Source organism: Balaenoptera ricei, chromosome 9 (genome assembly GCF_028023285.1).
Source record: "Balaenoptera ricei isolate mBalRic1 chromosome 9, mBalRic1.hap2, whole genome shotgun sequence".
NCBI lineage: Eukaryota > Metazoa > Chordata > Mammalia > Artiodactyla > Balaenopteridae > Balaenoptera > Balaenoptera ricei.
The window spans coordinates 90,926,865-91,042,846 of record NC_082647.1 but is presented as its reverse complement, the minus strand read 5'-3'; the positions used below and the strand labels follow the sequence as shown (position 1 = coordinate 91,042,846).

The 115,982-nt window shown below is 37.4% G+C and overlaps 1 protein-coding gene across 2 annotated transcripts; it reads right to left on the bottom strand.

Annotated features, from left to right (window-relative positions):
* Window positions 1–53,780: 53,780 nt before the first annotated feature.
* LOC132371582 (cullin-1-like) lies at window positions 53,781–109,362 on the bottom strand. 2 transcript variants are annotated; one of them, XM_059932869.1, is made up of 3 exons: window positions 109,294–109,362; window positions 91,847–91,946; window positions 53,781–56,695 (listed from the first exon to the last, which is right to left on the bottom strand). In XM_059932869.1, exon 3 carries the CDS (start codon window positions 56,520–56,522, stop codon window positions 54,195–54,197), a length of 2,328 nt encoding a protein of 775 aa, XP_059788852.1. In that variant the 5' UTR covers window positions 56,523–56,695; window positions 91,847–91,946; window positions 109,294–109,362; the 3' UTR covers window positions 53,781–54,194. The 2 variants fall into 2 exon arrangements, with proteins under 2 accessions (XP_059788852.1, XP_059788853.1); XM_059932870.1 differs by lacking the exons at window positions 91,847–91,946; window positions 109,294–109,362 and adding an exon at window positions 80,931–80,993.
* Window positions 109,363–115,982: the final 6,620 nt, after the last annotated feature.

Below are 115,982 nucleotides of genomic sequence, written 5' to 3'. Positions count from 1 at the left end.
TGGATCTATAAAACATTCAGAAAAAAATTTTAAAATGGCAATAGTAAGTCCTTACCTATTAATAATTACTTTAAATGTAAATGGATTAAATTCTCCAAAGACTTAGAATGTATGAATGGATAAAAAACAAGATCCAGGGATTAAAGTTTTACGGAGTTCTGACCGCCACAGCAACAGTCAGCTCTACCCACCACCAGAGCCTCCCATCAAGCCTCTTAGATAGCCTCAACCACCAGAGGGCAGACAGCATAAGCAAGAAAAACTACAATCCTGCAGCCTGTGGAACAAAAACCACATTTACAGAAAGATAGACAAGATGAAAATGCAGAGGGCTATATACCAGATGAAGGAACAAGAAAAAACCCCAGAAAAACAACTAAATGAAGTGGAGATAGGCAACCTTCCAGAAAAAGAATTCAGAATAATGATAGTGAAGATGATCCAGGACCTCGGAATAAGAATGGAGGCAAAGATCGAGAAGATGCAAGAAATGATTAACAAAGACCTAGAAGAATTAAAGAACAAACAAACAGAGATGACCAATACAATAACTGAAATGAAAACTACACTGGAAGGAATCAATAGCAGAATAACTGAGGCAGAAGAACGGATAAGTGACCTGGAAGACAGAATGATGGAATTCACTGCTGCAGAACAGACTAAAGAAAAAAGAATGAAAAGAAATGAAGACAGCCTAAGAGACCTCTGGGACAACATTAAACGCAACAACATTCGCATTATAGGGGTCCCAGAAGGAGAAGAGAGAGAGAAAGGACCAGAGAAAATATTTGAAGAGGTTATAGTCGAAAACTTCCCTAACATGGGAAAGGAAATAGCCACCCAAGTCCAGGAAGCGCAGAGAGTCCCATACAGGATAAACCCAAGGAGAAACACGCCGAGACACATAGTAATCAAAGTGGCAAAAATTAAAGACAAAGAAAAATTATTGAAAGCAGCAAGGGAAAAATGACAAATAACATACAAGGGAACTCCCATAAGGTTAACAGCTGATTTCTCAGCAGAAACTCTACAAGCCAGAGGGCAGTGGCAGGATATACTTAAAGTGATGAAAGGGAAGAACCTACAACCAAGATTACTCTATCCGGCAAGCATCTCATTTAGATTTGATGGAGAAATCAAAAGCTTTCCAGACAATCAAAAGCTAAGAGAATTCAGCACCACCAAACCAGCTCTACAACAAATGCTAAAGGAACTTCTCTAAGTGGGAAACACAAGAGAAGAAAAGGACCTACAAAAACAAACCCAGAACAATTAAGAAAATGGTCATAGGAATATACATATTGATAATTACCTTAAACGTGAATGGATTAAATGCTCCAACCAAAAGACACAGGCTTGCTGAATGGATACAAAAACAAGACCCATATATATGCTGTCTACAAGAGACCCACTTTAGACCTAGGAACACATACAGACTGCAAGTGAGGGGAGGGAAAAAGATATTCCATGCAAATGGAAATCAAAAGAAAGCTGGAGTAGCTATACTCCTATCAGATAAAATAGACTTTAAAATAAAGAATGTTACAAGAGACAAGGAAGGACACTACATAATGATCAAGGGATCAATCCAAGAAGAAGATATAACAATTATAAATATATATGCACCCAACATAGGAGCACCTCAATACATAAGGCAACTGCTAACAGCTATAAAAGAGGAAATTGACAGTAACACAATAATAGTGGGGGACTTTAACATCTCACTTACACCAATGGACAGATCATCCAAAATGAAAATAAATAAGGAAACACAAGCTTTAAATGACACAATAGACCAGATAGATTTAATTGATATTTATAGGACATTCCATCCAAAAACAGCAGGTTACACGTTCTTCTCAAGTGCGCATGGAACATTCTCCAGGATAGATCACATCTTGGGTCACAAATCAAGCCTCAATAAATTTAAGAAAATTGAAATCTTATCAAGCATATTTTCTGACCACAACGCTATGAAATTAGAAATGAATTACAGGGTAAAAAACACAAACACATGGAGGCTAAACAATACGTTACTAAATAACCAAGAGATCACTGAAGAAATCAAGGAGGAAATCAAAAACTACCTAGAGACAAATGACAATGAAAACACAACGACCCAAAACCTATGGGATGCAGCAAAAGCAGTTCTAAGAGGGAAGTTTATAGCTATACAAGCCTACCTAAAGAAACAAGAAAAATCTCAAGTAAACAATCTAACCTTACACCTAAAGAAACTAGAGAAAGAAGAACAAACAAAACCCAAAGTTAGCAGAAGGAAAGAAATCATAAAGATCACAGCAGAAATAAATGAAATAGAAACAAAGAAAACAATAGCAAAGATCAATAAAACTAAAAGCTTGTTCTTTGAGAAGATAAACAAAATTGATAAGCCATTAGCCAGACTCATCAAGAAAAAGAGGGAGAGGACTCAAATCAATAAAATCAGAAATGAAAAAGGAGAACTTACAACAGACACTGCAGAAATACAAAGCATCCTAAGAGACTACTACAAGCAACTCTATGCCAAGAAAATGGACAACCTGGAATAAATGGACAAATTCTTAGAAAGGTATAACCTTCCAAGACTGAACCAGGAAGAAACAGAAAATATGAACAGACCAATCACAAATAATGAATTGAAACTGTGATTAAAAATCTTCCAACAAACAAAACTCCAGGACCAGATGGCTTCACAGGTGAATTCTATCAAACATTTAGAGAAGAGCTAACACCTATCCTTCTCAAACTCTTCCAAAAAATTGCAGAGGAAGGAACACTCCCAAACTCATTCTATGAGGCCACCATCACCCTGATACGAAAACCAGACAAAGACACTACAAAAAAAGAAAATTACAGACCAATATCACTGATGAATATAGATGCAAAAATTCTCAACAAAATACTGGCAAACAGAATCCAACAACACATTAAAAGGATCATACACCATGATCAAGTGGGATTTATCCCAGGGATGCAAGGATTCTTCAATATATGCAAATCAATCAATGTGATACACCATATTAACAAATTGAAGAAGAAAAACCATATGATCATCTCAATAGATGCAGAAAAAGCTTTTGACAAAATTCAACACCCATTTATGATAAAAACTCTCCAGAAAGTGGGCATAGAGGGAACCTACCTCAACATAATAAAGGCCATATATGACAAACCCACAGCAAACATCATTCTCAATGGTGAAAAACTGAAAGCATTTCCTCTAAGATCAGGAACAAGACAAGGATGTCCACTCTCACCACTATTATTCAACATAGTTCTGGAAGTCCTAGCCACAGCAATCAGAGAAGAAAAAGAAATAAAAGGAATACAAATTGGAAAAGAAGAAGTAAAACTGTCACTGTTTGTAGATGACATGATACTATACATAGAGAATCCTAAAACTGCCACCAGAAAACTGCTAGAGCTAATTATTGAATATGGTAAAGTTGCAGGATACAAAATTAATGCACAGAAATCTCTTGCATTCCTATACACCAATGATGAAAAATCTGAAAGAGAAATTAAGGAAACACTCCCATTTACCATTGCAACGAAAAGAATAAAATACCTAGGAATAAACCTACCTAGGGAGACAAAAGACCTGTATGCAGAAAACTATAAGACACTGATGAAAGAAATTAAAGATGATACCAACAGACGGAGCGATATACCATGTTCTTGGATTGGAAGAATCAACATTGTGAAAATGACTATACTACCCAAAGCAATCTACAGATTCAATGCAATCCCTATCAAATTACCAATGGCATTTTTTACGGAGCTAGAACAAATCATCTTAAAATTTGTATGGAGACACAAAAGACCCCGAATAGCCAAAGCAGTCTTGAGGGAAAAAAACGGAGCTGGAGGAATCAGACTCCCTGACTTCAGACTATACTACAAAGCTACAGTAATCAAGACAATATGGTACTGGCACAAAAACAGAAACATAGATCAATGGAACAAGATAGAAAGCCCAGAGATAAACCCACGCACCTATGGTCAACTAATCTATGACAAAGGAGGCAAAGATATACAATGGAGAAAAGACAGTCTCTTCAATAAGTGGTGCTGGGAAAACAGGACAGCTACATGTAAAAGAATGAAATTAGAACACTCCCTAACACCATACACAAAAATAAACTCAAAATGGATTAGAGACCTAAATGTAAGACTGAACACTATAAAACTCTTAGAGGAAAACATAGGAAGAACACTCTTTGACATAAATCACAGCAAGATCTTTTTTGGTCCACCTCCTAGAGTAATGGAAATAAAAAAATAAATAAACAAATGGGACCTAATGAAACTTAAAAGCTTTTGCACAGCAAAGCAAACCATAAACAAGATGAAAAGACAACCCTCAGAATGGGAGGAAATATTTGCAAATGAATCAACAGACAAAGGATTAATCTCCAAAATATATAAACAGCTCAGGCAGCTCAATATTAAAAAAACAAACACCCCAATCCAAAAATGGGCAGAAGACCTAAATAGACATTTCTCCAAAGAAGACATACAGACGGCCACGAAGCACATGAAAAGATGCTCAACATCACTAATTATTAGAGAAATGCAAATCAAAACTACAATGAGGTATCACCTCACTCCTGTTAGAATGGGCATCATCAGAAAATCTACAAACAACAAATGCTGGAGAGAGTGTGGAGAAAAGGGAACCCTCTTGTACTGTTGGTGGGAATGTAAATTGATACAGCCACTATGGAGAACAATATGGAGGTTCCTTAAAAAACTAAAAATAGAATTACCATATGACCCAGCAATCCCACTACTGGGCATATACCCAGAGAAAACCATAATTCAAAAAGATACATGCACCCCAATGTTCATTGCAGCACTATTTACAATAGCCAGGTTATGGAATCAATCTAAATGCCCATCAACAGACGAATGGATAAAGAAGATGTGGTACATATATACAATGGAATATTACTCATAAAAAGGAACGAAATTGAGTCATTTGTTGAGACGTGGATGGATCTAGAGACTGTCATACAGAGTGAAGTAAGTCAGAAAGAGAAAAACAAATATCGTATATTAATGCAGGTATGTGGAACCTAGAAAAATGGTACAGATGAGCCGGTTTGCAGGGCAGAAGTTGAGACACAGATGTAGAGAACAGACATATGGACACCAAGGGGGGAAAACTGCGGTGGGGTGGGGATGGTGGTGTGCTGAATTGGGCGATTGGGATTGACATGTATACACCGATGTGTATAAAATTGATGACTAATAAGAACCTGCAGTATAAGAAAACAAACAAACAGAACAACTAATACTAAACTTTCATTGGGTTATTTGTATGGAAATATGTTAATATAAATGTTTCAGACATTACATGAAATTTCTAAAAATCTTATATGTTCTGGTATAATGTTATAAGTCATAATCCTAGTTATTACTTTAAAATGTATATCTCAGAAATAACTAATTTTCTTGTCAACTGCATTATTATGAACTTTCATCAAATCTTTAACCGTGGTCATTTTTAAGTCTTTTGTCATTTACAGACAGTTGTGGGTGTACTCTGATGCTTTTACAAATATGTTCCTATAAAAGGGTTTCATCTTCAAGAAATTCATGGAAAAGACTCTGACAAGTACAGGTTTCTGGTAACTGACGGTACTGCTGAACTGAATGAATAAGCATTTTCAGAACTCTAATGAAAAACTGATGAACTCATAAAAGTGCTAACAAAAGATCAAGATGAAAAAAAAAATTAATTACATGGGACTGAGTGAACTGATGAGGACGAGTATAATTTTTGTGACTTTCTGTTTGAATTAAAAAAAAAAAAATCCCACAAGGACTCAGAGGCAAAGAGTATACAAATCAATTTTCACTGCAAAGTAAAGGAGCTGCTACAGTGGAGGATTACTGGACTGAATGTCAATATTATGACAGTATGAGTGTGTTTTATGTTTGGTAATTGCAATCATTGTTGCTTTTGTTGTGGTCATCCATGTACAATGCTTGATGTTAGTCTATTTATCTCTTGTAAAAATAAAACACAGTGTGTAAAAAAAAAAACAAACCAAGATCCAATGATATGCTGCCTACAAAAGAGTCACTTTAGCCTTAAAGACACACATAGACTGAGAGTGAAGGGATGAAGAAAGATATTTCAAGCAAATGGTAACCCCTGCCCCCAAAGCAGGCGTTGCTACACTTACATCAGACAAAATAGACTTTAAACTGAAAATGGTAAAAAGAAACAAAGAAGATCATTATATAATGATAAAGGGGACAATACCTCAAGAAGATTTAACAATTATAAATATTTATGTACCCCACATCAGAGTACCTAATTATAAAAAGCAAAAACTAACAGAGCTGAAAGGAGAAATAAACACCAATACAGTAATAGTTGGGGACTTTGATACCCAACTCTCAGCAATGAATAGATTATCTAGACAGAAAATCAACAAGGAAATAGATTTGAACAACACTATATACAAAATGGATCTGGCAGACATACAAAACATTCTATTCAACAATGGCAGAATACACATTCTTCATAAGCACACATGACACATTCTATATGACAGACCATAATGTTAGGCCACAAAACAAGTCTTAGTAAATTCAAGAAGACTGAAATCATACAAAGTATCTTCTCTAACTACCATGGTATGAAACTAGAGGTCAATAACAGGAGGAAAACTAGAAAACTCACAAATACATGGAAATTAAATAACACTCTCCTGAACAACCAATGAATCACAGAAGAAATTAAAGAGGAAACTGAAAAGTATCTTGAGATAAATGAAATTGAAAACACACATACCAAAACTTATGGGATGCAGAAAAAGCAGTTCTAAGATGGAAGCTCATAGCAATAAACACTTACATTAAGAAAAAAGAAAGATCTCAAATAACCGAACTCTATGTCTCAAGGAACTAGGGAAAAAACACAACAACAACTGAGCCAAAGTTAGCAGAAGGAAGAAAATGATAAATTTGGGCAGAAATAAGTAAAATCAAGAACAGGAAAACAATGTAAAATATTAACATAACTAAGAGTTGTTTCTCTGAAAAGATGAATGAAATCAACAAACCTTTAACTAGACTAACCAAGAAAAAATGAACCCAAATCAACAAAATTATAAAGAAAAAGGAGACATTACGACTGATATCACAGAAATACAAAGGATCATAAGAGGCTACTATGAACAACTAAATGCCAACAAACTGGACAAGCTAGAAGAAATGGACACTTTTTCGAAATATAAAATGCAAGGTTGAATCAGGAAGACGCAGAAAATACAAACAGGCCAATTACTATTGAGGAGATTGAATCAGTAATCAAAAATCCCTCAGTGAAGAAAAGCCCAGGACTAGATGACTTCATTGTTGACTTTCACCAAACATTTAAAGAAGAATTAATGCCAATTCTTCTCAAACTCTTCAAAAAAATCAAGAGAGGAGGGAATACTCCCAAACTCATTTTAGGAGGCCAGCATTACCATGTTACCAAAGCCAGAAAAGGACTCTCAAGAAAAGAAAATTACAAGCTAGTATCACTGATGAATACATATGCAAAAATCCTCAATAAAATACTAGCAAACTGAATGCAGCAGCACATTTAAAGGATCATTTACCATGATCAAGTGGGATTTATCCCTGAGATGCTAGGATGGTAAAAACATACACAAATCAATAAATGTGATACATCACCTTAATAGAATCAAAGAAAAATAATATATGATCATCTTAATAGATAAAGAAAAAGCTTTGAAAAAAAATCAATATCCATTCATGACAAAAACTCTTGACAAATCAGGTATAGAAGGAATATATGACACGCCCACAGCTAACATCATACTCAATGGTGAAAGTCTGAGAAGTTTTCCTCTAAGATCAGGAACAAGACAAAGGTGTGTGCTTTCACTACTCCTATTCAATATAGTAGTGAAAGACCTAGCCAGAGCAATTAAGCAAGAGAAAGAAAAAGAGAGAGAGGTGGGGAAGGGAAGGAAGAGAGGTAGAGAGAGAGGGAGGAAGGAAGGAAGAAAAAGAGGAAGGGAGGAAGGAAGGGAGGAAGGAAGGGAGGAAGGAAGGAAGGAAGGAAGAAAAATCATCAGAATTGCAAAGTAGGGAGTGAAATTGTCTCTATTTGCAGATGACATGATTTGATATATGGAAAATCCTAAAGTCAGCACCAAAAAACCCCCTGTTAGATCTAATCAACAAATTCAGTGAAGTTGCAGAATACAAAATAAACATACAAAAACTAGTAGTATTTATCCACAGTAACAATGAATTATCTGAGAAAGAAATAAAGAAAATGATCACATTTATAGTAGCATAAATCAATAAAATATCAATACTTAGGAATAAATTTAACCAAGGCTGTAAAAGATCTCTACACTGAAAACTACAAGATACTGATGAAAGAAACTGAAGACACAAATAAATAGAAAGTTACTCTGTTTTCATTGAAGAGAAGAATTAATATTGGTAAAATGTTCATACTACTCAAAGCCATCTATAGATTCAATGTAATTCCTATCAAGACTCCAGTAGCATTTTTTTTAACAGAAGTATAAAAAACAATCCTAAAATTTATATGGAACCACAAAACCCAAATAGCCAAAGCAATCTTGAGAAAGAAGAACAGAGTGGGGGACATCACACTTCCTGGTTTGAAGCTATATTATAAAGCTATAGTAATCAAAATACAGTACTGGCATAAAAACAGACACACACATCAATGGAATAGAATAAACCCATACAAATACAGTCAACTAATATTTGACAAGGGAGCCAAGAAAACTCCACAGAGAAAAGACAGTCTCTTCAATAAACAGAGCTGGGAAAATTGGATATTCATATGTAAAAGAATGAAACGATCACCTATCTTACACCACTAACAAAAATCAACTCAAAATGAATTAAAGACTTAAATGTAAGACTGGAAAGCATAAAACCCCTAGAAGAAAACATAGGCAATAGGGCATCAGTCTTAGCAATGATTATTTTTGGATACGACACCTAAGCACAGCAACAAAATCAAAAGTAAACAAGTAGGACTATAACAAACTAAAAAGCTTCTGCACAGCAAAAGAAACAATGAACAGAATGAAAAGACAATGTACAGAATGGGAAAAATATTCGTAAACCATATAACAGATAAGAGACTAACAACAAAAATATATAAAGAACTCATATAACTCAATAGCAAAAAAACAATGCAATATAAAAATGGACAAAGAACTGAATAGACATTTTTCCAAAGAAGATGTATGAATGACCAACAGGTACATGAAAAGGTGCTCAACATCACTAACCATCAGGGAAATGAAAAATCAAAAACCACAATGAGATAACACCTAAGGCCTGTTAGAATGGCTATCATCCAAAAGACAAGAGATAAATACTGGAGGGGATGTGGATAAAAAGTAGTCCTTGTGCACTGTTGGTAGGATTGTAAATTGGTACAGCCACTATGGAAAACAGTATGGAGTTTCCTCAAAAAATTAAAAATTTAACTACCATATGATCCAGCAATTCTACTTCTAGGAATATATTTGAAGGAAATGAAAACACTATGTGGAAGAGATATCTGCACTTCCAAGTTCATAGCAAGCATTATTTACAATAGCTTGGAAGAAAGCAACCTAAGTGTCCATTGATAGATAAATGGATAAAGAAATGTGATATGTAAACACACAAAATAGAATATTATTCAGCCATAAAAAGAAGGCAATGCTGCCATTTGAGACCTTTGACGTTAATTGTGATAAATGAAATAAGTTAAGCAGAGAAAGACAAAATCTGTATTATCTCACTTATCTGGAGAATCTAAAAACAAACCAACACTACCCCCACCCCCTGCCACCAAACCCTAACCAAACTCATAGAAAAAGAGATGAGATTTGTGGTAACCAGAAGTGGGGGTGAGCAGGGTGGGGGAATTGGATAGGGGTGATCAAAAGGTATAAATTACCAGTTATGAGACGAATGAATACTGAGGATGTAATGTACATGATGACTATAGTAAACCCTGCTGTGTGGTATATTTGATAGTTATTAAGAGAGTAGATCCTAAGAGTTCTCATCACAAGCAAAAAACCCTTTTTCTTTTTCTTTCAATATGAGATGATGGATGTTAACTAAACTTATTGTAGTGACCATTTCACAATATATGTAAGTCAAGTCATCATGCCATATGCCTTAAACCTAGACAGTAGTGTATGTCAATTATATATAACTCAACAAAGCTGGAAAATAAACAAAAATGTGTATGTTCCTTCCAATAACTCTCACTTCCCCAAATCAATTCTAATAATTTTAATTTATTAGAAGACCAGGGGCAACATTTTGTGTGCATACCTGTTTTGTTTTTTAATATTTGCAATAGATAGAACACACATTATTATATTGAAATTACTGTTTATTTCCTAAACCCTTTTTTCTATTAAAATTCAGAATTAGGGGTGTAAGCATGTGAATCTAGGTGTCCCTTACTTTTCAAATGACTACTTACACCGTCTCTATGAGAAGTCCTATTTGGGGGCAATAGTGATAAAGACACCAAACTGTCTGCAACTGAATCCTGGTCCTGCCACCTCCTATTGCGTGACCCTGAGCACGTTAGCCTCTCCAAGCCTCAAATAATTTCTCTCTAAAATGAGGATAACATAGTGCCATCCTCCTATAGTTGTTGCAAGGATTAACTGAGTTATTACACGTAATGTGACTATGTACCCAAGATATAGTAAGTGTGATGGAAGATTCAACTGTTGTAACGACCATGACAGTGATGGTGCTGATGGCGATGAAGATGCAGGCAATGACGATGACGGATATATTATGGAGAATACAGGTGAAGAGTAAAGCTTCTCTTACCTCTGGCAGAAGGAGGAAGGAGATGTGAAGGAAGACAAGAATTTATTGGTAACTTAAATATGAGACAAAATGAGTACTGCAGTGGAAATATATGTAGGGTGACCATATGTACCAGCACTGTTCCAGTTTGTCCCTGTTGTAGCATAATTATTAATTTCATCCCACTGCACCTTCAGAATTGACCTATGGTCACTGTAAATAAAAGCAACCTGATAGGAGAGGCCAGGGGATAGATTTAAGGCCTCAAGGAGGAAAAGACTTTTGAACTGATCCATAAAAGGAATGGTCAGAAAAGGAAAGCCGTTTCTCTGTTCCTTGCCAAGCTTCCCCTAAAAGGGAAATGGGCAGGGGAAGGTGAAGTTTTCAGCAAAGCAGAAAGCATAAAAATTTCAGATGAGACTGTATTGGTTTCCTCTTGCTGCTGTAGCAAATGACCGCCAAATTAGTGCCTTAAAGCAATGCAGATAGTCTCTCCTACAATTCAGGAGGTCAGAAGTCTAAAATGGGTCCACAGGCCTGCATGTCATCAGGAAGCTCCCGGCTCTGTTTCCTTGCCTTTTCCAGCTTCTAGAGGTTGCCTGCATCCCTTGCCCCGTGGCCCCTTCCTCCACCTTCAAGACCTGCAGCCTAATCTCTTCTCTCTGAACTCAGCTTCCACCCTTATATTTTCTATAAATGTTCTGACCCTCCTGCCTCCCTCTTCTAAGGACCTTTGTGATGACATGGGGCCCCACCTGGATAATACAGGAACCTCTCCTGCATTTTAAGATCCTTAATGTAATCACATCTGCAAAGTTCTTTTTATCATGTAAAATAACATATCCACAGGTTCCAAGGATTAGAACATAGACATCTTTTGGGAGCCAATATTCAGCCTACAGAGAGACTTGCTGTTTTCATTGCTCTGGTGTCAAGAGCACAGCACTTGGAACCAAATATCATCCTATTAAAGATGAAAGATTCAATATTTTAACACTCTCAGGTACATGGCTAAGTCAGCGAACTACAATTTCCAACACCAGAATCAGGAACTCATTTACTGAGAAAACAGGGCTCCAAACTTCAGTGTGACTTTTAAAGTGAATACCTTTAAGATAGGGGGGAAATCCATAATAAATAGTGATAAACAAGGTTGACTGGATGTTCTCTTGACAGATGAAATGGAAAATTCTAAAAATACACATGTTTAACAAAATTTAGATTACATTTCAATTGTGCTCTAATTTGTTGAACAAAGAGTAAAGCAAAAGAGTTGACTCTTGGTATAGAATTTTACGAAAAAATGTGTTAGAGTATAACTGCCTTTATATTTGGTTTTTGTGGAATGATCTTAAAGAATCCTTTCTAAAAACATATTTGAGAGGATACCAAATTTCTCAAGCATCTGTCTTAATAATTCACCACTGAATAATCTATTTTGTTATTCTTATAAATATTTCCCTTTATTTGCCAACAATTCTTATTCTGACAGATTTTCATTTCTTTATGGGATTTGTTTATAGTATTTTTCCAACAATATTTTCATCAATTGCATTAAATCTTACAGTCTCAATGATATTGATAATTTTATTTCATAGTTTGAATGGTATTTGCATAGAACATCAGGTCATAAAACACAAATACAAAATTAAAATCTTGGATGGGTAAAGACATTGCTGTCATGGGTGATCAATGTAGTGCTATTAACAGAAGAGGGGTGTTTGAGCAGAGACTGAATCAAAAGCTCTAAATGAAATTTTCATCATATGATGATTTTTCCTTCCCTATGCAATATTTTTTACTATGGGGAATTCAAACATGTAATGAATACCCAGGTAACTAATGCAGGCTTTTACCTGCATAGAGTTGTAATAATTTGGAAAAAATATACTTGGGACTAAAAATTACACTCAAGTTGCCTTTAAAATTTTTGTTCCTTATTTTACTATTATATTAAGTGCATTTAATAGAGGGGTGATTAATTTCTAACAATTTTTTTTCTTACATGTAAATTCCATGAGATCAGTAATTATGTCTAGTTTACTATTATGTCCCTAGCACTAAGATTCTAATATAGAGTAGGGACTCATTCAGTAGTGGGGGAGAAAGCATGATATAAAATTTTTTAAAAGGTGATTATGTTGAGAGAGTACTCACTAAACTAATATTTACCACCAAGAATTTGTATTATCCATATCAACAAAGAATCCATTGTAGAAAGTAGGAGAATCCAATTAAAGTATTTTGTGACCAATATGTAACGTTGAAAAACTATGTTTAACTCCTCCTTTTCTGTGAGAGCATTCTTCGTCATAATTCAAACTCCGTATTTCCCATAATTTTCCCACTGAACATAGTATCATCCAAGATAGGCATTTGAAAAACAGGGAAATTTCCTGTCAAATTTGGAAATAAACAACATACTATAATCTTCCTCTTAGATTTTCAAAGACTCTGATAAGTCCTGCTAGAAAACAAAGCAACACATTTTTTATAATATCTGCTATACTTAATAAAGGAAGCTCCATCCCCCTCAAATACCTAACAGGGACACAATGAGCATATTTAGAACTTGTTTTGGAAGTACTTCTTTCTCTTTTTCTCTTCTTCCTACCTAATCTTTCTTTATTACTTTGAGCTTTAAGATTTCACAAGTAGAGAATAAAGTTAAAAAAAATTAGGGAAGTAGGTGAAAAAAGGAAGAGAGAAGGAAAAAAGAAGTTGGAAGAGGTAAACAAGAGGCATGGTTGCCTGGAGAGGAGAGACTTGGAGATAAAACTGCTGGAAGATGTGGGGGGCGGGCTTGTCATCCACAGGAAGCCTTTTGCGTGAGGAAACTCCCCGAGCATCTGATGACATGGTCACAAATATCTGTGGTTGTTTGTAGACAACATTTAGGGAGGAGGTGATATTATGGTCTTTCCTCTCTCAGAAAGCCCCTGAGATTCTTATGCAAATGGTTCTTCATCTCCCTACTTAAATGATTCTTTGAAAATTTTTTAATTATGAAATTATATATATGTGTGTTTGTAGATGGGTGTGGGCAAAACATAAAATGCCTCTGTTTGGTTTAAAGAGGAATAAAACAAACACTTTGTTCTCTATGTTATATAAAGTTAACAATATCTTTGGAGCCTCCCACATGCCTGTCTCTGGTCACAGTTCTCTCCATTCCCTCAAGTGCTAACTAGGACCCTGAAGTCTGTGTTTATTATTCCCTTGTGTTTATTAATTTACCACACATGTACATATCCTTTAGCCATATATTGTTCAGTTTTTCACATTTTTGAAATGATGTATATGGCCTAAAACTGCATGTGTTCTATGACTTGCCTTTGTTGTTGTTCAACATTGTTTGTGAAATTTATCCATGTTGGCATGAGTAGCTCTTTGTCATTTATTTTCACTGCTGAATTTTAATCCATTGCATGACTGTATCAGAATTTATGTAGTCATTCTCCATTGCAGAACATTTCGACCATTTCCCCTTCTTCTGCCAATACCACCATGAACATGCTCTTCTTGAGCGTATACTTACGAAGTGGAATTAGTGAGTACAAGCAAATTCACATCTTGAACTTTGCTAGATATGAAATTGTTTTTCAAGGTGGGTGTGTAAGCTATTTGTACTCCTACCAGCATTCTCTAAAGCTTACAGATTACTCACATCCTCAAGAGCACTCGGTATTGTTAAACTTGAAGCCAATATGCAGCGGGGCAGCAAAGTTTACTCCATGATCAGCTGCCAGGAGGCAGAGCTTGTGGAATTTTGAGTTCACCCTCTAAGAACATCTCTGCGGTCTTGCTCCCTTGTGAGTCAGCATGAGTTCAGACCCAGCCACTGTGGTGTGGTGTCCTGTTTTAGGAAACAATGTCTGAGAAAATATTTATCTAAGACATGTACCCTTGAAGCTGAAAGATGGTCACAACTCTATGCTGATCAGTTATCAGAAGTGACAAGGGCACCCCTGCAGGAGGGGAGAAACATCATCTGACTGGGTGAAATGCCCATGACCAAACCAGTGGTGGATGTGGGTTAATCTGATTGTACCATCCTCTCTTCCTGTCTGGTGTCTGAAAACAGAACTAATCTCACTTGTATTGGGTAAGCCCCTTGATTCTTAGACAATTCAGTGAGGGGTGGGGCAGGAATGTAGGGGGACATCTTTAAAAAAGAAACAGAGGACCTTATTCTATATAAGGAAACTTGGGAACTCAAACAACTAACTGGAAAATAAGAAGTGTGATTTTACTTAGATTGCAAGCAAGTCAAATAGGTGATGCTAAATTCATATTACTAGTGATGTAAAACCCCTCCTCTTACCTCCTATTTCATACTAAACCCAATTTAAACTTCTCTGACAAGGTGCACCCTAACCCTGCCTTCTTATAATTAGCTAGCCTTATTTCTCACAACCTTGTCCAAAATTTCACCTTGTCTTGTCAGTTTGGTCTTCTCAAAACCTTATGAGATACTGAGGGGAAGGGGTGGAGTCAAGATGGCCTACTAGGAGGATGCGGAATTCGCATCTCCTCACAACCAGGGCACCTACCAGGCACCGGTGGGGGACCACGGACACCTAAGGGGACGGGAGGAACCCCAGCAACTGGGTAGGATGTGGGGCATGGGGGAAGTGAAGGGGGAGGAGAAGTGAAGGTGGGACGGGACTGGCGCCCCTGAAGGGCAGCTGGGGGAGGGGAAGGGATCCCACGCCCGAAGGGGGATACTGGGGAACCATTGGGAGGGCAGAGGATCAAAAGGGAGTGTGGCCAGGTTTTCCCTGCCCACTTGGACCCCAGGCACCTGTTGAGATGCTGGGCCTGATCCTCTGCCCACCTAAGCCCCCTCCAGCCAGCGGGTCCTGAGGGAGTGGAAGGGAGGGAAGGGGGAGCAAAAGTAAAGGCTGGACCTCTGGGACCCGGGACCAGCACCACTGAGGGGTGGCTGGGGGAGGGAAGGAGTTCCTACACCCAGTGGGACACACCCACAGTTAGGGGTCCAGTGGCGATGGGGGAGACCCTGGGGAAGACAATGGGAGAGGGGCACAAAGGAATGGAAGGGAATGGGGCCAGCGCTTTCCCTGTCCACTTAGGCACCAGGGAGCCTGTTGGGCTCCCAGGCCTAATCCTCTGCCCTCGGAGCCTCCCTCCTGCCGCGCAGAGCCCAAGCTCCATCCCTACACCCCCACCCAGGGCCCTACCTCTACACTCAGAGACCCCTTCTGAGACCCCCTCTAACGAGCTGGGCCTAAACCCCACCCATACACCCTCACTCAGGGCCCTACCTCCAAACTCCAGAACCCCACACTCCAGAGGCTCTCCTTTCCCCTTCTGCGCAGGTCCTAAGCAGAGACCCCGCCCCACACTTGAACATCACCCTGCCTAGGCCCCGCCCCACACTCAAACATCAACCCCCCACCCGCCTAGATCCCGCCCCACCCTAAAAGCTACCCCTGCCTAAGTTCCATCCCCTGCCTAAACTTGGCCCGAAGGGCCAAGTTTTTTTTTTTTTTTTCTTTTTTCCTCTTATAGATTCGGGTTCTGTTTTACCTTGTTGATTCACTATTGTTGATCCTTTTATATTCTTATTTTTCCTAATAAATATTTTATTTTTCTAACTTTATTTTATTCTTTATACTTTGTTAGTGATCTCTCATTTTGGCTTGTTCCCCCCCACACCCTTTTTTTTCTTTTTTCTGCTGGGGTTTTACCTTGTTACAGTTGTTTCAATTATAGTTTTATTTTTCCTAATATATTTTTTATCTTTCTAACTTTATTTTGTTTTCTATTCTTTGATATAGTACTGCTCCTTTTTTTCTTTCTTTCTTCCTTTTTTTTTTCCCCATGCCACGAAGCTTGTGGGATCTTGGTTCCCAGGCTGGAGGTTGGGCCCGAGCTTCTGTGGTGGGAGTTCTGAGTCCAAATTGCTGGACTAACAGAGAACCTCAGACACCAGGGAATATCAGTAGGAATGAGGCCTCCTGGAGGTCCTCATCTCAGCACCAAGTCCCAGCTCTATCCAACTGCCTGCAAACTCCAGTGCTGGATGTCTCAGGCCAAACAACCAGTAAGACAAGAATACAGCATCACCCATCAAAAAAAAAAAAAAAAAAAAGAAATGACAGAAAAATTAGTTACAGATGAAGGAGCAAGGTAAAAACCTACAAGACCAAACAAATGAAGACGAAATAGGCAACCTACCTGAAAAAGAATTCAGAGTAATGATAGTAAAGATGATCCCATATCTTGGAAATAGAATGGAGAAAATAAAAGAAACATTTAATAAGGATCTAAAAGAACCAAAGAGAAAACAAACAGTGATGAACAACACAATAAATGAAATTAAAAATACTCTAGAAGAAATCAATAACAGAATAACTGAGGCAGAAGAACGGATAAGTGAGCTGGAAGAGAAAATGGTGGACATAACTGCCAGGGAGCAGAAAAAAGAAAAGAAAATGAAAAGAATTGAGGACAGTCTCAGAGACCTCTGGGACAACATTAAACACACCAACATTCAAATTATAGGGGTACCAGAAGAAGAAGAGAAAAAGAAAGGGTCTGAGAAAATATTTGAAGAGATTTATAGTTGAAAACTTCCCTAACATGCGAAAGGAAACAGTCAATGAAGTCCAGGAAGCACAGACTCCAATACAGGATAAACCCAAAGAGAAACATGCCAAGACACATATTAATCAAACTATCAAAAATTAAATACAAAGAAAAAATATTGAAAGCAGCAAGGGAAAAGCAACAAATAATATACAAGGAAATCCCCATAAGGTTAACAGCTGATCTTTCAGCAGGAACTCTTCAAGCCAGAAGGGAGTGTAAAGACATATTTAAAGTGCTGAAAGGGAAAAACTTACAACCAAGATTACTCTACCCAGCAAGGATCTCATTCACATTCGATGGAGAAATTAAAACCTTAACAGATAAGCAAAAATTAAGAGAATTCAGCACCACCAAACCAGCCTTAGAACAAATGCTAAAGGAACTTCTCTAGGCAGGAAACACAAGAGAAGGAAAAGACCTAACAAACCTAAAACAATTGAGAAAATGGTAACAGGAACATATGTATCGAAAATTACATTAAATGTAAGTGGATTAAATGCTCCAACCAAAAGACATAGACTGGCTGAATGGATACAAAAACAAGACATGTATATATGCTGTCTTCAAGAGACCCACTTCAGACCTAGGGACACATACAGACTGAAAGTGAGGGGATGGAAAAAGATATTCCATGCAAATGGAAATCAAAAAAAAGCTGGAGGAGCAATTCTCATATCAGACAAAATACACTTTAAAATAAAGACCATTACAAGAGACATAGAAGGACACTACATAATCATCAAGGGAGCAATCCAAGAAGAAGATATAACAATGGTAAATATTTATGCACCCAACACAGGAGCACCTCAATACATAAGGCAAATGCTAACAGCCATAAAAGGGGAAATCGACAGTAACACAATCATAGTAGGGGACTTTAACATCCCACTTTCACCAATGGCCAGATCATCCAAAATGAGAATAAATAAGGAAACACAAGCTTTAAATGACACATTAAACAAGATGGACTTAATTGATATTTCTAGGACATTCCATCTGAAAACAACAGATTACACTTTTTTCTCAAGTGCTCATGGAACATTCTCCAGGATAGATCACATCTTGGGTCACAAATCAAGCCTCAGTAAATTTAAGAAAATTGAAATCATATCAAGCATCTTTTCTGAACACAATGCTATGAGATTAGAAATGAATTACAAGGAAAAAACCGTAAAAAACACAAACACAAACACATGGAGGCTAAACAATACATTGCTAAACAACCAAGAGATCACTGAAGAAATCAAAGAGGAAATCAAAAAATACCTAGAGACAAATGACAATGAAAACACGACAATCCAAAACCTATGGGATGCAGCAAAAGCAGTTCTAAGAGGGAAGTTTATAGCTATACAAGCCTACCTCAAGAAACAAGAAACACCTTAAATAAAATATCTAACCTTACACCTAAAGGAACTAGAGAAAGAAGAACAAACAAAACCCAAAGTTAGCAGAAGGAAAGAAATCATAAAGATCACAGCAGAAATAAATGAAATAGAAACAAAGAAAACAATAGCAAAGATCAATAAAACTAAAAGCTGCTTCTTTGAGAAGATAAACAAAATTGATAAACCATTAGCCAGACTCATCAAGAAAAAGAGGAAGAGGACTCAAATCAATACAATTAGAAATGAACAAGGAGAAGTTACAACAAACACTGCAGAAATATAAAGCATCCTAAGAGATTACTACAAGCAACTCTATGCCAATAAAATGGACAACTTGGAAGAAATGGACAAATTTTTAGAAAGGTATAACCTTCCAAGGCTGAACCAGGAAGAAATAGAAAATATGAACAGACCAATCACAAGTAATGAACTTGAAACTGTGATTAAAAATCTTCCAACAAACAAAACTCCAGGACCAGATGGCTTCACAGGTGAATTCTATCAAACATTTAGAGAAGAGCTAACACCCATCCTTCTCAAACTCTTCCAAAAAATTGCAGAGGAAGGAACACTCCCAAACTCTTTCTATGAGGCCACCATCACCCTGATACCAAAACCAGACAAAGGTACTACAAAAAAAGAAAATTACAGAGCAATATCACTGATGAATATAGATGCAAAAATCCTCAAAATACTAGCAAACAGAATCCAACAACACCTTAAAAGGATCATACACCATGATCAGGTGGGATTTATCTCAGGGATGCAAGGATTCTTCAATATACACAAATCAATCCATGTGATACACCATACTAACAAATTGAAGAAGAAAAACCATATGATCATCTCAATAGATGTAGAAAAAGCTTTTGACAAAATTCAACACCCATTTATGATAAAAACTCTCCAGAAAGTGGGCATAGAGGGAACTTCCCTCAATATAATAAAGGCCATATACGACAAATCCACAGCAAGCATCATTCTCAATAGTGAAAAACTGAAAGCATTTCCTCTAAGATCATGAACAAGACAAGGATGTCAACTCTCACCACTATTATTCAACATAGTTTTGGAAGTCCTGGCCATGGCAATCAGAGAAGAAAAAGAAATAAAAGGAATACAAATTGGAAAAGAAGAAGTAAAACTGCCACTGTTTGCAGATGACACAATACTATACATAGAGAATCCTAAAGATGCCACCAGAAAACTACTAGAGCTAATCAATGAATTTGTTAAAGATGCAGGACACAAAATTAATGCACAGAAATCTCTTGCATTCCTATACACTAATGATGAAAAATCTGAAAGAGAAATTAAGGAAACACTCCCATTTACCATTGCAACAAAAAGAATAAAATACCTAGGAATAAACCTACCTAGGGAGACAAAAGACCTGTATGCAGAATACTATAAGACACTGATTAAAGAAATTAAAGATGATACCAACAAATGGAGAGATATACCATGTTCTTGGATTAGAAGAATCAACATTGTGAAAATGACTATAGTCCCCAAAGCAATCTACAGGTTCAATGCAATCCCTATCAAATTACCAGTGGCATTTTTTATGGAACTAGAACAAAAAAATCTTAAAAGTTCTATGGAGACACAAAGACCCCGAATAGTCAAAGCAGTCTTGAGGGAAAAGACGGAGCTGGAGGAATCAGACTCCCTCACTTCAGACTATACTACAAAGCTACAGTAATCAAGACAATATGGTACTGGCACAAAAACAGAAACATAGATCAGTGGAACAAGATAGAAAGCCCAGAGATAAACCCATGCACCTATGGTCAACTAATGTATGACAAAGGAGGCAAGGATATACAATGGAGAAAAGACAGTCTCTTCAATAAGTGGTGCTGGGAAAACTGGACTGCTACATGTAAAGGAATGAAATTAGAACACTCCCTAACACCATACACAAAAATAAACTCAAAATGGATTAGAGACCTAAATATAAGACTGGACACTATAAAACTCTTAGAGGAAAACATAGGCAGAACACTCTTTGACATAAATCACAGCAAGATCTTTTTGATCCACCTCCTAGAGTAATGGAAATAAAACCAAAAATAAACAAATGGGACCTAATGAAACTTAAAAGCTTTTGCACAGCAAAGGAAACCATAAACAAGATGAAAAGATAACCCTCAGAATGGGAGAAAATATTTGCTAGCGAATCAATGGAGAAAGGATTAATCTCCAAAATAAATAAACAGCTCATGCAGCTCAATATTAAAAAAAACAGATAACCGAATCCAAAAATGGGCAGAAGACCTAAATAGACATTTCTCCAAAGAAGACATACGGATGTCCAAGATGCACATGAAAAGCTGCTCAATAACACTAATTATTAGAGAAATGTAAATCAAAACTACAACGAGGTATGACTTCACACCAATTAGAATGGGCATCATCAGAAAATCTACAAACAACAAATGCTGGAGAGGATGTGGAGAAAAGGGAACTCTATTGCACTGTTGGTGGGAATGTAAATTGATACAGCCACTATGGAGAACAGTATGGATGTTCCTTAAAAAACTAAAAATCGAATTACCATATGATCCAGCAATCCCACTACTGGGCATATACCCAGAGAAAACCATAATTCAAAAAGACACATACACCCCAATGTTCATTGCAGCACTATTTACAATAGCCAGGTCATGGAAGCAAGCTAAATGCCCATCGACAGACAAATGGATAAAGAAGATGTGGTACACATATACAATGGAATATTGCTCAGCCATAAAAAGGAACAAAATTGGGTCATTTGTTGAGACGTGGATGGATCTAGAGATTGTCATACAGAGTGAAGTAAGTCAGAAAGAGGAAAACAAATACTGTATATTAACGCATATATGTGGAGCCTAGAAAAATGGTACAGATTAACTGGTTTGCAGGGCAGAAATTGAGACACAGATGGAGAGAACAAACGTATGGACACCAAGGGGGGTAAGCGGCGGGGTGGTGGTGGTGGCGGTGTGATGAATTGGGCGATTGGGATTGACATGTATACACTGATGTGTATAACACTGATGACTAATAAGAAAAAATAATGCAAACCATATATGGATTTTATACAATTTAATAAAAACTCTGATTTGTAAAGAAAAACAAAAAACAAAAAATACAAGACCTGTATATATGCTATCTACAAGAGACCCACTTCAGATTCAGGGACACATACAGACTGAAAATGTGGGTATCAAAAAAGGTATTCTGTGCAAATGGAAATCAAAGAAAGCTGGAGTAGCAATACTCATATCAGACAAAATAGACTTTAAAATGAAGACTATTACAAAAGCCAAAGAAGGACACCACATAATGATCAAGGCACCAATTCAAGAAGAAGATATATCAATTGTAAATATATATGTACCCAACATAGGAGCACCTCGATATTAAGGCAAATGCTGACAGCCATAAAAGGAGAAATCTACATTAACAAGATAATAGTGGGGGACTTTAGCAGCCCACTTTCATCAATGGACAGATCATCCAGATTGAAGACCAAAAGAAACACAGACCTTAAAAGACACATAGCCCAGATGGACTTAACTGATATTTATAGAGCATTCCATACAAAAGCAGCAGAATGTACATTCTTTTCAAGTGCACATGGAACATTCTCCAGGACTGATCACATGGTGGGTTACAAATCAAGCTGTGGTAAATTTAAGAAAACTGAAATTATATCAAGCGTCTTTTCTGACCACACACTATGAGATTAAAAATCAACTACCAGAAAAAACTGTAAAAAAAAACAGAAACAGGTGGAGGCTAAACAACATGGTACTAAACAACCAATGGATCACTGAAGAAATCAAAAAATACCTAGAGACATATGAAAATGAAAGCATGATGACCCAAAACCTATGGGACAGAGTAAAAGCAGTTCTAAGAGGGAAGTTTATAGCAATAAAGTCTTACCTCAGGAAACAACAAAAATCTCAAATAAACAACCTAACCTTACACCTGAAGCAACTAGAGAAAGAAGAACAAACAAAACCCAAAATTAGTAGAAGGAAAGAAATCATAAAGACCAGAGCAGAAATAAATGAAATACAGATGAAGGAAACAAAAGATCAATGAAACTAACAGCCGGTACTTTGAAAAGATAAACATAATTGATAAACCTTTAGCCAGACTCATCAAGGAAAAGAGGGAGAGGGCTCAAATCAATAAAATTGGATATGAAAAAGAAGTTACAACGGACACCACAGAAATACAAAGGATCATAAGAGACTACTACAAGCAACTATATGCCAATAAAATGGACCACCTAGAAGAAATGGACAAATTCTTAGAAAGATTCAATCTCCCAGAACTGAACTATGAAGAAATAGAGAATATGAACAGACCAATCACAAGTACTGAAATTGAAACCGTGATTTAAAAACTCCAAACAAACAAAAGTCCAGGACCAGATGGCTTCACAAGCGAATTCTATCAAACATTTAGAGAAGAGTTAACACCCATCCTTCTGAAACTGCTCCAAAAAATTGCAGAGGAATGAAAACTCCCAAACTCATTCTATGAGGCCACCATCACCCTGATACCAAAACCAGACAAAGACACCACAAAAAAAAAGAATATTAAAGGCCAAAATCACTGATGAACACAGACTCAAAAATCCTCAACAAAATACTAGCAACTCAAATCCAACATTAAAAGGATCATACACCATGATCAAGTCGGATTTATCCCAGGCATGCAAGGATTCTTCAATACCTGCAAATCAATCAGTGCGATATACCACATCACCAAAGTGAAGAATAAATACCATTTCATCATCTCAATAGATGCAGAAAAAGCTTTTGACAAAATTCAACACCCATTTATGATAAAAACTCCCCAGAAAGTGGGCACAGAGGGAACATACCTCAACATAATAAAGGCCGTATATGACAAACCTACAACCAACATCATACTCGATGTTGAAAAGCTGAAATCATTTCCTCTAAGATCAGGAACAAGACAAGGATGTCCACTTTCACCACGTTTATTCAACATAGTTTTGGGAGTCCTAGCCACGGCAATCAGAGAAGGAAAAAAAACAAAAGGAATCCAAATTGGAAAAGAAGAAGTAAAAGTGTCACTGTTTGCAGATGACATGATACTATACATAGAAAATTCTAAAAATGCTACCATTAAGAATTCCTAAAGCTAATCTAAAAAAAATGGTTCTGAAGAGCCTAGGAGCAGGACAGGAATAAAGATGCAGACATAGAGAATGGACTTGAGGACACAGGGAAGGGGAAGGGGAAGCTGGGACGAAGTGAGCGAGTGGCATGGACATATATACACTACCAAATGTAAAATAGCTAGCTAGTGGGAAGCAGCCGCATAGCACAGGGAGATCAGCTCAGTGCTTTGTGACCACCTAGAGGGATGGGATAAGGAGGGTGGGAGGGAGACGCAAGAGGGAGGGGATATGGGGATGTATGTATATGTACAGCTGATTCACTTTGTTATACAACAGAAACTAACACACCATTGTAAAGCCATTACACTCCAATAAAGATGTTAAAAAAAAAAAAAAAAAAATGCTACCAGAAAACTACTAGAGCTCATCAACGAATTCTGTAAAGTTGTAGGATACAAAATTAATACACAGAAATCTCTTGCATTCCTATATACTAACAATGAAAGATAAGAAATTGAAATTACAGAAACAATCCCGTCTACCACTGCAACAAAAAGAATAAAATACCTAGGAATAAAACTACTTAAGGAGACAAAAGACCTGCACTCTGAAAACTATAAGACGCTGATGAAAGAAATTGAAGATGACACAGACAGATGGAAAGATATACCATGATCTTGGATTGAAAGAATCAATATTGTTAAAATGACTATACTACCCAAGGAAATCTACAGATTCAATGCAATCCCTATCAAATTACCAATGGCATTTTTTTTACAGAACTAGAACAAAAAAAATCTCAGAATTTGTATGGAGACAGAGAGGACCCCAAATAGCCAAAGCAACCTTGAGAAAGAATAACAGAGCTGGAGGAATTAGGCTCCCTGACTTCAGACCATACTACAAAGCTACAGTCATCAAAACAGTATGGCACTGGCACAAAAACAGAAATGTAGATTAATGGAACAGAATAGAAAGCCCAGAAATAAACCCATGCACCTATGGTCAATTAATCTACAACAAAGGAAGCGAGAGTATACAATGGAGGAAACACAGTCTCTTCAATAAATGGTGCTGGGAAAACTGGACAGCTACACGCAAAAGAATGAAATTAGAACAGTCTTTAACACCATACACAAAAATAAACTCAAAATGGATTCAAGATCTAAATGTAAGACTGGATACTATGAAACTCTTAGAGGAAAACATAGGCAGAACACTCTTTGACATAAATTGCAGCAATATCTTTTTTGATCCATCTCCTAGAGTAACGGAAATAGAAACAAAAATAAACCAATGGGACTTAATTAAACTTAAAAGCTTTTACACAGCAAAGGAAACCATAAACAAAACAAAAAGACAACCCACAGAATGGGAGAAAATATTTGCAAACCATGTGACCAACAAGGGATTAATCTCCAATATTTACAAACAGCTCATGCAGCTCAATATCCAAAAAAAACCCAAAAAACAACCCAATCAAAAAATGGGCAGAAGAGCTAAATAAACATTTCTGCAAAGAAGACGTACAGATGGCCAAGAGGCACATGAAAAGATGCTCAACATCGCTAATTATTAGAGAAATGCAAAGCAAAACTACAATGAGCTATCACCTCATACCAGTCAGAATGGCCATCATCAAAAAGTCTACAAATAATAAAGGCTGGAGAGGGTGTGGAGAAGAGGGAACCCTCCTACACTGTTGGTGGGAAGGTAAATTGGTACAGCCACTATGGAGAACAATATGGAGGTTCCTTAAAAAACTAAGAGTAGAGCTACCATATGATCCAGCAATCCCACTCCTGGGCATATATCCAGAGAAAACCATGATTCAAAAGGTTACATGCACCTTAATGTTCATTGCAGTGGTGTTTACAATAGCCAAGACATGGAAGCAACCTAAATGTCCATCAACAGAGGAATTCATAAAGAAGATGTGGTACATATATACAATGGAATATTACTTAGCCATTAAAATGAATGAAATAATGCTATTTGCAGCAACTAAGCAAAGTAAGAGAAGGACAAAAACCATATGATATCACTTATATGTGGAATCTAAAATATGACACAAATGAACATACCTATGAAACAGAAACAGACTCAGAGACATGGAGAACAGACTTGTGGTTGCCAAGGTGGGGTGGGGGAGGGAAGGACTGGGAGTTTGGGATTAGCAGATGCAAACTGTTATATATAGGATGGATAAACAGCAAGGTCCTACTGTACAGCACAGGGAACTATATTCAATATCTTGTGATAAACCATACTGGAAAAGTATATGAAAAAGAATGTATATATATATGTATAATAATAACTTCGCTGTACAACAGAAATTAACACAACATTGTAAACCAACTATACTTCAATAAAATTTAAAAATATATATAGACTGTATTTTCACAAAAAAGAATATTTGACGAAAAGTAGACATGGAGTTAAAATTGAATGTTTTTGGATTTTTTTTTTTTTTTTTTTTTTTCAGTTTTTGCCACGCCATTTCACATGTGGGATCTTAGTTCCCTGACCAGGGATGGAAGCAGCGCCCCCTGCAGTGGAAGCGAGGAGTCTTAACCACTGGACCACCAGGGAAGTCCCAATTATTGACTTCCTAATGTTTTAAGAATTTAATGTTTTCATTTGGAAGTAAAATCTAAATCAGTCATCTTGTAAGATTGTTCAAGAATGTGATCATCATTTCGAATATTTTTAGAAAAAAAGGAATAAGAAATTTGTAAGAAATGGATCAAAGTATGAATGAAATATTTATAGCACTCCTCTCTCTTTCCCCTTTGTTTTGCACCAAAAGGGGTGATGAAGTTGAGACATTTGCCTCTAGCTAATGCAGTAAATGATGTGGTCAAGCAGGAGGCCCAAGGAAAACCATGTAACATTATCTATGGTTCTTGGAAGTGTCTATGTGTATAGGTTGATAAATACACAATTTCATCACAGCACTTTAGAAGAGGAAGAGAAATTAGAGAATCTGTTTCCACACCCTCATCTACCCATGAAGAAAATGAAGCCCAGAGCTAATAACAGGACTCTTTGTAGGTACCCTTTTCTCATATTTGCTTGTAGTATACATAGCACATCTGGTGTTACTTTCTCGTGTGGTCTAGTATAAACTAGGGAAAAAATTGCTTGGTGGCTCCCAAAATTTCGGGGTGCTGGTGTTTGCTGAACGTGCCCTGCACTCAGAGATTCAATTAAGTCTAAATGAAGCCTGGGTGTCTGCAATTTCAACAGTGATTGTGATGAAGTTATCTTTGGTTAGTTAGTCATTCTAAGAAATATAGAACCTAGGATGCAAAAGTTTTAAAAAGGGATGTTTTCCTTTCCAAACAAGTGAGTAGCACACTTTCCAAACAAGTCATAGCTTTTTCATTAAAATATAACTGTTTTTCCCTTCCTTTGCAACTATAACAAAAAGGGAATGCTGTTTAAACAAGAAACTGGGGGAACCACAGAGCAATACTTGACCAACTTCCCACAAAAGCAGAATCACCTGGGCTATTTGTAAGACTACAGATTCATTGGGCCCTTTTCCTGGAGAGTCTTATTTACCAGGGAGATAGCTGGTGGGACCCAGGAATCTGTAGTTTTCAGAATCACTCCTGGTAGTTCTGTTAACCAAACCCAGTTTGAAAACTCTGTCATGATCTGTTGTATTAAAATAGGCTTCAGCGGTTCTCACTCTGGTTTACAGAATCAACCAGGGGACTCAGGAAAACACTTACCTCCAGAGCTTCTGAGTGGGTAGGTCTGGAGTAAGTCCAAGAATTTGCACTGTTTCAAGTTCCCGGGTGACGTTGACACATTGCAAACCGCTGGGCTAGACTGTGCTGTGCGAACTGAGGCAGAAGAGTCACGGGAAAACGGCCAGAGGCTGCGGCAATTTCTCTGCTGAAACCCGTACCTCCGCCTCCCGCTGCCCGAAGAACAAGACAATGGCGTCCGCGGCTTTTTCAAACCTCAAGCAGGTGCTTCTGATTAGTGGAACCTAAACTGGAACCTCCTGGGAGAGAATCTGGCCCAGGTAGCTCCCAGGCGTCTAGCTGTTACACTGGGCGGGGACAGCCCGGGGCGGCCGTGGAGAGGGGTTAGGGGTGGGAAGTAGACCAGGGGAAATCGTGCCAATTCCCAACACGTAAGGTAGTGCAAATGTCAGGCAAGTTTTTTTTTTTTTTAACACCTTTATTAGAGTATAATTGCTTTACAATGGTGTGTTAGTTCCTGCTGTAAAACAAAGTGAATCAGCTATACGTATACATATATACCCATATCTCCTCCCTCTTGCGTCTCCCTCCCACCCTCCCTATCCCACCCCTCTAGGTGGTCACAAAGCACCGAGCTGATCTCCCTGTGCTATAAGTCTGCTTCCCACTAGCTATCCATTTTACATTTGGTAGTGTATGTAAGTCCGCAGGTAAATTTTAATAGTAGTTTTTCCCAAACCGTGGAAGTCAGTTAATCTCGGAACATTTTCAGAATTTGAAAGGTTAGTAGGGCCTGAGGGCCTAAGAAAAGGAAAAAAGTAAGACACCTAAAAGAGAAAAAAATTTGAATATTTAGGTGGTCAGGATGAGACCAGACTGCTCAATGCAGAGAAGATCATTGCTGTTTTGGCAATGCACCCGAATGTAGAATCCCACATGGACAACTGAAAACTATCCTTATATGTGCAAGTGATCGATAGAAAGAGTAGGCTTTGGAGGCAAAAGCAAAGAGATCATGTGGAGAGCCACAAATATGTGTTGGGAAAATAGAGGCTTACAGAGAATATGGCATGCTTCAAATGAAAATGCTACGGAGAAAAAAACACTAAAATCTGTTCTAATTATACAAAGGTAAGTCTCACACTCACCAGGCAAATGAATGCACTTATATGCAATGATAAAAATAAGAAGAAAAAAAAAAAACTTTAGGGACAGAGAAATAAATGAATGTTAAAGATATAACTGTAGGGGAAAGCAGTAGCTAAAGCAAGAAGCATTGTGTTAAAAATCAGAGTTCAGAGACGGAAAAGACGCAAGTTATTAAGACTGTAGTTAACTTGACTGCATACTGCCAGGTCTGCATTTGTACAGACGCCACTGTAAAATCAGGCACTGAAACAGAGAATATCCTTGGTATGAAAGATTCAGTTTTACAAAATGACACTAAACAGGGACGTTGAAGTTGTCACAGATTCTGGGTGGCTCAAGGTAATCAGATAATCACATTAGCACAGAAGCAGACTTTCAAACACTATGTTCTTTTCAATTTCCTCTTGAATCCTTATTCTAGGGAGATGAAAAAGTAATATTCTTTGCTCTCAGTAAATTAAATACTCCACATTGCTGCAATATCTAAATACATTTTAGGTTCCATTTACACATTTAGAAATGCTTAAATAGAAGAACTCATACAGATAATACACCAAGATTAAATTAAACATAATTTAATTTGAAAAAATTAAAACCTCTTTATGTAAAAAAAAAAAAATTGTAAATAAAGAGTGCCTAAGATAGATTATTGAATGAACATAAAATTGCAGTGTAATATGCATGCTTATAAGCACATCTTATAAAATTAAAAAATGAATAGGAAGAGAAATACAGTAAACTAGCAAAGTGGGAACATCCGATATACATTCAACTGGTAAAGTAGGAGTGAGGAAGGAAAGGGAAAAAAGGGAACTTATATTTTTTATTCAAAACTCAAATACACTCAAAAATGATAATGAACCTTCTGTTTTGTAAACATAAAAGATTTAGCATTTAAATAGTAAAATACTGGATTTAGAAAAATTGATTACTTGCACATTTTCTTGACTCCCCTGGCCTCAGGGATCTTCTCAGCAGCATTTTATACTAGAAGTCAACGAAGTGATATCTGCTGAGTTGTGAGAAAAAAGTCTGTTTCACAAAAATATAATAATAATTTAAGGCATCAGAAAGACATTCTCCAATGAGCAAGTGCCCAAGAATAAATTCATGTCCTTCTAAGTACATACATGCATATATACATAAAGTCATTAATCAGAAGTCACTGTGTAAAAGACCAGTTATGAATATGTAATCCATTGAAACACAGAATTAATGCTAAAGTAATGTGGAATACGATTACAGACAAGAACATATACCTTGCAATTCTTGAAATAAAAGCCGCACGACAAAACTAAAAATCTCTCTATAAAAGACCAAAACAAAAATTCTGCAGTATATGCCCTAAATGGAAAAGTAGAGATTGGGGGATTCTTATATGCAAAAAATGTCCTCGTCCTTTATGGAAGTTGTGTAGTGAATTCTGTAACGTGCTACCCAGATCCCCCTTCAGGACAGGTACACTTACTTCCTCGCTGCTGGTGAGGGTGCCGGGAGCGCTGCCTGGGCAACAGCCCTCAGCGCTCAGCTCTCTTCAGGAACTGCATCATTTGATGTGAGTCACCTGGCCTAAGCCCCTGCCCCCTTCAGGAACAGCCAGCATCCAGTGACTGGACATCCGGGGTCCCTGCCAAAACTCTGAAGGATCTTGTAGGCTTTAGAGTTCCATGTGGGTTGCAAAGGAATTATTGTGATTGCATAACAACCCACCTTCTCTATCTGCCCAATCTCGTTTCCTTCTCTTCCCTCTCACAGGTATTGAGTCTAAGAGCACTACTCCCAAATACACCCGCATTCAAACGTTCATCTCAGAGGATAGTATGGTAGGTTCTAGCTAATAAGGTTAACAAGAAATAAATTAGATATAAATTGTTGAAAAAAGAAAAACTGCTATCTGAAAAACACCCTAAAGAAAATGAAATGCGAAAACTCATAAAAATTCCATAAAGGAATTAATAAAAGATCAATACAATAAAATCTGTAACCTTCCTCATCTCAACAAACACAAGTTTGAAAATACAATGTAAAAATTCTGACTAGCAACAAAAAGATAACATATCCTGGAAATAAACCTAAAAAGCAAATTAAAGCTTGTGATATATATGAAATAAATTTTGAATTATTTGAAAAGGAGGGCACTGAGGAGGAAGGTTTGTCCTACCATTTATCAAAATGTTGTATAAACTATAGTAATTGTATCAATTTAATATTAGATGAGGAATAAAGTTATGAAATAGGAGTCTAAAACCAGGCTCGTGAATATATGAAGATTTATTTTGTGATAAAAGTAGCAATTTATATAAGTGGGAAAAGAATGTATTAGTCAAAAATAGTGTTGAAATGAATGACTATTTGCAAAACCTTAAGTCAGATTTATAAGTCATACTGAACACTAAAATAAGGTTAATTCTTTTTTTTTTTAACATTGGAAAAAAAAATTTTTTTATACAGCAGGTTCTTATTAGTCATCAATTTTATACACATCAGTGTATACATGTCAATCCCAATCGCCCAATTTATCACACCACCACCACCACCTCCCAACGGCTTTCCCCCTTTGGTGTCCATACGTTTGTTCTCTACATCTGTGTCTCAATTTCTGCCCTGCAAACTGGTTCATCTGTACCATTTTTCTAGGTTCCACATATGTGTGTTAATATACAATATTTGTTTTTCTCTTTCTGACTTACTTCACTCTGTATGACAGTCTCCAGATCCATCTACGTCTCAACAAATGACCCAAATTCATTCCTTTTTATGGCTGAGTAATATTCCATTGTATATATGTACCACATCTTCTTTATCCATGCATCTGTCCATTGGCATTTAGGTTGCTTCCATGACCTGGCTATTGTAAATAGTGCTGCAATGAACATTGGGGTGTATGTGTCTTTTTGAATTATGGTTTTCTCTGGGTATATGCCCCATAGTGGGATTGCTGGATCATATGGTAATTCTATTTTTAGTTTTTTAAGGAACCTCCATACTGTTCTCCATAGTGGCTGTATCAATTTACATTCCCACAAACAGTGCAGTAGAGTTCCCTTTTCTCCACACCCTCTCCAGAATTTGTTGTTTGTAAATTTTCTGATGATGCCCATTCTAACTGGTATGAGGTGATACCTCATTGTAGTTTTGATTTGCATTTCTCTAATAATTAGTGATGTTGAGCATCCTTTCATGTGCCTCTTGGCCATCTGTATGTCTTCTTTGGAGAAATGTCTATTTAGGTCTTCTGCCCATTTTTGGATTGGGTTGTTTGTTTTTTTAATATTGAGCTGCCTGAGCTGTTTATATATTTTGGAGATTAATCCTTTGTCCGTTGATTCATTTGCAAATATTGTCTCCCATTCTGAGGGTTGTCTTTTCATCTTGTTTATGGTTTCCTTTGCTTTTATATATGAGGGTGTATAAATCATTCTGCGGGGTTAGGGCGTGTTCAGGGAAGGAAGAGGGGACAACTTGAACTCAGTCCTGAAGAATAAACAGAAGAGATCCAAGTGAACAAGGAAGAAAAGGGCAATTCCTGTAGAGAAGACAGGATTGGCGAAAGTTTAGACTCAGTAACCAGCATCACAGCAAGTAGCTGATAAGATTGCTGCAAAAGGGCGAGCAGGGAAGTGGTGGGAGGCGAGGCTAGCGACTGGTAGTGAAGAGATGATTACACAAGTAAAGCCTTTGTTTCCCAGGTACCATAAACTTCCTCAGTTCACTGTGACCCTGGGAATCAGGGACCCCTTAGGAAAGCAAAGATTGGATTTCCCAACATCCTGGTGGTTGGAGACTTAGAATTGTATGTACTCATCCTTGAGCCTATCTTACACCCAATGGTTTGTACCTTCTCCTCCCCCTCTCCCCACTGATAACCACTAGTTAGTCCTCTATATCTGTGAATATGCTTCTTTTTTGTTATATGCACTAGTTTGTTGTATTTTTTAGATTCCACATAAGTGATATACAGTATTTGTCTTTCTCTGACTTATTTCACTTAGCACAGTGTCCTACAAGTCCATCCACGTTGCTGCAAATGGCAAAATTTCATTATTTTTTATGGCTGATATTCCATTACATATGTACCACATCTTCTTTATCCACTAATCTGTTGATGGACACAGGTTGTTTCCATGTCTTGGCAGTTGTAAATAATGCTGCTATGAATATCAGGGTGCATGTGTCTTTTTGAATTAGTGTTTTTGGGTTATTTTGGGTATATGCCCAGGAGTGGAATTTCTGGGTCATATGGTGGTTCTATTTTTAGTTTTTTGAGGAAGCTCCATACTGTTCTCCATAGTGGCTGCACCAATTTACATTCCCACCAACAGTGCAGCGGGTTCCCTTTTCTCCACATCCTCGCCAACATTTGTTGTTTGTGTTCTTTTTGATGATAGCCATTCTGACAGGTGTATTACTCTTACTGACAGAAAATAAGAAATGTTACCTTTTTTCCATGTGTGTGTGTCTAGGCGTAAAGTCACACCTGCTGAGTGTTTCAGTGAAGTATTATTAACTACATTTTCTTGGGTTCTAGATTAAACTTAAGTTGAGCTAGTGATGATAATAGCCAATACTACTTCTTCAGGAAGGTGTATAGTAAAATATAGAAGAGAGATAAGCAGTTAACTAAGGATTAAGATGGGATGAAGGGCAAGTGTTTTTTGTTTAAGAAGACCGGGTCCTGTCAGTGTTTGTATGTTGCACAAAGAGGAAATTAGAGATCACTGATGAATCAGTTTCTGATGAGAACAAAGCAATAAATCTCAAGAACAGGAGGAAGAGTTAGACTTGATCTGAAAGCGAGAGACATGTCTTCCATTAAGAGGGAAGCAAAGAAGGAAGTGTACAAATTCAATTAATTTTTTACCTGGGGTAGAGGAAATTTAAGCACCTGAGAGAAAGAGGTGGATAGTAGTGGAGGGAGGGCGTTCACGAAGAAGAGAAAAACCTGGAAAATCACCTGAAGGGAAAAGAGAAATGAGTGGACTGGGGATATTTAGAATTATACCTAGGTAGCCTTGAGGGTAGGCATAATATATTAGCACAGTACACATCTTAAAGAAAGAGATTTTTTTTGAGAGTGGGGCGAGTGATGGTCTGAAACCGGAGTGGAAGGCAACAGATCATGGTGTCAACTATTATTCCCTTTAACCTCATTACATTAACATTATCTACTTATTTTCTGTCCTACTTAATGGCCAGGCTGTAAAATCTACAGAGACAATGACCATTTCCTTTCATATTTTTGTGTCCTCAGCACCAGAACAGTGTCTTCCACATAGTAAATGGTGAAAGGAACTGACCTTTTGGGAGCTCTGCCTGTGAAGGGAACATTGTGTTTAAAAAAAAGGTTGAGGGTACATTTCCAGTAAAATAGGGGTTTCAGGAGACAAGATGGAAAAGATGTAATAAGAAAGGTAAGTTGTGGGGCCTGGGATCAGGAGGAGAAGGAAGAGCAAAGGTGCAACAAAAATATGGTGTAGGAGAGAGGGACGGGGGGATTGGCATTGAGGACAGTTCAGTAGGACAAGGCCGAGAAGCAAAGTGGGTTGACGTTATGTCAAGCTGAAATTCATGCCTCAAGTTGTTCCCATAATAAAGCAGTTAAAGACTCTTGAGCTCTTTAAGGCTAGATTGTGTGTTTTGTTTGGGGCCTAATCAGGAATATGCAGGCTTTGCTTAGGAGTACAAACAGAATAGTGGGGAAAATTTTTAACTGATCTCTCAGTGTATAAACCATTATCCTAGATTATAGTGAGTTTATTTAATTCTGAGTACTTCAGTGTCATCTCTGACTGTACCCTCCCCATCCTTGACTTTTTCTTTTCCCTCTCATTCTCTCCCCCATCCCTTTTTTCTGTTGTACCTCTCTCTTGTATTTCCTTGTTTTATTATCGACCCTTTCTTTTCCTCTCCCTAACCATTTCTCATTTGTGAGGAAGGGGGAACATTTATCAAATGGGAGTTAAAACAGAAAAATCAAGATGAAGGAAAGAGAGGGGTTTGGAAGTACAGTGAGCATATCTTCCTCTTCCCTGTTATAGAGAAAAATGTTGTGTTTGATTATGCATCATTTGTCCAAGGTGAACAGTGGGCAGGAATGTAGGTATTTCAGGGTCAAGGGCAGTACTGAGCCTAACACAAACACACTTGGCCTTTCATTCTAGCTTTGCCATTTATGATCTGTGTCATTTATGGCAAGTTCTTTATCCTTTCTAAGTCTCAACTTTCTTATTTCTGAAATGGGAAAGTTATTATCTGACTGTGGTAAGCAGAAATGTAGCCCTCATGATTTTTGCTCCCTGGTGTTACACCCTTTTACATGACAAAAGGGACTTTGTGGGTATAATTACAATGACTAATATGCTGAGTTCAAGATTGGGAGATTATCCTGAATCATCTAGGTTGGGCCACTGTATGCACGTGGAGCCTTAAAAGAAAAAGAAAAAGGCAAAAGAGTGAGTCAGAGGGATTTGAAACCTGAGAAGTGTTTGATGTGCTGTTGCTGGCTTGAAGATGGAGGGGCCACATGGAAAACAAGAGAAGGAATGAGTTCTGGCAATGATCAGTTATCTTTCTAGAGGACCTGGAGTGCAAGTTGAGGTCTGTAGCCCCAGTCAATACTTTGATTTCAGCCACTGAGACGCTGAGCAGAAAATCCAGCCACATCATGCTATGCTTCTGACCTACAGAAACGATGAGATAATCAATTTGTGTTGTTGAAAGGTGCTGCGTTTGTGGTAATTTGTTATAACAGCAATGAAAACTAACACGAATACCAATAATATTGCAAGAGTTAAAGGAACTGACACATGGATTAGGGCTGTAGGGAGTCCATAAATCACATCCCTTTCATCTCTAAAAATAGAAATGACTGAGAGGAGTAGGGGCAAGATGGCAGAAGAGTAAGACGCGGAGATCACCTTCCTTCCCACAGATACAGTAGAAATACATCTACACGTGGAACTGCTCCTACAGAACACCCACTGAATGCTGGCAGAAGACGTCAGACCTCCCAAAAGGCAAGAAAATCCCCACGTACTTGGGTAGGGTAAAAGAAAAAAGAAATAACAGAGACAAAAGAATAGGGACGGGACCTGCGCCAGTGGGAGGGAGCCGTGAAGGAGGAAAGGTTTCCAGGCACTAGGAAGCCCCTTTGCGGGCAGAGACTGTGGGTGGCAGAGGGGGGAAGCTTCGGAGCCGCGGAGGAGAGCGCAGCCACAGGGGTGCGGAGGGCAAAGCAGAGAGACTCCCGCACAGAGGCTTGGCGCCAACCAGCACTCACCAGCCCGAGAGGCTTGTCTGCTCACTCGCCGGGGCGGGCGGGGGCTGGGAGCTGAGGCTCGGGCTTTGGTGCTAGCCGGGAGGGAGCCCGGGAAAAAGTCTGCAGCTGCCGAAGAGGCAAGAGACTTTTTCTTGCCTCTTTGTTTCGCAGCACGCAAGGAGAGGGGATTCAGAGCGCTGCCTAAACGAAATCCAGAGACGGGTGCGAGCCGCGCGGCTATCAGCGCGGATCCCACAGCAACAGGGGCACAGAGGGAAAAACGGAGAGACTCCCGCACAGAGGCTCAGCGCCGAGCAGCGCTCACCAGCCCGAGAGGCTTGTCTGCTCACCCGCTGGGGCAGGCGGGGCTGGGAGCTGAGGTGCGGGCTTCGGTCGGATCGCAGGGAGAGGACTGGGGTTGGCGGCGTGAACACAGCCTGAAGGGGTTGGCGTGCCGCGGCGAGCCGGGAGGGAGCCGGAGAGGAGGTCTGCAGCCGCCGAAGAGGCAAGAGACTTTTTCTTGCCTCTTTGTTTCGCGGCGCGCAAGGAGAGGGGATTCAGAGCGCCGCCTAGACGAACTCCAGAGGTGGGCGCGAGCCGCGGCTAACAGCGCGGACCCCAGAGACAGGCGCGAGCCGCGGCCATCAGCGCGGACCCCAGAGACTGGTAGGAAACGCTAAGGCTGCTGCTGCCGCCACCAAGAAGCCTGTGTGAGAGCCCAGGTCACTCTCCACACCGCCCCTCCCGGGAGCCGGTACAGCTCGCCACTGCCAGGCTCCCGTGATCCGGGGACAACTTCCCCGGGAGAACACATGGCGCGCCTCAGGCTGCTGCAACGTCACGACGCCTCTGACGCCGCAGGCTCGCCCCGCCTCCTCCGTACCGCTCCCTCCCCGCGGCCTGGGTGAGCCAGAGCCCCCGAAGCAGCTGCTCCTTTAACCCCGTTCTGTCTGGGCGGGGAACAGACGCCCTCAGGCGACCTACATGCAGAGGCGGGTCCAAATCCAAAGCTGAACCCCGGGAGCTGTACGAACAAAGAAGAGAAAAGGAAATCTCCCCCAGCAGCCTCAGAAGCAGCGGATTAAAGCTCCACAAACAACTTGATGTGCCTGCATCTGTTGAATACCTGAATAGACAACGAATCATCCCAAATTCAAAAGGTGGACTTTAGGAACAGGATATATTAATTTCCCCTTTTCCTTTTTTTGTGAGTGTATATGTGTATGCTTCTGGGTGAGATTTTGTCTGTATAGCTTTGCTTTCACCATCAGTCCTAGGGTTAGGTCCGTCCATTTTTTTTTTTTTTACTTAAAAAAAATTTTTTTCCCTAATATATGCTTTCTTAATAATTTTTTCCGTATTTTCTATTTTTAGAAATTAAAAAAAATTTTAATAAGTATTTTCATATTTTTTATTTTAAAAAATTAAAATTTTTTTTCTTAATAAATTTTTTTCTTAAAAATCTTTTTCTTGTTTTTTACTATAAAAAATTAATAAATCTATTTTTAAAAATTAAAAAAAGTTTTTTTCTGAATACATTTACTCTTAATAATTTTTTTTCTTATTTTTTTATTATAATAGCTTTATTTTATTTTATTTTATCCTCTTTTTATCTTTCTATTTTTTTCTCCCTTATATTCTGAGCTGTGTGGATGAAAGGCTCTTGGTGCTCCAGCCAGGCATCAGGGCTGTGCCTCTGAGGTGGGAGAGCCAACTTCAGGACACTGGTCCACAAGAGACCTACCAGCTCCATGTAATACCAAACGGCAAAAATCTCTCAGAGATCTCCATCTCAACATCAAGACCCAGCTTCACTCAACGACCAGCAAGCTACAGGGCTGGACACCCTATGCCAAACAACTAGCAAGACAGGAACACAGCCCCATCCATTAGCAGGGAGGCTGCCTAAAATCATAAGGCCACAGACACCCCAAAACACACCACCAGACGTAGACGTGCCCACCAGAAAGACAAGATTCAACCTCATCCACCAGAACACAGGCAATACTCCCCTCCACCAGGAAGCCTACACAACCCACTGAACCAACCTTACCCACTGGGGACAGATACCAAAAACAACGGGAACTACGAACCTGCAGCCTGTGAAAAGGAGACCCCAAACACGGTAAGACAAGCAAAATGAGACGACAGAAAAACACACAGCAGATGAAGGAGCAGGGTCAAAACACACCAGACCTAACAAATGAAGAGGAAATAGGTAGTCTACCTGAAAAAGAATTCAGAATAATGATAGTAAGGATGATCCAAAATCTTGGAAATAGAATAGACAAAATGCAAGAAACATTTAACAAGGACGTAGAAGAACTAAAGAGGAACCAAGCAACGATGAAAAACACAATAAATGAAATTAAAAATACTCTAGATGGGATCAATAGCAGAATAACTGAGGCAGAAGAAAGGATAAGTGACCTGGAAGATAAAATGGTGGAAATAACTACTGCAGAGCAGGATAAAGAAAAAAGAATGAAAAGAACTGAGGACAGTCTCAGAGACCTCTGGGACAACATTAAACGCACCAACATTCGAATTATAGGGGTCCCAGAAGAAGAAGAGAAAAAGAAAGGGACTGAGAAAATATTTGAAGAGATTATAGTTGAAAACTTCCCTAATATGGGAAAGGAAATAGTTAATCAAGTCCAGGAAGCACAGAGAGTTCCATACAGGATAAACCCAAGGAGAAACATGCCAAGACACATATTAATCAAACTGTCAAAAATTAAATATAAAGAAAACATATTAAAGGCAGCAAGGGAAAAACAACAAATAACACACAAGGGAATCCCCATAAGGTTAACATCTGATCTTTCAGCAGAAACTCTGCAAGCCAGAAGGGAGTGGCAGGATATACTTAAAGTGATGAAGGAGAAAAACCTACAACCAAGGTTACTCTACCCAGCAAGGATCTCATTCAGATGTGATGGAGAAATTAAAACCTTTACAGACAAGCAAAAGCTGAGAGAGTTCAGCACCACCAAACCAGCTTTACAACAAATGCTAAAGGAACTTCTCTAGGCAAGAAACACAAGAGAAGGAAAACACCTACAATAACAAACCCAAAACATTTAAGAAAATGGGAATAGGAACATACCTATCGATAATTACCTTGAATGTAAATGGATTAAATGCTCCCACCAAAAGACACAGACTGGCTGAATGGATACAAAAACAAGACCCATATATATGCTGTCTACAAGAGACCCACTTCAGACCTAGAGACACATACAGACTGAAAGTGAGGGGATGGAAAAAGATATTCCATGCAAATGGAAATCAAAAGAAAGCTGGAGTAGCAATTCTCATATCAGACAAAATAGACTTTAAAATAAAGAATATTATAAGAGACAAAGAAGGACACTATATAATGCTCAAGGGATCGATCCAAGAGGAAGGTATAACAATTGTAAATATTTATGCACCCAACATAGGAGCACCTCAATACATAAGGCAAATACTAACAGCCATAAAAGGGGAAATTGACAGCAACACAATCATAGTAGGGGACTTTAACACCCCACTTTCACCAATGGACAGATCATCCAAAATGAAAATAAATAAGGAAACACAAGCTTTAAATGATACATTAAACAAGATGGACTTAATTGATATTTATAGGACATTTCACCCAAAAACAACAGAATACACATTTTTCTCAAGTGCGCATGGAACATTCTCCAGGATAGATCATATCTTGGGTCACAAATCAAGCCTTGGTAAATTTAAGAAAATTGAAATCATATCAAGTATCTTTTCCGACCACAACGCTATGAGACTAGATATCAATTACAGGAAAAGATCTGTAAAAAATACAAACACATGGAGGCTACACAATACACTACTTAATAACGAAGTGATCACTGAAGAAATCAAAGGGGAAATCAAAAAATACCTAGAAACAAATGACAATGGAGATACGACGACCCAAAACCTATGGGACGCAGCAAAAGCAGTGCTAAGAGGGAAGTTTATAGCAATACAAGCCTACCTCAAGAAACAGGAAACATCTCGAATAAACAACCTAACCTTGCACCTAAAGCAATTAGAGAAAGAAGAACAAAAAAACTCCAAAGCTAGCAGAAGGAAAGAAATCATAAAGATCAGGTCAGAAATAAATGAAAAAGAAATGAAGGAAACAATAGCAAAAATCAATAAAACTAAAAGCTGGTTCTTTGAGAAGATAAACAAAATTGATAAACCATTAGCCAGACTCATCAAGAGAAAAAGGGAGAAGACTCAAATCAATAGAATTAGAAATGAAAAAGGAGAAGTAACCACTGACACTGCAGAAATACAAAAGATCATGAGAGATTACTACAAGCAACTCTACGCCAATAAAATGGACAACCTGGAAGAAATGGACAGATTCTTAGAAATGCACAAACTGCCGAGACTGAACCAGGAAGACATAGAAAATATGAACAGACCAATCACAAGCACTGAAATTGAAACTGTGATTAAAAACCTTCCAACAAACAAAAGCCCAGGACCAGATGGCTTCACAGGTGAATTCTATCAAACATTTAGAGAAGAGCTAACACCTATCCTTCTCAAACTCTTCCAAAATATTGCAGAGGGAGGAACACTCCCAAACTCATTCTACGAGGCCACCATCACCCTGATACCAAAACCAGACAAAGATGTCACAAAGAAAGAAAACTACAGGCCAATATCACTGATGAACATAGATGCAAAAATCCTCAACAAAATACTCGCAAACAGAATCCAATAGCACATTAAAAGGATCATACACCATGATCAAGTGGGGTTTATCCCAGGAATGCAAGGATTCTTCAATATACGTAAATCAATCAATGTGATACACCATATTAAAAAATTGAAGGAGAAAAACCATATGATCATCTCAATAGATGCAGAGAAAGCTTTCGACAAAATTCAACACCCATTTATGATAAAAGCCCTGCAGAAAGTAGGCATAGAGGGAACTTTCCTCAACATAATAAAGGCCATATATGACAAACCCACAGCCAACATTGTCCTCAATGGTGAAAAACTGAAACCATTTCCACTAAGATCAGGAACAAGACAAGGTTGCCCACTCTCACCACTATTATTCAACATAGTTTTGGAAGTGTTAGCCACAGCAATCAGAGAAGACAAAGAAATAAAAGGAATCCAAATTGGAAAAGAAGAAGTAAAGCTGTCACTGTTTGCAGATGACATGATACTATACATAGAGAATCCTAAAGATGCTACCAGAAAACTCCTAGAGCTAATCAATGAATTTGGTAAAGTAGCAGGATACAAAATTAATGCACAGAAATCTCTTGCATTTCTATACACTAATGACGAAAAATCTGAAAGTGAAATTAAGAAAACACTTCCGTTTACCATTGCAACAAAAAGAATAAAATATCTAGGAAGAAACCTACCTAAGGAGACAAAAGACCTGTATGCAGAAAATTATAAGACACTGATGAAAGAAATTAAAGATGATACAAATAGATGGAGAGATATACCATGTTCCTGGATTGGAAGAATCAACATTGTGAAAATGACTCTACTACCCAAAGCAATCTACAGATTCAATGCAATCCCTATCAAACTACCACTGGCATTTTTCACAGAACTAGAACAAAAAATTTCACAATTTGTATGGAAACACAAAAGACCCCGAATAGCCAAAGCAATCTTGAGAACGAAAAATGGAGCTGGGGGAATCAGGCTCCCTGACTTCAGACTATATTACAAAGCTACAGTAATCAAGACAGTTTGGTACTGGCACAAAAACAGAAATATTGATCAACGGAACAGGATAGAAAGCCCAGAGATAAACCCACGCACATATGGTCACCTTATCTTTGATAAAGGAGGCAAGCATATACAGTGGAGAAAAGACAGCCTCTTCAATAAGTGGTGCTGGGAAAATTGGACAGATACATGTAAAAGTATGAAATTAGAACACTCCCTGACACCATGCACAAAAATAAACTCAAAATGGATTAAAGACCTAAGTGTAAGACCAGACGCTATCAAACTCTTAGAGGAAAACATAGGCAGAACACTCTATGACATACATCACAGCAAGATTCTTTTTGACCCAGCTCCCAGAGAAATGGAAATAAGAACACAAATAAACAAATGGGACCTAATGAAACTTAAAAGCTTTTGCACAGCAAAGGAAACCATAAACAAGACCAAAAGACAACCCTTAGAATGGGAGAAAATATTTGCAAATGAAGCAACTGACAAAGGATTAATCTCCAAGATTTACAAGCAGCTCATGCAGCTCAATAACAAAAAACGAACAACCCAATCCAAAAATGGGCAGAAGACCTAAATAGACATTTCTCCAAAGAAGATATACAGATGGCCTACAGACACATGAAAGAATGCTCAACATCATTAATCATTAGAGAAATGCAAATCAAAACTACAATGAGATATCATCTCACACCGGTCAGAATGGCCATCATCAAAAAATCTAGAAACAATAAATGCTGGAGAGGGTGTGGAGGAAAGGGAACTCTCTTGCACTGTTGGTGGGAATGTAAATTGATACAGCCACTATGGAGAACAGTATGGAGGTTCCTTAAAAAACTACAAATAGAACTACCATACGATCCAGCAATCCCACTACTGGGCATATACCCTGAGAAAACCATAGGTCAAAAAGAGTCATGTACCAAAATGTTCATTGCAGCTCTATTTACAATAGCCAGGACATGGAAGCAACCTAAATGTCCATCGACAGATGAATGGATAAAGAAGATGTGGCACATATATACAATGGAATATTACTCAGCCATAAAAAGAAATGAAATGGAGGTATTTGTAATGAGGTGGATGGAGTTAGAGTCTGTCATACAGAGTGAAGTAAGTCAGAAAGAGAAAAACAAATACAGTATGCTAACACATATATACGGAATCTAAGGGAAAAAAAAGCCATGAAGAACCTAGTGGCAAGACGGGAATAAAGACACAGACCTACTAGAGAATGGACTTGAGGATATGGGGAGGGGGTGGGGTGAGATGTGACAGGGTGAGAGAGTGTCATGGACATATATACACTACCAAATGTAAAATAGATAGCTAGTGGGAAGCAGCCACATAGCACAGGGAGATCAGCTCGGTGCTTTGTGACCACCTAGAGGGGTGGGATGGGGAGGGTGGGAGGGAGGGAGATGCAAGAGGGAAGAGATATGGGAACATATTGTATATGTATAACTGATTAACTTTGTTATAAAGCAGAAGCTAACACACCATTGTAAGGCAATTATACTTCAATTAAGATGTTAAGAAAAAAAAAAAAAAAAGAAATGACTGAGAAATAAGACATGAAAGACAAATGGAAAATGAAATGCTAGTATTATTACTGATAAAGGCTGAATTGGATGATATGACCTCAATGTGTGGCCACCATGGGCTTTCTTATACTTCACTCAGGAAAGAAATTCACACTTTTAGTCATCCACTCAGTAGAATGATCTTAGCCCCCACCCACCCACCCCCGCTTTGTAGGCACAGACCACTTAACCACGCCGTTGAGATCACAGAGTAGCTCTCTCCAAAATTAGGTAGACCTGCGAGACAGAGACCCCATGATTTTTGGGCTGAGCATGATTATTTCCTCCTTACAAACTTACTAATCATCTAAGTCATACTTGTCCAATGGGCAGAAGGAGATTAGAAGGGCTATTCCAACTAAAATACTTCCACGCTGAAAGACAGCTCACGAGCATGAGATCCTTGACAAAGAATCTGGCACAAAATAAATGCCTCCTATATAGGTGCCAAAAGGTGGCAATGATTTGGCTTTCCTGACACATCCCATTCCAGAATGGCTCCTTTTCCAGAATCTGACACTACTCTCTGCACTGAGTCAAGGCCCAGAGGTCTTCATTTTGGTGCCCGGCTGAGGTTGACATCTCTTGCTTGTACACCGTCATGTAACTGCCCAGCTCCTGTTCTGGTGCCCTTTTGCACTGGCTAGTTGAATCTCATGATCTTGGGGCCATCAGATTCTCCATGCTTCTGTGAGTATCAACTTATAAAATATATAATGCAGTCACTGTGGATGGGTTTTCAGTAAAGAGAGACAGAGTAGGACTCTCTTCTCTCCCCATTCCAGATTTCCTGCATCCACCCTGGGAACTCCAAAGATCTCCCACTGAACTTGACTGTTCTGGGAATTAATACAATAGTGGAAGCCTTTTTCTAATTTTAAGAGGCAAATGAAACTGATAAATCAAATTTTATATTTTTAACCCTTTTTCTTAAAACCCTGCTAAGGATATGTCCTAATCTAGTAAGCACAGAATCATTGGACAAAATCATTGCTGTAATCTCATGGTTAATATTAATCAATAATTCATGGTGCTACACAATGCGTGTGATTTCTATGTCTTTTATCAAAACAAATTTGATAGAAAAATGATATAACACAGAAGTGATGTTGGTGGGAATTTCAGATTAGGTAAGAAAAGGTGTAGGTGTAGTTCTCTGGTGAAGGATTCTGAGGAAGGAGCCTCAGAAATCACAAACTTAAATAGTCACTAACTTTAAATCTAGGCTGGCTCTGACTGTAATACTATTTTATGCTCCTCTTTCCCAGCCAATTAAAATTCCAGCAATTACATGGCATTCCAGTTGGCTATTTTTGCTATCTGCGTAAAGGCAGGCAATCATCTTAGAGTCATAGGATTTGGAAGAGAAGTGAGAATAGTACAAACTCCACTTAGCTAAATCAAATGCATTTTTTTGAGCTTCATAAAAAGAAAAATGTATATTTATGTCATGGCACTATCAAGATGCAGGGTCAATTCCAAAATATTTGTGAATATTGATATGTTCATTAAAATAATCTTTTGTTCTTGCCTCATTTCTGCAAAATACCTGTGAAAAATTTATGGGATCTTTGACAGGTTATTGAACTTCTCTGTGCCTCAGCTTCCTCATCTGAAAAAGATCAATTTCATAGAGTGTTTTTGGGTATTTAATGAATCTTTCTTTTCCCCTCTCTACACACACACACACACACACACACACACACATGCAGCTTAGAATAAAGCCAAATACATAAAACTATATAAACTACTGTTGTTGTTCTTGTTATCTCTTAACACTATTTAAATTGAGTGTCGTATTTATATAGTATTTATCAGAATTTTCTGTTTGTGAAGTGCTTTTATATTGATAGTTTTCAAAACCTAATCTTGTCTTACATAATCAGGCCAGGTAGAATTATACCCATTTAATAGATGAAAACATTGAATCCTTAACTTATAAGAATAAAAAAAGTTAGATTCGGGATTAAAACTTATATTTTCAAGCTCCAGCCAGGATTATTGTTATTATATAGCTATAATGAAAACTATATGAATCTTAGAACAAATGTTTTGAGTTTTTTTTTCTTCTACACAGTTCTACTCAGAACAGTAAATGTACAATTATTTTCAAAAGAGAAAAATTTAATTTCAATTTGCTCTGAAGATGTTTCATTCTCAGTAGTCAATATTTTTGATAGAGTAAAAGGAAACACATTTCTGTGTTCTCTGAGACACTGAAGCAGTAAATATTTATTTTTCAACTTAAAACAGGCCTCCTTGGCAATTGGTTGCTAATGAAAATGTTTACCAATCCCCAAGCTAAGAGGAAGGATTCTTTTGAGGAGCAGAATTTAAGTTGTCTCAGTAGAGCAGTGATTAGACTGACCTTTGCAAAATGCTCTAAAGTTGATTATAAGAAGCTAGACACTTCAACAAAATAAATAAATAAGCTTTAAATGGTAACAGGAAATTCACAAGAAGGCACAGACAAATCAGAGCAAATTGTACACTGAAGGCCAAAGAAATCACATATTGTTCAAGAAATCAGTCAGTGAGGTAAATATGAAGGGAATATGAAATACATGATGAGACAGGGGACCATCCAAATGTGGCTCTTTTCTTTCAAAGCCAAATAGACACAGATGTGTTCACTAAATAGAATTCTAGTTCCTTAGATCTGTTTAACAGGACTCTGTTTAACTTGTAAAATAATTGCAAATTCCCGGGCTTCTCCCATGCTTTACTTTTTGGTAAGTGTGGTCTCTGAGACCCCACTTTTCATATACAGAGTATCAGAGTCTAAGAATACTAAGTTTAAGAATAGCTGCTCTAGCTTTGGCTTCCAACTTCTCTTAATAATTTTTGTATCCGGAGGGGAGGTTCTGAATTGGAAGAAAAGCGTAAGGCATCTTGGGGCTTGGGGCTATGGTTGGGGGAACCGTGCACCTTGGGAAGCCAGCAGAGACTTTCACTGAAGTGGTTAACAGGACTGAGCAGAGTTAGCTTGGCGGGAGTTTGGACACCAGGGAAAAAAGATTAAATATTTCCTGGGTCAGTGGTAATCACATTTCTGGCTTTTGAGTGTTAGAACCAAATTCTGGCTATTCTAAGCAAAAAAAGAAATTTTATTAGAGGGGCGTTGGAGGCTCTAAAAATTCATGACAGCCTGGAGGATTTGATTTGGGAAATGGGCAAAGACCAAGGGAGCTCTAGAAAGCTAGTTAATGGAAGTAGGACAAGGTTTATGCGGCAATAAGAGGCTGGTCCAGACTGCCACTTAACGCCAAAACGGCCAGTCCTAAATCATGTGCTATCTTCCGGCTACGCTGGAATGGAGTGAGAAACAACACCCCCTTTGGTATCTATGGGCTGGCACTATCTTACATCAAAGCTGCACAAATGAGGGCTTTGCCAACAGGGAGATAAGGTGCTAATAGGAAGTAGAAACTTAAATGCTAGGCAACAACAAGAAAAAAACAGCATTAAATATCTACCATGAGCTCCAGCGGGATGGTCATTTGAGGCCACCTACATCCCACTGAGCTGAGTTTAATAACCGTTGATGGTAGAGAACATACTTTTCCCAGCTCTTCCTAATTTACCCCTGCTCCCATTCGCTTTTGGACTCACATATCTCTGATATATTTTTCTAATCAGAACTTTCTCCTTCCTTGTGCTCAATATCTTGCCAGATACAGCAAGTCAGTATTTCCCACTTATTACCTACTAGGATTATGTTCAACAGGTTTGAACAGATTGAATGCAACCTGGCTCACTTCTGTTATTGAATACTATCTGCTTTTGTTAGCACTACTTTCTAAGGACAAATATTGTCCAAAAATAAATTGTCCAAATTCTCTGTTTTGCTTCCTGGGCTACTGCAATAGCTGTAGTTTTCAGCAGGAGTACACATTCAGCACATAAATGACATAAAACTGGAATATTTTCATATTTTGTTAAATGTGAGTCAAACTTGTTTAAGATTGTATGTCCAGCTAGCTCATATCAAATGAATCAATCAAATATTTACCAAATTCCACCTCGGTTGCCTATTAATCTTTTAGACCTTATTCTAAATGAAATTCTAATTTAGTGGTGAGATAAAAATAATTATTACACACATTTTAATAGTACAATATTGCACTCTATGATAATCTTCGTAAACACAAGAGAAACCTTCATATAGGAAGTGAGACCTGACTTTAATCTTGAAGAACAAAGGGGATCTATATATACAGGCATGCCTCGGAGATACTGTAGATTCGGTTCCAGACCACCACAATAAAGCAAATATTGCAATACAGTGAGTCACACGAATTTTTTTTTTCCCAATGCATTTAAAAGTTATGTTTACACTATAGTGTAGTCTATTAAGTGTGCAATAGCATTATGTCTATAAAACAATGTACATACCTTAATTAAAAAATACTTCATTGCTAAAAAGTGCTGATCATTATCTGAGCCTTCAGTCATAATCTTTTTTTAAATTAATTAATTAATTAATTAATTAATTTTTGGCAGCGTTGGGTCTTCATTGCTGCGCGCAGGCTTTCTCTAGCTGCGGCGAGCGGGGGCTACTCTATGTTGCGGAGCACGGGCTCTAGGTGTGTGGGCTTCAGTAGTTGTGACGCACAGGCTCAGTAGTTGTGGCTCGCGGGCTTAGTTGCTCCGCAGCATGTGGGATCTTCCCAGACCAGGGCTTGAACCCGTGTGCCCTGTATTGGCAGGCAGATTCTTAACCACTGCCCCACCAGGGAAGCCCAATCTTTTTGCAACAATAACATCAAAGATCACTAATCACAGATCACCGTAACAAATATAATAATAGTGAAAAAGTTTGAAATATTCTAAGAACTACCAAAATGTGACACAGACACACAAAGTGAGCAAGTGCTTTTGGAAAAATGGTGCCGATAGACTTGCTTGATACAGGGTTGCCACAAACCTTCAATTTGTTAACAGCATATTATCTGCAAAAACCGCCCAATAAAGCGAAGCCCAATAAAATGAATTATGCCTAGTTGCTGAAAGTAGTTGAAAGGGAGTACATCAGACTTGGGGAAGCTATGCTGTGTTCTCCACATAAAGACAAAATTGCCCTGGTTAATGCATTTGTAATTTAGGCATTGTTTCAGCCTTGTTATTTCCTTGTCAAATAAACTGGTCTACCCAGTTGTAATGGAACTTCCTCTTATCCTACAAGATTTTTCCCTCCGCTGTCTCCTTGCATATATAACTTTGGAATATTTGGTAGTCATTTGATTACCGATGTTGAATGTGGGATACTCTGCAGCCAACACCTTTGGTGCTAAGATGTCAACAGAACAAGGGTCTACCTAGAAACTTCTTGGTGATCATTAGCAGATATTAAAAGCCACTTTATTCCAAAACTCATAATGTTCTTCCAGAACCTACCTCTGAAATAGGAGCAATGGGAGAACTGATATGCTGCCTTCCCCCTTCTCCATGGAGGGAACAGAGTAATCTTGACATGAATATTGGATGTCAACCCTTTGCTAAAATCCTCTAGTGGCCTCTCATTTTACTTTCAATAAAATGCAAATTCCAGGACTTCCCTGTGGCGCAGTGGTTAAGAATCCACCTGCCAAAGCAGGGGACATGGGTTCAAGCCCTGGTCCGGGAAGATCCCACATGCCACGGAGCAACTAAGCCCGTGCGCCACAACTGCTGAGGCTGCGTGCCACAACTACTCAAGCCCGTGCGCCTAGAGCCCATGCTCCGCAACAAGAAAAGCCACCGCAATGAGAAACCTGTGCACCCCAATGAAGAATGGTCCCTGCTTGCCGCAGCTAGAGAAAGCCTGCGCACAGCAAAGAAGACCCAGTGCAGCCAAAAATAAATAAATAAATAAATTTATTTAAAAAAAAAATGCAAATTCCATACTTTGGTCTACAAGGTCTGGATGCTTGGTCCCTGCCTCCTTCGAACTTGTGCCATTTTCTCCCTTCCTCACTATGCTGCAACCACACAGTACCCTCTTATTACCCCAATATACCAATATCTTTTCAACCTCAGGAGTACTGTTCTTGTTGGTCCCACTATCTGGAATCCTCTTTCCCGGGATCCTGAAATCTGTGTCTCTTTATCAGGCCTCAGCTCACATTGCACAATATCAGAAAATCTGCCCTGATGACTCAATCTATAGTTGTCTCTCATTTGTCCAATTTACTGTCAGATCATCCTATTTTTTGATAGCACTTATAAACTTGAAACTATCTCATTTATGTATTAATTCTCTTCATTAAGATAGAAGTTCTAAAAGGGCAGGGATGATCACCAATGAATTGTCAGTGTCTTAAGATCACCTGGCATATAAAAACTATCTATGGATAAATGTTTTCAATGACTAGTGCTGACTCATTTGTAATAGATGAGACATTATAGAGGCAAATACAGAGGGCTCACCTGTGATGGCAATAAAACAAGTTGTCTTTATGCCTTATAAGGGTGTGTTTAAGCTATAGCTGGGTCATAGTACCAACTGCGTTGCAACATCTCTTGATGGTGACAGTCGTCATGAGATCAATTAAATTATCGAATTCTGGAAGCCAGACTTATCTCTTCATTTTCTTTATTTATCCCATGACTGAAAGGGCCTATAGTCACTGAGAAGGGAAAGTTTTTATAATGGTAGCATATTTAGAGGTAGGAAGGAAAAAAAACATTCTGCACAGAGAAAGCAGCATTACCCTGAGTCTGTAGACATAAAAGAAGAGAGTTAAAACTCTCTGACCAAAATGGATATTGTTTAGGGCAGTTGTAAAACATAAGATTCTTTGGCAGCAAAGTTAGAGTATTGTTAAGGTATGGTTAAAGAGTAGATCATAAATCCTGGAATAAGACTATAGACCTGATACTAAAAACTCTTGGGGGCAAATTTAAGTCCTTGTACAGAAAAGTGGCCCAAAGATAGCAATATTTATGAAGCGTAACCTGTCAGTTATAAATTGGGCAAATTCCAAACGGGAGGAAAGAGAGGTTAGAAGGATACTTAAGATGCACAATTAATGTTTCCATACCTGCCAAGAAGCTAATTGCTTTTACTTTGATAAGTCTAAAGTTTAATATAGGTTTGAGATCCTTTGCCAGAAGAACATAGATTTTTCTCTTAACTGCATAAATTATTGGGATTTTGTTACTTAGAGAAAAAGCAAAATGATAGCTCTTCACAACTGTGTAGAGAGAGAATAGCAGATGTGATGGTCTGAATTTTTTTTTTCTTCTTTTCTTTCCTTCTTTCTCTTTCACATATTCCATCTCCCATCTTCATTGTCTTTCTCTTTAAAAAGACATTTATTTTAGAGAGTTTTTAATGTGTGTTCAACAAGATGCTAGATGCCATGGGGATACATGAGAAAAAGAAATCTAGACTCAGTTTAGGAATTTGGAGGAGGAAGTGATGAGTGTGGGCAGGAGATGGGGAAGAAGCCACAAATGCGTGACCGACTACAGGTCTGCTTTGACTCACTCACAGGCGCCTTTCACTTTTTAAGGGCAGCGATTTCTCTCATCTCCTCCCAGTCTGAATTTAGTAGCCCCAAGAAACTACACCTCAGAATAGTTTAGAAGAGAGAGCAGACAGAATTCACCTACTCAGTTTCCTCCCATCTCTCGATTCCCATTAGTCAAGAGGATACAACGCCCTGCTTTACTGGATGTTATTGGTCAGCTCCTTGGTGGTCAATAAGGAAGACAAATCCCATACCCCATTTTTTTCATTGAGGTTTGCAAGTGGACGGGGATTGGTTTGTGGGACATGAGAGGCGTGAAGGTCTAGGACTTCACCTTGACCTCCAGCCAGTTGAGGAAACTTGGCAAGGGCACTGGCAAAGGCAGCAGCAGTGTAGCCCACAAGGAAGAAAGCGTCTCTGTAAATAAAGAGGTGGCCAAGGGAATTTGAGGAAGCACAGAAGATTTTTGTCTAATGATACAGTAGTGAGTGATTAGGACACTGGATATATGAGTCTAGTTTAGGAGAGTGATCTGATCTGGAGATAGATATCTTGGCGTTATCAGCCTATAGATGCTGTTTAAAGCCGTGAGCCACCTGTGATAATTAAGAAGGTGAACGTAGCTGAAGAAGAGAGTAGCAGCAGGGGCTGAGCCTGGGGCTACTCCAACCTTACAGGGTCAGGAAAGAGAGAAAACAACAGTGAAGAGTTAAGAGTGAATAGTGACAAAGGAGAAAAAACAATAGAGTGTGATGTCCTTGAAGGCCAATAAAAAAGTTATATTAAGGCAGAGCAACCTATAAGTGTTTACTTTGACATGCATGAGTAGGTCGCTAAAGGAGGTACCTAGAAACAGAAATACTAAGTTACAGAGCATGCACCTTTCATATTTTAAAAGACACTCTCAAATTGCCCTGAAAACTGGCTAACCCAGTATAAACATCAGAACTCTGAGAGTTTGTTTCCCAAAACTTAATCAACCTTTAAACCATTTTTAATTTTTTCCTAATTTGATGAGTGAAATATGATATATTTCTGTTCTTTCAAATCACATTTGTTTAATTATTAGTGTTTGGATACTTTTTAATATATTTTTAAGCCAATTTTTTCATTTTTTGAAAAACTATCTGTCTTTTTCCAGTGTCCCACTTAGTTGTTTGCGTCTTTCTCGTTGACTTGTATTCTTTATGCTACATACTAGTCCTTTATTTTGTAATATGTATTTTATATATTTATAATATTTTATTTATATTTATACATAACTATTTCTTACAGTTTTTCTCCACCTGTTAATTTTGTTGATGCTGTCTTTCGTCAAATGATTATTAGTACTTTGAGATAGCCACAACATTTGGCAATCATTTTTTTTGACTAATTTTACCTTGGAAAAATGTTTAATTAAAAGGCTTCCCTACCTCAATATCATAGAGACAGTTTTCTTTATTAAAAATTCATGTTTCTGTTTTTATTTAGGTCTGTTCTCCATCTGGAATTTGTGTTTGTGTTTGAGGTAAGTAATAACATATGTACATTCTATTTAAATATATTTCTGTGGAGAACCAGAGCCAATATTAATTAGTTGGTCACTCCAACCGCTAATTTGTCATACAACCTGCAAAGATATCAAATTCCCACTTATGCTTGATCGTCTTCAGAATTTTCTATTCTGTTTGTCTTTACTACCTTGAAACTGCCTGATGCCGTCTGTGTTGAGGGTCCACAAGACCACCCTCATGTTTGATGATTTGCTAGAAAGACTCAGAGAACTCAGAAAAGCTGTTATACTCATAGTTACGGTTTATCACACCAAAAGGATACAGATTAAACTCAGTCAAGGCAAAAGGTGCAAAGGGCAGGGTCAAGGAGAGATTAGGAACATGCTTCCAGCTGTTCTCCTTCCTAGAATCCTTGAACAGCATTTAATTTCCCAGCAACATATGTGACAAGGTGTATGAAGTATTGCCAAACAGCGAATCTCACATAAGCCTTGGTGTCAAGGTTTCTATTAAGGGTCAGTCAGGTAGGCATGGCTGACTGCCCAAGTGGCTGACCTTAGTTACTCAGTTTCCAGCAACTCCAGAGGTCAAACTGATACAGTGAGGTCCAAGTTCTCCACCATAAGTCACTTTATAGCATGAACTATATCTGGCATGCTCCAAGGCCTCATGTATCAAATACACTCTTAACAGACAGGATATTCTAAAGATTTATCACTCAGGAACTAGTTGAGGGCCAATCCTTTCTTTGGAATGTGAAAGTTTTGAACACTCCAAGCCTGCTGATTAACCCTTTAGTGCAATTTTCAAACAGATACTTTTTTTTTTTTTTCATTTTGAATTTTGTCTATATTTTTAAGTTTTCCTTGTTTGGAAGGTTGGTCTGAAACCATTAGTGAGCAATTGCAGAAGCAGAACTCTCCCTCAGTAATTTGGAAATATTGCTCTCTTGATGTCATGTATCTAATGAACCTGATAAAATAGCTCATGAAAATTGACTTTTACACTTTATTACATTGTTTTTTCCCCTCTGATGGCTTTTGCAGTTTGGCTTTATCCTTAACATGTGGAAGCTGCTTTGCAATGCGTTCAGGTGTGAAGTTTTATTTGTTTCTTGCTTTTTTAATTTGTTATGATATTGCTTTGCCTTAAGTGGACTTTTGTAATATGTGGAATCATATATTTCCATAATTCTGAGGTATTATTTCCCATTATTTCTTCAAATATTGGCTTTCTTTTATCTTCTCTATTACTTTTTTCTGGAATTACATTGAAATAAAGATTTGAAATTCTGGATTTATTCTCCATGCTTCCGAACGTCACTTTGATACTTTCTAGAGTCAACTCTTGTTATTCTTTTTTTTTCCTTTAATTTTCTTTATTTTCACACATTAAAAAATGAAACATACTATACAAATGGTTTTTCATAGCAGATTACACGTGGGTCCGTTCAGAACTGCTCTCTAGGTGTTGCTGGCCTCCGAGGGGCCGCCCAGCCGGCAGCTGTTATTCGCGTGGCCGGTGGGTTGATTCGGATGCAGAAGCATGCAGCCCTCAGCATGGAAGGTTCCATCCCCTCTGGTCTTAAATTAGGTTAAATGGCATCGGTGTCCGTATTTACAGACGTGAAGTGTGGCGATCCTGAGCAGTTGTGATCGCCCCGAGCCCTCCGTGGGAGCCTGGGGGCCGAGCAGGAGGTGCGGGGGGCGTGGCTGCCGCGGTGAACTCGTCTCCATCCTTCCCACGCGACGAGGGGCTGCGCCCGCGGTCAGACCCTTCCAGAAGGCTTACGCCAAGTAACTGTAGGTGTCCTGTTCACCATCCGCTCGCTCCAAATATTCTTTCTCGATCAGAATGTCAATGCATTTCTTAATTACTGGGACCCGAGGCTTGAATATTGAGGAGAGCTGAGTCAGTACTTCTCCAAGTAACTGCTGGTGTTTTAGAACCTTCCTCATTTTCATAATTCTCACGAGAGCCGCCTGGATCAGTAGTTTGCGATCTTCCTCGATGTTTCTGTGTGTGGTTTCTTGTTCCTGCTTCTGTTCCATTTTCATGGGCACATTGATGTTAACCCTTAACTTCTTGTTTTTATAACCGAGATATAATTTTATTAAGGTATCTTGCCTCAATTCCATCTCATCAACATGTGTATTTTCGTCTTCCAAGACCAGTAACTTCAACTTCAATAAAATCTGTAGGACTTGTGCAAAAATGTCCGTTTTGATCTGGGTGCTGTCCATCAGCTGCTGCACGGCGTAAGCGTCTCCCGTGTTGTACTGGAGCAGGATGGCCATCTGGAATGTAGATGCCCGCAAGGTGTATCTGTTTTTGAAGCAGTTTGTTACTAATTCTCCTTCAGACAGTTGATATAACCACGTCAACTTTCTGCCACTGTGACGGCTGGCGTAAAACGCTGTGAAGCGCTGGTAACTCCGTTCCAGCTCCGAAGGCAAGGCAAACGTACCGGACTGCTGAAAAGGCCATGATCCGGAGCTCAGAACTTGAATACTGAAATCCAAGCCCAGCGGCTCTGCATTTGTCGGGTGCTTTTTGAACTGCTCATTCAAGTATTGGCTTGCACCAATGTCTTGAAACATCCGCTGAAGTTTAGAGGTGTACTCAAACCCGCAAGCTCGCTTTAACTTAGAGATCATGCTTGCTTCCGCATCATCGCTCGCACTGTTCTGATGAACAAGCCTTTTGGCCAGCATCTTTGCGTAGAACTTCTGAAACACGTCCTTGTCCTCTATATACTTGAAGACCGCTATCACTTGGTTGAGCGTGTCTTCTAGTTCTGCTTCTTCTGGGTTCTTGGACCTCTTCTTCAACAAGGAGTCACAGTAGCCAGCCAGCAACTCGGAAGATTTACTGGACGACTGAGCCATTTTGGTAACTGCACTGTTGTTTATGAAGCGACCGCAAGCCTTGTCCAGCGCAGCCACGAAGCCAGCATTGTTGTTGAATGCCAACATCACCAGGGCGTTGTATTTTTTATGAACATCCAACACTGTCTGTATATACATTTTGGGGTCATTTAAAGCAGCTTCTCCACACTTTTCAATGGCCGCAATACACTGATTATGAACGTGTGTCTCCAGGAGTTTCTTCAATTCTCCCAGGCCATCCTGGATTCTAGATACAAGATTATACATGCGACCCAAATCTTCACTTTTGTCGGCCTCCAATAAATTCTGAAATTCCCTGTGGAAGGTCTCCAAGTGTTTCTCAATGAGCACCTGCTTGCACTTCCTGGCTAGCTCTTCTTGGGTGCTCTCATGAAGGTACTGGACTCTCTGCTGCTCCTCCAGCAGACGAGTCTTTGCCTTTTTCATATATTCAGTAACTGGGTTCTGCTGCAAGAATTTGGTACTCTCTCTGGTATAAAATCTCTCTGTGTCAGCCAAAAACTGAGACTCAAAGGATTCTTTGTACACCTTTAGCACAGGGCCCATCGCAAAGGCATCGTCTTCATTCAGCCCCAGTTCCACGTAAGATTGTACAACTCCACTCATCAGTCTTGTATTGATGCTTTCACCATTTCTTTCCTTTTCAATCAGTTTTAAAACAGCATTTGTTACCTGTTTATTCAATGGCCTGAAAAGACAATCTCTCCAAGTCACCAGTGCAAGAGAATAGATTTCGTAGATTCCTTTTCGTCCTCCGTAATATTCACAGAGAACCCAATATCTATTGAGGTAGGCACAAATCCCATTCAGCACTTTACTTGAAAACCGGTAATCTTCCCACTGTTGAGTGTAGAACTTCAGTACACTCTCGTCTATCAAATCTTCTCTGTCCTTAAGAAGATTTGTCAAGTAATTCTTCAAAAATTCTTTAAGCTGTTTGTACAATTCCAAGCCAACTAACTGAACTTCCCCCAGCATCTCCCCCTTTTTTGATTTAGAAGGAGGGACACCAGCCTCTTGAGCTTGGTTTGACTGGTGAACGCTCGTGCAGTAGTTATAAACATGAGTGTAGAGTTCCATGTATCTGGATTTCACCATACTTTGTCTGGTATACACTTGCTGGATTCCAGCTCTGAGGTCGTCCCAGATCTGGTCAAGGCCAATCTGCTTCAGTCCATGGGGATTCTGGCTCCTGTTGGATGACATTGTGAGTGATATTCTGAAGTTGTCCAGTGCAGCAATCCTTATTCAAGGTACAGCTAATTCTCCATTAGATGAAAATTTAAAATATCATTCCAAATTTATTCACAGCAGCTCAGAAAGGATGTCCTTTAAATGTAGAGAGTGAAATCTCATTGCAGGCAAACCTGGAAAGGGACCTGCAAGTAAAGCAAACACCAAAGTGATTCCAGCACTGAACTGAGTGAGCAGAAACATCTTGCTCAGAAGCAGGCTCACTGCTTCTATTGTCTTTTGTCTTCATAAGGTAATCCACTGCATTATTTGCATTATATATTCCCGTAGCATGTTATGGAAAAACCCGAACGAACTTTTTGGCCAACCCAAAAAATACACGTGCACCACATTTCCCGGGTGCCTAAATGGCTCCGGCGACGTCTCTACCTGGTCGTTGGGCCTGGCCCCAGTTAAATCTCCGTCCCACCAAGGTCTTGCGGTGTCCCTCAGCCTCAGAGGCTGCCCCGCCTGGAGTTGCGTGCAACACGGCTCCCGCCTCCTCCTCCTCCCTGCCCACCCGCCCAACTCTTGTTATTCTTGGTAGTTACAGTCTATAAAGTCTCTGGGAACCTTGAATGAGCAAATACTGAGCAATTGTTCCTGGGGGGAAAGATGCACGTTTCATGTATACGAACTATTTCGTTCTTTAGCTAGGTTCAGTTTGTTATTTAACCTGACTATTATGAGTTTCCTTTTTACTAATTCCAAACAAGCTGCCATTTCTATGATCTCTAACTTCTTTTTCCACAAGTGTACATTTTTATTTTATAGCTATTTACTTTTGTGTCATGGGTGTATTTTATTTATCTCTGTGTGAATAGTAACTATATGTATTCCAACTCCTTTTGATATTTTTATATTATCTCTAAGTTATTGGGTATATATTCTTTGATTCATGAATTTGTTGCCTCCTTTTCCAGCATTTCTCAGATGCCTGATGATTCTTAGTCAGTTTTGATTCTATGTCCTCAATTATGACCACCTGTTGACACCACAGCCTTTCCTTGCAGTCACCTTCTTGGTGATGTCATTGGTTTAAGTCTAGGAGTAGTGGCGGCCTTTGTTCATTGCTTCACTGATATCAGAACATTTTATCCCATCTCCCCCTCTTAATATAGTTATATATTAATACTTATTTACTTTTATAAACTTTCTACAGTATCTGTATTAAACATAAACCAGAATGTCAGTTTTGAATAGGAGCCAGAAATTTTGGCATGCATGTTCAGTCCATCTTGAAACTAGAAGTTCCATTGTGTTGTTAGAACTTGATAGACGATATAGCCATGGGAATAAATCTCCCTGACAGAAGCTAGACCATAAAAAAAGTGCAGGCATTATCAAACAGTATCTCAGAATGGAAGGGGTCAAGGGAATAAACTCTCTGGACTCCTTCCTTCCTCTCATACCCTGCCAGTGCCTTTTTGGACCAGATCCAACCATAAACCAGAGAGTAGGTGAGCACAGGAATGCAATCCATTGAAAATTTTAAAGCAGCAGCTAGAGGAAAAGTTAAATGGAGAAAAACCAGTACATCAAACTAGTTTTAAGGACTAGTTGCCCACATCCTGCATTAATGCATACAATACAGTGTTCAATTGATTATGAATTTATAATTGAGGGCCAACTTCTTATGTTAGCCAAAAGTAATATGCCTGTTATAGTATAATCTATACCTCCAATTATGCTTTTTTTCCTTAGTTAAAATTTTCATGAATTTATCAACATCCATAATTTAGAATATATATTTATATATAAAGATATAAATTTTACATATATATTTTATTAGAAGTAAACATTAATAAATTTCATATATAAACACACAACTGTTTTATCTGTGTCTTAATGTCTTATCTAAGAAGTTATATATATATTGAAGTCCACTAGTGATCTGAAAATCAAGAGACTGGGACTGGGGATGCTCTGAACAGAATAATTTAAATTTCTTTTCTTATTAGGCCTTCTTAGTGCATCATTTACTTTTTTTTAAAGACAGGAAAGCAAAGGAGTTAAGGCAAATATTTGCCATGCTCAATAAACAATGTTCTGATGTGTGAATTGATTCTAATCAGGACAGCCAATGTCAGCTAAATTAATACACCATTAGGCAGAAAACAGACATATCACCAGGAATACAACCTCTTAATTTGCTGATCATGGTTGAACACTAGCCAGTAGGTAGCAACTAATGGCACCACAAACAGATGTTAACTGAACTATATTAAGTAGACACTGTGCAATTCTTTTTCTTTTCAACTCTGTACTTGATGGTAATATATCATCTTTGGGTTTTCTTATTATTACTAAGTTTATAACAAATATTATTATGACAAAAATTACATAAAACATATATATTTTCCCCAAATCAAATTTGCTGCAAAATCTTTTCATTTTTTAACTATAATGCAATATAAGTGATTCATTTCCTCAAATTAACTTAATTTCAATTGAATGAATATTTATAGATGTACCATGTGCCAGGCACTGTGGTAGGGACTGGGAATATGAGGATGAAAAATCATGTGTCCTGTGCTCACAGAGTCATTATATGCTAGAGGAAAAAGTCATGTAAATGAATAATAATGTGCAGGACAATAGGTAAAGCAAAGTCCATAGATGAAATAGGTGACATAGTAATAAGTCAGAGAGAATGTGATTGTATCTGAGAGGTTTATAGAGAAGTTGGGATCTGACTTGTGTCTTATAGTAGATTCAATAGCCTCCTTCAAGATGCATACTTATATGAGTTGGTGGTGGATTGGGGCATACCAGGGCAAGAAAGGTGTCCCCTTTCGTTGAGCGTTTCTCTTAATGCAGCATTATATATAAGTTATGGACTATCATTTATATTCTGATTGCTGAATTAAAATTTTTTTAATGGAACAGTTCATAACTCCAAATCCAAGTATTAGAATCAATCATGTTTTATTTATTGCATTTATTGCCCTATCAACTGAGGACTGCTCAGTGCAAGGTGCCAACTATACCTACTGGTAGAGGATACAAAGATGAACAGTGAATCCTTCTTTAAAGTACTGACAAGCTAGTAAAAAGACAATATGTACATATGCAGGAGGTACACAAAATGGTAACAATATAACAGTGACACTAATACAACAAATGGTAACTTAAATAATTATAATAAAGTATAACAGAATATGAATGGTATAATTTATGTTTTTGTAGTGTTTCATCACTTATACATGTTTCCCACATTAATTTCATTTAATGTTCACAAATACTCTCTGAGATTGATACTGGTGTTCCTATTTTATTGATGAAGCAAAATAGGTACAGAGAAGTAATAAATACATAGGAAGTAAATGAAAGAAAAAATTCAGGGCCAGAGCTGAAAAAGAAAATAGAGTATAAAAGATAGATTGAACTTAAAACTCTTGAGAAGAGGCTGGGGAAAGCATGTGGAGTTAGTGGAAAGGAAAAGACTATGCAGAGACCAGCTTGGCTAGACCATGCATACGAAGAAAAATAGTATATACAAACGTGAAATCTTTAACATAAAAAATTAGGAAAAAATGTTCTACAATAGAGAAATGATTAAATAAACTATTGTGTGTATATATATATATATATATATTGGAATTCTAAGAAGTATTAAAATGATGTAAATGAATATCTAAAGTCATAGTAATGATGAAAATAATTGATTTTTAGGTAACCAATTTTTAAAAATAATGAATAAATGCATAAGGTACAAAATCCAGAAAACATGAAAGGGTTTGTAGTGAAAAGTAATCATTCCTTTTCAGTACCCATTTCATCCCCTGTCAAGAGGCAACATGATTATAGATAATTTATGTATCTCTCTAGATAATCTATGCATATAGAAGCATATACACACGTAGGCACTATATACACATATTCATTTTAAAATTCTTGGTTTTTTTTTTTATAAATTTATTTATTTATTTTATTTATTTTTGGCTGTGTTGGGTCTTCATTTCTGTGCAAGGGCTTTCTCTAGTTGCTGCGAGCGGGGGCCACTCTTCATCGCGGTGCGCGGGCCTCTCACTGTCATGGCCTCTCTTGTTGCGGAGCACAGGCTCCAGACGCGCAAGCTCAGTAGTTGTGGCTCACGGGCTTAGCTGCTCCGCGGTATGTGGGATCTTCCCAGACCAGGGCTCGAACCCGTGTCCCCTGCATTGGCAGGCAGATTCTCAACCGCTTCGCCACCAGGGAAGCCCCCAAATTCTTGGTTTTTAACCCTGTTTTTGAAAATTTAACAATGTGTCTTGGAAATGGTTTCATAGTTTATATAGAACTACCACTGTGTATGTGCACTATAATTTATTGATGATGGAAATCTTTTCACATTTAAAAGACATTTATATTTCCATTTTTTGGTGAATGATTGGTTAATATCCTTGCTTATTTTAATTGGGCTATTGATTTTTTCTCTTAATTTTAGAAGCTCTTTTAAATCTAATTATTCCTATAATTGTCTGTGTTACAATTTTTGTTTTACAATCTTATCTTTTATCCTGACTGTATTTATGATATTTGTGCTCTGTAGTTATATTTTATTTTTGTGTAGTTGAGTTGATCAATATTTTTTCTAGTTCACTTACATTATTTCATATTTTCTTCCATTTTTCTTTCTTTTCTTTCTTTCCATATTTCTTCCATTACTTTTATCATTTTCATATCCTACATTTACATCTTTGATCCCTTTAGCATTTTAAAAATAATAGAGGCAAGAGGGAGGCAAGTTTATTAACTTCCTCTTTAGTTATCTTATCATTTGTTGAAAAATTTTGTCATTTCCCTAATTACATGAAGTACCTTTATCTTGTAGTAAGTTGACATAATTTTAAATCTATTTCTGGTATCTTTTATTCCTTGATCTGTGTAAATATTCTTTGCCTGTCATTATCTAACTTATTTTTAAAATGGGTAACTATTTAACTCTCACTCTCACTTATCATCAACCACTCTAACTATTTGAAAGATTGTATTGGCTGACCATCCGTTACATTTATTTTTCAAAAACTTTCTAGGATACATGCAATGATTTAATATGCAAATATTAATGGAACAATGTGCTGTCTCCACTGCTGCAGCTAGTCCAAAAGGTACAAGTAATATTTATTTTCTCCTTCATCTATCACCAATTTTATAATTTTCTTACCATTGACTAGAACTTCAGTCTAGATGGCTTGAGTTTGGAGTTTGAGTTTAAGAGTCTGGAGCTCTCAGTTGCTTTAATGTTGCCGGTTTGGGTTTATTGCAATTGCCTATTAGACTCATCAGCAGGCATGAAAACGCCAAGAGATGCTGCAGTGAACTCCTAGGTTCTAGATACACTCCTGTCTTCCCACACTGTATTGCAGCAGCCACTCCTTATGGTACTTGGGATCGTGTCCAACGATATGGTAATTCTTTTCCTGGCCTACTGTTCCACTGGTATGAGGGAACCTTGACCAGCTTCTGCTTTAATGGAATCCTTACAGTGTACACAGGAAGAAGCTTCCCCTTGTTGCTTCCCTTCCGCAGTCCCATTTGGCTTCATGTCCTCTAATCCAGCAGAACCTAAATTTGTAGGGTCAGGAAGTAGAAATTCTGCAAAATGGTCACTGTGAAGAGTGATGCAGTGGGCCAATTCTACTTCTACCCCTCATTTCATGGTCCCGGGTAAGTCTAGAGATTGGGGCCATAGCGTTGCATATCAGGCATTAGTTCAATACATATTTCTCATCTTAGCAGATACCCAAAGATGATGCTTTAGACATTTTAACAGGTGCTTCAAAAATCTATTATGCTAGCTGCTTCCAAGATGGCACCCTGTATGGTAGGACCAGAGAGTGAATTCCAGAGTCAGGCACTCAGTGTCATACCTTCTCTCTTAGAATGGCCCCTTGGTCTGAGGTTATATTATGGAAGATTCTATGTGACTTAATCAGGTATAAGCTTTTGAGCTGTGCTCCTGGCAGAGGCACTGAAGGCAGAAAAGGCAAACTTGTATCCAGAGATAATTTCAAGTCTGAGAAGAGAAAATTGCTGCCCTTCCAGGGTAAAGTGGCCCAATGTAATCAACCTGCCATAAAGTGAAAGGCTGGGTCCCAGTGGTACAAGGCTTGGCATTGGTTTCTGCTGCTGGCCGTTCAGGAATTCTACAGTTAGAGTGGGCAGATCAGCAGCTTCAATGGAAATTTTGTACTTTGTTTTGCACTGACCTACGGTGATCCCATGGAGGTTAACTCCCTGATGTATCCATGCTCGCACAGGCGTCAGAAAGACTGAATGGGTTCATGCAGGTGTCCCACATAGTGGTGGCAGAGAAACCGTGGGTCAGAAGAGAAGATAGAGTGGAGAGAAGGCAAGGTGTTGTTGGGTTACGTCTGCCTGTAGCTGGTTGCTGTAGCAGTGGCCAGAGCAACAAGCTGGACTGAGAGGATATGAACCAGGGCATGTGAGTCATCTGATCCTGTGACCCTCATCAGGACACTAGTCTTTGGGATGTTATTGTGCTTTCAGTAAAATCAAATAGAGCATGACCACAGAAGAATACATCAAACACCAAGGCTAGGAATTAATTAGTCTCTTTATATCTAGGCTGGACTAAGGAGAGAAAGCCTCTACTTCTGAATGGCAAATCTTCTACGTTCCTGAGTGGACATCTAGTGTATGACTATTTTAAGGTCCTTGATACAGATTTCTAAATGATTTTTAAAACATTATGAGAGTACATTGTATAAGCGTATCCATTTCACTGTATCTCTGATAAAATTGGGAATGAAAATTTTTAGTCTCACAATTCAACAGTTGAAAAATAGCATCGTATTTTAAATTTGCAATTCTTAGTTTACTAGTATGGTTATATTTTTGAAATATATATAAACTTATTCTTCTCTGGGTGGCCAGTTCAAATCATTTGCCCATTTTTAAACTAGACCTCTTTACCTAAGAAGTCTTTATATCTGAGACCTCTTTATAAGTTAGGAAGACTGACCTATTGTCCATCAAATACAATGCAAATATTTTCTCACTTTTTTATTTGCCTTCTAATATTAATTATAATTTTATATATTCAACCCCTCCCTGTTTTTCTTGTTTTTTTCCATAAAAACTGACATTTGAGTAGTCTCTTTCAAGTAGGGCTTTTTGGTTTTTGCCAGGCTTGTTAGTGAAAGTTAAATAAAGTCTACCAGTGACAGTTAGTTGTCACTTGTCTTTACTTATCTGTTATAATCTTCACTTGTGTATCATCATTTTTTATTTTTACAGTTATTGATAGTTATGGAAAGAGCTTAAAATTTGCCCTGTGAAGCAAATGGATGATAAAATTATGTTTTTTAAAAAATTATAACTTACCTCTGTTTAGTGACTCAAAACAATTTTATCCCTTACCTCAAGCAGTGTGGAGTATATTAAAATGTTAGACCTTCAAACTGTGGTTTGCATACATCAGCATCAGCATTGCGTACATGCTTGCAGAATCTCAGGCCTTAGACCAGATGTACTAAATAAGGATCTACATTTTAACAAGATCCCCTAGTAGTTCATCTGTCCATTATTGTTTGAGAAACATCATTTTAGATCCTCTAGTCTATTTTCAGGGAGACATAAAACTAACCAATTAATTTATCAGTTTCCTGGATGATGAGATTCATAAAAATTAAAACTGTAGCATGTCATAATAGAAATATATATTATTTGCTAATTTTTTCTACTCCCATCTCAAGATTTGAATGCTACATATTGAACACATGAATTGGCGTCTGAGCTTTAGACAACTTTCATTCTTGATAATCACCACTAAAGTCTGAGATTTTCAGCACCATATATATAGAATAGTCAATCTGTAGTCAAGGGAAAAATTATGAAATCTAATCCCTGTATTTCTAGATATAGTGACAGTCATGACTCTTTGTCTTTAAAGACCAAAATCAAAGGAAGAAGGAAGAAAATATGTAACTTAGGTATATCCATTCTTAGGTGTTCTATATAGTTGTATCATAATTATATTCATTAATTCATGTATTTACTCTGTACTTATGTACAAGGCAATATTGGGGATAATTAAAGAATAGGCAAGAAAAATAGGGTAATACTGTTATCAACAACAAGCACTTTTTGAATGCTTGCAGTGTGTTGGACATTTTCCTGGCACTTCTGCTCTGCAATCCTCATAGCCACCCTCAAGGTTGGGACTAATATTAACCCAGTTGTATAGAATTAGCCTCAGAGCCTAGGAAAATAAAGCAAACTTTTACAAGGTCACATAGTGAGTGGTGGGGCTGGAATTCCAACCATGTTTGCCTGAACCCCTAGCTCCATCATACATTTTTGAGTACCTGCTTTGATTCTATCAGTAGATGACAGTTTGAAAATTGATGAAATCATTCATTTGCATTTTATATTTCTTTTCTTTAAAGTTTCAGCTAATGGAACTTTAGCTTTTTTTTTTTTTTTTTCTATTGGTATGGGTGCTGCTCACCTAGCTTATTCCTAGTGCCTTCAAAACCCTGAGGGAATACATGGTGAAGGCATAAAGCTGTGTGCTGAACGGAAGGTGCAGCGTTCTTACTTCTTCTCTTTCCAAGTAAAACTGGATAAAAACTTGTTCCTCTACCTAGTAAAGGGCATAGTCCATTACATGGTACTGAAGGCAGAGCTGTTATTTCAGAGAAGAATAAAATAATTTACTAAGAGAGGAGGGAACATTTGTGTGTGTGTGTGCTCAAATAAGAAGACGTATACGGTATTTTTCTTGATATTATTTTCAAAATGTGTAGTAGAATAAATCTAACTATGGAGAACATTTAAGTAAATTTGGTTAAACATGCAAATGTCATGTGATCCCATCCTGGAGGCAGAATTGCCTCTTTGGTTTACTTTGATTCTGTAAAATCCCAACTCTTCGTTCTAAACCACTATATGAGAGTATGGAGTATTTGCAATACAAATGACTTACTAATTATATGTAGATGATTTCTAAAGGCATGAGACATTTTCTTTCAAATTCTAGCAGTGGGAAAGATGTGAAAGCATCCCAGCAATTGACTTCATGCCAGAAAAACTCCAATTGACTCATTCTCCTTAATTGCTTAATCTAAATGATTTTGCTACAGTAGTTTCCTAAACATGGTGTTGAGTCTTTTTCTTAAGGATGAAAACAAATTTTAATGGCCTATTCTAGTTTCACAAATTAGGAAAAAGAGAATATAAGCTGCCTCGTATAATAATAACATTCAATGATATTACTTTAAAACAAACATTCTCAGGGCGTCCCTGGTGGTGCAGTGGTTAAGAATCCACCTGCCAATGCAGGGGACATGGGTTCGAGCCCTGGTCCGTCCGGGAAGATCCCACATGCCGTGGAGCAACTAAGCCCGTGTGCCACAACTACTGAGCCTGCGCTCTAAAGCCTGCGAGCCACAACTACTGAAGCCCACGCACCTAGAGCCCGTGCTCTGCAACAAGAGAAGCCACCGCAATGAGAAGCCCGCGCACCGCAACGAAGAGTAACTCCCGCTCGCCGCAGCAAGAGAAAGCCCGCGTGCAGCAACAAAGACCCAATGCAACCAAAAATAAATAATAAATAAATTTAAAAAAATAACTAAATAAAACAAACATTCTCAATGGGAGCAATATCTCCTTCAATGGTTCTTGGGGGAGGAAAAATATCTTACTCTTTTTGTGTGTAAATCAGAGACATGCATACCGTCCATCATTAAATATACAGTATATCTGTGGTATTAAAATTTCACGGGAAGAGGTTAGAGGAAAAATGGCTAAAAAGGTAATAACAAAAAAGATTGACAAACACTGCTTTAAAGCATACTTCCTATATCTCAGCCAGCAAGGTTCTGCCAAGTTATTGTCACTAGGCGAAGAGCTTATTTTGTGTTCCTTTCCCAGCAGGATCCCTTCTGAAAGCCGGTGATAAAATGTTATCACCCGCTGCTGTCTCTAGTGAGGGTCTGGATACAAACTTACTGGCAATAAGGTACCTGACAGACTTGCCTTTCCTATGTCCTGGGTGATTTTTCAGTGCTCTGCTAAGATAGTTGTCTGTGTTCTGTGACGAGACACCAAGGAGTGAGTTCTATGAGTCACAGAGTATTGTGAAGTACATATTATTTACTCAGTACATTATTCCCATTACCTTGCCATTTGCTCTATTCTTTTCAAACACTCCAATCAAGCGTGAGAGAATGAAAAGAGAAACTTATTTCTTGTGGACTTATTTCTTGGTAGCACTTGGCATGTTGTAGAACTTGAGGATTTTTGGGTAGGGCCTGCCCTGGACAAATCATGAGGTTTCTGTGGCCTTATTAGGCTCAGCTGTGATCCCTCTGTTCATTCTTCATCACAGGAACCCCTCCACCACACAACATATCTTTTTCATCTCCCTATAATTATCAGAGGATCTGATATTATTTTATTATAACTTGTATGAATTTTATTCAATACTTAATTTTCCCAAGGGGTGTGCCTCTAATTAATTATGAAATGAAGAGTTTTTTTTTTTTTCCCTTTTAGAACCATTTCAGACATTATGAAGTATACGAAGGAAATGTTTTAGGGGAGAACACCTAGCACCCCCAAACTAATTTCATGTAGACTACTCACTATTCTCTATTCTGCTTAAGTGTAATGCCAAGCTTGCTTTTAAGAATTACTTCTTTATCAAGCTGATAGTCTAAAAGCTGAAAATTATTAAAGGATAAAACACAGTACATTTTCTTTTATTGCATCTTTCTCAAGTTTCTCTCTTTCTCTTCTTTATTCCTCTGGAATCCTTTTCCTCCAAGTTTTTAACATAATTTCCTTAATTTACTCTTTTGAAGAGGGATCTTATAATTCATATTTTACCCCAATCAATGGAGAGTTAGGACCTAAACTCTGGGCAACCCCATTCTTATATTTTCAATTTTTAAAAATGAAAAGTTGGAGTAACCATTGTTCTTCATTAACATGAAGATTAAGAAATGTGTAGAGGGAGGAAGTCCTTTCTGTGGGTGAGGACTGAGACACAGAAGCCTATTTTCCTCTCTAAACCTTCATTTTTCATTTGTCTTTTTGCTCTTTATCTGTTATTTTAAGTGTCCAATTACAGATCCAATATTACTAATACACTCCAGTTTTGTTTTTATATAATATTGAAAATAACAAGAAAATTCTATTTCAAATTCAATATAATAATGATTTTAGTATGTGACATATTTCAACATAAAAATATATAAAGAAGAAGCTGACTATATCCCTTCCCACACCCTTCATTTCTGCCTTTAAAGCCAACAGTTCTCCAATTTGGCTGTATGTGGGAATCAATTGGGGAACTTTAAATATAAAATCTGTTGTAAATAGAACTAAGGATGTGTTTGAGTATTCAGTGAGATTTTATAGTTTTTTAAAATTTAAGATTTATGTTTTTCTAAAGCTTTATTTCTAGGCATCTTATATCATATTTCATTGATTCTAGGATGCCATGCATGTTACTTTCACATTTTAGTATCTCCAAAATCAGATGCATCAGTGGCAACCTAGGTGAAATGAATTCTCATACTTTTTGTCATTACTGTGAATGGAATATTTTCCCCCTAAATTTACTAAAATTTAATTTAGAATGTTTGCACCTATAGTCAAAAGTCAAGTTAGTCCCTAGGTTTTCCTGTTTGTATTGCTCTTATCTTAAGATATTATAATAAAGTTAAATTAGGAATCATTCCATTCATTAAAAGATCTGGTTGATTTAAATGGTATTGCAATTATATTTTTGTTAGAAGTTATATTGCACTTAGCTTTGAATAAAGCTGGTCCAGCTTTTATTATTATTATTAATTATTTTATTGAGGTATAATTGACCTATAACATTGTATTAGTTTCAGGTGTACAACACAATGATTCGATACTTGTGTGTATTCTGAAATGATCATCACAATAAGTCTAGTTAACATCTGTCACCATATATAGCTACAAAATTTATTTTTCTTGTGATGAGGATTTTTAAGATCTACTCGCTTAACATCTTTCAAATATACAATATAGTTTATTAACTATAGTTGCCATGTTGTACAATACATCCCCAGGACTTACTTATTTTGCAAAAGTTTGTAACTTTTGACCCCTTTTGACCCAGCTTTTTTTAAAAATGGTAGATCTTTAGTTATCTTTTTGATCTCCTCTATGAATTTTAGCTCTTCCACTGCTTAGATAAATTTTGAATAATTTATATTTAGCTGATATGTTGTTTGGTGAATATGTTTATGAAACTTACTTCAAACTATCTATTTCTTTATTGTATGCTGCAATTTATTCTTATTTTAAGTTAATATTCTACCTTTTCTGACATTAATATTACCACCCCTGCTTTCTTTTTGTTTGAAATTACAGAGTACCTCTTGGGCCCATCCCAGTATTTTCAACCATTATATATCAATTGCTTTAAGCACGTTTATTGTTTGATAATCCAAAATGACGATCTATGTATTTCAGGGAGATAATTCATCCCTTTTACATTGTAGTGTGAATTCTTTAGGATTTTATTCCTATTATATTATCTCATGTTATTTGTTTTACTTTGAGATTTCTTCCTTTTCTCCCTCTTTTTACTCTTTTTTGCGAGTTTGATCTGCTATTCATTCCTCCATTTTAATGTGAGAATCCTTCTGGTTTTCATTACTGTTTATCTTCCCTTTCCTAGGGCTCATAATCACATGTGCATTTTCTACTATTTTCTGAAAACATGATATCAATTTTTAACCATATCAAAATGCTTTATTCCTCCCTGTGTCCCCATAACATGATGATGAGACCTTCAGAAGACGACTTCCCAAAGCCTATTTTCTGAAGCTATCTCCTTACCATCAAAATGCAAACTGTACTCTACCTAGTGACTTCTCAGGAATTTATAAAAAGAGAAATACATCAAGTCTCATTATTATGGTAAAGAGAGAGATAATACCCATGTCACAAACTAATTACAGTGTAATATACATCACTACCTACTGTGGTTTTGCAATCATAAATCCAAATCTAAGATATTTGAATCTGTATAATCATGTCATATTAAAATAGTATCTTTAGTATTTATTTGATTTCATTGAACTTATTCACAAAATACAATGCAGCCATATAGCTAATTTAGAGTTTTATTATAAATGGATATTGGGGAATTGAAAAGTTTTATGTGAAAAGGAAGATTTATGACTATAAAGAAATATACTGATTTTTCAGGGAAATCATAACAAAATATTCACATATGTTTAGTTAAAGGGGAGGTGGCTATCAGTCCACTATATCCCCATATCCTAAGCAAATAATTCAGTACCCATTAAATTAATTAAGGTACTTTTATAATCTTATTTTTCAGAAAAATAATTTATTTTAGTTAAGCTATCCTATATTTATCTAAGCCATTAGCATCTGTATGTGAATGATAATGGTTCTGAAAACCACAAAGGTAACAGAACATCAGAGGATTATATTTCACGAATTGGAAAATCCCCTAATAAATTTTCCATGTAGTACTTTTTATTCTGGAAAAATGTATTTCTAAAAATTCTAAATAATTATGCTTAGAAGTGTTTATTCTTTTTAGGAAATAAAATATTCAACAATACATAGAGTGTGGGGTTATTTTCTAATAGGTTTGACAATTTTTCTGTGGTATTATAGGATTATATATTTGTTAACAAATATTAATTGATCACTTAATATGTGCTAACAATGTGTATAGAAATGAATACAATGGAGTTTCCTACTCCAGGGAGTTTACAATATTTAGATAGAGAGAAGAAATAAAAAAAGTCCAAAGAACAGAGCAGAGTGGTCACATGGAAAGAGGTCAGATCTGGAATATTTGGGACTTGAGTCAAGTTTTAAAGGAGTTTTGGCATATCAAGAAGAGGGAGGAAAGCAATGGGGCATTCGTTCCAGGTAGAAGCATCAACAGATGAGAAGCCTCAGAGGTTTGGAAGAGCTTGAAACATTGAAAAAACTGCAAGTAATTTTTTATGATCAATGTGAAAAGAATGTTGTGTGATGATCAGTGTTGGAGAATATGGACAGAAAAGTCGACCAGACCCATCAATGAAGGGCATCATGTATTAGACCAACAGTTCACATTTTGGTCTCAGGATCCCTTTATTGGTTACATGGGTTATATATCTTTGATATTTACCATACTGGAATTGAAGCTAGGAATTAAAAAAAAAATTTATTAATCTATTGGAAAATAACGAGAAACCCATTTAATATTATATAAATAATATTTTGTGAAAAATAATTATATTTCCCCAAACAAAAAAAATAGCAGGGTAAGATTTACATTTTTGCAAATCTCCTTAATGTCTAACTTAACAGAATACAGCTGGATTCTCATATATGTTTCTACAATCACTACTTTATTTTAGCTGAAATAATGGAGAAAATTTAGCCTCACAAGATAAATATTTGGAAAAGGGAGGAGTCTTTTATGAGTCTTTTCACAATTATCCCAGATAATTGTGGATATTCTTTTTTGGGACTATATCAAAAACTCAAGAAGTGAATGGGCGACCCTTAGAATGGTAGAAAATATTTGCAAATGAAGCAACGGACAAGGGATTAATCTCCAAAATATACAAACAGCTCATGCAGCTCAATATCAAAAAAATGAACAACCCAATCAAAAAATGGACAGAATACTTAAATAGACATTTCTCCAAAGAAGATATACAGATGGTCAAGAGGCACATGAAAAGATGCTCAACATCGCTAATTATTAGAGAAATGCAAATCAAAACTACAAGGAGGTATCACCTCACACCAGTCAGAATGACCATCAGCAAAAAGTCTATAAATAATAAATGCTGGAGAGGTTGTGGAGAAAAGGGAACCCTCCTACACTGCTGGTGGGAATGTAGATTGATACAGCCACTGTGGAGAACAGTATGGGGGTTCCTTAAGAAACTAACTACCATATGACACAGCATTCCCACTCCTGGGCATATACCAGGAGAAAACCATAATTCCAAAAGATACATGCACCCCAATGTTCATTGCAGCACTATTTATAATAGCCAGGACAAGGAAGCAACCTAAATGTCCATCAACAGAGGAATGGATAAAGAGGATGTGGTACATATATACAATGGAATATTACTCAGCCATAAAAAGAAATGAAATTGTGTCATTTGCAGAGACGTGGATGAACCTAGAGACTGTCATACAGAGTGAAGTCAGAAAGAGAAAACATTATTGTATATTAACACATATATGTGGAATCTAGAAAATGGTACAGATATACCTATTTGCAAAACAGAAATAGAGACAAAGATGTAGAGAACAAATGTATGGACAACAAGGGGGGAAGGGGAGGTGGGATGAACTGGGAGATTGGGATTGACATATATACACTACTATGTATCAAATAGATAACTAATGAGAACCTACTGTATAGCACAGGGAACTCTACTCAATGCTCTATGGTGACCTAAATGAGAAGGAAATCCAAAAAAAAAGGGGATGTATGTATATATATAGCTGATTCACTTCACTGTATAGCAGAAACGAACACAACATTGTAAAGCAAGTACACACACACACACACACACACACACACACACATGCCCAAAACATAAGAAGTGAATTGGAGGACTTAATATTTTTAAGATGGCAATACTTCCCAAATTGATCTACAGAATCCACTCAATTCCTGTAGGAATCACAGCTAGCTTCTTTGTTAAAATTGACAAGCTGATTCTAAAATTCACTTGGATTTGCAAGGGACGCAAACTAGCCAAAACAATCTTGAAAACAAAGTTGGAAGACTGACACTTCCTGAGTTCAATACTTAACTACAAAACACCAGTAATGAAGACAGAGTGATACTGGCATGAGATAGACATAGAAATCAATGGAACAGAACTAACAATCCAGAAATAAACCCATGTGTCTGTGGTCAACTGACATTTAACAAGAGGGCCAAGATCATTCAGTGAGAGAAAGAACAGCCTTTTCAACAAATGGTGCTGAGACAAGTGGATAGCCACGTGCAAAAAAAAAAAAAGAGATTAGACTCTTGCCATACCATATACAGAAAATTAACTCAAAATGTATCAAAGATCTAAATGGAAGCACTAAACTATAAACCTCTCTTAGGAAAAAAATAGGGGTAAATCTTCATGGCTTTGGGTTTGCCATGAATATATGACATCAAAATACGAGTAACACAAGAAAAACTGCAAAAATAGGATTTCATCGAAATTTAAAAAATTTGTGCTTCAAAGGACACTATCAAAAAAGTGAAAAGGCAACCCACAGAATGGAAGAAATTTTGCAAATCATATATCTGATAAGGCCTTGTATCCAGAATATATAAAGAACTCTTACAACTAAAAAATAAAAGGAAAACTGACTCAAGTTAAAAATGGGCAAAAGATTTGAGCAGACATGTCTCCAAATAAGAAATAGAAATGGCCTATAAACACATGAAGAGATTCTTGACATTATTAGTCATCAGGGAAATGCAAATCAAAATCACAATGAGATACTACTTAACATCCACTAGCTGTAATCAAAAAGACACATACTGACAAGTATTGACAAAATGTAAAGAAATTGGAACCCTCATATCTTGCTTGTGGAAATCTAAAATGATACAGCCACTTTGAAAAACAGTCTGGCAATTCCTCAAATAATTAAGCATAGAGTTACCACATGATCCAGCAATTCCACTCCTAGTGATATACCCAAGAGAAAAGAAAACATGTCTGCACAAAAACTTGTATATGAATGTTTATAGCAGCATTATGCATAATAGCTAAAAGGTAGAAACAACCCAAACGTCATCAATGTATGAATGTATAAGCAAAATGTGGCATATCCATACAATGCAATATTATTTGACCATAAAAGGGAATGAGGTACTAATACATGCTACAACATGGGTTAACCTTGAAAACATTGTTCTAAGTGAAAAAAAAGCCAGATACAAAAGGTGACATTTTGTATGGTTCCATTTATATGAAATTTATATGAAATGTCCACAATAGGTAAATCTATTGAGACAGAAAGCACATTAGTGGTTGTTTAGGGCTGGGGTGAATGGAACAATAGGGGGATAATAGCTGAAAGATATGAGATTTCTTCTTGTGGTGATTGAAAGCATTCTAAAATTTACTATAGAGATGGTTTTACATATTTGTTAATATACTAAAAGCCATTGAATTGCACACATTAAATATTTGAATTATATAGTATGTGAAGTATATCTGTGAATAAATCTGTTTAAAAAACTCAACAAGCGGTAGTTCCTTAAATGTTAGTTGTAATGTGGAATTTGAAACCATTTCAATAAACATTTCTTACTTTGCAACATAAAATCCATTGGTCTATCTAGAACTCTGAATAGATCTTTTACCTATGCATGATTTTGATCTTGCAGATACCCTAAAATTCTCAGAGATAGCCAAGTGTCCCTAGACTACAGTTGGAGAACTGCTGTGTCAGGTTAGAGTCTGAACTTCAGAGAGGTGCAGTTTAGTTTTAAAAAAAGCCACCCCTCGAATTGTGTGAGCTTTGGGAGTAAACCACGTTTGGCTAGGTTCAAACCAATGTACAAACATTTTATAGACAGAGTACGTAAACATTTACAGTTCGGTTGGCCTAGTAATAACAATGACAAATGCATGTGAGACTCAGGTCAATTATGAAGACTAGTGAGGCTGGAAAGGAAGATATTGGGGAAAAGTAATTGGCTGCTTTTATAGAAATTATGAGGATACACATGAGATAAAGCAGTTAATAACATGAAGAAGCTGTCTGAGTATAGGTACCTTTGGAAATCTGAAGAATAGTGTCAGAGAAAGGAAAAGAGAGTACAGTGCAATTCTGCAGGCAGAACCCAGGGAGCTCCAAGTTCATGTTCAGTAAGCACAAGGAAAACAGTTTTTTCCAGAAATGAAGGAAGGGGTTTGGGGTCCAAGTAAGTAGGCTTGCCATAAATGAATGTTCTTTCTTACCCAAAACATAGAAATAAATAGTTCTTACTTATAGCCAAAGCCTAAATGAATTTGGACAACTTTTAATATAGTAAGTTATCTATTTTTATGTATGTATATGATGAAATTGGCATAACAAAATTGGTATATGAGTACATTTTCTTGGGCAGACAGGGCAAGGGATGTGTGGTATAAGGAAGCTATAGATGTTTGGAGTAGCCATTGTAGGCCAAGACTTGTTCACTCAAGGGCAAACTCCCACAACACCTTTGCCAGAAACCCAGTGTCCCAGGTGCCACACTCTCCTATTTCAAAGCTGACCTTAGTTTGATGATATTCACTCTTTCAAGTCACTCTGTATTACCCAATGACTAGGCCTTCAAAGTACATTCAAACTTATTTCTAGTATATGCTTATTTGATGCTGGCACAAATAACATAAAGGTTAATTTAGATTTTCATCTTGTTACTTGAATTTTTTTCTTAATGAGTCATTCTTTCAACAAATATTTATGGCCTATTTACAGAGTGTTACCATAAACAGCAAACTTGCTCCTCTTCCCTTAATAAAACACGCTTATAAAACTTTTGTATTAGGGTAAGACTATGATGTGTGGATATACATACCACAAATAGGTATGCGTAACAATTTTTAACTTCAAAGATAACTGCTAGATAAAAGGATAGTTTTGTTGAAGAAGAGCAGCACACTGACCACTTTCTAGAACACACTGATTCCTATAAAATAATTTTTAGTATGAGATCAGTTATTCTTGGGCCACAACACAGAAAGGCTTAATTATTAAAGTAATCAAAGATATTTTTTGCATAGAACTCTCATTTATAAAGGTGAGAACTTGGGCCTAAAGTCTAATGTACTACCTTTCAAAACTGATTCATATTCACTTTAGTTTTTCCAAGGTAAGAAATAAGATTTTGCAATATTGAACAATATTCTTTAGCTTCTGTAGGTTTTAATTTCTTTTTTGAACTCCATATGCTAGCTTTCTGGATTCAATAGCTAGATTAACTATTTGTAAGTTTGTTTCCAGCTTTTACATTTGGTACTTCTGATGTCAAAGTGGAGACAAAATTATTTAATTCAAACAACAAAACAAAAAACATGTTAAATGTGTTTTTGTGAAATTAAATATTACTCTTTTCTGAAAAGTAAACTTATTGGGAAGTGACTGAATGTGTTACTGTAGTTATGATTTATTACTATTGTTGAGTTTTCTCTAAGAATGCAATTTCAGGGTTTTTATGGATATTATTCTTTAGAAATGTGCATTTGGTATATTTTTTGGAAGTGTGCATCTGGTTTGTTTACTTATCTACTTGGTCTGATGATAATATTAGAGAGACATTGTAAAAGGTTTTGATAACAAGATTTTAATGAAAAGAAAATAGAGATACTTCAGGAGGTAGATCAATTTTTCTTTGGTTTACATAGTCAAAACTAAAAAGAGGACTACAAAACAGAATCTAGGCTAGTGAAATGCCAGACAGAAATATACTCTCTAAACACCAGCAGTAACTTATGTGGAAGGAGTAAACAGCAGTGTAAAATGGTCTATGTCTCTTTCATTTGTTTTTTGATATATGCTCATTATTTTGCACAAGTATGCAAAGTGGAATGTAAACTAGAATCAGAATATCATGAACTTCAGATCTGGAACATTTTAATTTTAATAATGGGAACCCTAGACTAATTAGTCAATGCCCACATTTTCCTCAGATAAATTTATGATATCTTAAATCCCATTATACAGACATGTAATTTTACTGATCTTCTTAGTGTGCTGTACAGCATGGTACCAAATTGAATTTCTTTTCTAATAAAAATGTTTATCGACCCTTTAATTTTTATCTTAGGAAGGAAATGATTTATAAAACTATCTGAATTAATATATTGTCCTTTGGTAACTATGTTATTGATATTGTTTTGTCCCCTAGGGAGGGAACAAACTACTATCTCAGTCTTTTTTCCTGTTTTCCCATTAAATGATTAGATTAGCCATCACCAAAGCATGCTTATCAATTGCTTGTTGAAGAGTTATCGTCTAGACTAGTTAGTAAGATTAAGCACTGAAACTTAGAACTGCAGCTGATGCAACTCTTGCCTCTGAAGATGCCGGCCAGAAAATATGCTCAAGGTTGTTCCATAAATAGTAAACCTTTTTCCTGCATAGTCTTTAATAGGAGCTTAAAATGGATCTTTAGAAGGCTGTGTGGATTGAACAACCGGAAATTTTAACCAAGTCATTAATAACTAATGATGTAAACTGTAGGTCACTACCCATGATCAGTCATAGAAATAAGAGGAGAGAAAGGCCGGATCAAGCAAGGGGATGAGACAGCTTTTACTGCAGCAACTTCTCACTTCTTTCTTCATGTGTTTTGTATTCCAATGATAGACAAAATTTACTGGCTCAATGACTTTTCTTTTGGTTTCTTTGTATTCACATATACACAGATACATATACATATGTATATATAAATTTATATTTATATATTATTTCTAATAAACACTTCTGAATTTATTTTTTTTTCTCTGTTTTGTATTATTTTAAATAAATATAAAATATTCTAAATATTTCTCTTTCCACTTGAGGCAGGCAAATATTTGTTTAAATATACCCCACCAAGAATCACATATCTGATAAACAACTTTTATCTGGAATATATAAAGAACTCTCAAAACTCAGTAATAAGAAAACAAATAACTCAATAGAAACAGTCAAAAGATTTGAAAAGACACGTCACCAAAGAAACACATGAAAATATGCTCAATATCATTAGACATTGGGAAAATGGAGACTAAAACCACAAAGAGATATCAGTAGACATCTATTAGCATGTTTAAAATTTAAAAGATTGATCAAATGTTAGGGAGAGTGTGGAAGAAGTGGAACTCACGTATACTGCTGGTGGGAATGTGAAACAGTACAACCACTTTGCAAAACAGTTTGTCAGTTTCTTAAAAATATTAAACATACACCTATTGTATCATCTAGTCATTCCATTCCTAGGTATTTAACCCAAGAGAAATGAAAGCTTATATCTATACAAATACTTGTACAAGAATGGTCATAGCAGCTTTATCTTTAATAGTCTTAAACTGGAAACAACGGAAGAACCCTTCAAAGGTGAATGCATAAACACATCATAGTATATCCATGCAATTGACTACTGCTCAGCAATAAAAAGGAATGAACTACTGATACCTGCAACAACTTGAATAGCAATTCAGAATAATTATTTCAAGTGAAAAACATACAGTAGTATGTACTGTATGATTCTGTTTATATAAAATTCTGGAAAATGCAAATGAATCTATAGAAAGCAGATTGTTTGTTGCCTGGCGACAAGGGTGAGGGATGTAGGGAAAGGCAGGGGTAAAGTATTACAGTGGGACACTAAGACTTTTTGGAAGTTTTATATAGTCATTAACTTGGTTGTGTTGATGGCTTCATGGATGAATATACAGGTTAAAACTCATCAAATTGTATACCTACAAGTGTCTAAGTTATTGTATTTATGTCAACTATATCAACTATACCTTATAAAGCTTTTTAAAAATATAGGCTTCTTAATCCTACAAAAAACATATTTTTGTGAATAAACACATCTAGACAATCAGAGATCTGAAAGAGATTAAAGGCTCTCATGTTTGGACTTTGTCCTCAGATTGATTTGTATCAAGGCTATCTTTGAGATGTCTCCTCCTTCTACCCTTTCTCCTTTCTTCTCCTTTTCTTCCTCCTCCTTCTGCCCTTCTCCTCCTCCTGTTTCTCCTGTCTTTCTCTTCCTGCTCTTCTTTTCTCCTTCCCCACCTCCTCTTTCTCCTCCTTCTTCATCTAACATACTTCCAGTTGAATCTCTCATACATCCCTTAGTGATATTTCCTTCCTTCCTTCCTACCTCCCTTCGTCTCTCTCTCTCTTTCTTTCCTTCTTTCTTTCTTTTGCTCTTTCTTTTTCTCAGCATAAACTTTGCCCAAAGACATTCTTGTATTTCTTGGATTTCTGTAGCCATATGAACTGTGTTGCATCTGGTGTTACTGCACATCAGATTTGAATCAAAAGGCTAAAAATACTCACTATTGGATTTCAGGTTAAACATCACATCTTCAAGGAGCTCTTTTCTCACCTGACACAATATGGTTTCCCAGTTCTCTGCTCCACTAAACCCTCTACTCCATCTAATATAATACTTTTTATTCTTTATTGTAATTACTTGTTAAATATCAGTCTCCCCTTTTGATTTGTAAGATCGTTGAGGCACATATGTGACACATATGGAATGGAATATTACTCAGCCATAAAAAGAAATGAAATTGAGTTATTTGTAGTGAGGTGGATGGACCTAGAGACTGTCATACAGAGTGAAGTAAGTCAGAAAGAGAAAAACAAATACCGTATGCTAACACATATATATGGAATCTAAGAAAAAAAAAAAAAGAAAGAAAATGGTCAGAAGAACCTAGGGACAAGACAGGAATAAAGATGCAGACCTACTAGAGAATGGACTTGAGGATATGGGGAGAGGGAAGGGTAAGCTGGGACGAAGTGAGAGAGTGGCATGGACATATATACACTACCAAATGTAAAATAGATAGCTAGTGGGAAGCAGCCGCATAGCACAGGGAGATCAGCTCGGTGCTTTGTGACCACCTAGAGGGGTGGGATAGGGAGGGTGGGAGGAAGGGAGACACAAGAGGGAGGAGATATGGGGACATATGTATATGTATAACTGATTCACTTTGTTATAAAGCAGAAACTAACACACTATTGTAAAGCAATTATACTCTAATAAAGATGTTTAAAAAAATATGCAAATGAAAAAAAATTTAGAATGCAAAAATGAGGAAGTCTGTAGTCATTTGGTAAACAACTTAATGTAATAGTTACATGGCCAAAGTAATAGAATTAATTATTTATATATCAACTATACCGATAAAATTTGAACAAAATCTGAATTTGAATCCTGAAGATTTCTTGTAACTTAAGCATTCTTTGGTAGAATACCCACACACAGCAATAATTGTACATCAATGGAGAATTTTCATGTTTCTTTTATTGTTGCTATTCTCTTGTTATGTAGGTACAAATATTTTTGTGTGTGTAGCATCCTTTTATTATTTTTTTAAGTAATGAGAATAAGTCAATTACTTTGATTAATTGAGCCTAATGTTTGTCAGAGCATTTTTTTTTTAAACAGAGCATTTTTAAAAACATCTTTATTGGAATATAATTGCTTTACAATGTTGTGTTAATTTCTGCTGTATAACAAAGTGAATCAGTTATATGTATACTGTCAGAGCATTTTTGCTGTTTATTTTCTTTGGTTAGGACACAGGATAGAAAATAGTGAACAGTATCCCTTTTACTTTGAGTAGAGCTTCACTGCATTAAATAATGTCTTCAAAGGCAAAACTAGACTGTAAGCTCAATTCAATTTCAAACTCTTTCATGTCACTGTGTTCTTTTCTATGTTGGGCAATTGACCCAGCAGTGGCCAGATAAAAGGGCTTAGGCATCTGAGTAATTTAGATCACATCTGTGCAACTCAGATGTACACTCTGCATGCATCATAAGCTTTTCCCAAAGTAGAAAATGAAATACACAGAGATAATTATTGCTGCTGAAAAATTCAATGCTCTGCAAGACAGATTTTATTTTGACTAGTGCATATTACAGTACATTTGTGGAACAAAAGACAAGCTTAGTTTTTAGAGCTTATTTCCACATTCTGTGTGCCTTGAATATTTTCTGATCTAGGCACAGTCATATGCATTTGGGTGTTTCTCTCCCCTCCCTTCACTTCTCTCTCTTAAAGATTAGCAATAAAGGAAAGCATCAGGGCTATTCTAATTTACCTATCCAGCATTTGACCATTGATTTTAGTTATTTAACATTTGCTGAAGAAATACAGTGGCATATAAGGAAAAAAAAAAAGTCAAAACAGGGCAGAATCCTTTTTTTAAAAACCCACGACAGTGGCAAAACTTAGCTTGATCATACCCAGCGTTGATGACAGTGAGGGTAAACAGGTATGCTCATACAGTCCTGGTAGAAATGTAAATTGTTTCAACCCTTTTAGACAGAAATTTAGCAATGTCATCAAATTTTTAAATGCATATAAAATTTGACCCAGAAAATCCACTGCCAGCAATTTGCACAAGTATTCAAAGATACCAGGCTGTTTACTGCAGTCCTGAAGGTGTTAGCAAAACAATGAAACCAAACTAAATGTGCACTTGTAGGAGAATGGTTAAGTCAAGCTATTTTTGTAGAAATCAGTTCATGACGTAGTTGCCTATGTGCTAATAAGGATAGCTGACCATGATGGATATACCTATATACATATATGCTGACGAGGCTCCAAACGAGCTACCCCAAAATATCACACCTTGGCATGTTAAATACCTTTAGCTGAAGGACTTTGAGAAAATGGCAGAAGCAGGAACCATCCATTACACTTCTTCCCTGAAACAGGCCAAGAAACACTCACGTGAGAGGCACTTTCCCTAAACCCAGAGGAAAGGAGCATCCTTATCTCTGACAACAATGGGATGCTGAGAAGAATCCTAACAGGCCTTGCTGTTTCCCCCAGTTTACTGCAAACACCTCATACTCCTTAACCTATCAGATTCCTCCACTGCTGTACACGTCACCAAACCTGGCATAAAACACTCAGGTCTAACTGTTTCTTTGGGTCTTCCTTTCCTTATGAAGGCTCTCATGTCACATACAACTTATATTAAAGAAATTCGTATGCTTTTCTCTTGTTAATCTGTTTTTGTCAGTTTAATTTTCAGACCCAGCCAGATACCCTAAGATTGTTGAGGAGAACTTTACCCTCTCGTACAATACCCATACTTACGTACTTGTCAACTCATTGAAATTTTCCTAAGGGTACATGTGGAACAGTTAACATTGGATATTCTTAGAGACAAAGGAATTATGGAGATGAAGCCTTTTACTTTTCTCATTATTAATCAATTATTTTTGTTTACCATGAGCATGTATTACTTTAAAAATCACAATAAAATATTAATTAAAAGAATATTAGAAAGAAATGACTATTCATTTTTTGGAAATGTTTGAAAGCAAAAGTATTTCAGTTTTCAAGATTCTACGTTTTCTTAGTTTAAAATTTCATAATTGAAATTGCTATCATGGAACATATGCAGAAGCAAAATATTGACATAAACCATTTATATAAATTTCTACAAAACAATAACAATATCATCTATTTCAATGATTAGGGTGTCCTATATGTCAAAATGTTGGTTTTAAGACACTGCATGAAATGATTGATCTATTGCATTTAGGTGGCCATCGTGATAAGTATCTCTGAGACATGGCAACAGCTCAGTAATAAACTCCTTGGCGCAGCTACAAGCTTGACATTGATGTATGTCTCGGGCATCTTAGGAGGAGTCCAGCTCCATTTACTTCAGGTAATAGCTGGTTTCCCTTTTTCTCCAAGGCAAGAATTTAATTGGTTGTATCTGGTAGAGATGGTGGAGTGGAATGATAGGGGAAGGACAGAAGAAAGGGGATACAGAATCATGAAAACCGTTTCAGAAAGTTCCTTCAACAAATCAGGAAAGGAAGGAAGGTAGGAAGGTAGGCTTTCACTTGAAAAGGGAGCTAACTGAAAAGCGGCTCTAATATTAGCAACTCAGCCATAGGGAAAAATCAAGAGAAATAGTTATAGAAACTTGAGCAATCAGTTTAAAAAACTGATTTGAAGATTATTTATTTTGAAATTTATCTGCTTTATTAATTATGATACTTGGGATCGTCAAATGACAAAACCAACACATTTAGTAACGAGTTTGCTGTTCTTTATTCAAGGGGAAACAGCCCATGGATGGAGGGAGTACAGAACTTCACAAGCAGTGGAACGCTCTTCCCTGGGGATTTTGGGCGAAAGCGAGTTCTACAGAAGAACTCGTTAGAAGAGGCAGCCTGGAAACAGGGCATGATTGGTCAAGAGGTCAGGCATTTCCTTATAAGACTATCAGGTCCTATTTTCTAGGGTAAGGTGAGCTAGTTTAGCTGAGTGGGAGGATGGTGATTGATGCATGTTAGGATTCCTTGACAGGTGTTTCCTGTCAGTGCAGGCTGATTTAGGTTTGGATTTGTGATGAGGGACCAAACATGGGATCACTGGAGCAGGCTCCATTTCGTAAGCTCAATACATGAATTAACTTTATCAAGATTAATATAAGAATAACATGAATTTTTACCTTTCTTACTGGTAGAGACAAAATAACTTACAGGCATAATTTCTTACCCATAATAGATGTTCATTAAACATATGTTGGCTATTAAATTAATAAGCCTATATAAAGATATTTAGTTCTAAAATTAAATTAACACCTGACCCATGACTTTCTACCAGTAAAAGCTAGAGAGACAACTATCAAAGCTTTCAGTTGAGAAAATGCTCAAACCACTATTAAAAAGACATTCAATTTAAAACGTAGGGACAGGGGATACTTTGTAATAGAATATGTTGAACTGATTTATGTGGTAAGTAGATTCAGGTGCTTAGGTTACAGGTATTACAAGAGAGATTAGCATCTAACTGAGGCTTTTATTCCTGAGCTAATACAGAAAGCCAAATTTTGGGGAGAAATTTGGACTTTTCACTGGCTGTGTGGAACTGAAGCATGAGCAACTATGTTTCATTTTTCTTTAAAATGGTGGATTTGTAGTTTAAATGATGAAATTAGTTTTCAGTCACAAGTCAGTCTTGAGTGCATCTGGGTTTCAGGAGGTTTTCCTGGGGCTTAACTGTTGCTTTTCCCAGGGCTCATCCATGAGGAGCCAAGTGGATTGCCTTCGGAACAAATGATAGTTAATTCTTTTCCTTTTTTATGCATATCAACTACTATGCTTAAGTTAAGCAAAAAAAAGTGGTTCACTGAAAGACTGGCATAGGGGCCCATGAGTCTGTGCCATTCAGTTTATACCAACAAACAAACAATAAAAACCAAAAAACAAAACCAGTTTTTTCTTACCTTGCTCTTATCTATGTGAAATAGACTAGCAAAGGGCTTTTCACCTGTGGCAAGTGAGAGTCTCTCTTTCTTCTATCTTTCCTTCCTTCCTTTCCTGATTTGTTGAAGGAACTTTCTGAAATGGGTTTCATGATTGTGTATTCCCCCCCTTTCCTCTGTCCTTCCCCTATCATTCCACTCCACCATCTCTACCAGATACAACCAATTAAATTCTTGCTTTGGAGAAAAAGGGAAACCAGTTATCACCTGAAGTAAACAGAGCTGGGCTCCTCCTAAGGTGCCCGAGACATACATCACTGTCAAGCTTGTAGCTGCTGCCAAGGAGTTTGTTACTGAGCTATTGCCATGTCTCAGAGATACTTATCACGATGGCCACCTAAATGCAATAGATCAATCATTTCATGCAGTGTCTTAAAACCAACATTTTGACATATAGGACACCCTAATCATTGAAATAGATGATATTGTTATAAAATAACAAAACATGCAGAAATTTATGTAAATGGTCTTTGCTAATATAAAGTTTATACTATAGATATATTTTGATTATTCTTCATTATATGGGCGTTATGAAGAACAAAATACGATAATTTCAGCAGAAATAAATATATAGTTTTCCCCAGCTTAATTAAGGTATGATTGACAAATAAAAATTGTATTTATTTAAGGTGTACAATGTGTTGCTTTGATATACATATACAATGTGAAATGATTACCACAATCAAGATAATTAATACACTCCTCACACCACATAGTTACCATTTTTTTTGTGTGTGGTGAGAACACTTGGGATCTTCTCTATTAGCAAATACCAAGTATACAATACATTATTATTAACCATAGTCCCCTTGCTGTACATTAGGTCTCCAGAACTTATTTATTCTATAATTGAAAATTTGTACCCTTTGATCAACATCTCCCCATTTCCCCTACCCTTTGTCACTCCCCCATCCCCTGGTAACCACCATTCTACTCTCTATTACTATAATTCAAATTTTTTATATTCCACATATAAGTGAGTCATGCAATATTATCTTTCTGTATCTGGCTAAAAACAAATATATCTTATTTGCTTCTTGTTAGAATGTTGGTCACATTATTTCCCTTTGAAATAAATTTGACTTTAGAAAATTAATGTTGGCTCAGAATCTTTTGATCTTTATAAAGACAAATACTTGGTATTTGGGACATGATTTTACTAGTACATTATGCAACGCTTAAGATAAACTGGAGAGAAATTAAGCTATTATTCATGGAGAGGTGGGGCATTCCATACTTGCAACCATGACTACAAATAATATGAGCATCCCATAGCTTTGCCAATTTTCTTAATTTGGCGATGAAACATTCAACTATAGTGATAGTCAAGCATCGCAGGGGAAATATAACAAATAAATTACTTTGGTCAGTATGCATAAACAACATAAAAATAAAATGCCATGATTTCTTAACTATATTCCTTAAAAGTTAAAAAAGAGGTAACAGGCCCATAATGGAGTCACTTGTGCTAAGCTCACATCACCAAACCCAGACTTAATACCTAACCTCATTGCAGTGTCAGCCTCTCCCAGGAGTGTAATCATAACCAGTCAGTGTAGAATTTCCTGGTCAACACTAGTGAGGTAAGCTGCCCGGTAGACCGCAGCTATCTCCCAAAGGAAGGTGACCTTGCCTGAAACAACCCACTCTTTGCTGGTAACTTCCTTGTCCCACCCACCTCTGCCTATGCAAGTCTGTCATTTTGTATAGCTCTTTGGAGTTCTTTCTGTTTGCTAGGTGGGATGCCGCTTAATTCATGAATCACTGAATAAAGCCAATTAGATCTTTAAAATTCACTCAGTTGAATTTTGCTTTTTAACAATAGAAACTGAGCAGTGAAGTAAGTCGGGCCTCAAAAGGGTTTATAACTTAGGAAAGAAAATATGATATTTATGTTAGGTGACTGTGTTAAGTGAACTTCTGATCATGACAACACCGAACTTTTCCAAGATACTTTCATACTTGGCATTATCAGACAAACTACTACATAATATAAATGTGATCATACTCAAAGGACATGGTGGATTGTACAAAATTTCAAACAAATGTCGAGACACATTTGAAAGGATAAAAACCAATGAGAGAATTCCCCAAATGAAAGCTATAGTAGGCTAATTAAATACATGCCTCTACTCTGCAGCTGTTTGCTTCTCATAGTAATAAAGTAACACACATAGTAACACACTGAGTGCATACATTAGGTCAGGGAAGTGTACATGTTCTTGATAATGATATTGCTGTTCAGAGACAACTAAGAAGTGATGGTGCTATGTTTTGAGACCAGACCTACACAACTCCGGGAGCATTTAAGTACCAAACTATACTTCATCATTCAAAATAGAACCAAACAGGATAAGGAAAATTTTAAGAGTCAGTTTGGTCACAGAGACCAACACACCATCAGAGGAAGCACAGTAGAGAGCAGCTTACTATAGTGGTTTAGCTTTTGCCTGCTAATAAATAAAACTTACTTTCTTTGAGTATGTCTACCCTCTAGCAAATATTTCCTGAATCTCTACTACATGTCGAGTACTGAAGTTTTTTGATAGAGAATGTAGTGAGCATGAAATAAGATGGCATAATAACAGAGTAAATTTTGAAGGTTTGGGTGTGATTTTTTTTCAGACAAAGACTATTTTTAATATTCCCTGGATAACTTGGAACCACTTTCTCTACCCCTTCAAAATCATAGAGATTGTGAACATCCATGAAATCAGATTTCCGATAATTTCTGTTATTCCTGGGGAACATAATCTCTGCTTTACCTCCTTGACATTGCCCTTGCCACATCTACCAGCAGTCCCAGAGAGGAAGTCGGCACTTAAGATATAGAAAGAGGGGAATCATGACAGACTCAGTTCCAGAATAAAGTAAATGGTAGTAATTGGTAGTAGCATCTATCATTTATTGAGCACTTACTTGATGCCAAACCCGACAGTAGTGGTATGTACATTATCTTATTAATCTTCAAAACAATTGGATAGAATAGGTATTATTAGCCCTACTTTGTAGATGTTGTGGGCTAAAATAGCTAGCCCAAACTACTCATAATGCAAAGACATTCAGACACAAGGTGTGAGGGCAACTTTCCTATCTCTAGAAAATACTAGAAGATGTAGTACATTTTCATAAGTTGCTGATGGGAAGTCTGGGAAATACTGCACCTAGTTGTGAGAGATGGAAAAAGGGAGTGGTGAACTATTAAGCCACTCTCAGCTGTTCACATATGGTGAGTCACTAGTCATTAAAGATGGCTGTTGGACAAAACATCTCCCAGCTGAGGCAATTATAACTGATCTGCTTATCTTGCTTTTCCCCTTTTACTTCATCCCAAACACTTGCTAAGCAATAAATTCATTTCCAGCTCTGAATTTACTGTTGAAACTTGATACATTCTTGATCTTGACCCTTAAATCTCCACAAGTCATGGCTCACATTCTCCAGGGGAATCCAAGTAAACAGTTGCCTGAGTGAAACTGACCCCAGGATTCTTGCAATTCCACATCTCCTAGCCTGTGAAATGACCCTCTGCAGAAGGAAAGTGGGTAGTGTACATGTAATGCAAATCTATTCTAAAAAACATTTTAAAATATGTTTTCAGTATAACTCTCACATTGAATTCTTTAATGAGAAATAAAAATCATTCATCTTAAGTTATTTGAAAAGTTTCCTGCTTAATAATAGAACCAAACTTTAGAACCTCAGCTTTAGCCCCACCCCCAATTCAAGAGGTAGAACAAATTAGATGTAGAACAGATACCAATCCAGTTTGAACAAAACAAGTGTTTATTTTCAGGCTCTGTATTCACTAGGCACCACAATGTTCCTTCTCTATTATCAATCATGTTTTATAGAAATATGAAAACAGAATTCCTAAAAGATGTAAATGCAACATTTATATCAAACTATCTCTCTTAAGTACCTATCCGAATTCTCTTTTTAATTTCCCTTTCCCTCCTCAAGGAACATTCACTAGCAAATTATGTATCCATTTTTTGCTGGGGAGTTTTATGCATGTTGAGATGAATCACTTAGTCATGGTTTTTGCAAAATTCTGGTGAGGAAAATCTACTTATGTCTTGCGATAATATCATCTTCAGAAGTGTGTTATCTTCTGAAGGGACTTTTTGGAGTCCTCAGAAAGCACACCCTGGTTGGTGATAGGATCCAGGCCTCAAGGCAGACTAATATGGAAATATATTGTGGGTACTGCACAGGAGACGTCATAAGATTCTTTCTAAAAGTCACGATAAAGTGCTTTTCTTTAATGTCAGTAGAGGACGATGGAAAGAGCACTGGGCTAAGAGTCCAAGAGATGAGTTTAAGACCTAGCTATGCCCGCAATTTTTCCATGGACAAATTATTTCACTTCCTTGGGCTTCGGCTTCCTTAAGTTATCTGGAGGGGTTGGAATTGTCAGAAAATTTAAAGAAATGAAGAAATGTGATAGAAGATGGTCCTATCAATTTCTCTTTTGTATTAAACTTTTAACCCCTTATTTATCAATTTATCTGTTTCCTGAAAATTTTGATCAGTTCCCATCACACTTCTACCAACAGCATCTTCTACTCAAGGCTACTCTTTTTTTTAACCACTTAGTTAAACTTTTAATTTGTTTCTCAGCAATTTTGTTCAACATGTCCTGGCTTTGAGACGTTTTTGTTCAACATGTTCAACATGTTGGTACAATAGTTGGTACGATTTGGAATGGTAGAGGTGGGTTGATCAGGTGGGCATTTTTAAACCTCTCATGGCATGATCTTCTCTTTCAATACTCAGCCATTCTCATTTACATCTAAGGCTGCAGTGAATTTGAAATGTGAGGGTTAGGACATCTAACTGTTCTTTCTTCACACTGGTTTAGCTGTAATAAATGTTGGGTAATTTGGAGTCTATGGGCACATATTTCAGGTTTGCACATTGTTTGCTCTCAGCCTTAAAGGGAGGGATGAAAATAGTACACAGTTCCTGAGCAACAGTGGCCCAAAGACCACCCTGGACATGTATGAAGTAGGAGGCAAGTGACCTACCATGTGGCTTAACTTAGTATGGTAGGTAAGATTCCATCACAGACTGTCTTAAGGGGTTGATCTGAGCATGTGCATGTTTCATTCTATTTATGAGATTGTGTGAGTACACAAACCTATACCGGAATATTTGGCAGTACCTGGATCACACAGTATAAAATGTCCAATGATAATTACATGACGATTTGTTGCTATGGTTTTGCATTTTTTGAGGCTTCCCTCAATTTTACTCACTACTCTCCTTACTCAGAAAGGACTGGATATACAATCTTGGTATGGTAATTTTTTTCAGAGTAGAAAATCTCTCACAGAATATGTCTGACTATCCACAGTAACCTTTTCCCATGATGTTATTCATACTGTTGGTATATGACCTCATTTATATTTTTACTTTTCATATCAGTTTTAAATTCTTTATCCAGTAAAATGTACATGGCTCTTATGTTCTCCCAACTCCCAGTGGAGAAGAGGGGAGAATTTCACACCATGATATAGTCAAAATGGGCTTCATCTAGATGTAGAACCCTATGGTAAGGAGGGAAGAGGGCTTTTTGTGTTCATGCATTATACTGGCTCCCAGAAGGTGAGTCAAACAGTCCAGGCTGTTGGAGGGGAAAGGCCAGGAAATCACTACCTAATCCTCCTCAGAGGAGCCCCACATTTGGTGCTCTCCCTCCGGTGGAGCCTCTGGTCTCTCCTTCCTGCTGGAAAGAGTCCTTATATCTCACTTCCCAGGAAAAAGAGGATCATCTGCATACTCCAGCAAATTCTGAAACTGAGGTCAAGAAATAGAAAGGGAAAAGGGATCTTGAAAAGACCCTTTGATCTTTGAAGGCCCCTTTGACTCCGAGAAACAAGCAGAAGCTGATGTCTCCACAGAGCCTGCACAAATACTCCCTGTAGAGAAGAGGAAGCAGCAGACTTATGTTTTTTCCTAAAGATGAAACTCCAGCTCCAAAGAAAAGCTGACCTAGAGGGTCCCTTTTGGATGGTGTCTGAGATGTAGTTTCCTTTGGGAAAATTTGCCTGGTCCCTAGGCTGGGCAGCTCTGACCTCTTAAAGTCACAGGGAACCCTTTGTCAAGGCATGTGTGTGTCACTGGGGATCCCAAGGAGACGCCCTAAGTCCCATCCATCCTGACACTCTCAAAAGTCTAGGTCTAGCAGCTCTCCACCCAATATGGAGGCACAGAGGAGCCTGTGAGTTTCCTTTTTTTTTTTTTGCAAGCCAGCAAACCAGGCAAGGTTAGGCCAGCTGTGGAACAAAGAGAAGCCTCGTGAGAATTAAACTCATGACCTCATTCCCATTAGCACTAATTCAGCCCTGTGCACAGACAACACAGTGTTCCCAAACAGAGCCAATACATGACTGCTTTGTAGCAGATTCTCTCTTTTTGGAAGAGTAGCCTGTGGAAATACTATATAGAGACATGGTTTCTTGATTGGTATAGAAGTAATGATTCTTTTGCTATGCTGTTCTGGATTAAAAAAAAAAAGAGAGATGTTATGAAAAAACATGATGTGTTTAGGTCACCACGTGACAGGTGAACGCATAGGCAGTGGAGTAGGGTAAGTATAGACTATGTGTAATTTATGGTTAGTTACTCCAAACTATGGAAGTATTTTGTCTCCACTCTGGAAGAGAAGATAAAGTTCATATTTCTTTGGACTTGTAGGGAAATATTTTGGGTAGAACACAGCTTGGGCAGCAATGGAAGTAGGAAATACTCATAATTCCCATTGCCTGCTTGTTAGTCTTATTTTCTTCCTTTTAATTTTCTTTTCCTTCCTTGCCTACCTGTAAATAGTCAGAACATGAGGCCCCAGATTTCCTGTCACTCCTAGATGAAAGGGTTTGAATAGTCTCTTAAGGTGTTAGGAACTCAATATATTTAAAAGAAGAGCTCGCTCTTCTTCTCAGGAATAGTTATGACAGAAAATTAATAAAATAACTAGAAAGGGCCATGCTTTACACAAAGGCATGGGACAGCATTCCTGGTATTTGTAAAATTATATCATGTAAAAATATGATATTTTAAGAGTAAAAATCATAATATAAAGTCATACACACATATATATATTAATTTTACTTCTGTAACAAAGTATACAGAAGCAAACAGGAAGACAAATAGACAAATGTTTTGTGTGGTGGAGCTATATATTTTTTTCTTTTAAACTTTTCTTTAAGATATAGGTATAATTATTTGTTCTTTGTACACACACACACACACACACATTCACATGCACACGATATCTGATAGAGCCTAAAGATCAAAGGTCAAGGTGTCAGGACTTCCCTGGTGGTCCAGTGGGCTAAGACTCTGCACTTCCAATGCAGGGGGCCTGGGTTCGATCCCTGGTCAGGGACCTAGATCCCACATGCTGCAACTAAGAGTCCACACGCCACAACTAAGAATCCTGCATGCCGCAACTAAGACCCAATGCAGCCAAATAAATAAATATTAGGAAAAAAAAAAAAAAAGTCAAGGTGTCCTGGCAGAAAAGGTTAAGGGGAGGGGAAAACTAGACTCGTGAGTGATGTTGTGTTGCTTTCTCATTCGCATTCAGCCTGCACTACAGCAACAGCTTCCTATCCCTTTTCGTGGCCCAGAGGATTGTAATCTTTGTGGTAAGGGGTCCTGAACCAGGAGGCCTGATGCATCCCACCTAGCAGAAATGTTGCTGGCACAGCAACAATCTCGACATTTGTGCTCTTCTGTAATTTAAGCAAACTCTTCTACTTACAAACTCACAACTCCACAGAGAACCTGGGTGGGAATCGGGTGGTGGTGGAAGGTGCTGTGTTACTCAACTAATCTGACTCAATCCTGAAAGGCCAAAACAGTAATCCAACAGCAGACTCTTAAAAAAAAAAAAATAAAAAAACTGTGATTTATAGGTGTTTTCGTCTCACACCATTTCCTGTCAAATAGAGTAATAGTTATTGGGTACAATAAGAATATAAAATATTTTGTTTCAAAGAATAATGAAAATGGCTGGCAAAACTTTTAATTTCACATTCAAGTCAGTCTGCTGATTGGAGTAATTCTGATCGTATCCTTCTTTATGCATAAGATCCAGAATAATAGCAAATGTTTTCAATGTGCTAACTACAGGCCAACTTGGTAACTTTGTATTTCATATGTAGTAACTCATCTAAACCTCATAACATGCCACAAAGTAGTAAGTACTATGATACTTATATTAAATAGGAGGAAACAGAAACAGGAAGGTTAACTTACTTGGCTAAGATCACACAGTTGGGCCGTGGCCGGAACTCAGACATAGGCTGTGCTTGTAAAAACTGTCATTTTTTTTCTGAAAATGAATGGATTCCTTTTTCTGAAAGAGAACACAATCTGTCATTTGTTTCATGTCTACGAAAAAGAAAATTTTCAATGATTTAAACATAATAGTTGACATTTATCAAGTGCTCCCTCTGTGTCAGAGAATTTCTAAGCACTTTGCCTGAAATATCTCATTATTGCTTGCAATAATCCTTTGAGGTATTATTAGCTCCATTTTAAAGACAAGGAAACTGAGGATCAGAGAACAAGTAACTTGTCTAAGTTAGAACAAGTAACTTGTCTAAGTTACAACAAGTAAAAGGGACATAAGATTCAGGTAGTTAAGCTCCAGGGCTCACACCCTTTACCACTACTTTGCATGTTCAATGGATTAGTCAATCATTCACATTTATTGAACACTCATGAAGTTTAGAGTGTTGAAGGGTACCTCCCCCTTGGGATATATTATTACCTTCCCCTTGGGATATATTGTTTGTCTGTTAGCATGAAAAATGAAGTCCAGGAAGCACCATTAATTAGGACCATTTGAAGTCCACGGAATTTGACTATCAGATGACTGGTTCTTTGCTAATGTATTCTGATTGGCTGCAGACTTAAGTCCTGCGCTCTTTGCCAAAGCATTCTTGGACTTATTATTAATGTTTGGGTAATTTTCCAAGACATGCCAAACTTATATGAACAACTATTCCTGTCTTGTAAATTGGTAGAGTTGTTATGATTTCTCTCAATGACTACACTCTGGGCAGGAAGATGGCATCAGGATAACTAGATAAGGTAAAATTTATCTATAAACTTTGTTCAACATGGTATCCTTGATGTATTCTTTGTAGAAAGGGGAGAAGCTAACAATGAGAATGAATAAATTAAAAACTGATATTCTAGAAAGAAGACAGATTGATAGCTGATTGTCAGGGACTTTGCCACCAATAACTTGGATGATCTTACATTTCCTGTGATCCAGAATCATAATATGTAAAATGGTGGGGTTAGGGTTAATGATCTCTAGAAGTGCCTTCTATTTCTAATATTTAAGTGCTTTATAAATAAGAGGTGTATTGTGCAGGGAATGGGGTATGGGGAGATCGAGAAGGGTAATGGTGATAGTTTGTGGATACAGACATATAATGAAAAAGTGATTTACAAAGTAAACAAAGTCATTAGAATATATTATAGTTTAGGGATGTCAAGCTGCTAAGTCCCTGCCACTAGCAGTTTATTTTTGATCAAGCACTAGCCAATCACAGTTAACAAATTCACCCTTAGCAGTTTTTATCTACCAGGCCCGGACAGGGTATGTGAAGTCTGTTCGTGGGGCAGTAGGATCAAATCAAAAGGGTCATAATCAGTAATCAGTGTTACAGCCAAGAGTTGAGAGACGATGGCTCAAGTTGAAAAGGCAAGGTTAGCAGCTAAGTCCGAAGAAACGGACCAAGGCGGCATATTCGAATGGCTTAGGAAATCTCGGAACCTGTGTAAGAAATTGGTCGCTGTGCCAAGCTTCATTCATTCTAGGGCACACAGGCAGATGACACCAAGCCAGTGGACAAGCCTGATCAAAAGCACTTACTGATTTTTAAGTCATAGAGAAAGCATCTGATAAAAAACAAAGCAAAACAAAAAACCTAAGTTCAAACCCTCGCTCCAATATTACTGTCACAATAGAAAGGTTAATTAATATCTCTGAAAATCAGGTTTTTCCAACAACAAAATCGGGTTAACCTTCCTCAAAGAGAGTTTATTTAAGGATTAAACTAGGGACTTCCGTGGTGGTCCAGTGATTAAGACTCCATGCTCCCAATGCAGGCGGCCAGGGTTCGATCCCTGGTCAGGGAACTAGACCCTGCACGCCGCACCTAAAGATCCCGCATGCCTCAATGAAGATCCCGCGTGCCACGACTAAGACCTGGTGCAGCCAAATAAATAAATATTTTAAAAAAGGATTAAACTAGACCTGTACATGAAATTGCCCCCAAACTAAAATATACCATACACAGCGAAAATGGGCTATGGATGCTGCATCCTTTCAACTGACTACTCAGACAATAACTCTTCCAGGAGACAGTCTCTTCCCTGTTGGATTTACATAATGCCTAGTCACTTGAAATTTAGTTAGAATCTTGAAAGTTCTATTAAAAATCCCTGTTATATCAAAGATCATTCTCAAACACTAAAACAATTGAAAGAACTTAGAAGAAGAGTATTCTACGGACTCAGTTTGGGATTAATAGGAAGATTCTCAGCTGTGAAAAAAAGATAAATGTTGAAGTTCTATATGACTAGATCTGTGCAGACTGTGGCCTCTGAAGACTGGACCATACTAACCAGTGTGGAGACTCAGGCAGGCAGGGGGTGGTGGATCTCATAGAGCAGTAACCGACCACAGGGACAGAGAAGTGTAAAGGCCAAGTGCGCCGGATGTGGAAACAAATGACCGACCTTCTTGCTCATCTAATGTGACCCTGTGGACAAATTTAGTGCCTTTACTACATTTGTGTAGTGAGGGGCTGGGACCAGGTGACCTCTAACATTTCTACCAGTTATAATAGTCTATGATTCTGCAAATGAACTGTGTCCCGTATTTGTTCATCAGATTTCACTCTCCAAAGCATGTTCATAATTATTAATCACTTATCCTATGAGGCAGGCATGGCATATATTTTTATCATTATTTTATGGATAGGGAGGTAGAAATTTGGAGGTTGTGGTTCCCCTAAAGTTTCATTTTGGGGCCTGAGTCAAGGATCTAGATTCAGAAACACTTAGTAGATTTTAAAAATTATATCAGAGTTGGGTATGTTTCCCTTTAAGAATTCTTGGCAATCATAAATTATTTTGAACTATCATGTGATATGTTGGCTGCTATGGAAACTGCATTAATACATGAAGCATGCAAAGACTGTCACCACATCAGATGTTGCTGCCCTTTGGCTATGCTAACTTACTCATCTGGTTTTTTTTTTTTTGAAAAATATTTCTCTCTTCTCTTTTTCTAAACACATGGACATTATGCTTATAATCCAAGAAATCTCATTTTGAAGTGACTCATTCTTATGAAATGCAGTCAATGACTTGGAACAAAAGATTCTGGTAGAAATACAACCTGGAAAAAATATTCCACTTAAAAATATATACATAGTATTCGTTTAGTATTTCTGTGGCTCAACTAAAATGTGAAAAGAAGCTATGGAAGAAAAATTAATTGGCTGGCATCATGTTTATATTAAAATTGAAAAGGAAAACCATGCATGAGTTGAAGCATAATATTTTCATTTTAAATAATATATAAAGATATTTAGTATGTCTGAATTTTGACCAAAGCTATGAATTTTTAAACTTTGTATACATTTATGAAATATGAGCACTTATAGGCATCAATGAATCTTAAAAGATCATCATTGATTTTAGATCTATACAGACTATTAAATGTAAATATATATTACATATATGCATATAATATACATAATATCTGTAAACAGTTACCACCTGCTATAGACTGAATATTTGTGTTCCCCAGAATTCATATATTAATCTAATCCCCAATGTGGTGGTATTTGAAGGTGGGGCCTTTGGGAGGTGATAAGGTTATGAAGGTGGAGCCTTCATAAATGGGATTAGTGCCCTTTTAAGAAGAGACCCCAGAAAGATCCCTTGTTCCTTCCACCATGTGAGGACATAGAGAAAGGACTGTAGCCTGTGAACCAGGAAGCAGGACCTCACCAGACACAAAATCTGCTGGCACCTTGATCTTGAACTTCCCAACCTCCAGAACTGTGAGAAATAAATTTCTATTGTTTATAAGCCACTCAGCTTACGGTACTGTTATAGCAGCCTGAACAGATTAAGACACCACCTGCCCTCCAAAGCTTGATATCTGTGTTTTGAACGCAGGGCTTCTCTGTCTTAAGTTGGACTCAATTTTCTTGAAATTGCCTGTGTTTATTTACCCCAAGAAATAGTGGAGAGGTAGATCAACAAATTATATGGACCAGAAGTATTTACTTTCTCCTACATTAACTGCTCTTTGGCAAACGCATTTAACCTCATTTTTTTACCATCTTCCTTGCCACCTTGTGATGCCAACTTTGGTTGAAGTGATAACAGTCAGTACTATACTTTTCTTGCTGTCAATTTATAGGCTATTATAGGACACATACTTTTATTTGCATTTCTCTGATTCATAATGAGTTGGATTTTTATATGCCTATTACTTAATTATATGACTTATGTAAAATAATTATTCATAAATTTGGCTGTTTTGCTTACTGATATCTATTAATTATTTAGCTATAAAAGGAAATAAACATTTTAATAGAATGGAAAATGTTAATGTTTGATATATTAAAGGTTTAAATTTTTATGTAATAGGCAAATGTATTTTATCTTCATACATATTATGATTTCATTCTTAGAAAGTTCTCATCTTCCATATCTTAAATATCCATACGTATTGATATTTTATAGTTTTAGTTGTTACCTTTAAACTTTTCATTGCTTCAATATATTTTAGATGTAATGCCAACTGAGAATTGTTTTTTTTTTTTAAATAGTTAATTTTTCCAACACAATGTTAAACATAATACCTCTTTTTCTTATGAATTTGTGATATTTTAAATCCTATATTGAGATTCTAACATTTGTTCTAGAGCTACTCCATTATCTGTCCCTCAATTCTTAAGCCACTACCACACTATATTAAATATTATATCTTTAAAATGAAATTTATAATCTGATAGCATGATTCACTCCTTAACATGATTCACAATTCTCATTTAATTTTTCCAGATAAGACTAATAAAGTCCTCACCCCCAATCAAAATTTCCAATGCTCTTGCTTTTCTGTTTTATTTCTTTTCATTTTATTTGTTCTGCCTTATTTTTAACATTTATCTCAAACATGTAAGGAGTCCTTATTTTGCCAGAAATATTTCATATTGAGCTCAGTTTGTAGAATTTTATTTGTACAGAGCACCTTGGATGAATAAGAGTTAATACTGGGAAGGAGTTCAAAAAGACATTGCCAAAGTTGTTCTGAATGCATGCAACCTGAAAAATGGACATTGCATATAGGATTTTTTAAAGCAGGGGTGGTAGCACTAGAGAATTAATATCTTATACAGGGAAAACATGAGATGTTTAACTGGTAAGTTCAGTTATGTTACTCAATTTGAGTATTCTCAGCCACAAGAGCAACAAATTTCTTTACCCTGGGAAGTTTGCTTGCAATCACACTCACATCACATAGAAGATTTGCACTGAACAAAGTTACAGGAAAGACATATCTCCAGCAATTACTGCATTGCATGCTCTTACTCGTAAATTTAGACAGAGTCATAGGAATTACAAGACCGATGGAATTATGATTTGCGGGCTTTAACGGAGGAAATAAATCAATATTTTAAAGAAGATCATACATACAAGGCAGTGAAATATCACAGATAAGCTAAGATTTGAAACGTGATTTCCCTATGCACTGGTGGTTTGATGATGGACAATTCCTAAACCAATCTGATTTTAGTTTCCTCATTCATAAAATAGGTCATAATAAAATTCTGTAAGGAATGTAAAAAAGATTAAAGGAAATAAAGAAATGATTTACAAACTAGGAGCACTTGAAACATAGTACTAATAAATGTTAATAATTATTATATATTGCAATTAACAGCAATTTTTAAGCGAGTAGAAACTCCCCATAATACTAGGAAGTAAACAAATCACTGCCATGGAATATAAAAACATACAAAAAAGCTCATAGACAGGAAAAGGAAGATCTAAATAGAATCAGGACAGAGACAAATCTAGCTGATCCTTTCTAAGGACTTTATTAATATATTCATAGAAAGATAAACATTGAAATTTTGAGTCCTATAAAAGATAGTACATCTTGTAAATGGTGCTTGACTACCTGGAACTTGGTTTGAATTAAACTGTTTGAAACTGGAAATGTGACTGATTACATTTGTTTGAAACAAAGGCCCTAAAAATAAGAGCAACAAAAAGGTGTTTATATGAAAGATCATCAACTGTCTGTAAGTGAGACAAGGAATAGGGCAGGGAAGTCATAATTTCGGACATACAACCAAGAACATTAAGACCTAAAGAAAAATTCAGAAAACAAGGCAATTCATTTGCCAACAGAAATATCTTCAGTCAATCTGAAGAAAAGTTTTTTCTGTATTGGGAATGTGTAAGAGTTGTATTATTAAAGTTGTTCCCCAAATGTGTCACAAGTTCCATAACATTTGCGATGGCACATGCACTGTGGACTGTAAGAAAAAGAGGTCTCAAGTTAATAACCAATCAGATGATTATGGGAGAGAAATGGAAACATGGAAAAATTGAAATGTATTTTAAAACTGAAGGAGCTAGCTCTGATGGCCTGATTAAAAACCAGAAAAACAAAACAAAAACAAAACACTGCTGTGACCATTTATTTCTAGTGATACAGAAGTGTATGAAATAATTTCTGAACAGATTAATAGCAAAAAGTCCACACAGAAGGTATAAAATGCACCATAGCTTTTTCAGATAAGTTATCAACACCCAGAAGGAAAATTTATAACTCTTCTAAGAGAGAGAATTATCAGAGTAAGACATCCTGAAAGAGATAAGAGATGGAAAATAGTATCGAGTCTATGTTCTTCAGTTCTAAATCTACTCAAAGACGGTGGCAACTTGTTGAGAAATGTTTGGACATGGAACTTCATTTTCTATAGAACTGACAATTCTGCTCTTACATGTCAATTATAATACAAAAAAAAAACACTTAAAAATTAAGGCAATTATAGATTGAAATTAAGAAAATGATGTTCCTTAAAATGTAGACAGTGAATTCTTGGACAGGACATCTCATCAGGTGATCTTTCAAGAATGTGTGAACCCTCGGATGTCCAAGGGAGTTACCGGGATTAATTGACTTTGTGACTTTGCCATTCAAATACATTTTATAGCAGAATAAGATATTGAGAAGCAGGACATAAGTAAAAGAAGAATGAGGAGGAGGAGGAGGAAAAGAAGAAGGAGAAGAAGAAGAGGAGGAAAGAGAAGTTAGTGCATTCATTAATTGTGGTACTCATTCAGATGACCAAAATATATTTCTCAGATATCTTTGGTCTTCATTCATAGCTCTTGCCTCACAGCTCCCAACCCTTGGATTTTCTGCCATCACAATTGGGTTTATGTTAATGAAAGTGACTTTTGGATCCCACCCCAGGGTGGCGGCTGGTTGCCAGGAGAACAAACCATGCGAGTGGAGGGTTGGAACTTTCAGTCCCACCCCCTGATTTACCGGGAGGGGAGAGAGGCTTGAGGTTAAATCAGTCACCATTAGCCAATGATTTAGTCAATCATAACTAATGTATAATTAGCCTCCATAAAACCCAAAAGGCCAGCCTTTTGGCCCTTTTCAGAGACCTTCCACACTGGGGAACCAGAACACTTCCACGTGCCATGGTGCCGAGCCCCAAGTTCCACAAGGACAGAAGATCCTTTGTTTGGGACCTCACCCTATATATATCTCCTTATCTGGTTGTTGATTTGTATGCTTTAATATCTTTTTATAGTAAATTGGTAATCTAGTGAGTAAACAGGTTTCCCTAAGTTCCTGAGTGAGCCATTCTAGCAAATTAATTGAACCTGAGGAGAGGGTTGTGGAAACCTCTAACCTAAAGCCTGTAGCTCAGAAGCACAGGTGAAAACCTGGGCTTGCAACTGGAATCTGAAGTGAAGAGTTGTCTTGTGGGACTGAGCCCTTTACCTGTAGAATCTGACTCCATCTCCAGGTAGACAGTGTCAGAATTAATTTGAGTTCTCCGACACCCTGCTGGCATCTGAGAATTGCTTGTTGGTGTATGGAAGCCTTCAAAAACACATGTTGGAACTGGGTCCAGAAGCCCTTTCATACATTCATTTATTTTATCACTCATTTAGTAAATATTTACTGAGTGCCTGCTTATATTCCAGTCAGTGTTATAGGTGCTGGTGATACAATAATGAATGAAGCTGTCAACATCCCCTCAAGTTTTATGGTAGCAACAAAGATGTGACAACATGTAAATTAGTTTATAATATTAGATAGTACTATATACTTTTTTTAACATCTTTATTGGAGTATAATTTCTTTCCAATGGTGTGTTAGCTTCTGCTATATAACAAAGTGAATCTGCTATACATATACATTTATCCCCATTTCTCCTCCCTGTTGCGTCTCCCTCCCTCCCACCCTCCCTATCCCACCCCTCTAGGTGGTCACAGAGCACCAAGCTGATCTCCCTGTGCTATGCAGCTGCTTCCCACTAGCTATCTATTTTACATTTGGTAGTGTATATATGTCCATGACGCTCTCTCACTTTGTCCCAGCTTTCCCTTCCCCCTTCCCTTTTATAGCACTTACTACTATCATCCGCAATGCTGATGAAATCTCAGGAGGTACAGAGTATTCAGAAAAGGTAGGCCCAATGTAAATAATCCAAATGAATGTTGCTCAGTAAAAGCCCAAGGAATTTAAAGAAATAAAGTCAGTTTCTGTGATAACTCAGCAATAACTCAGCAGGGCTTCCTGAGCTCTCAGTGCAGCAAATTCTGTAGTGCCCTGCCCAGGGCTGACTTACCCATCTCCAAGCCGATAGGAAATGAAATTCCAGCTTCTCACAGTGTATCTCACTCAAGGTTATATGCCCTCTGAGCAGGTGTAATGAATGGCTGATGTGAGAATATATAGGCTCAGCCCCTTGCATCAATTTGAGACAACTGTGAAAGGCCATCACAACACCAGATCTCCAAGTGGGATCAGCTGAGGCCTCAGCTGTAAAGGTGAGGTCGGTCAGCTTCTGCCTCTGTCCTGTGTTGCCTCAGCTCTTAATTCCTTACAGGTGTGTCTCCTGAAGGCCTTTCCCAGTAAATCTTCTGCCTCAAATTCTCTGTCTCAGAATATATTTCCAGGGATCCAGTCTAAGACAGATAAATTGAAGGGAGTTAAGTGATTCCGCATGTAGCTTGGTGAAAATTAAGTACAGGTTTGTTTTTTTTCTTCACGTGCTAATTGGCTATTTGTGTATCTTTTTTGGAGAAATGTCTATTCAGATTCTTTGCCCATTTTAAAATTGGGTTCTCTGTATTTTTTTATTATCGAGTTGTAAGATTTCTTTATATATTTTGGATAAAAGCCCCTCGTGAGGTATATGATTTGCAGATATTTTCTCTCATTATGTGAGTGGTCTTTTCACTCTCTTTTAAAAAACATTTATTTATTTATTTATTTTTAATTAAACAATTTGAAAATTTTATACAATTTTTCAAGGTTACTTTCCATTTACAGTTATTACTTAAGTACAGTTTTTATATGAAAGGAAATGAAGTACAAAATTTGGGGGGTAAATTTAGATACTGAAGGTATATGAAACATGCAAATAACGTTCACTGAAAACTTTAAACGAGAAACTTGAGCTCATATCTGTTTAAAAAATACTTTAAAAGATTTCACTTTACGCTTGAAAGGGCTATACACTGCTCCTGATCAAGACCTATTAATGATGATCATTTCAAATTCTTGATAGTCACCATCAAGGAAAACCTTTGTTCATATAGATATATGAAATATCATTTAAACACATTTTAAAACTAAACATTTGAAACTATTGAAATTATGTGTAAAGCCGTTAAAGATATTCTTTCCTTCATTAATAATTTAATGATAAAATGTCTTATAATAACTGTAATAGATTTCAAATCCATTCAAACTCTATCAAATCAATAACTTCAAAATAATGGTGAATCTTTCATTTGCAGAATATACATATGTTGCTAGGGCTGTGACCCAGCCGCTAGCTTAGATGCCTCTAAAAATGCACCTGGATTGCAAGAGGAACAGAATGTATGTAAAGACAGTTTTAGATCCTAGCCCTGACTTTGGTCTGCGTACCGTGCTCTTTTGTGCACCTCAGACATACAATATGCAGCAGCTCAGTGGACCCACATCTACAGTGGCTGCTGATATAGACGTTCAGGTGATAGAGGATTCCCTTCCTTATTATAGAACAGTAAGTGCTGGATGTTTCATGTGTTCACTGCTCACAGGGACCTTGGGCACACTTTCTGGCTGGCTCTGCCTGGACCATTGTCTGAGGAACTCAGAGAGAAAGGGTTTCAGTGATCCGAAAGGATTTCGTGACACACCCACAGCTGTTTTGTGGCAGCCCATGGTGTGCTGCATACAAATTGGGTAGCTCAGGGATATACTCCTAGGAGTATATTCTCAAGTGACCGAAAGAGGATCTCAGGGGAATATGCAGATCTTCAGCAGTTTAACTGGGAAAAAGGAACTAAGACTTACAGTCCTAGCAATTCATGACATTTGCAAAGCTAACAGCAATGCATTTTGCAAGCTGGAAAACAGATGGACCTGTGGTAACTGGCTGAGCAGACCTGAAAAAGAGGAATCCTAAGGCAGCAGTGATCTGAGACCTGAGAAGCCCCCTGATTTAAAGCAGAGAATCATCCAAAAAGTCAGGAATAGGTCACACCATGTGCCTCTGGAAATAGAAGTGAAGGGAAAGAAGCTAAAATGAGGAAAATTGGGGGAAACTGCAAAGTAGTTGGAACTCTAGTTCCTCTTCCCTGCTATCTCTCTGGACAGAAGACAAAGGATTCATGCCCTGGAAAAGGTAAGATTGAGGGTCTTTGGAATGGGGATCAAGTGGCATGAATGAAAATGTTGGTATCACACAGAAAGTAGGAGATGCAGTGACCAGATGCATGTTGTAGGCTGGGTTGAAACCCCCAGTCTTCTTTTTCTACTGAAGTCCCAGAATTCTTACAGCCAGACCTTTACCCACCAAGCAGGAGATGGAAGAGAGCATTCTGGGGAATCTGACCAGCTCAAAAGGAAAGAACTAAAGACTCTAACACTTGTGGTTCATCTACACAGTCATACTTTAAAGTTCAAAAACCCCACACACATGCTCAGTGTTTCCACTCAAGCTTTTAGACCAGTTTCTTCCTTTGTCTCTGGGTTCTCGATACTCCTAGTTTCCTCTGATTATCTGGCGATAACTCTCCAAATTAACGTTTCTCATTCTTCATCCACTATAATCACTTGTCAGCACCAAGAACAAAAATTGCCCTTTTCCTGCCTTCTTTCCTGAAATCTGGAAGCTGAAACTGGAGGGCTTGATATAAACTTCAAATAAATCACAACAGATCATATATGAGCAACCTTCACGCCTGCTGCTATGGGGGCAACTCAGAAAGTTCACCCGAACACCCAACGCCGTCACCAAAGACGTTCAAACTGTAAACCAGGAGATCCCTTGGATGGCCACTACTGTCTTCGAGTCCAGCATCTAGAAATCTCAGCTGACTCTGCTCTGGACTCAGAAACTGGGTTTCCAACTATTAATCTTTGTTTTTCTTTTATTTTCATAGAAATTGCTTTCATTAAATGCCTGACTGCTAGCACCATCCAGCAAATATCCTCTACTACCAAGTTCCAACAGATGCTTCAGTTGGTCCTTACTGAACAAAATGCTACCAAATGAGAAATGGACCTACATTAGAAGAGACATTCTTCTTTCCTTGAACGGGAGGAGAGACTGACAAGGATTCTCTCCTTTACCAAACTTTAGTCCGGTTCTTCTGAGCCAGACTAGCCCCATTCTTGGGCATGTTGCCCAATGGCCCAATTTTAGCCAAAATCCCCCACCCTTGGTACATGATCACCCTCGATATCTGATGTCTGATTACCCTAGCCTGCTGATTTCAGCAAGAATCCTGTTAGGTGAGTTTAACCAGAATCCCCTTACCCCTCCTGTTTCCTCTTAATAAGTTTCCATCCCCACCCTTCCATCTGTTCTTGGGCTATAAATTCCCACATTTCCTTGTTGTATTCAGAATTGAGCCCAGTTCTATATTGAGGTCTCTTTTCTTCTATTGCAATAGTTCCTGAGTAAAATCTGTTTGTTTGGTTTTTTTTAATTACTTTACTATCAGACTCTGGTTTTTCTTTGACAAAGGTAACCATCTGTATAGAAAAGCTAAAGAAAGAGGTTCCACAGGACTTCTTAGAAGAAATCATTTTATTGTTGAAAAGTTAAGTAGGAGAGACTGTGGGAAGGCTCTAGTTTCTGTTTCAGAAATAAGAAGTTTCTGACTTTAAGAAATATAATTGCTATTACATACTCTGTTGTCTTGTATTTGGTTGATTACTGGTTTCAGCTGCAAAAGAGATGTACCATGTAACTTTTTACTTCTGAACTTATGTTGTAAAATTAATTCAATTATTCTCTCCATAAAGGAGAAACAGAATGTAAAGAGATTAAGGTTTTTTTTTCTTTTTTCTTTTTTAGCAGCAGCCAAGAATAGTTTCTAAGCCAATAAAAGATTGTGTGATGGTAATGATATTGAGGGATATCTTGGTGATAGAGTTCTGTGATTAATTTAACTACAACACAAACTAGTATACGGATGGGTGGCAGAGGGACATGTAATTACAAAGAAAATCAAAGGCAGTTTGCCAGTATCCAAAGTATACAGAGAAAATGACAATGATCCAATTAAGGAAGTATGTAGAGAATGTTGAATCCATGTGAAAGTTTATAATGTCTCTGATATATGGACTGATGCCAGGGGAATTTGCCCCAGCAGGAATCAAGACCAAGATTCAAGGAAATGATGCTTTAGGAAGATGAAAGTACAAAGATAAAAGCCCAGACAATTAGGCATTCTCATTTACAAAGGAGACTTTGGAATCATTCCTAAGTTTTCTGAAAACAGGAAATCCACCCTTCAGGAAGAGCAACGTCCATGCCATTTTTACACTGTATATCCTAGGTTAGCAGCATTCACTTAGCAATGGAACCCTTTTCAGATTATTTTCTTAATCAACTCATGTAAAAGAAAGCAGAGAAGACTCATATTCTATTTCCCAAATTGTGCAACTCTCCTCCCCAAGCTCGGTACTGAGAAGTGCCATGACCCAACTCCCTCCACCCCTGTCATTAAAATCTAGCAGTAACTAAGTTAAAAGTAAAGTGTTCTTTAATACGATTGCTTTAGCACCCTCAAGGAATTTCAGATTACTTAAACAAACAGTAGGTCATGAAAAATCTTGCCTGTGATCTTGTGGGTTGTTTGGACCAAGTGTTGTTGTTGCTTTTAAAATAAATTCTTCATCTAATGAAGCATCTACAGGTTTTTATCAGCATTTCTAATCCATACACTCTATCTCTTTTAACTACCTCTGCATCTGTAACAGTTGGAAACTTCCTATATACATTGAAAACACAGAAAAAGGCAGGAGTTTTGTTGTTAATATTGCTTATATTGCACAAATAGTATATATCCTTTAGAAAAAACTAGAAAATAAACTAAAAGAGGAAAAATTACCTATAATCAAAACACTCAGAAAAATAATTAATACCATTTTGGTGTAAAGCCTTCATACTTCGTATGTATACTTAACTATAATATATGTATATATTTTTAATTGGATATTGGAACTAAATCTGCTTTCACATAACTCAGTCCTCTACCATGAATACTATACCATTCCCTGTTAATACACATTTATCTTCATTCTCAATGATACATAGAATTTCGGTATGTAGGTTTATCAGCTTTTACTCAAGTACCTGTTAATGGGCATTTTTAGAGTTGTTCTTAATTTTTCACTAATAACTCTACAGTGGCCATTCTCCTGAATATATATCTTTGCCAACTGCACAATTATTTCTTTATAGTATAGTATTAGAAGTAGCATTTCTTAATTAAATAATATGAAAATGTTCAACCTTCTGTTTATGCTGCTAAATGGTCCATTAGAAAGTTTGTATGAATTTAAAATCTGAAGAATGCTGGGAGAAAGGAAATAAGACATTCTACACCTCTAGGGCAAGAAAAAATGTCTAACAAATATCTGTTCTTGAAGCGTTGTATATTTTGATGTGTACTATGCTTTGAACCAATGCTTTTTTACTCAAACTCAAAAAAATTTCAGTTATTTTTAGAGAATCTGCTCTCTACTCTTTTACATTTAGCATGACAGGCACTTTGTGCAAATACCTTTCACACTTAAGATTTAAAAGGAGAATCACAAAAACACTTTCCTAAAAACTGTTGCTTAGAAGAAGAAATCAAATTATAGAAGACACATAACTAAGAAATTCATGAAAATAAGGATACTTCAAATAAATATGGAATGTAACTTGAGCCATAGTTAGTTTTAAAATATATGAAACATTCAACTTAAGGAGTTAGGAAAAAACAATAAAGAAAAATGCCAATGGAATAGAGACAATGCATATTTTTGCTCATAATTTTAAACTCAAAGTCTAGCAGAGAGTAAGAATTCAATCGTTCAATGACTATATAAATGAGACACTGTGAATGAGAATATATAAGTAAGGATTTCATAAAAACAAAAGATAAAATTAATGAGGTAGGAAAAAAATGAACCAAAAACCAAAACCTGAAATATTTTTTATATCCGTATTTTTTTAAAAGCTGTTGGATGATTTTTTTGAGGTGTTGGGCAACATTTATCTATCTTCTCCTGTTTTTGTGCTTTTTTTCTGCTTTGTAGAAAACAAAGGTCCTCCTCTGAGATATGAAATTTGGTGTCAAGAACTGGGAGGTTTGAAATTTTATACTACTTGCAAGTTGAATTAGTCTGCCTTTGTTTTATAGAAGCTGGTAGAGGACATCAAACTCCTGGGTCAGAGATGAAGGACTTTATTATTTAGAGCTACAGAAGAAGTCAGAGAATCAGCATTTGCATTGGTTCTGCCAGACAGAAATCCCACAGGGAAATGAAAAGAGGGCTGGGCGATACCTGCACACACAATGGAGTGGGTTACAGGAGAGGAACTGTGAGTGTAGACCAGTAATCCTATCTGGCCTGTGCCCTGGAGGGAGACACTATCTCAGTCTTCTAAGGCTACTTGCTACATAAACCTCTCTGAAAAGATAGTCTGGAATGGAGTCAGTCAGTGCCTTTACTTGCAGATGTGCAGAGATGCTAGAAACCCATGGAGAATCATCTCCTAACAGGAAGAGGGGAAGGAAGCACCATTACTGAAGGAACAGCAGCAAATAGGTTTGTAGTTTTATAAAAAAACAGATGGAGAATTTTTTCCAGTATTTTCTGAGTGTTTTCTGTTTGATCACCCGCTTTAATGCTGAAGGCAGCTGAGGAAATAAACAGTTGTTTCTTGCAATTCCTCACTTCATGATTTCTTGAATCTAACAGATCTTTGCTATCTTCCCCAACCCAGATATTCAAATGTTTTGTAAGTTTCTAATTCCCTATATTAAACGTCTTCCTGCTTATAATACTTAGTATGTTTTCTGTTTTCCTGACCAAACTCTGTCTGATACAATATATAAAAACATGGATCCAGAAAACAGACTCTCACATATGGGAATCTGGGATTAGTCATTGGAAGGCCATATGACTTCATCATCAGTGGAAAACAAAAATAGGTAGTCCAAAGAAAAGGCACGTAGGAAATAGTGTCTATTAAAGACAAGCTTATGGCACAATCAGAGGGGCAAAATCCTTTTATGACTACTCTTAAAAATATATTTTTCAGTAAGTTAATAGATACAGAGCTATAAATTCAGAACCAGAAGTAAGATTTGGTCTTGTGAGTTACAGATTTACAAGGCAAATGGAATTTTTATCAATGCTTTGCCTCTTATGTAAAAGTTGGAGTATTGATTAGGAAGGAGTAGAACTTTAAGAACTGGAATAAGAACTTTCCAATGGATTCCAGTGAATCTGAGGAGTTTAAACTGCTTACTTCCACTAATCCTTGCTTTCCATCAGAAGCAGCTTATCTTCCCCTATATGGGGATGTTAGCCTCTCTTTGCCTGTTGATTCTAAATTATCTCGGTGAAGCGTCCCCTGGTAAGGCAATGCCAGTTCTGTTCAGAACCTATCCCCACACCTCTCATTGCTCCCAGACATGTAATCAGAGGCTGCACACAGGATGTTGGGGATGATTACAAACTCTAATCCAGGAGGAGATGGCACACACACACACTAAAACAAAAGCAATAATTTCCAAATTTATATTCACAGAAAACTGGGAAGAATGTTGGTAAAAATGATTCTAAAGGAATTATAGCAGGGCAAAACAAAGCAATAACAATAACAATTAAAAAAAATACATAAAGCTAGTTTACTCAATGGGCGCCCTTACAAGACATTCTGGAGTAACTGTGTTACCACAAACAGCTGGGAGTGACTTCCAACAATTTACTCAGTCTGTTGACTTAAACCTGAACATATTAATGATCTAAATTAGATAAGTATGAGGTGCCAGGACTTCCCTAGTATAACGTTGACTAATGTATCTAAAAGCTTAAGGAAATAAGAATGTCAGAGAATATTAATCATGGGAAACTCTCACATCTATGCCCTTACTGTATCCCTGAAGAGAGTTTAGAGAATACTCCCTGCACCCAAAGCTTTGAGCAATGCTCATGAAAGTAGCACCAGCAGAAAGCATGGTGGTAGCTGTTCATTGCAGGCTGGGGAAGACTGTGGGAGATGGTGCCACTGAAATGTACTCCCCAGTTTTAAAGAGTGAATGGCAGAAGCCAGAGACACGGAGGTGCCATTACTGCAAAGGGTAGAGGGTGGAGCAGTGAAACTTGACTGCGAGAGTCTAGGTTTTGATAGTTGAGCAGCCTACTAAAATTTTACTTGATTCTTATAATGTCTACTTGATCTGGATGTTTGATTAAAAACCCAAGCTTTAGTAGTCAGAGATCTGAAATTAGTCACTACAGTGAAGAGTCATAACTCACTCACATCCCCAGTTTGATCCAGTTCACAGACCCAGAAGCTTTTGAATAAAGAGGAGGCACTTTCCCTTGAGGAAGGTCCCAACAAAATTGCCACAAGTGTATACTGTAAACATTCCTTTCAGTCTTCCATGGAGTGACCTGAGGCCATGTGCCGGAGTGACCGTACACTGAGTAATGGGGATGGCCCAGAGTTCTAAAATCTCTTTGGACCTTGGTCCCAAACAGCCACTAATGCACGAGGCTTCAAAATGCCTCAGTCAGAGTTTGGTCTTACTGTGATCAGGCAATAAACAGAGTTTTAGCCAATGTCCTCTGACACCCGGTGCTTATTATTCCAGAATATTATTAGTTGGAATAGACATAGCGACTGACAGAGTCCCCACATTGGCTTTCTGACCTGTAGAAGAGGACCACTATAGTAGGATGGGAAAATTAGAACCTGAGGAAATGCTCCTCTTACCAAAACAGAAAGTGAAAATTCATGCCAAATCATGGGTAATTGCAGAACTTATTGCCACCACCAAATACTTGAAAGATACAAGATAAATGTTTAAAATCACATTCTCATTTAACTCACCTATCTGTTGTATGCAGAAGATATATGGATCTTGCAGAATACCAGTTAATTTTCATAAAATTCATCAGGTGGTGACTCTAATTTCAATTGCTGTTCCAGCTGTACTACCTTTATTAGAGTAAATCAATTCAGCCCCTAGTATCTAGTATACAGCTATTTAGCAGTATGTCTTCATTATCCTACCTCAGGGCTATATCAATTCTTTTGCTCTCTGTCATTATAGAGAGGATATTACACATATCCTGTGTGATATTATCCTGTGTAATATCACACAGGATATTACATTTGTCCACTATATTAGTGACATCATGCCAATTGCCTTATTAAGACATATATGTACCAGAGGGTGCACAAAATCCTCATGGAAATTCAGGGAACTTGGTTGATTTTTCTAGGGGTCCAATAGGCATGTCAAAGTATTCCATCCAGAATTTTAAAATGTTACTGTGCCTTCTACTACCACCATAAGAAGAGTCATAGTTCTTGGTGGAACCTTTGGTTCTGGAGGCAACATATATCACCTTTCAGGATGTTCTAATCCACTTAACAAGTAACACCTAAAGCTGCTAATTTTTAATAGCGGCCAAAAGAAGAGAAAGTGCTCTTGTTGTTTTGGACTGAAGCGCATGCTGCTTTGCTATTTGGAATTTATGAACCAGCAAATTCCATGAGTGCCCATGATGTCTGTGGAAGACAGGTTTACTATGTAGCGCCACTGGCAAGCCCCGATAGGTATGTGATAGCATATATCCCTAGGATTTTTTAAAAAGTACTGTCCTTCATAGTTAGCTGTTCTCTTTTTAAGAAATAGTCGCTGGCTTGCTTTCCAACCCTGATAGTGGTAGAATGACTCACTATAGGATATAAATTGATCATGCTACCTAAGTTTCCCATCACAAACTGGATGTTCTCTGATCTCAACCATAAAGAAGAGCATGCTCAGCACCACTCTATCATCAAGTGCAAGTGATATATAAGAAATCGTGTTCCAGCAAGCCATGGGAACACAAGTAGGATGTGTAAGCTGGTGACTCAGGCTCCCAGAACAAGTGTGTTCTCCTGCTTCATTGTCACTTTTCCTTTGACTGTAACGTGTGGACTCATGGTCAGGATTTCCCTCTGACCAGTTGCCTGAAGCAGATAAAATTTCAGGTTTGGTTTAGAGATAGCTCTGGATGATTGATAGGCTGCCACCAGTTTGAAATGAACTGCCACTTTCTTCCAGCACTGTTTAAGAGTGTCATAGAAAGACAGTGAGGAAAAAAGCCCTCTCAGTGGACAGAACTTTAAGACGTGCACTGTATTTTTAACTTTACTTTAAAGGGATAATGGTCAAGGGTACAGATGGATACCAGTACACGAGCAGAGACTAATGGAAAAGCTGGATAATCACAGACTTGAAGGGCATAAGATGGGAGGCTTGGTGGTATGGAGAGCTAGGCAAAGAGTATGTGAATGCTGTTGAGAGCATGCCAGAGAAGGCCCTCCGTAATATTTGGATACAACCCACTCTGTGGAGATTAGTTTCTCTCTTTTCTTAGTCATTCCAGTGCTTGGTTATTGGACTCAGGAATAAAATCACCAGAATTAGGATGGAATCTAAACAACACAAGATTTTTTTCCCACAAAACACATATGACAAAGGCCACAGCTGAATGGTTCACCAAACAACAGCAGAAAGCAAATCTCATACCCCAATATAGCATCATTTCCTAGTAGGACTAGTGAGCCACTCAGTGGCAGAAGGATTATATTGGACCCCTGCCATCCTGGAAGGAAAGAAATGTTTTTCTTTAAAAAATATACTGACTTTGGCTATGAATTGTATTTCCTCCCCCACAAAGCCTCTGCCAGCATCACCACCTGTGTATTTATTGAATACCTTATTCCCTATATTGGTATCCCACATAATATGGCTTCTGACCAAAGAGCTCATCTTACAGCAAAAGCAGTGACTCATATCCGTGAGACTTACTGGTCTTACCGTGTACTACATCATCCAGAAGCTACTGTTCTGATGGAATGGTACACTGATCCACTGAAGAAAAAGTGCAAGTATGTGAATAAGAACTTGCAGCTCTGAGGTGTCATCTGACAAGATGCAGTATATATTCTGGTAGCAACTGACAGCAACAGCAACTAATACATAATTCTGTTTCTACAATAACCAGGACATGGGCTTAAGGATGTGAGAGGGTGGGTAGCCTCTTCCCATGTTACCTCAATGATTCATTCACTAAGAATTTTGTTTCCCATTCCTATAACTTTGATCTTGGCTGGATCTATCGGTTTAGTCCTCACAAAAATGGTTCTATCCAAGTGGAAGCTGAGAATTCCACTGAACCAATTTGAACTCCTCACAACCCTGACCTAAAGGGCAAAGCAGAAGTTTAATGTCTGGATGATTGGTCTTGATTATCAAAGGGAAATGCGTTTGCTGTTGTATATGCTGGGGCCTTCCCTTTATTACCGCGGTTATTGCTGCTGCTGCTTTACTACTACTAACAATTCAGAAGTCATATTTAGGTCACCCAACCAGGTAAAGAACAAAACCAGCCCAGAAATGCTGGCTGAGAGACAAGGAACAAGAAGTGGATACCGGAAGAAAGAAGTTGTAAAACTCGACTGCAGCCTCAGGACTTGTTGCTGTGTGTATTCTCATCTTTGCTCTGTTTACATATACAGATGATGGTACATGCTGACTGAAACAAAAAGTTAAAATTAAAAATATATTATTCAGCATTCACAGAGCTAAACTAGTATAAAAGAAACTTAAAAATTGTCTTATAAACCCATGCACATATGTTCACCTTATCTTTGATAAAGGAGGCAAGAGTATACAATGGAGAAAAGACAGCCTCTTCAATAAGTGGTGCTGGGAAAACTGGACAGCTACATGTAAAAGAATGAAATTAGAACACTCCCTAACACCACACACAAAAATAAACTCAAAATGGATTAAAGACCTAAATGTAAGGCCAGACACTATAAAACTCTTAGAGGAAAACATAGGCAGAACACTTTATGACATAAATCACAGCAAGATCCTTTTTGACCCACCTCCTAAAGAAATGGAAATAAAAGCAAAAATAAACAAATGTGATCTAATGAAACTTAAAAGCTTTTGCAAAGCAAAGGAAACTACAAACAAGATGAAAAGACAACCCGCAGAATGGGAGAAAATATTTGCAAATGAAGCAACTGACAAAGGATTAATCTCCAAAATATACAAGCAGCTCATGCAGCTCCATAACAAAAAAAACAAACAACCCAATCCAAAAATGGGCAGTAGACATATCTCCAAAGAAGATATACAGATTGCCAACAAACACATGAAAGGGTGCTCAACATCACTAATCATTAGAGAAATGCAGATCAAAACTACAATGAGGTATCACCTCACACCGGTCAGAATGGCCATCATCAAAAAAATCTACAAACAATAAATGCTGCAGAGGGTGTGGAGAAAAGGGAACCCTCTTGCACTGTTGGTGGGAATGTAAATTGATACAGCCACTATGGAGAACAGTATGGAGGTTCCTTAAAAACCTAAAAATAGAACTGCAATATGACCCAGCAATCCCACTACTGGACATATACCCTGAGAAAACCATAATTCAAAAAGAGTCATGTACCACAGTGTTCATTGCAGCTCTATTTACAATAGCCACATGGAAGCAACCTAGGTGTCCATCGACAGATGAATGGATAAAGAAGATGTGGCACATATATACAATGGAATATTACTCAGCCATAAAAAGAAACGAAACTGAGTTATTTGTAATGAGGTGAATGGACCTAGAGTCTGTCATACAGAGTGAAGTAAGTCAGAAAGAGAAAAACAAATACCTCTGCTAACACATATATACGGAATCTAAAAAGAAATAATGGTTCTGATGAACCTAGGAATAAAGACACAGACGTAGAAAATGGACTTGAGGACACAGGGAAGGGAGAGGGTAAGCTGGGACGAAGTGAGTGGCATTGACATATACACACTACCAAATGTCAAATAGATAGCTAGTGGGAAGCAGCTGCATAGCACAGGGAGATCAGCTTGGTGCTTTGTGACCACCTAGAGGGGTGGGATAGGGAGGGTGGGAGGGAGACGCAAGAGGGAGGAGATATGGGGATATATGTATACGTATAGCTGATTCACTTTGTTATACAGCAGAAACTAACACAACATTGTAAAACAGTTATACTCCAATAAAGATGTTAAAAAAAATTGTCTTGACAGAGAAAGAGAAATATTGTATGATATCACTTATATGCTGAATCTAAAAAGAAATGATACAAATGAACTTATTTACCAAACAGAAACAGACTAAGAGAATGAATATATGGTTACCGGAGGGATGGGTGCAGGGAAGGGATGGTTAGCGAGTTTGGAATTGACTTGTACACACTGCTGTATTTAAAATAGATGACCAACAGGGTCCTACTGTATAGCACAGGGAACTCTGCTCAGTGTTATGTGGCAGCCTGGATGGGAGGGGAGTTTGGGGGAGAATGGATACATGTGTATGGATGGCTGAGTCGCTTTGCTGTGCACCTGAAACTATCACAACATTGTTCATTGGCTATACTCTAATACAAAATAAAAAGTAAAAAAAAATTGTCTTGAAATGGTATTGTTTTGTAAGTTTGTAGCACTTGTACTTCTCAAGTTATTAAAACTCAAAACCTCACTGAGATTTTGAGGATAACCTGTGCGTGTGTATGTGCACACACATGCCCATTAACCCAATTATGTTTTCCCTCTTAGCCTATTCTACTATTTTAAATAGTGTGTGTTGTTGCTGGTTGTTATCTTTATAATTTAGTTATAAGACATCAAAGAGGAATTATGCAGCAGATACATGTATTTTTTCCTTACTTTCTTACGTACACAGTTTTATGTACAGATTAATTTTTCCTCCTTCTTTTTCTCTTCCCTCACCAGGGAAAATAAAGTTATAGATATATTTTAAAACTGCCACTGGAACTCGTTTCATTATTTCTCAAGATCTACAGGAACAAATACAAATATTGGCTACATGGGAAGAAACATTCTTCTCTTCACTTGGGGGAGCTGTAATCTGTTTTCCTGCTGCATCCTGCATTCTTTCCCTAAATGTTTTTCCAGGATGTTACAGAGCCTCAGAACCCTTGGTGATCTTGCCAAGAACAAATTGTGAAGTAGTTGCTGAACCCATTACCTACTAAGATGTTGTTCATCTTAATTTGACAACATATGCATCCCTGGCCAAAAAATGTGCTTCCTTCGATGATAAGGGACTCTGGAAGTAATTTTTAGGGGGCTCAACTGTAATTACAGCCTCCCTTTGGCCAAAGGGGTGAATCCTGGATTGAGCTTTTGAAATATTCTTTAAAATATTATTAATTATATCAAGAAAAGAAGAGCCCCCCCTCTCCTTTTTTTCGATAGTTGAAGTCGCAGCTTTTCTGTTTTAAAATTCTGTAGAAGATTTAATATCCTATGGATTTCTGGGAAGTCACAGGGCTAGACACACCAGCTCCATGTTTGGGGTAAGGTTTTTCAAGAAAAGTCTCTGCACAGATATGGATGAGAAAAAAGCGTGTGAAAGGCATCAGACAGTGCAAACAACAGCTGCCTCTGCAAACCAGAAAGCACTCTGTATCTCCATGTGATAGTCTGTTCCTCAGCCTTCCCAGGGCTGGAGTGTGCATTACAAACAGTGCAGATAAGACCAGAAAGATGGGCATTTATGTCCTAACAAAGTTTGCATTTATGCACGAGTGAACAAAAAAGGAGGCAGGGAAAGATGTTTGAGATGCTGCTCTGTGACTAATAAGTTAGTCGTATCATCAAAGTTGTAAACTGTATGAGCTGCCTTCATTTTTAGGCTCATCTCTGAGGCCCCCCAGCAGCTCAGCTGTCATTGCTAGACCACAGCATCTTGAAGAATGGGGATTCTGTGCTCTCTAGTGCCTATAACCCTGGAGGACAAAAGCCAAGCCTACTGGAAGACCCTGTTGGTTTGAGCCCTCCTCTGAGGCAGGGATGCAGGGTGTTTGGGTTTAATCGGGGGACTATTGTGAAGAGGGGAAGGACAGTTCTACTCTGTGCTCTAGAGAAGGGACAGCTGGCTACGTATTCTTTTCGACCACACGTGTTCCTATAGCCAGCGGCATCAAGAATCCTCTCTAAATTCTGTTGTCATTTATCTAGTATCTACTTTGGAACACTGAGGTTAGTGTTTTTGTTTTTGTTTTTAAACATAGTTTTTTGCTACTTGATTTTTTTCTACTCTACTGTTAAATAGCAACTATAATTTTGTGCTTAAGTTATAAACTCTCTTTTATTAAGAGAACGCTAACAGGATTTCACAAATACCTATGGTCCTGTTTGTCATACATACATCATACATACATACATACATACATACATACATCAAAAAATATAAAACACCAGAACCTTTATATTCATTGTATAATGTGTAGAATTTCATTATTATGGTATGTTACCTGCATTTCAGAGGACCTACTATAAGACTATGGTAAATCATACTGAAATAAACTAGATTAAAAAAAAAATCTGATGTCAGGTTCCAAACTGAATGTATTTCAGTGTGTCAAGGTTTTTTTTTTTTGACCCAAAACATATTTTATTTTCTCTTTCACCTTAGTGAAGAATTATCATCAGGAGATATCTATGGTAATTA

What these genes read in the sequence shown, in the direction of transcription:
- LOC132371582 (XM_059932869.1), bottom strand. Translation starts at nt 56,522, where the DNA reads ATGTCATCCAACAGGAGCCAGAATCCCCATGGACTGAAGCAGATTGGC.